We start from the raw sequence: 144,179 nt of genomic DNA on the forward strand, positions 1-144,179 counted from the left end.
ACCGAAAGGCATAGCCAGGAATTCATAGTGTCCAAATTGTGTTCTAAATACAGTTTTGAATATATCAAATTTGTCCAATCTTACTTGATGATATCTAGATTTAAGATTTATCTTGCTGAATATGGCAGATCCTTGTAGCTTGTCCATAAGATCATCTACCCTAGGAATCGGGTATCTATTCTTAACAGTAATTTTATTTAAGGCACGATAATCAGTGGGACAATCAACACTTTTGCGAACAACAGTCCACCATAAAGATGGTCGGTCAACTAGATGGTTAGTGACACATTTAATTTTGTATTTCTCAGCATATGATTCTTTATGAAAATAATCATCAAATTGACTGATAGAAGCAAGTACAGTCTTTCCATCGCGTGATCCATTGAAAGTACGAATTTTGAAGTTTCTTTTACTTATCTTTGTTTCTTTCCAAATAGATTGGGCTTCAAGTGTTGCATCGATCATACGTCGTATAAGATCTTCAGGCTGCGATCCATCTTGGTCGCTGGTAGATCGTTGGAGATTGTCCAATTGAGCTTGCAAAGTTTGTCGTGCTCTTCGTTCCTCTTGAAGCCGCATCATAATCAAATCCAGTTTTTGCTCCATTGTTGGTTCGGGTAGATCACCTTCAGCCATAAAATCTTCAATGGTTTAATTAGACATCATGCAAAATTCCAAAAGACCTCACACACTCGAAACCTTGTAAGTGGGATGAGCGTAGCTCAAAGGCGGGTTTACAAGGCTTGTGTGTGTGTGTGTGTGTATGTGTGTGTTAGTTTGGCTTTTGTAGTATTTCTCCTTTACAATTGCGAAATTTGATGTCACAGTCGTCTTCCAAGAAAAAAATTATGCTTATAGACTGCGTGTTGCCGATTGTTCGCTGGAATCTAATTCTGTCAATTCACAAGTGTAAACAGGGGCTTCTAGAGAGTTGTAAGCAAGTTCGTGTATTGTCGAATAGGAACTGCCTCTATGGTAGTTGATTGAGTTTGGAGCTTAGGAACTTTAGGACCTTTGGGGCTTATAGCTTTTAGTTTTTTTAATTAATCGTGACTTTGAGGACAAGAGTATGTCGACGTCCGTTTCAGCGACGTGCAGTACATACTGCCTCCACCGACGGATAAAAACGAAATTTGAAGCTTTTTAAAAGCTTCTCTTTAAGCCGTCTAAGCTTGACTTTGAAGCTTTAATAGCTATGGTGGAAATTTGCTTATTTGTTGAGAATAAACCAACGACTTGATGTAGGATCTTTCCGCATGGTCCTCTGCTGGTCGGTCCCTCGTGATCTGAGTGTACAGTAGGAGGTTCTTGACTGCCAGGAACACGTTGGTATCGACCATTTGCCACGAGACTGACTGCAGAGCTCGATCGTTCCAGGAGCTCTGCCTTCGTGCTAGATAGTAAGTGATTGGAAGCTCTCGATCTCAGCTTCGCTCTGATACCATTGATGCACAGATCGGACGCTGTATGCGCGCGTAGTGAGCTTCGGAAGGTCCCCAAGAACAAAGAACTCTACTTTTGCACCAAAAACAAGGAAGAAAGCTTGCACGACATGAAGTAAGAGACTAATTGGGTACAATTTCCCCCCATGCCTTGTGTGAGCGCTCCACAGAGCATATATTTTATATATTATTCATCTTCAAGCTCAAAAAATAGCCCAATTTACAATTAGCACGCTTTAGCTTTTGTGCCACTAAAGAATTAAAGCTATTGCGTGCCCAAGGAGTCAAGCAGTACCCAAATACAATGTCCAATACAAATATTTAAATTGTGTACCCATGCGCATACAAAAGTAATAAATAAATATCAAGCGCTTTAATAAATAAGCATGTCAAAATATTGATGCCATGCCTAAGATGATGATGCTAGGAGGCATATTCCACGGTGGATTCCGTGAGGTTTTGTGGTGGATTCCGTAAAATTTTATTACCGGGGCTCATACACATGGTGGATTCTTTGTGCGAAAAGTCGATGGGGACGCCTATTCTTTTCAGGCGTCTTGTTAATTTAATGTATAAGTGGGTCATTTCATAGCGGGTGATTCCGCAAAATATATATTTAAATTAATAAACGTTTATGAGTTAAGAGTACGCACTCGTAATAAATTAAGGTTAGGATTGAGTTCTAACCAATTTATTCATTTTGTAGCTGAAGACTACTAGATATTCACTTTTGTCGGTTTAATTGTATTATTTTTCTAACAATTGTGAATGCTTCAGTTGATGTGTAAAGCAAGCAGTGGTGGCATTGGGAAGCATTGGAGCATAGCGTGTATTCAATTTATTATCAATTTTTTATGGGCACGCATCTTAGGCATGACACCAATATTTTGACGCGCTTATTTATTAAATCGCTTGATATTTATTTATTATTTTTTTATGCGCATGGACGCACAATTTAAATATTTGTATTGGACATTGTATTTGGGTACCACCTGACTCCTTGGGCGCCCAATAGATTTAATTCTTTAGTAGCACAAAAGCAAACACAAAAGCTAAAGCGTGCTAATTGTAAATTGGGCTATTTTTTGAGCTTGAAGATGAATAATATGTAAAATACATGCTTTATGGAGCGCTCACATAAGGCATCGGGGAAAATTGTACCCAATTAGTCTCTTGCTTCATGTTGTGCAAGCTTTTTTCCTTGTTTTTGGTGCAAAAGTAGAGTTTTTTTGTTCTTCGGGACCTTCCAACGCTCACTACACGTGCATACAGCGTCCGATCTGTGCACCAGTTAAAGGCCAATGCACCCTTGTCGAAGTGTAAGAAGAAAGTGAATATATTATACAATGCCCATCAACACTTTATAGTATGCAAATCTCTTAGAAAGTAAACTCTTCGTGAGAATATGTATAGGGTTATCATGCATGTGAATTTTTACAAGCCCAATGCACTTGTCCTCAAGCATCTTCTTGGTAAAGTAACCCTTCACCTTGATACATCTTTTATCTTTGCATGAAAGACAACGTTCCATGCCAATTGAAACTCTAACTATCAGAATGTAATGTAGGCACCTCTCTAGGATGCCCGAGTCTCCCACTACACGAGTAAGCCATGTAGCTTCCTTGCAAGCCTCAATGTGGCTACAACATACCTTGCCTCAATGGTAGATAAAGTCATAACATGGCTACAATCAAGAGATACATGAGATTACTTGTGAAAGTGAGGGTAAAATCCATAATACACGTCCTAGTGTTTACATCCCCCCAAAATCAACCATATCCAAAAACAAGTTCATCCTTCCTTTTGAAGCATATGCACATAGGTAGTGGTGTTTAAGTATCACATGATACTCTTTATTGCCTTCCAATGCTTCTTGCCAAGGGTTACTCTATATCTACTAAACTTCCACTACATAGGCAATGTCTTGATGTATAACAACCATGGCATGCATCAAGCTACCAACTGCAAATACATAAGGAAACTTAGCCATTTCATCCTTCTACTCATATGGCTTGGGGATGTCCTCTTGATTAAACTTCAAATATGGATGTAATGGAACACATATAGCCTTTCCTCTTTCCATATTGAAATGCTCCAATATCTTCCCGATGTATTCCTTTTAAGACAAATAGAGTCCTTTTTGTCTGAATCTCACATAATGTGCATACCAAGAGCATGACCATCATTTCCAAAGTCTTATGTGTCAAAGGTTTCATGCAACCTTTTCTTTAAATCATCAGCATCTATAACAAACTTTCCAACAATCAACATGTCATCCACATAAAGAGTCAAGATCATAAGGCTACCATTCACATCCTTCCTATTGTAGAGACAATAATTAGTCTCGCTTCCAGTGTATCCTTGAGACCGCATAAAAGCATTGAATTTATGATACCATTCATTGGGAGCCTATTTCAAACCATATAAGCTCTTATGCAACATGCATACTAATCGTTCCTTACCTTCCATAACAAACCCCTCAAGTTGTTGCATGTAAGTATTCTCATGCAAGCCCCCATGTAAGAAAGTGAATTTAAAATAACTTTGTATATCCTCCCTAGCTACTAAAGCAAGGACTATATGAAAGGTGGTCATCTTAACTATAGGTGAGAAGATCTCACCAAAGTCAATCCCCTTGTTCTACTTAAATTCTTTAGCCACCAATATTGCCTTATACTCAGGTAATGCATTGAACAAATATACCATCGTCTTGCCAAGTCACTTACATGGCAATGCATGCTTGCCCTTAGGCAAGGAACTGACTCCCAAGTGGCCTTCTTTTCCAAACCACCATGTTTGACTACATATCTCTCTTCCATTTATGAGTGTCATCCTGAATCATAACATTAGTATAATAAAAAGGCTCACCAAAATTTGTGACCATAACATAGTCTAGAGAAGAGTATATCTATTGGTCTAGAAGCTCTTGAAGACGTGTAAAATTGACTCAACAAGAGCCTTTGACTGCTCACTTATCTATTCGACAAGACATGAGGCTATCCACTATCTCGAGGCACATCCTCCCTTGACATTAACTAGTTATTCAATCCCTACATCACATGGAATAGATCATGTAATCTACTCATGTGCTAGCTTTCCATCCTCCTAAAATACCACTTTGTGAATCTCAACCATTTTGATAGACTGCTTATACTTTCTCATTAACGATGACATCATGGCTATGTACTACCTTTCTAAATGAAAGATTCCACACTTGATAGCTTACTTCACTCGAATCTCCATAGACAAGAAAAAAGTATTTATTAAACTTAGGATCAACCCAACTTGCTTGTCCTTGAGTATATTCACAAATGCCTCATAGTCAAAAACACACAAGTAATCATAATCAAGTTGATGGGCAAATTCATTAGATGGGTCTACACATCTACACTTAGTACGTTGGTGGTTATTATGACCCTTACATGGCCCATTAACTTATCACTCATTATATTTGGGTTGGTGCACCTACCTACAACTAGTATGGTTATGGCGCCAATCAATTAGTATAGTCTATTATGCACTATTTGACTTAGAAGTACACTTTCCTTTATGTTGTATCTTATCTATGCTTTATGTATATTGTATTGTGTGCAAAAGAAGAATAATAAACTAGCAAGAAAATATTGTTGGTCTCCATCTCTCTTATTGTGTTCTTGAGTGAGCTTCCTCTTGTGTGTATGGTGTGTATTTGGCATAGAAGCTCAAGCAAGTCCCCCCACCATCTTGCTAGATCATAACGCATTTGGTATTTTGCTATCCAATTGCTTGTTTTAAGGGACTTGTAGATCAAATTATAGCCTCAGCCCAAGATCTATTAGCGAAACTAGCATTAAAGAGCATATTATAGACCCTTTCCTAAATGGTCATGTTAATATTCTCAACCACACCATTTTAAGTAGGATTTTCAGGAGATGTCAGCTCTCTCTTGATACCAAGACTTACACATAAGTTTGCAAAGACATGCAAGATGTACTCTCTACCATTACCAATCCTCAAGTACTTAAGCTTCTTGCGTGGTTGATTTTGTACAAATGCTAAGAACTTTTGCAATACATCCAACACATTACTCTTATTGTGATAAAAAGGATAAGCCTGACCCTTCCTTGTGGCCTTATCTATAAAAGTGATAGAGTACGATGCTTCGACCAATGAAATCATTGGGGGTATGGAAAAATAAATTATTGTGAACTAAATCAAGACATTTTGATCTTCTACACCCACTACCTCTCTGATATGACATTTTAGTTTGCTTTCTAAAGAGACAATGCTCGTAGCTTGAGCTATTTATGACTTTAGTGCCTAATATGTCAACCAAGAGTAGAAAAATTCAAACAAGGAAAATAGTTCAAACAACATTGAGCTTTCAATCACGTGAAGACATATGTCCCGAACAACCATGCCATTAACAAACATATGGTTGTTCATTGACTGCTACAACATGGTCTTTAATACTAGAAACATGAAAATAATACAAAATATCAGAATTTGACTTTTTGGCCACAGTAAGAGATCCCTTTCAAATCTTCCACACATGATCACCAAATATCACTTTATAAGTAGAATCATCAAACTATCATTCTAATTAAAGCTTTTATTAAGTCTAGAACATGTTGTACATTCCACAATACAAAAGAATGTCCATCTAGTAGTGATGGGTGTATATCCCTATGCCAACAATGTCGCATGCATTGTTATTTCCAAGATGGATGAATCCTCTCTTTCCAACATTATAAGCAGATAACCACTCCCTATGTGAAGTAACATGAAATGATACTCTAGGATCCAAAAGGTAGTTCAAATAAAATAATGCTTTCATTCTAGTGAAGACAAGGAAGATAGTTCAAGTGGCACAAATCTTTCATTCCAATGAATACATATACCCCAAATAGCAATGTCAAATAGAGATAGATGGCTGTTCAGTGAGAGCTACAACATGATCTTTAACACCAAAAACATGTAAAAGGATATAAAGTACTAGATATGGGCCCTTTGGCCACAACAAGAGATCCCTTGCAAATCCTCCACACTTTTGTCCGTAGCAAAAGATCCCTTGCAAGTCTTCCATACGTGATCACCAAATATCACTTTATGATCAAAATCATCAACTTGTCATTCTGATCAAACTTTTTTCATGTTTAAAACATGCTATACATTTTGCAAGACAAAAGAATATCCATTTGGCAATGATAAGTATATGTCCCTACTGCCAACAATCTTGCATACATAGGTATTTCCAAGGCAGATGTATCCTCCCTTTTCAACATCATAAGTAGATAACCACTCTCAACATGGGTTAACATGAAATGATGCTCCAAAATCCATAAGCCAACTCTAAGACATACCATTATCCATGGTGATCAAGAATGAATTACTCGAAGAGGATACATATAAAACATCACCATCATCATTGTTAGGTAAATGACAATGGCCAATGGCCAAGTGGGCGCCCCATGTATATATATACACATTATATAGTCACATATAAGTGAAGATGAGTAAGGGTATCGTTCGTATTGTACCCACATAACTTTCATGTGTCCTTCTCTCTCTAAACCCTCTCTTGCGCTCCATAGCTTCTACCTTGCATGCCACCATTGTTTTTCTCTTAAATTGGTATCAGAGCAGTATTTGATATTCATGGGAGCTCGTGCTTGGAGTGAGGAGCATGAGGAGTGAAGCTTTGTTGTGAAAGTTAAGATTATGAACTCCATCTTTGACATTGATACTTGCTGGCCACACATTGATGGAGGTACTAGTCTCATCGTTGGGGTCTAGATATGAATCAAGTAGATACTTGAGGTATTGAGGCTTGATTTGGGCGTGCAATAGCCCCCCACATTAATGGTAGCTATTTGTGGCTAGATTTTAAGCCAAATAGCACGGCTTTGGATGATTTGCAAAGATCGTGATATTTATGGACTATACTATTGATTTGGATGCACTAGGAGAGTATTTATGTTAAAAACAACACATGTCGATACATTTTCGTCAATTGGGCTACTCAAATTGTTGAGGTTTAAATAATACTAATTAATTAGCACTTAGAGGCTCTCATATTACTCCCAACTTTGGATTGCACCAATATTTTGATGAATTTGTCACCTTGGAATATTTTCCATTCTATTTTGTAATCACTTTGCAAAGATTATGTGGGCTAAATCGATTTGTGAATGTAATTTGCATATACTTGGTTTCTGATGTTGTTTTATGCTTAGAAGATAGTTGGATTACTTTAGATAGCCTGTAAAAAATTCATATGCCTTTGGGAGTTCTAAAATATCATTTCTACATCAGATTTATCCTGGCTTGATAGTTGGATAGTTATTACTTGGTTTTGTGGAGTACTCCTTTTGTAGTCTCTTGGTCTATTTTGAACTTTAATTAGATATAACTTGTTGGTTTTTGGTGTGTAGACATATTTTTATCATTACGACTCATTGAGTTTGGATAATGCAATGTTCAATATTAAAAAGCTCGATGGTATAAACTTTTTATATTGGAAAGAGCAATTGCACAATGTATTGGTTCAAAAGAAGTAGGTAATGTTAATAAATTAGTGGGATTAAGCCTAAGAACATGGATATAGATTTATGGGAGGAATTGGATAAGCTGGCATGCTCTACTATTATGTTAATACTCTAAAAGTCCATGTATTTTAATGTGAAGAAGGCCTAGCTCAGCCAAGAATGACATCAGTGCTTAGGACTGAATCACCATTTAAACTGCGGCCACCAGAGGAGACCACCTCTTCTAGCAAAGACAGAGGGTTTAACTCTGAATCAAAAGTTAGTTCGGATAGTGATCCAGAGATCCCTAGGCTGCCCATGACTAGACGTACTAGGGGGGACCTACCCATCCACCTGAGGCGCAGACGGTTAAGGCAGGAAAAGGCAAAGCAACCCAGGGATACACGAACAGAAGAACAAAGAAAGCCGTAGGACCTCCCTAAACGCTTCACGAAATTCAAAAAAGGGGATAGGGTAGTAGCTCTATTAGGAACCAAACATCAAGGGCAAACGAGCGAACGAATCGAGGGACCAGCCAAGGAGATAAAATTAGCCTAGGAAGGGGAAACACCCCAGCCAGTATTCATTGTCGATGACTTGACCAATGAAGAAGAAACGAGTCTTGTTGCTCTCTTGCGAGAGTATATAGACGTGTTTGCCTAGTCCTTAGAGGAACTTAAGGGGGTAGATTCGAGTGTCATGACTCACAACATACCCATGACGCCAGACACAACGTCGGTCAAGCAGCGACGACCGTACCCTATGAATCCAAAACACGCTCATGCTGTCAAAGAGAAAATTGACAAGCTGATGAGAGCTAGATTCATTTATGAAATTGAGCACACAGACTGGGTATCGCCCATAGTCATTGTGATGAAGAAGAATGGAAAAATCTGAGCGTGCGTCAATTACAAGAAAGTGAACACTGCTACGAAGAGGGACAACTATCCATTGCCGCACACCGAGCACATGCTTGAGAGGGTGGCAGGCAAGGAAGCCTATATTTTTCTGAACGGCTTCTCGGGGTACAACCAGGTGCAAGTGCATCCTACGGACAGGCACAAGACCGCCTTTGCCACTGAGTGGGGCGTCTTTGCATATATAGTCATGCCTTTCGGGTTGACCAATGCCCCTGCCACTTTCCAACGTCTCATGTGCACCATCTTTAAGGACATACTTCGCAAGGAGTTAGAAGTCTTTGTCGACGACCTGTGTGTCCATTCGACCTGGATCGAACACTTAGACAAACTCCGCGCAGTCTTTGAACGGTGTCGCTCATATCGTCTCTCCTTGAACCCCTTGAAGTGCTAGTTTTGGGTAAAGCACGGATGCATCTTAGGACACGTGGTGTCAAAGAATGGCATTGCCACTGACTTCTCGAAGGTCAGGGTTATTGTTGACCTTCCATCCCCAATTAACTACAACGGAGTTCAATGCTTCTTAGGCCATACGAGGTACTATCGGCGGTTTGTAGTGAACTATGTGTTGATCGCCATACCATTATACAAGCTGCTGATCATCTTCGAATGGACCGAGGCATGCCAACGAGCATACGAAGAATTGAAAAAGACTCTAACAACAGCACAAATTCTACGAGCCCCAGATTGGACCATTACCTTCCACGTGCACATCGACGCTTCTAAGTTTGCCGTGGGGGCAGTGTTGTGCCAATCTGGCGAGCACAACTTGGATTATCTAGTGAGCTTTGCTAGCAAACAACTCACTGAGACGAAAATGAACTACTCAACAACAGAAAGAGAGGGATTGGCCATGGTGTTCGTTGTGAAGAAATTCCGGCATTATCTTTTGGCCACACCCTTTACCTTCTTTGTGGACCATCAAGCCTTGCTCTATCTCATGAACAAACCTTGCGCTACAAGACGCATAGCTTGATGGCTCCTTCTGCTTCTAGAGTTCGATTTCTCCGTGGTAGTACGAACGAGAAAACAACATTACATGGCTGATCACATGTCACGCATCTCCACGGGAGAAGCCGCTGGACAAGGTATCGTGGATGAATTACCCGATGCCCATCTATTTAACCTATCCAGCGAGAGAGATTTATTTAAGGATGATCTAACGCCATATTGGGTGGATGACATAGTCCAAGTGCTTGAGCACGGACTACCTGAGCGACGAATAAAAAAAGCCTGACTTAGGCACTTGATCCTGAAGATCCAGCCCTACCAGCTGATTGCAGGCCAACTTTATAGGCTGGGGCAAGACGGATTGCTACGTACATGCATGTGTGAGCATGAGATGCACGATGTGCTCTCATACGCACATAGCGGCATTGCGGGAGGACACTTTAATGGAGACATGACGGCACGGAAGGTGCTGCAGTCTCAACTATGGTGGCCCACGCTTTTCCGCGATGCCACGCGATTCATCAAGCATTGTGATGAGTGCCAATGGACAAAAGTCCCGATTCGCAAGGATCAAATGGAGTTGACCCCAATTATTGCTCGCCAACCCTTCGAGAAATGGAGAATCGACTTCATAGGACCCATCAGTCCTGTGGCGCAGTACTCACAAGCCAAGTACATCATTGTGGCCATGGATTGCCTCACAAAGTGGGCAGACGCAAGAGCCACATGAAAAAACAATGCTAGGATGACTCCCAAGTTCTTATGGGAGCAAGTGATCTCGCGATTTGACTACCCCATCGAACTGGTTAGTGACCAAGGCATGCACTTCATCAACAAAGTGATAGCGCATCTCCTGTCCACCTTTCTCATTATCCATCGAAAATCATCTCCATACTATCCTCAAGCGAACGGTTAGGCAGAATCCACAAATAAGATTCTCATCAATGTCCTGATCAAAGCAGTCTCAGCCTCACGAAGCGACTAGGACAACAAGCTTATGGCAGCTTTGTGGGGTTACCGTACAGCTTATAAAACGGCTGTTGGTCAAACCCCGTTCAGGCTAACCTATGGAACAGAAGAAATCCTACCCTTAGAATTCTTTATTCCTAGCTTGAGAATAGCCCTTCAAGAACGATGAGAAGGGAAGGAGGTATGGAGGCACTGCCTAGTCGAGCTCAAACGCCTATCAGAAACCCGTCTTCTAGCCACCCATGCACTTATATGTGAGAAGGCCCATCGCAAGAGTTGGTTTGACAAGCATGTCGGGCAGCATGACTTTGAACAGGGCGACTTAGTGCTCCTCTTCTCCATCAAGGGACACAAACAGAAAATGAAATTTCAAGGCCTTGGCCCTTCAAGGTTCGTGCGATCAGCCACACAGGCAATGTCGAACTCGAAACCTTAGATGGTGAGGGAATAGGCTTTTTCAATGGCAGTCGTGTCAAGAAGTACTACCCTCCCACCCATCCTTTGCACGAGCCCCCGATGTTGGAACCGCCTGTCAAAGTACGAGTGACCACAATCATGGAGATTGATAATGAGGATGAGGAAGCCGTAGAGCCTGCATACCTCCACATAACGGTCACTGCAAAACAAACCTGTGCTTTCAACGCTCTGATCGATGAGGGAGCATACTGCAATGTCCTAACTCACGATCATTGGACCAAACTTGGTAGCCCACCACTTTAGCCCACGAATGCTAAATTGAGCCCATATGGGGCCCATTCCTATGCACTCCTCGGCAAATGCAAAGTAGCCATTTCTATCGAGTCTGAGACTGTCGCAATGGTTTTTTACGTATTGTCAAATGTTAAAGACGTAGGCAAGGAGTCACTGCCGGGGCGAACTTTCAAAAAGCAGACTCACTGCAATGTCAATTATGATTCGCAATGCATCCACCTCGCAATAGGCAACGTTCGCATTGCCACAGCTTTCAGCAAGGGCTGCGCGACATACATGGGATTTTGTTTCCTTGATAGATGGTAAACATGGATTTCAAATACAAGTGGGTGTATACATTGAAGAGCATCCTTGGTTGCCCTAAGACAACATACAAGGCATGTTTGGTTGTTAAGGGTTTTAGCAAAGAAAGGTCAAGATGACTATGCTTCACTTGGCCCTATGGTTAGGTCATCTATTTGTAGACCTTACTATGACTATGACTCCTACATTGCATTCGAACTCTATGATTACCATCCAATTGGCATGTAACCCAATTCTTCATGTGAAGACCAAGTATAACAAGGTTCATTACCACTTTATCATAGTAGTATTTGAGGCCAAGTTGATAGAGCGTGTCAAGATCTCAATTGACTTACTAATGTTCTCACTAAAAGTCTCCCAATGTAATGTTATACCTTACTTATGAAGATGATGGGCGTAGAATGAGTTGACATCTGTTCCTCATCCTATTATACTTATGTGTACACATGTATTTTGTCAAAGTGATGGTGAAGATTTGGAAGGTTGCAAATGATCACACATTGAGTAAGAGGTATTCAACCCTTAAGCCTTGATTTGATGTGGTGAAGAACCTATGGTTGATGAAGAGTTTAAAATTTGAAGTTTGAGGGATGATTGAACATCTTGGTAGCTGTTGCACTTCACGTTAAAATGGTAGAGAGCTTGAGGTAGCATGTGAGGTTTACTTGATGAAATTAGCTCCTTGATGTAGAATTTCTTCTTGCATTTCCATAGAGTTTGTTGAGAGTCCTACACGTCCATGTCTTCAATCTTTCTTGTGTCCATGAGCTCTTCCATAGCTTGTTGAGTTGCTACTCCTTTGTTGTTGCTGCCATGCCTATCATTCACCACCTATTTGTATGCATTCACTTGATAAAAATTAATAGCATATGCAGTTGAGCTCAACAAGGATTTAAAATTTTTGAGAACTTACTAGTTTGTATTGTTAATGGGTAGTTGTTTCCACTTGCTCTCTCCCCAAAAAATATTGTAATGCTTCCAAATGTTACAAGGATAGAGTGTGGTGTACATGGAATTTTGTTTTGTTGTTTAATTAAATATAAGTTTTAATGTGTATAAATTGTAATGTACAAGTATTGTGGATTATGGTACATGGTTACTATGCGAAGATGTGAGCCACTGATAGAAATGAGGATTGTATTGGAGTGTAATGTATGTGTCAAGAAGTTGTGGCAATTGTGCAAATAGCGTTAGATATGCTGCAACATCAAGTAACACACCTCCTTGATATAATCTACTTGCAGCATGGAGCTCTTCTTCTATGAGGATTTTGTTGAGTAAGTGAAGGTCTAAGGGAGGTCTAGCTAGCATGACTTCTTGTACAATGGCAAGTACTGGGAGGAAAGTCGGAGCTATGTACATTGGGTCAATTTGAGATTTCCATATGGCACATCTTTACTCTATCATGAGCTAACTTTCAAGTTTAGTTGTTGAGGCTCTCATAGTATACCATACTTGCTCAAAGGAGCTTCCACCCTCTCCTTTCTATTCTAATGCTAGTATTTCCTCAATGGTTTGGGGCCACAATGCATTATAGAATGTGGGGACCAAATGGCATTCCTCGGCTTCCTCGTTAGGGATGAGTCTTAGAAGGTCATCTATGTGGTTACTATATTACTCATTGAGGTGTTATTGTTCTTCCCATGATAGTGGGCATACTAAGAATACCTTAAATTTCTTATATAGGACTTCAACGTCAATGTGGGCATACACTTGAGCAATGAACATGATTTTATCACTCGATTCCTTAAGGCAGACAATCATTGTTCAATTTACATTGTAGGTAACTTTTGTTGTAATGTCATTTAATTCTTTTAGCCTCAAGTTAGATTTCAACTGAGTTGGAGGCTTTGGTCGGGTTGAGCTTGATTTGAGAGAACTCACTCAGGCTCATCAGTTTTGTTTGAGTATCACTCTTTTTTTAGGCATTAGGAGTATGCTCCTCAATGGAGTTGGTGAGTTTAGTTGCAATTGGGAAGTGCCACTGTTGTGTTTCGACATCTTGATAGGAAGTAGTAATTACTGAGTTAGTGGGTTATGGCATTGATAGTAGTTGAGGGAAATTGCTATTTTAGATCCTAGGTTTGTTCAAAAAGACTCTTGGGCTTAAGGGATTCATGTGTATCATTGGTCCCTTATGGACATGTCTTTAAAGAATGTGGTTCTGCCCTTTTAAAGTCTTTTTTAAGGGTTCCTTTAGAAAGTATGGACTCTTGACCTAGACACTTAGGCTTACTACTACATTGTCCTCTATCATGGTAGTGAGGGAAGGTCATAGGCAATTCACATTGCTTTGCATCCTTAGATGAAGGAGTGGGTTGCACTAGGGAAACTTTAGGAAATAGGTTAGGTTTCATGTCAAACATCCATGGATTAAACCACTTGAAGAAGTTAGGGTTGTACTAACGTGAAGCATAGGTGTCAAGAATTGTTGGGTCTTGGGTGAGGCAAAATACATATGCACTAACATCAAGTAGCATGCTTTCTACTCCTAGCTTGCTAGCCACATGTAGATCTTCCTCTATAAGGAGTTTATCATACAAGGAATGTTATTGGATAGTAGTTAAAAGCTCGACACCATGCACAATTGATAACACTCGTAGGAATGTAGGGGTGACATATGTGGGATCATCCAAGGAGTTCCAAAGATATTTCCTTTGCTCAGCTATTATCATTAGTCAATATCCAATTTTAGCTACCATATTGGAGTGAGAGTGCAACTTGTGCTCAAAGTACCTTGTCCTTCCCCATTCTGCTCTATTGCCTCTAGCATTCCTTTGTTCATCTCACAAAGGGCAGTGTAGAAGGAGAATTAAATGAATATCTCTAGTTGTGGCTTTTGGCATACTTTCATGACTTCTTCAACAATGGCTACATAATGGGAGCAAATGTATTGCTACTTGTTCCATGTCAATGGCTTTCCAAGAGCTATATATGTTCTCCCATTGGCTTCCCAATATTAATGTAAATATATGCACGCATAAGTGATGTTAGTTTATTATCTAGCTAGACTAAACACTTCATTTCTGGCTCATTAGTTTGTTATGCTATCTCTTTAGCCACATCCTCGAGAGATTTCTTCTTGTGCCAATGTTTTAAGTGCTTTGAAGGCTCTAGGTGTGATGAATACATTTTTTGAAACAACACTCCTAAGTGGACTAACCATGTCTTTTTCCTACGTGGATGTGGCCATTATTGTCACAACCAAAGGCTATGACTGTTGAGATGCCCCTTTGGAAGTAGTAGTAGTTGAGTCAAAGGATTGGCTACTTTTGTCAATCAAGGTTGACTGCTATGTCAAATCTTTAGTCAAGGAGGGAGTGCCAATGCCATTGGTTAAGCTTGAGAAACGTTGTTGTTATTAGGCTTCTTATTTCTACTTGGTTCAAGATGATTCAAGAGATTTTGGACCCCTAAGTGGGCTAGTCATGACCTCTAGTGGATGGTTGTCTTTCCTAGATGGCTCTAGTTTCTCATTCTTCGAGCATTCATTCTTGACTGGAGTGGCGCAATGTGAACGGCACCTTGCTCCCTCTTTTGAAGTTGATGGCTCATTAGCTATTATCATCTCTTCTTAGATTTGGCAACTTCATTAGGTGGTTGTGATTCAGTTATGTTGAGCTAAGTCTCCTTTTTCTGATAGGTAAAGTCTAGCTTCTTGGTTTCTATCTTAGCTGGCTTAATTTCTCTTGTGGTTTTTATTCTAGAACTAGAGCTTTGTTTGGGTCTTCTCATGCATTTCCTTACATTGGGTGAGATTTGGGTGTTGGTTGATAGAGGTGGTGACATAAGGGGTTTGGATAATCAAACCCATGGGTTCATGATTAATACCCTTGAGCATGTAGCAACACTTTGTTGAGAGATAGTGATTGTGGTTATGTAATGCTACATTGGATGGATGACGAGGCAAAGTAAACACCTTGCTTAAGAGGGGGTGTTGAGAATGTAAGATGTGGTGTTGTAGGTTGTGTGTATATGTGTGTGAAAGCACTCTATGTGCTAGAGATTGTATGGTGTGAGGACATGGATGTAAGGTGTGGAGAGAAATATGCCACATAGGTGCCCATATGTAAAGTGTGGGTTGTATGGTGTCATATGGGGACACACATGATGGAAAGTGTAAGGGATCATTGATGGAGCATCTCCTCGTTATATATGTAACCAATTTATGCAGTGAAAGATAAGAAAAAGAATAGTTGAGTGTGCATATTATCTCTTCTACGTTATGGAGTTCCTAGTCTACTTTAATCTACCTTGATCATATGTCAATCACACATATCCACTATGATTAACCCTACATTTGGATTGTTAACATGGTATTAGAGCCATGGTTAGGGCTCTTAATTATGGTGTTCTTTTATGTTCTCTTATTAGTTTCATGCTTAGTATGTTAGACATCCTTACTTTTTAAAAAATGTTGCACACTCATTATCATTATGATTGCATTTGAGGGAGTTGAAATTTGTGAGGACTACGAAAATGCCATCATCATCAAGTGTAAGTGTTTGCAATTCTTTACACTGAAGCTATCAAAAGGGGAGTTTTTCACTTGAGTACATGGAGCCATTATTTGTCAAAGTTGCTAGAAGTTTCTATGGAGTCAAGAGGTACTTGGATTGATACCTCAAGTTTTTTATTTTTTTGTTATTGTGTATGAGATTACTAATCCCAGTGCTCTTGCAAGAGCGTGTGAAGGTCTTGTTGCCATTAAACAATGAGTGATTGCTAGTTTACATCTTGTTTTATGGCATGTCAAATGCAACATTGCTTGTGAAGATGCTCATGGAAATTGAGCACGGTTGGTAAAAGCAAAGGTGGGAGATCAGGACCCTTAAAGGTGCATGTTGAAAAGAGCATGCAGATTTGGAGCTTTTACATACAAGCTCACAAAGGTCACAATACTGTTAAAATATATTAAATTACTATGTTTGGAGTTTAAGAACTTGAAAGTACCATCATTGTCTACTAAACAAAACACAAGAGCTTCAAGAAAGTTGCATAGTAGATGGCATGGCTATGCCATGAAGATTATATATGTGTTAGGGAGAACTCTGCTACAACAAACCAAAGATGAAGAGATAGGGAAATAAGAATGCATCAAGATTAAAGCTTGAATGTAAGGTTGAGAAGAAGAACTGACAATGGCAAAGAAGAACAAGAAGTAGCTTGAGTGTGGCCCAAGACACAAAAAATGGCTTCTTAAAGCTCGAAAGATGAGCAGTAGAAGAAAATATCCATGAAATTCATCATGTCATGAACACGTTGTCAAAGAAATTTCTGTTCATGGAATAAATTATGGAGTTCTTATGATTACAGAAGAACTTCATTAGGATTCACATGAGAAACTTTCATACATAATTCAGTCATTATTTCCCAACATTTGACTTAGATATCATTTAATCTCATAAGTTCCTTTGTAACTTGACATTCAATTTTCAGTTTGTATCATGTAAATTGACAAAAATGAAGTCTATGGGGACCCTCAACTTGATCAACAGGAGGTAATTGATAGTCTACAGGTTATGTCACATTGGTTTATGAGGAGTATTTGCTTGGAAATCAAGAAGAGTGCCCAAAAGTCCACTTGGTTTGTATGGGACCTGAAATAATGGACTTGTGTGACTTGTAAGTGACCTAAATGGTCAAACTTTTGTGTGGAAGCTGAAGGAAGAGCAGCCCGCATTTTTCAGCGCAATTTTCGGGCCTGCATACCTGTTACAGATGGAGGGAGAGCTGAAGGCTATGGTGCATGCTCCAAAGCATGCAAACACTGAGCAAATTGAAGCTAACGAGGAGATACAAACAAAGAAGGTGAGAGTCCTTTTTGCCCATCCATTTGGTATGACAAAAATGAGTGGTATGACAGTCCATAAAAGGGGAAAACCAAAGATAAAGTATTCAGCCTGCTCTTATGTACGTCTTCTTCCATTCTCTTCCCGTATCCATGGTCCATTGGAGCCCCTCTTGTGCCCAAGTACTTGAGTGACTTTGGGGCAAGTAAAGGGGAGATTTTGGAAGTGTATGGGGCTGTTTTGGACTATTAAAACTTGTCACAAATAGGGCAGCCCACTATTCTTGTCTTCTTGAAGGAAAATCAAGTGATCTATGTGGTTGCAAGTGATGGTATTGACCTCTAAACATCAGGGCTTCATTTGAGAGTGATTAGAGTGGCTTATTCTTGAGATTATGTGCATTTTTGGAGCTTGTTAATGGGCTGGAAATTACTATTTTAAAATAGGGATGAAGTGAATTAAAAGCTTTGTCAGTGCATTTCAAGAGTTTTTGGTCTATGTCTTGGAAGTAGTAAAGTTTACCACTCAATTACTTGTATCTTGGAGTTGTTGTTCATTAGCATTCATGAAATTGAAACCATTTGGGCTTGCATTTGAAATATGTATTTGGAATAAATATGTGCATCTCAATATGCATTGATCTATTAACCTCATACGCATTTAATGTAATCGGGTCAAAGTCTTTAAATCCATTCATGTATGCTAAGTCCTCAAGAATTTGCCAATTTTTAGCCAATCATCTGCATAATATTCTTCCTTAAAATGAGAACAAATTAAAACAAAACATTGAGCATTCTATCTTTCAAGTGCCCACCGTCCTTCCATGGTTGTTTCTTATTTCTTTGCTGCTGTAAATTTTGTTACAGTAGTTGTACCTACTGTACTTGCCGTAATTAATGATGTACTTGCATTTATGACAACTATACCATCATTAAGAATAGTTGTACTTGTTGTTTTCAGATTTGAACCTGCAATTACGTCATCATTTTTAGCAGATATAGGCTTTGTTTCTTCCACATCCATCATCTCTTCTTCATCTTTATATCTGGCACGCGAAAGCATGTCAGCAAGTGGATTATCTCTTCCTACAATATGTTTCAAATCAAAATTTAAGGATTTAATATAGGCTATCCATCTTAGCATGGCTATGTCGAGAGTGGAACAATTAGCGATCATGCCCAAGAGTGAAAGATAATCTGTTTCAACTATTACATGTGCGCCCATGAAGTACTCCCGGTCACACTTCAATGCAGTTACAACTCCCCAAAGTTCTCTTTTAATTTGAGCATACCTTCTTTGACGTTCATTAAGAACCTTCGCTCCAAAGCGGATTGCATATTTATTGCCCTCAAGATCATCTTGACTGACTGCCCATCCTATCCCAATAGGACTTGTTTCTACTGTGAGTATGATAGGGTATCCATGAGAGTAATCAACCCTCTTCAAGGTGGGGGCTGAAATCAGCAATTTCTTCAATTTTCGAACAGCTTGAGTGTGCTCTTTTTCCCACATAAACCTTTGGCCTTTTCTTAACAGTTGATAAAGATTTTCAGCAACATGAGCGAAGTGTGGGATCCAAATAAGATAGAAAACACTTGCTCCAAGAAATCTTCTCACCTCCGAAACATTTGTGCATATTTCTCGCATTTTGCTGATAGCATCAATCTTGATTAGAGAAGGTTTTCGGCCATATGGGCCACACATATGCCCAACCACAAGAACTTCTTCAACTCCAAAAACAGATTTAGCTTCTGAAAGAGTAAGATGAACTTCTTCTAGTTTAGACAAGATTTGAGCACAATCATTCATATGATCGGAAACAAACTTGTGGCATCCAAGCTCATTGAGCTCTTCATTCTTCTCATGAATTTCACATCCTTTGATCGGTACATCATCAAGGAAAGAAAGAGTTAGTTGGGGAATGTAATCTCTCAATACTTTATGCATGGCATTCATCATATGAGCCACTGAATTTGTAGCTCCTTGAGGTAGAGTACACATGCGGACTAAACCAAGAGGTGCCTTCATTGTGGTAATGTCTCGGCTCTCCAAAGAAGGCTGAAATTGGTCATAGCCTGAATATAAATCACCCATGGAATAAATTGCTCTACCTACAAAAGCCTCAGCAAATTCATCAACAATTGGCCCCGAACCAACATTTCTAATAGTGACTTTATTGACAGGCTGCAAATCTTGAATGAATCGCAAAGATCCATTCTTCTTAGGCACGGTAAATCATCGGTTAGAATATGGAGCTAAAGATGGCTCCAATATTTGCATCTTTATCTTTTCATTTAAAAGCTCTAGTAACTTAGGCAAATGAGCCCTTGGTATCGGAATTAGTTTACGATTCCAAGGGATGTGTGGGACTGTGAACATCACCATTGATGCCACAACACTTGGATCCACACAGCCAATTTCATGAGGCTGAAATGAAAAAGCTTTTCCATGTTTCTTTAATATTTGCATAAGGCTTGCTTTTTATCTGGCAAGAGAAAAGAGTCTTCACCAATTTTTAGCTCCTGTAAGCTTTTAGCTGTAAATTGGTGACCGATATCTTTGGGGTCACGAAGACTTGGCTATTTAGATGCCCTTTCAGCCAGTCCCTCACTTTCGAGAGGTAGTGGAGTTGCCACCGGCTTGACCTTCTTGTCAACTGTCTTGTACTTCGTTTCTACTCTTGCCTCATCCCTGTTTGGCTATCCAAAAGCTTCATGATCAGTAAATTCTTGAATTATGTCATAAATATCCAATGTGCACACCTGTATGGGTTGATTTTCAGCCTGATTTTCTACATGAACAGCTGCATGTATTTCAGCTAATGTATCATTATAAATCAGCCCATAAAATAGTCCTGAAATTTCTTCATTTTCAGCCAAAACATCAACTTACCTGCAAGTCAGCTTTTGGCATAGCCCCCTGTACATGTGGAGGCAAATTTTTATGACATAAAGCACTGCCATAGCCTCCACTTATAGCGGTGCAACCCAAAAACCCTTAAATTCTCGGGCATTAGGAGGCACATGATGATCTCTCAATCGATCTCTATTCCGGTGATGATTTACACATATAGTCAGAAATTGGACAGCTTTGTCATTATCCTTACTTCTTATCCGAGCATATGATGAACCATCATCAAGGGCCTTTGTCTCCAAACGAGACTCAGAAATAAAAGGTTGACCAAGAATGATAGGATAGCTACAGGAATCTTGAACAAAGAAATGAAATTCATCTTTTATATTACCAATAGTAACCCGTACATAAGGACATCCTCATAGAGATCGCCAAAAGAATTATTGACTGCTTTCATGCGCCATCCAGGGTCCACATCTATGGGCCATCCGCCATTCCCATAGAGACTTCTTGACATGACGTTGATCTCCAAGCCATGGTCTATAAGGGCAATGCATGGAGTCTCTCTTTCTCTAATATTGACAACAGTTTCGGTGATCACCCTTGCCCAATGGGTACCGGAGTAGTGACTACTTGGAATAAAATGAGCATCAATCTCTTATTGCATGTTGTGAAGACGAGCTTCTTTCTTATGTATGGGCTACTCTTTGGATTGAGAAGACCCCACCATAACATTCTCTGCAATAGCTTCTTCAATTTCTGCTTCATAGATGTCTTCGTCTTTGGCTTCTATGACTGCAATCAATTCTTTGATTGCCTCCAATCGAATCCCTTGAGTATTAAGCTTCTCTTCATCCTGCAAATACACATGAAGAGCTTGCAAAAAAGCATGCACAGATTCTTCAGTTTCTTCACCAACATATTGTCTTTTCCGTTTAATTACATCAATTATTACATCATGAAATCCGCGTTTTGCAATTCCAAGAATTTCTCCCAATGTAAATTCAATTTTGCTTCCAAGAATCCTTTCTTCTAGGATCCGTTTGAGATCCGTCGCAGTCTCTATGTCAGACTGCAGCTTGTAGCCGGGATGTTTACCTTTTCTCTTTCCTTCCGTCTTCTTTGCTTGTGGGGCATTTTCCATATCATGCTCTGGCGGTGGTGGTAGATTTTCAGTAGCCTTCTACTGAGCCGGTTAACTTATTATCACACATTTGGTTGGCCCTGAAGAGGAGGGACTGACAACATATTCTTCTTTTCTTCTCTTTTCTTCTACCATAGCTTCTTGATTATTGATTTCAAACAACCGAGCGAAAGCTGAAAATGAATCAACTAGCTCGGTCCATCCGGTTCTTCCTCGAATGCATTGACTGGTAGTAGGTAAATCATCTTTGGATGCCTTGCCTCACTCCATGCGATCTAAGGCCTGCATCCACACTTTAGATTTTGCATCAGCTTTACATGCTTTAACAATTTTATTAGTTGGCTCAATTTGTAGCCCATAGGTAGCTGCATCAACAGCAACATAGGCTGTTGTTGTTGCCAAATTCTCCAGTCTTTTCTTCATGCCACCGTTATCGAAATTTGGCTCAAGAGGAAGCCCGGTTTCGGTTGCATGAATTTTACTATCCTTCCAAAAGACTAATTTTTGCGCCTCAGCTTCACGAAATGCACTACACTCCCTCTCATCATGTTGTAGGCTATCACACTAGATACAATATCTTTTGAAGCCTTCTCGTACGGGTCTTTGGGTAGTTGTCCGTCCTCTTTCTTCCACTTTCACATCAAGCCTTTCCACCGTCGAATTAATCTCCGTTACATTAAGATTGAGATCCCACATGCTCTTGATTAGCTCATCCATAACATCCTTCTTTAGAGGTGGAACAGTAGGATTTCTTGGTTGCTCGACCATAGAGACAGGACGTCGAGATACATGAATAGGCTCTTTTATGGTTTCAGATGGTGCAAAGGTAGACCCCCACCTTAGGCGCATCCGCTCTCTTCGAGCAATCATATTAACTGCTTCAGTGACATCACCCCAAGCAGTCTTCAATCCTGTCTCAGAGTCAGAATCTTCAAGCTGACCGGTTAGCTTCTCTTGAAGAAAAGGATCCGTAGCCTTCAGAAACAATTCAATCTTCTGGCTCTCCATACTCTGTTGATCATCAGGATCTAGCTAAGAAAATTTGCTTTCAAATTCACGGTGAAGAGTAGTGGTAGCTAGTCCCTTATTGGGCCTTTCAACCCATTCAGTGAAGATTTTCTTCATCATGAGGCCAAAATCTTCAAGAAAGAATTCTTCTCGTAGAGCCTTCTTGAATGCAGACCATTTCGCATCTTTTTAAAAAAGACCATGAATCCGGTCCTGGAGGCCATGCACGACCAAACAGGCAAAGTATCGGCTCCAAGCATGATGAGGGACTCCAAAGAAGACCATCTTGTCAGTATAGAGGCAGATAAAAGAGGACACATTTTGCCCATTAAATTGCTTGAGCTCCTGCCCAACTGCTTCCAAAGCTTTAATGTCAGTGGCATCATTCCACTCTTCATCTTGTCTCCGCAGTTGCATCTGCTCTGCTGAAATTGCAATTGTTATTGTTGGCTTTCTTGCATCAGATGAACCAACTGTTGCAAGGCATCTCCTCCTGAACTTGATGATTCTCAAATATGGCTACCTTTGGAGACATGCGAAGAAGAAAGGAAGAGCGCCTGTTGGTGTCCTAGGAGACAAGAAGACTCAAAGACAGGTCATGCAAGAATTCCATGAAAGCCTATTGGCTGGCCATAGAGGCATATGGGGCACTTTTGCCGAAATAAAATAGAAATTTTGGTGGCAAAACATGTATAAAGACATTGAGCATGTTGTTAAGACTTGTCATGTTTGTCAAATGTACTCATGGTTAAGCATAGAGATAGGCTTCGACCTACCTTTCCTTTATCTATTCATTACAGATGTTTTGTTGATTTAGTAACTATGCCTACAAGAATTTGGAACATGAGATATCTAGTACTTGCTAGAGAAGATCTCACAAATCAGGTGGAAGGAAAAACCTTGACAATAAAGTCCACTAAAGTTGTTTGTAGATTTTTACTTGAAGAAATGTTTTGCATGTATGGCTGTGTTGCCAAACTAACTCTTGATAGAGGAGAATTGGATGCCGATGAGGCTCGCCATTTCTTTGCTCAATTGGGAATCAAGCTATCTCTTACATTAGCCTACAATCCTGAAGGCAATGGTAAGAGTGAAATAGGTCATCAAGCGATTCTCAAAGCTTTGGCAATGTTTTGGAGAGGGAAGATGAGAGAATGACCTAAAATGCTTCCATTCGTGTTATGGGCTGATAGAACTACCCATAGTGCAGTAACAGGTTATATGCGAGCTGAACTAATATATGGGTAGCCACCTATTATACCTATTGAAGAGTCTATTATTACATGGAGTATCTTGCCTTGGGATGAAGGCATAAATAGAGAAGAGCTGCTGATTTTGTGCATAAGGCAGCTTGAAAGAAGGCCAGAGGATATCAAGGTAGCCATTGAAAGGCTGAAGGCAGCAAGATTGAAGAATAAGAAGAGGTTTGACAAGCATCATCGACTCTGTCCAAGAGCTATCCAAGAGAATGATTGGGTACTTGTCTATGACAACAGCCTGGACAATCAATATAGTGCTCATAGGAAGCTAGCCAAGCGATGGTTTGGACCATATGTGGTGAAGGTAGTACATGATAATGCTACTTACACTTTGGCTGAAATGGATGGGACCATGATCAAGATACCAATAGCCAGCAAACGTATCAATCTCTTCAAACGAAGAGAGTCTTCTACTTATGATCTTGATGACTTGGATGTGAGCCATCTACTTGAAGACAAGGAAGAAGAATAAGACTTAGAGGATCAAGATGAAGATATGTCAGAAGAAGAGCCTCCTTAACCTGCAATTTTATGAAGTGGCACATGTCGGAGGATGTGCAGGTTAGGAGGGGGTGAATGTCAAAGAATTTTCTGTTCATGGAATAAATTATGGAGTTCTTATGATTACAGAAGAACTTCATTAGGATTCACGTGAGAAACTTTCATACATAATTCAGCCATTATTTCCCAACATTTGACTTAGATATCATTTAAGTCTATGGGGACCCTCAACTTGATGAGGTAATTGACAGTCTACAGGTTATGTCACATTAGTTTATGAGGAGTATTTGATTGGAAATCAAGAAGAGTGCCCAAAAGTCCACTTGGTTTGTATGGGACCTAAAATAATGGACTTGTGTGACTTGTAAGTGACCAAAATGGTCAAACTTTTGTGTGGAAGCTGAAGGAAGAGCAGCCCACATTTTTCGGCACAATTTTCGGGCCTTCATACCTGTGGCAGATGGAGGGAGAGCTGAAGGCTATGGTGCATGCTCCAAAGCATGCAAACACTGAGCAAACTGAAGCTAAAGAGGAGATACAAACAAAGAAGGTGAGAGTCCTTTTTGCCCATCCATTTGGTATGACGAAAATGAGTGGTATGGCAGTCCATAAAAGGGGAAAACCAGAGATAAAGTATTCGGCCTGCTCTTATCCATGGAAGAGCACATCAAAGGACACCCTTACCTTGATTGACTCCTGACTAAGGAAGAGTTATGCATTGCTAGCCGTGTCAATTCTAGTGACTTCCTAATGGACGTCCTTACTTACATCACACACCTAGGCAGCTGACCCTTCAATCTAGACCACGAAGCTTAATTGGTGTACAATCCAGACTTCTATGCTTGGCTCATGCGAAGGTAAAAACTCAACCCGTATGTTGAATGCCCTTGGCCCGCTAACCGTAAATCCTAGGAAGGATTCTTCTCAAATCCGGAAGGCGAGGGGGTAAGGTGAGTCAAATCAGAACCAATCAAAATCAAGCAAATGCATAAACACATAAGAAAAAAACACACCACCGTGAAAACCTTAGTCTACACTTAAGCACAGAAAGAAAAGATTACAAAGTTTGTATCCACATGAATAGTTTGTCTTATTCATTCTCATCCTCTTTATACACTGTTTTAGGGTTAGGGTTTCCCTGTCCCTCTTGGGCATCCAACTCACTTTTTGGGCCTAAAGACTAGTTATCTCTTATTGCATGCTTTTCCTATGGTGAGAATGAACTGGAACCTTTGTGGCTTTTCCTCGACAGGCTACTATAATATTACAAATTGCATAGGATCAAAGCCCAACTTGCAGATTTATATGATAATTTAATACAATTGTTGCAACCTTTTGGCAATTCAAATATGCAAGTGCTTCATGCACATTATGTTGTGGCTAATAATTCAAAAATTAGGCTCCTTCTTTGTGCTTGCTTGCACATTGTACATTACTTACTTCTTGAGGTTAAAATGTTTTTCTTATTTTCTTGACACTCAAGTACATTCGCCTTTTTGTGGGAGGTTGTTGGGGGTGGGTTAAAGGATGCGCATGCCTAGCTACCCACATTCACTATGAACTTAGTGCATGCACACCTGTACCTTGTAGGTTGTAGTAGCCGCCCATCACTATCACTTTATTCTTTATTTTTTCTATAACAATAGAATAAGGGAAGGCAAGTCATACATTATTGCAATTGTTGGAATTCCCGCATACCATCTTGCTCTCTCTTGCTTGAACCTCCATAGCTCTTACATTTTCTTACTTTCACTTGTGCTCTCACCTCTTGCTCTAGATTTCAGAATGTTTATATTTTATATGGAATTTTTATTTTGTGTCAATTCACTGCACAATTGTGACTTGTAACATGTGAGAGTATGTAGCACTTGTTACATTGTGCAAGGTGAATATCAATACTATTAATGCGTTTTGTGCTAGTGATAAATATAGATCAAGGATTTAGAGGAAGTCGTGGAGTCCTTTTAGACTATGTACTAATAATTAATCTTATTATTTACACACTTGAAGTGCTAGACATTTTATCGCATGCTTCCAAATATTAGATATTTTATTGTATGCTTGTGAGGTTAGGTAATCTAATTATTTTTGAACCCAATATATTCAAGATATTATTGTATTAACTTTTTAGGTATTCACTAGATATTAGGAACAAGGAAGTAGTTCACAAAAAGTGAGTAAGGCATGGATGCAATTTGCTATTTTGGACACAAGAGTAACAAAAATCTATGAATACATGGAGTGGGAAGAGCCCTCAAGTGAGTGATTACACCCAATTTGTGCCATGCTCTTCTTATGATATCGTCTCTCTATTTTTGTTGTATCCTGTTTCACTTTCATTAGTCTATGAAATTGTGGATTAAGGTGGATTTTCAACAGCATAAAAAATTATCGACTATAATCATATATCCATAAGAAGACACAAAATCAGATATTTGTCTTCTTAAATGTGTCTCCAACTCAATTTTGCTCCTCCCCAAGTATGCAATGCACATACTTTGGCAAAATGAATTTTAAGCTATCAACATTAGAGCATCCTATAAATATTGGATTTCATATGACATTAAAGGGGATGCAATACACAACAACTACTTGTATATGGTTTAGTTGTAATATCAAGCTATTTTGCTTTCCAAATTTTGCCCTTCATTATTCTTATTGTGAGCTTTGTCCTACATGAGAGGATCCTACATTAAGGACATTTACCAAAGATTGGGTTGATGGGCTTGTTGCATGAGATGGACTTTCTTTGTTTGACTAACTTGAGCATGTGGAGTAGATGTTGCCTCATCAACCTCAAACTAGAAAGAATTGTTGATTTTATTTCTTCAAGGTTATCATTGCATAGTCTTTTATCATCCTTCATTTTATGTTCTCTGTTTTGCCAAACCTTGCCAAATAAGACATTTGATAAGATGATGGATTGGATCTCTCTAGTATTTTCAAAAGATATTCCTTATTGCATAAAGCTCTATAAGCTAAATCATACCCATAGAGCACACTCCATTCCGAATAAGTTGGGACCATGATGTAACTTCATCACATATTTTCATACGTTGTGTTTCTAGATTTCACTCTTAGTGCTTTGCTACTACATGAAATTTTAATCTTTATATGATAGCATAACCTCACACCAGCTTCAAATGTAAAATCAACTAAGTTTTCTATCAAATAATTATAAGTTTCTAAAGTATTATCGAATAAGATAATTGTTTATTCATAGCTTTGCTTAAAGAAGGACCATACTATTCCAATTTTAATTGCTTACGTTACATACCATTACACTTTCTTAGAAAAAGAAATCATTCACATATATCTCCATCTCTCTAAGTTAGATTTTTCTCCTAGGTTTGGTGAACATGCATATTTACTTGAATAATAGATTCATTAATTGAGATGAAGTTGATTGTATCCTAAATAGGTAAGCTTGATGAATAAAATCTTTGAATTAGAGTCATGAAGTCCCATTTGTCTTTAGGTTTTTCTTATTTATCTTTTTTCTAAACCTCATGTTCCTGCTTTTTAATGGATCTATTCTTTAAGTTATCCTCTCACTATTTCATTTTGTTAGTTATCATTCGTTGTTTAAATGACATAATGCTAATTTTTAATAATATTTGTTAATTAAATACATTGTTGTTGTTATTATTATTATTATTATTGCTATTATTATTTGAAATGATAATCATCGATGCTATTAAGGCACCCTTTAATTAGGGCATCATTAAGCTACAAATCAATTGATTTTAAGCTTTAATTCATTTATATTGAATATTTTAAGATTTAATTTATATTTGTCCTTTCGATCCTTCAACTCGAAGATGAGTTAGAGTGTTAACCCTAGTACAAAGAAAGCAAAAAGAAAATTAAAAAGACGTAGGGTAAAGTAGAAAAAGGCAGCTTGGTTGAAGAAATAGGAGAAAAGAAGACCAAAAGTGCAAGGACAACCTTAAAAGTTTAGGGCAAGTGCAAAAGAGGAAAGACACGTTTTAAATATAAAAGCACACTCTAAATCCTTGTAAAAGAGCGCCAGGCTCCCTCCTCTGTAAATTGTTAAATGTAGATGGGCATGGGTGAAGGCACAATGCAAATAGGAAGGAAATAAGAAAAGAGGACCATGCATGTAAAAAAAGGGATGGTTGCCCAAAGAAGATTAGAGTCAGGTTTTTGTATGAAAGGCAAAAAGTGAATGAAGAAGCTCATTCTTGTGTGTGGCCAAAACTAACTCTCCTCTTCTTTTCTTCGTCTTGTTCTTGCTTGCTTGAGCTTGTGCTTGAGAGAGGGAGTGAGGGTGCAAGGGTGAGGGACAGTGGTGGAGAAGCTCTCCATCCTCTCCTCTCTTCTTCTTCTTCTCATCTTTTCTCTTGTATCACACACGGGAATGCAGCATGGAGCTTGGAGCTTGAGGATCGAGCTTACTTAAGCTTGCACTTTGGATCGTGGAGCTACCAAGCGCTTGAGGGAGAAGGCAACTCGATCGAGCATAGAGGTAAGTTTACTACACTCGTAGATGTGAGAGTTCATACAACTATGTGAGAGGTAGCCATTGCACTTAGCTTCAAAATAAGCATCCTATGGGTCTTGGCAGTTGACCGAGAAGCTCTCACATTTTGGTTCCGTTGCCAAGATTAACATATTCAAGCTTTGAGCACTTACATGCTCCAAATCGAACATTAAAGTAGGGTTTTCCTCAAACCGGTGCTTGAGATAAGTAGAAAGTAAGGGAGTTGAAGAGGTATTCGATCTCCTTTACAAGTAAGTTTTTTTTTTTTTCCGGATTTAGGTAAGTAGGTTGGATTAGTGTAAGTGGTTGCTTGTGATTTGAATGCATTTAGGTAAGGAAAAATCAAGAAAAATAGAGAAATACATACTAGGGTCTCTGTTATAATCACAAGCCCAAAACAGGGAAAAGAGAGCTTCAAGGCATTAGGACAATAAACAGAGAGAAGAGGAAAGTAATAGGGCAAGAGAGAAAGGGTTTAAGAAGCCAAGAGGGCAAGGGGAGAGCTCATTTGTCATTTCTGAGTTAAGGGAGAGAGCTTGATATAGAGAGAATTACATGGTTGGAAACCATGTTGTGCTTGGTAGTCTTCACCACCACACATTCGAGCTCTGTAGATAAGCTCTAAGTGTGCCTTTGTGTTGGTTAATTACTTCCAGGAACATAGTTGGAAGATTGATCTAGGTGCATGTGAGATTCGGTAAGATTTTCGTTATTCTGGAACTTTAACTGCTATGCTTGAATTGTCCAATATCCAAAATCGAATTGTTTGATTGCCTTGAAGTCGTCTGATTTTCAAATCGGACCCAAACGAATCGTCCAATCAAACAACTCTTACTAGTCCAAAATCAGATGGCCACTCGGACTAGACTTGGATGGCAACTCGGACTTGGACCGTCCAGACTCAAACGGCCCCAAATCAGAGCCAGACTAGAATTAGACGTTTGATTTTAGGAATCAGATGAAAAAACCTGCAATCGAGTGGGAAATTTGAATAGCAAATTCTAACAAACTTTGATCTCATTGGACCATGTAGAGGCTAATCCCTAGTTTTGGGACACCCTAGTGGATCCCCAAGTGAGTGAATGGGGCAATAGAGCCAATTGACTCGAGAGTCGAGATCCAACGATCCAAAAAATGACCGCGACATTAACCCTTAGCCACATATCCCAATAGAGACTAGAACTAATTGACCAAACCATCTACCCCTCAGACCACACGTCCAGGACACTTGTAGAGACCAGAACAAACCAGCTAGAGTGGTTGTTTAACACATGAAAGAATCATGAAAAGTGTATGATGCATTGTGTTATTTTCATTGGATTCACACACTGTACCAATTAAATATTTGACATGCACAGAAAAGTTGAAAGCCTGATTTCACACAGTGCACTTTGCAAAGCACACCACTAGCATTTGAGTGCTCGTAACATTGGGAATCGTTTTTAATAATAAGGAATTTACCTAAGATAAGATAAGCTGAATGAACCCACTAGTAGGAGGCGACCCCCATACATTGAATAGTGACCAAGGATTCGAATCACCGAACATTAAATTGAATCGTCGAGCCGCGTAGGGAGCAACAATAACAAGCACGATTAGTGACATAGCTCTACCCGCAACTTGATTAATCTGATCAATGCCCTAGTTGCTCAAGAAGTCAGCAATATATCAGAAGCCAACACCAACCTAGAAAATGATGAGCTTGACTTGGGAGAATTCCCAGCCGACGCCCAATAATTGATGACCCTGTATGACCTGCAAACCAAAATGGAGCATCCATTTGCTCCAGACCTATCCAGCTCAGTCATTTGCTCCAGATCTGCTGTTTTCAGCCTGCATGCAGTCCCACGCGTAGTCCGAGGAGCTGCTGCTGTTTTCAGCTCTGCCCACCATTTTCTCAGCTAGAGGAGAAGAGAAGATTGGCAAGGAAAGTGCTATAAAGCATAACCGCCTATAACCGAGAGCAATGAGCTCAAAAGCTGAGAAGACATAAAAATGCACGAGATCCAAGTGTCTTAGCTCTCGCCACTTGAACTAGGACAAGACCAGAGAGACTTAAAGACTAATTTCACAAAGCAACTCTTAGACAACATAGTGGCGGAATAGAGCGAGTAGCCCTAGTGAATACATTGCTAGCAAGATTGGGAATCTTCCTAAATTCTAGCAGCCAGACCAAGATACATGTGGTTGCTAAGTGACTCGACAAGTATCAGCTCGTATTGCTTTGTGGAGCAATTTGAGCAAGTATACATGGCTAATGGCCTCGTGGACCTTGCTCAACATGCACAAGCTTTCAAACTTTGCCTAGGAGACAAAGGAGGGACATGATACACTAGTCTGGACAATGTCAAATGCAATGACTTTAATAACCTCAAGTGTCTCTTCATCTCAAGAGATTCTATGAGGTGGGATAGTTAGACAACCTCATCATCAGGTTGATTAACGCTAGTCAAAAGGACAAGGAGGATATCCGAGACTACGTTACCCACGTGTAAAGTCTCTTTAAGATAATCCTAGCCGCAAAGAGCAACCTAGCAAACGAGCGGTCTCCACCATGTTCATAAGTGGGATCCAAAGCAAAGAGCTTTACAAGGCCTCGGTGAGCAACTCAACCCTGCAAAGGGATGTGCTAGCTAGGGTCTTCAAAGAAGCCATACGAGTGGTAACCTACTCAAGGAGAGGAGCTTGAGATCCACAACTCGAGACATCATTGTCTCTAGAACTTTAGAAAGGGCTATGACCATTGGTGAAATATGTAACTAGGGCACCCAAGACAAGGAAAAGAATGTCAATTAGAGCTAGGAGTTGGCGAACGTGAAGCTAGAGTTGGCTAAGCTTCAAGAGGTGATGAGAAGGCCTGCATGACCTCATGTGCAATATGTGTGTTGCAAAGGAAATCACCTTCTGGCCAAGTGCATGGATCCTAGATCTAGACCATGTGCCAATTGTGGTAGGTTTGGCCATGATGCAATGCATTGCCGATTGTCGAGGCAGTTGCCATATCCACAGCTATACAATCAACCTTACTACCTAGGGAATAGACCGCCACATTACGGAAGGGGAGCCCCCCTAGCTCTCCCAACACCCAATGATTCAAAGCTAGCTATCCCTAGGATGGATATCAACCCTACAAGGATACCTAGACCTATCCTTTAGTGCATGGAAAGGAAAAGATTAGTTTGCATGATGATGGTAGTACTCATGATTTTATTTCTGCAAAGCTAGTAAAAGAATTGAAGTTAAGACTGTACCTACGCATTATTGCATCAAAGCAACATTCTTAGGCACTAGGTATAATGGTACACAGGAAGTGCATGACTTATAAATTCAAATTCGTGAATACATTGAAAGAATAAATTTTCTAGTTGTCCCATTACAGTCAAGTGACATTATTTTAGGTATGCCTTGGCATTATCAGCATAACCCAGATATAGATTATTCCACACATTCAATTAATATTAAATTTCAAGGAAAACATATTACATTGTATGGTATGCATGCATCTAATGCTTTTCCACTGCTTTCGCATACTCAAGCTAAACATGCATTACGCAAAAGTAGTAAATCTTATCTCATTTGGGTGAATGAATTGCAAGTTAAAGAAAATCATATGCATCCTAGGCATAAAGAATTTCTTGCACATTTTAAAGACTCTTTTGCCGAAGATCTACCACTTGGTTTACCTCCTTCACGTCCAGAAGACCATAAAATAGATTCGATTCCTGGTACACAACCACCTTGTAAAGCACCATATAGGCATAACCAGATAGAGCAAAAAGAAATTCAAAGTCAAGTTGAAGAATTACTAAATAGAGAATTGATTAGACCTAGTAGTTCTCCATTTGATGCACCTGTTCTGTTAGTCAAGAAAAAGAATAATACCTATAGTATGTGCATTGACTATCGAGCTTTAAATAAGATCACTGTAAAGAATAGGTATCCAATTCCTAGAGTCTATGACCTTATGGATAAACTGCAAGGATCTGCTATATTTACTAAAATAGACCTTAAGTCTGGTTATCATCAGGTGAGACTAGATAAGTCAGACATATTCAAGACTGCATTTAGGACACAGTTTGGTCATTATGAATTTTTAGTGATGCCTTTCGGATTGACTAATGCACCTGCTACATTTAGTAGAATGATGAACCATATATTTTTTAAATATCAGTATTGTGTTATTGTCTTCTTTGATGATATTTTGGTGTTTAGTCAAAATGAGAAAGAACATTATGAGCATTTGTCATTGGTTTTCCAGTTATTAAAAGATAATCAACTGTATGCAAATCCGAAAAAGAGTGAATTCTTTAAAACAGAAATTGAGTATTTAGGTCATATTGTATCATCTGATGGAGTTAAAGTTGACCCTAAGAAAATAGATGCAATATATGAATTGGCCTGTACCTAAAAATGTGCATGAGTTACGCTCTTTCCTAGGTCTTGCTAGTTTCTGTAGGAAGTTTGTGCGTAATTTTTCATTACTTACTTTACCATTAACCAAACTTATGAAGAAAGGTATTGTTTATCATTGGTCCGATAATCAACAGAAATTCTTTGACTTATTGAAACATGCATTAACCCATGCCCCTGTCTTACAGTTGCCTGATTTTAATAGACCATTCTTTTTAGTAGTGGCTGATGCTAGTGGATTAGGAATAGGAGCCGTACTTATGCAGGACAATCATCCTATAGCCTATTCTAGTTGTAAGCTGAAACCCTCTGAACTGAAATATTCCACATATGACAAAGAACTATTAGTTGTTGTACAAGCCTTAAGACAGTGGAAACACTACTTAATGGGTTCAGAATTTATGATTAAGACCGATCAGCAAAGTATTAGACATTTACTTAGCCAACCTCAAATATCTGACCGGCATATCAAATGGGCATCCTTTATTCAGAGTTTTCATCCTATCATTCAATATCAACCCGGTAAAGAAAATGTAGTGGCTGATGCATTAAGTAGAAGACCTATCATTCATAATATTTCTGTTATATCATTTGATTCTTTGATTGCTATGAAATATACTTATCATCAAGACATTACTTTTCATGCTGATTGGAATAAATTAATTCAAAATAACTTGATTCCTATTGATTCACTGTCATATAATGATGGATTTATGTTTTATGAAAAGAGATTATGTGTTACAGTTCCATTCAGATCTTTTGTTTTGAATGAGATTCATTGTCCTCCATATCAAGGTCATAGAGGTATCATATCTACTTTACGTACATTAACTGAAGATTTTTATTGGCCGCATATGGACACTGATGTATCTAACTTTGTTTCTGAATGTTTGATTTGTCAAAGAGTTAAGAGACATCATGGTAAACAGTATGGATTACTTATGCCTTTGTCTATTCTGTCAAGACCATGGGAACAAATTTCTATGGATTTTATTACTAGTTTACCTAATACTAAATCTAACCATGATATGATCTGGACAGTAGTAGATAGGTTTAGTAAACAAGCATACTTCATTCCATGTAAGAAAACTTTAACAGCATCACAGGCAGCACAATTGTTTTTGAAAACTGTTTTTACTAACCATGGATTACCAAAAATTATTATTTCAGATCGTGATTCTAGATTTTGTAACAACTTTTGGATTACTCTATTTGCTAACCTTGGCACGAAAATTGATTTCTCATCTGCATTTCATCCTGAAACTAATGGACAAATAGAAGCTACTAACAGTACTATACTAGATCTTTTACGTGCTTATACTATTTCTAAACCACAGACATGGGATACACATTTGCATTTATTAAAGTTTGCATATAACAATATACCACACACATCTACAAAGAAAGCACCGTTTGAAGTGATTTATGGTTATAGATTATCTACACCTCTTGCATCTTTATCAAATAGAATTCAGAGTGCTGATGATATTGCTAGTATGCATAATACTATCTTTGATGAGGTAAAAGTCATGTTTGCTAAAGCCCAGCAATCATATACCAAACAAGCCAATAAGAAAAGACAAGCAATGAATTTCAAAGTTGATGACTATGTTTGGTCGAGAATAGAAAAATGTAGACTACAAAGTGTAGATAGACACCCAGTTGTGAAATTAGCCCCTAGATTCTATGGACCATTTAGAATCATTCATAAAATTAATGACAATGCATTCAAGTTAGAATTACCACTTCACTGGAAAATTCACAACACATTTCACATTAGTTTATTACGACCCTTTAGAGGCCAATTACCTATACACCCTGTTTATGAAAATCCACATTTGTTAGAGGAAGAGACTGAAATACTTGAACCTGAAGCTATCATAGACATTGGCTTTATGACCACTAGAACTGGTCGAAGATATTCTAGATATCTAGTTAGATTTAAGAACCATCCTGTAGAGGAAGCACAATGGATGCTTTCCCCACTCTGTTAGCTCCACATTGAGCTAATAACAATTGAGGTCAATTGCTATCCCACCCCGGGGATATGATACCAGGAGGCATATTTCACGGTGGATTTCGTGCCACGGTGGATTTCGTGAGGTTTTACGGTGGATTCCGTAAACTTTGATGACCGGGGCTCATACACAAAGTGGATTATTTGTTCGAGAAGTTGATGGGGACGCCTGCCCTTTTTGGACGTTTCATTAATTTAGTGTGTACATGGGTGATTCCATAGCGGGTGATTCCGCAAAATGCATATTAAATTAATAAACGTTTATGAGTTTAGAGTGCGCACTCGTAATAAATTAAGGTTAGGATTGATTTCTAACCAATTGATTTATTTATGTAGCTGAAGACTGCTAGGTATTCACTTTTGTCGGTTTAATTGTATTATTTTACTAACGATTGTGAATGCTTCAGTTGATGTGTATAGATAGCAGCAGTGGCGGAGGAAAGCATTGGAGGATAGCGAGTATTCTATTTATCATTTATATTTTGATGGGCGCATACCTTAGGCATGGCGCCTATATTTTGTCGCGCCTATTTATTGAGGCATTGGATATTTGTTTATTATTTTGTATGCGCATGGGCGCACGATTATGTTATTTGTACTTGGACATTATATTGGGCATGCCAGACTCTTTGGGCACCGTCTGTTAGCTTTATTCCTATTTTGTGCTAAAGCAAACTCAAAAGCTAAAAGCTTGCTATTTTGTAATTTGGGCTGTTATTTGAGCTTGAAGATGATTAATACATAAAATACATGCTTTGTGGAGCGCTCACACAAGGCATGGGGGGAGATTGCACCCAATTGGTCTCTTGTTCATGTCGTTCATGCTTTTTACATTGAATTTTGTGCAAAAAGTAGAGTTCTATTGTTCTTGGGGACCTTTCGGCATTCACTACGCGAGCGTACAACATCCGATCTACGCACCAAAGCCAGTTAGGAATGAGAAATCCATTGACTCAAAAAGCACCAAATCCATAGAACCTCAACGACTCTATCAACCAAAGCTGCAATCAACTAGCCCTAGGTCAACTCAACCTAACACTTCCAATGTCCTAATTGCTCCCCACGCCAAGAGCAACACATCAATTGAGTCACATGACCAATCCGTCACACAAGTGGCTGTCAGACACCCCATTGAACCACCCATGAGGCAGGCATCAGTAGTTAAGCTATCCAGCTCTCAATCAAACCCCAACCGCATGTAGGCCTCAGACCCTCTTATAAGCGGAGATCCATCCTTACATTGGTCATTGACCTAGCTACCTACGAATATGGGGGATGACTTAGTCACCTACATCAGATGCTTGGACGCCACATTCACCATGCAAGCCAGGAACTATGAATGGCTAGACTTAGGCCTCCTCAATGAGACATTAGCAATGGAAGTGTGCTCCTTGTCATGCACTTGGGAGGACTATGAGTTCGTGTTAGTTAAGATTCCCAAGGTAGTTGAGGAATTGATTGACAACAATATCTCTCGAGAGCAAGCTTGCACACAACGGCTGATCACATCCTATCGTAGGAGCAAGGTCTTTGCAACAAGCTAGGAGCTAGAAGAGCTAACCAAGCTAGCCGACTTTGACTATTCCTTTTTGTGAATATGGTATGCTCTACATCTCCAATGGGAACAAGAGGGTTGCCAAATTATGACCAATGCCCAGTAGAGATGTGCAATCAAAACTGTTGAGTACAAGCCTACCTTTGTGGCTCCTACCTCATTCAGAGTCTTGGCCATCATGTGCAAATGAACTTTAGAGGAATATGTCATGGCCCCACCCTTATTTTGATCGAATCCTAACAACGGATAAACTGCATATTGCTAGCAAAATGAACTTTGATGACTTCCTCACTGATGTCCTGACCTACAGTACACATGTAGGCATTAGACCTCGTGACATGGACCGTCATGTTCACCTAGAGTATAACCCAAACTTCTATGATTGGTTCATAAGACAAAGTAAAGCACAACACACATGCACTTAATGCCCTTAACCCTTCACCCTCCAATCCTAGGAAAGATTTTCATCATTCTCGGGGGGGGGGGGGGGGGGGGATTAAGGTGGAAAAGAAAGCATAACTCGAACTTCAAACCAAATTTCAAAGGCAAAAATAAAAAGATTCAAAAGCAAAAAAGGATAAAAAAAGGAAACTTGTACTTGAAGAAAATCTATTATGAAATTCGTGCTTTCCCTACTGAAACATCACACCATTTTATAATGTTCAATCTTAAACTTTTTTCTTTTTTGCAAAAAGTAATCTTAAAGAAGCTAACTATGAGCTATTGTGCCATACTAGGAACTTGAGATGGCATGCCAACTCTTGTTTCCAAAGGAAGAACACAACAAGTATTGATTGGCCACCACTAAAACACAACTTACAACCAGATAAAGTACCATAGCATCAACAATTTGAGAGAGCTAGTGAACAAGGAAGGTGTGGTGAGACTACATTAGCAAAGGTACTAGCCAAGTCTCCTGCTACCATAGCGGAGTTTGAGAGGAAACAACCTGCCTCCAAGGCTTAGATTGTAAGCTTTAGAGGATTGTTAAGTGCCATCATTTAGGAAGATTTGGGAGGCAGAAAGAGAAGTAGCAAAGGAAACCCTGGAGCCATCACCAATCCAAGAGGAGCATTGCTCTTCCACCCTACTGGGCGGACCATCTCACTTTCAGCAGAAAAACAGGGGGAAAACAAAGTCCACAAGAAATAGCAGGACAATACAGAGAGAGTTACTAATGAAAAGGAGAATGACCAATTATTTCAACGCCAAGAAGCATCGAGCAAGAGGACTGTCGTGAGCAGCAAAGCTCAAAATTGTCGAGCCAAGGGGAGAGGAAAAAGATCACTCTCAAAATACCCATAAGAAGAACTCGATCCACCTCCAAGGAAAATTGAGAGTTGCAAAGGGTGGAGAAGGAATCAAAGAGACTAGAAGAAGAGCGCATGAAAACTCAAGAAGAGGAGGAAGAATGATTAAGGCAATAGGATAAGGAGGAGATTGCTCTAGCGAAAATGAAATCAAAGATTTAGTCTACAAGCTAGTCCATTCCAAGAGTGAACACCTCCTGGCAGAAAGCAAAGCCGCCAACTATCAAGATAGGAATGTTGGAGCAACAACACATATTCTTGAGCATAGCATTGAATGTCATGCAACCTCACGACACCCAAGCCTAGCACACTGGCTCGAGAGTAGAGGAACAACATGCTCCCGTAATCTCAACAGGTTGAACCACACATGAACTCTCTTCCTAGGGCTTGGGGAGCTAGAACAGTAAATACAACCACATCAACAGGAGCCACTAGAGCTGGTCCAAGAAGAAGGGCTTCATTTTGAATTAGATCAACAAAAGAAAGAAAGAGTGTAGGAACCAAGCCCCCTTGTGGCAACAAGTATAGTCAGAAGAGCAAAGGGCTACATGCCAAGCCATGCATTCCTTGGCAAATCTCTTAGGCCCCCTCGAAATATAACTACTGAAGAGCATTAACATGATGTCTCACATGCTCCCTCTCAATATATCTCAAAAAAGAAGAAGAAGAAAAAAAAATAAACAGAAAAGAAAAAACCCACACAAAGCAAAAGAAAAGGAACAATGAGCTTTCCCGTGCATATCAGAGTGCCACAAACACTGCACCTAGGGGTTCTCGAGTTAGGTGCATTTGGTGGCATTGGTCGACTGGCTCCGTGCCTAACCCCGTACCCCTTCCTGTCTCCCCACTTCACAATTAGGGCACTTCAAGGGCAGGACACACCTAGGGAGTTTGTGCTCACTTATGCTTAGTCCACTCTCCCTAAGTCACACCCACAACACCTCCCCTATACACGAACTAGGTTCTCAAGTGTGGGACAATAGCACAGGTTTCTCTAAGGTTCTTTGACCCAACTCCGAGTTTTATTGGCACGAACACCATGCACTATAGGGTGAGGTACACTCAACAATTGCGATCAACCCCACTCACATCGAAGGCTCCTGTTACCCAATCAAATCTATTCTCAGCCTCCACAATCTCTCATCCAATTTTGTGATGCTTCCTCTCCCCATCCAATCTCCATGAAGCCCCATCATCGACCCACATGGGAACCCTTCAACCACCCGAGCCCTCATCAACAAGTGCAGCAAATGTTAATCCTAATTCAAAGAAATCAAAAAGAAAATTAAAAAGACGCAAGCCAAAGCAGAAAAATGCGACCTGGCTAAAGAAATAGGGAAAAAAAAGGGCCAAAAGCATGAGGACAACCTTAAAAGTTCAGGGCAAGCATAAAAGAGAAAATGCACATTTTAAAATTAAAAGTGCACTCTAAATCCTTGTAAAAGAGCACCAGGCTCCCTCCCATGCAATTTGTAGAACATGACCTTGTAGCAAAAGCATTTTCTATAAAATTGGATCCCACCTTTAGTATGGAATGCTTGTAGTACATTGTTGGATGTCCTCTTTGTTAATGGTTGCAATCTAAAGTTATCGTTTTGACATTGCTACTTACTTTGGTTTTTTGTCATTCATTATGTACTTGCATTGTCCTAGATTCTTACTAATGTGTTATTCTTACTTTTGCCCTAGAAGGAGCTGTATATCCCTAGTTTAGAAGTAAAATATGCACTCTTTAAAGAGAGAGGGAAGGATTTGTGGGAGAGGGAAAGCTGTAAAGATAGAGGGAAATTAAAGGAGGAGGAAAAGAGTGAGTGGCTAAGCACTATTTACTAGACGTTATATTTATGAACACGATTGCCCAAGATTACAAGGGTGGACAAGAAGCAATGTGTAGTACACAAGTGTGAGTCATAACCACATCACCATGCTAAGCTTCATGTTTGTGGATGTGGAAGAGTAGACAAACAAGCCACCTTTTAATACATCTATCCATTGAATAAACAAGGTAATAGTCTAAGGTCGTTTTCAATGCATTAAGCCATTGTAATTTATGAACCAATGGCCTCATTAATGGTACACAACTATCTTCCTGTCATGCCAATGGGAAGTAGAAATGATTTTGAACAATATTATAGTTGATGTCCTCATGTGTCAAACTCTCTCCTTAATAATGTTTTGGAATGGGATGGTCATCTAGACATGTGTGAATTGACCCTAAGGGTGGGTTCTGATTAAAGCAAATGGTAAAGCAAAAAAAAAAAGAAAAGTATCATGGGCAGAGTATGACATGCTGAAAAAACATATGAAGTTATCATGTTTGTTGAAAGTAGACACCTATGTTTGTTGAAAAGGAACATTGCCAAAATAAAAAAGGTAGACGATAAAATTTGAATTGCCACCAAAAATCACATGTCCTTTTCCTACTGTGTGGATCACTCCTATCACACCACTAAATTTGAGCATGCTTGCTTACCTTTCTCACACCAAAACATGGTTGTGATATTGGACTTAATGCTTAAAGATGGATTAAATTTCAAGGGCAGAATAAGCAAAATGTGTCGCATCTCCTCCCTTCACTTGAGAAATGCTTGGTTGCTAGGGTGAGCCAAAAAATGGAAAAAAATAGACATGTGACCGGTGAGAAGAGGCATCCATCGGCGGGGCCTGAATCCGCCCTAAATAAATTCAATTGAAAACCAAAGGATTCTACATTCTTGAAACTTCTCAAATTTGTGACTTTGGGAGGGTAGTTGACTCTAATGTTGATTATATCTGATATTGTATTAATTATACGGGGATCTGTCTCTAATGCAGCATTTTGATTTTTATCAGCTCGACCTTTCACGTCGTTGGCAACGCTCTCACATTCATACGAAGAGTCTCTATTTTCTGTGTTTTCTTTAGACAGCATTTTGATTTTTACCAGCTCGACCTTTCACGTCGTTGGCAACGCTCTCACATTCATACGAAGAGTCTCTATTTTCTGTGTTTATTTAGACAGCGCGGCCGTCACCTGCTTCTTGCGGCTAAACCCTAACCCTAGCACAAGAACAACAGACCGGGAGCAGGCCTGATCGCTTGCTCTCCTCTCCTCACACTGGTGCTGAACACCTTTTCGGTATGGCTTCGCCTGTCGCTCTTTGTGTTTTGCATTGGTAGGTTTTTTATTGTCGGTTTTCCTGTTTAAAATTGTGCTTTAGCTCCCTGTGGCCATGGCTCTGTGGAATATATTTGTTCTTGGTAAGCGCGATCATGATTTTGTGTTGTCAGCCCTGAATACAGCTGTTTTCAATCACACATTGTGCACGTAAATTGTGACTGTTGCATTGGAAGGGTTTTACATCGCTTTTCCTGTTTTAAAATTGCACTTCAGTTCTCTTCTGCCAAAAGATTGCACGAGCACGTACTTTTGGTAAGGCCAATCAATCCAATCGCCTTTTCAGTAACGAGAGAATCATGAGTACAGCTATTGTAAATTGTGTTTTTTCAATCAGACATTGTGTTCCTAAATGATGAGCGTTGTGTTTTAGATGACCAGGAGAGAGGTGCTAGTCCGCGTTGCATGTGACAAAAATGCACAGCAGCAATTGGAGACATGTGCTAGCAAAGGACTAAAGAATGTAACTATTTTTGTTTGATTGCAAGGGTAGAGGATAAACTACGTGATAATTGCCCTAGATGAGATGAAGTGCAAATGATAGGATTGTACGAATAAGACACTATAGTTGTAGAGGGGGATCATCCAAGTATGGGAACATAGTGAAAACTGAGCACTACGGTGTATACAAGGGAGTGAAAGAAGAGTTGACACAATATTGGTTACAATCTTCTCTTATTCATAGTGTAGCTCGTGCTCCCACTAATGTGTATTAGCATTTAGCTGGAGTGTAAGTCATAAATATATAGTTGAATCAACTATAGACCTTTATTTTCCACCAATTGGCTAAATTGTGTAGCACTTGAACAATATGAAACATTTTAAAGGATTCCACGGCAGGGGACTTGAAGTCATGCGATTGGAACTCCTTTCGACTTCCTTGAGCTTCTTCTCTTTGCCTTGAGATTGAGCACCGTTGTCATATTCTTTTCTTGAAGATGTTCTAGGTTATGGGAGGTCGAACATATTAAAGTGACATCATTACAAGCATCACTTGGAAAAAGGTCTCAATAATTGTAACATGATTGACTAACAACACCAATGGACGCCATGAAATGCAAGCATTCTTGGGGCTCATTGTTTCCTATAGGTTTTACATTGAGCATTATATGCATGTTACCTATATAGTTAGGATGACAATAAAGGAGAAGGGTTTTGTTGGGACATCTTTCAAAGATATGGTGTACCTACCTAGTGATCAAAGTGTTATCTTAGCCATTCATTGCTTGCATGGTGCCGAATAGCCTTTTCTAGTCATTGCAGGTGCACATGGGACTGGAAGGCCTATTACAAGTATATGGGCTTCTATGGCCTTTGAAAATTGTTGATCAAGAAAATTTCAAAATTCAGATATATCATTGAGTGTCAAGGTATCTGCAAACTAATACAATCACAATAGGATGCATCACTTATGCCATTATAATAGGTGATAATGGCTTTAGTTTAATTATCTTTTGCACATTTACAAGGGAGGTTTTTCCATGTGACACAATTGTCGAATCATCTCACCATGAACTTGAAAGTCAAACCAGCTCTAGGATTTGATCATCAAACTTTGTTGATGCACACAAAAAGCCTCTTCAAGGTGCATTGCATGATATGAATGTATGGTACGCATTAACATGCCCTACCTCCACCCTTTCGCAAGAATCCCTCTTTGGCTTGGGGATATATGAGGAGCACGACTGCACAACTATAGGATAGGGGCATCCTTGCTTTGTTACAAGCCATGGAGGAAGTAGAATAGATGTTGAGGTAGGTGAGATCAGAGAATGCCAAAGCTAGCATTGGCAAACCCCCCAAGCATTGGTCTAGCTTAGCCATTACATAGAAGATGGTTTCAAATGAATGTGGAGCAAGGGAAGCAAAAAGATGAAGCCATTGTAAGCATAGAAAGGTGAACAAAAAAACAAGAATACATGAACTCGGGAAACGGAATTCATATATCAAAAGCACAAGAGTGTGTACAAATTTCAAAGACATGGGCTATGGGGCATGTAGTAGAGTGCTCCTAGTCTTCCTCTCTTTAGCAAGATGTGTTAGTAGATTAGTTAGCTCATGAGGGAGTTTGTGTTTGTATTATGGGCTAGGCCTAGTATTATTGTGCATTTCTGTTTTGGTGCTTGTCTATGAGCTTTTCAGTTAGCTGACCAATTATTTTATTATTATTTTATGTTGGCCGGTTTTTTTAGGCTATTGGTCTATTTATTTCGTGGCTCTTTCCTCCTCCAGTTAGTCATCACTTGCAGACTTAGAAAGCAAGTTTTGTTGGAGAGAGGGAGCTAGTGCCTATGCTCTCATAGTTGGCAATTCACTATTGTATGAGATTGTTTCATTTCTTGGTATATGGATTCCATTTCTCAAGTATATCTCCGGGTTCTCTCTTTGCTGTATTCTTTAGTCTTTCTTTTCCCTTGTGTTGTGCAAACTATTACAACAGTCTTCTATGCCTCCATTGCTGGACTCACCTTTTGACATGGCATCAGACATCTGTGTTAGGTCTTGGAGTGCTCTTCTTTGCTATTGTAGGTTTGCCAACTGTTGATTCTAATCTTCCCTGATTGTTGTTGCCCAGGTGACTTGATTCTGCAGCAAAACACCCTGTTTCCAGTCTCTCTTGATTCCATTATGATATCAACTGCTTGCGCTTTGATTTTTTTTGCTTTATTCTATTGCTGTAAGGCTTGCTTTAAATGCTTCTACTGACTATGTTTTGCTGTATAGCATCTGCATTTTCAGTTCTGTTCATGCTTTCAGGCTGGGCGACTGATTTTCTAGGCTCTATTGGCTGTTTTTGATAAGATTTTCCTTATTTTAGTACTCATTTTGGTGAATTACTGCCTTTACATTGTGTGTGAACTCTTGATAGTGTAGTCTTTGTTGTCTTTTGGCTGTACTCTCTTTATGATTCTGCTCATTATATGGGCTTTTAGTCAATGTGACTATCTGGGTGTAAAAGTCTGAGTCATCTAAGCTTTGTGGTCAATCTAACCACCCGACTAAACTTTTAATTTTTGTTGGGCATCTTGTCAGTGACGACCCAAGTATAATAATAGGGCGTTTTGGCCATTGGCCACCCTTAAATAGAAAGATGAGCATTTAATAATATTTTGAAACACTTAAATAATACAAATCGTCTTTCAAAGTACATGAGTACAAAATTAATTTAGAATCATTGAGCCAATATGTCTTGGTAACAATTGATCTACACAAGGTTTGCTACATCTACAAAAGGTTTGCTACACTAGTCTTATCGAAGAAGATATTTGGGGTGTTGAAGATGTCGAAGAACTCCCGAAGGTGGCCTCTTGAACTTGAGTAGTTGAGGGTGGGGAGAGGGAAGGCTCATACGGAGTCGAGGGTGGGCAATAGTCGCTCTCTCTTAATGAAGTGGATTATGGAAGCCGAAGTAATGGAAGGTGTCGAACATGTTAACAAATTATGTTAGTTCATGTGTGAGTCTAAGCATGTATTGTGGATTGGGCACATTATGTAGATATTTTAGGCATTTTTATTGTGCAGGATTTTATGCTTTCTAGCATTTATTGTTGCCAATGGGCCAGCATTAATGCCGGCCAACTTGACATATTTTATGGCATTATTCATGCCTATATATTCTGGGCTTCTCCTTCTCAGCTTGTCAGTTCACCACCTGGAGGTTCCGTCGAGAGGGGAGTCAATGCTAGTGCCCACGCAACCAGTGACTCACTGTTGTATGCAACAATCTCGTGTCTGATATATGAATTCCATTTATCGAGCTTACATCTGAGTTCTCATCTGTATTGTGTTCTCTCTTTCTTTTCTTTTCTCTTTTGTCTTGTGTTTTAGTGGTTTATTTCAGCACATGTTTATGCTTCCATTGCTGCACCACTTCTGACATGGTATCAGATTTCAAGATCTGTGCTCCTGCTGCATTTTCTTGTTGATTTTAGGACTGTTTTCACCCTTGCTAATCAAGCAATTGCTACTCCAACCAGGCGACTTGTTTTACGTGCGTTTTTTTACTGACATCAGCATTTGTACAACTTGTGTGTCCTTTTTAGCATGTGTTTTTGGTGTCTCTACATCTCCTCCTAGCTGGGCACTTGCATTATCAGGCCGTTTTTGCTGTTTTTGGTAGTTTTATACTGATTTTTTGACTTCTTGCAGTAGTTTTTGTCTTCTTTTGGTTAGATTTTGGATTATATTATATGTGAACTCTTGTTTTTTTCAGTCTGTGCTTGTGTTTTGGTTGTGTTTCCTCTCCAAATACCTTCTTTTCTCTACTTCTCTTCTAAATCCTCTACAGATGGCTCCTCCATGCACATCCACTAATGACAAGCTCCATGGACTTGATTATCACACATAGAGTGCGGTGATGAAGGTCTGGTTCATCTAGAAGCGGTTATAGTACGTGGTTTGCAGAGCTATTGCACATCCTTGTGAGGGAGTGGACTAGAGAGGAAGAAAGAGAAGAGAGACTATAGAAGAGAGAGAAGAGGTGCAGAAGAGAGAGACTGACGAGGAGAGAGAAAGACTAGGAAAGGAGAGAAAGACAGAAAGAGAGAGAAGGCAACCATGAAAGTTGAGAAAGAGAAAATATGAAGGAGACTTGTAATATAATGATGGCGATCCACAAATCAAGTCCCTTATACCTTTTTACTACTCTGCTGCAGGCATTACAAGGGCGATCTGATGGGATAAGGGGTAATCATTGATGTATAAAGGGTCATTGATCACATATGATATATGGGTATGATTGGGGAATGATAAAATTTAAATCTTAACCCATATTCTCTAAGAATATGAAGGTTGCAGGTAGTGGAGAGCATGCCGTCTATTGTAAATCTGAGATAACTTTATGTAGAGAACTCTAATCAAGGGGTTTGATACATAGAAATAGAGTTCTTAAGGAGTACTTTCAGTCTATGTATGGCACTCAATGCTGTCCAGAATTCAGAATAAAATCTGGTTCAAAATAGTAGGCTACTTGCAAGTTGTCTGGATTGGAATAGGCCACAATGAGTTAAATTTCAGCCAAGTTAGCTTCCAGGAGATGGGGGAACTCTTCCACAACTGTAGCTGGCCTCCAAGAAGCTTCCTCAAGTGGTAAACCCTACCACTTTATCAAATATTCCATGATGGATTGAGTATGAAGCTTCTTTTCTCTTTGGCCAATGACCGCCTCTAGAATGTATTGAATGATACCTTCTTCATCCATGGGGGGAAGCTCCTTTATGTAATCCATTGATGATCCAATAAAGGGCTTGAGCTGACTCACATGAAAGACATTGTGAATCCTAGTAGAAGGGGGTAATTCCAATCGGTATGCTAAGTCACCCACTCTCTTCATGATCGTGTAAGGCCCTTAGAATCTGAGAGCTAGTTTGTTGTTAGACCTATCTTTAAGAGTGGCATACCTAGACTTGGCACTTTCAATAAAACCAATTCCCCTTCTTGAAACTTAATGTCCCATCTCTTCGCACCAGCATAAAGCTTTATATGATCTTGAGCTTTCTTCAAATTTTGTTTTCATTGATGAAGTAAGGCCTGCTTTCGATCCAATTCTTCTTTACTTTGAGGATTAATCTTGTCATTGAAAATGACTGTCGGAAGAGGGATCTTCTATCCGTATAAATCCTCTAAAGGGGAAACTCCAATGTTGGAATGAGTGGAGTTATTGTAGGCAAACTCAGCCAAGTGTAGCCAGGAGTCCCATGCATGTTGAACATCATGGCAAAAATGCTTCAAGTAAGTTTCCAGCCATTTATTAACCCTCTCTGTTTGGCTGTCTGTGGGTGATAGGCTGTAGAGGGAGCCAATTGAGTGCCCATTGAGCTGAATATCACTTGCCAAAAGTTGCTCATGAATTTGGCATCCCTATCATGTACTATGACTTGCAATAATCCATGCAATTTAAACACATATTCCATGAACTGGCTGGCTACTTGTGATGTATACTGGACTTTTGTAGGAATAAAATGAGATGCCGTAGTAAGTCTATCCACCACTACATAAATGCTATTTTACATTTTCTTGGTGAGAGGCAAGCCCTTGATAAAGTCCATAGTGATGTGTGTCCATTTGCCTTCAGGAATGGGTAGTGGCTGTAGCAACCCACCTGGCTTTAATGTGTTGTCCTTGTTTTGTTGACATGGCACACAGCTTAAGACAAATTTCTTGACATCTCCCCAAAGGCCTTTTCAATGAAAACTTTTGGCAAATTTATCATAGGTTTTAAACACCCCCAAATGGCCAACTGTAGGTGATGAATGCATCTCCTGCATGATCTTTTACTTGAATGGGGAAGTGTATGGAATAGCAATTGAAAATTCTGCCCTGAAACCATAAGAGGCCATTTTTTAGCTGAAATGGGAAGTTCTCCTCATAATGACCTTGCTGTAATTTCTGAAAAATATGGTTGAAATTAGCATCCAACAGATAGGCCTTCTGAAGCTCATCTATCCAGTCATTGTGAAGTTCCATGATAGTTGAGACCTTGCATACCCACATTCTTGATAGGGAATCAGCCACTACATTGTCCTTCCCATGTGTATATGTGATATCAAAATCATAGTTTTGCAAAGTGGTTACCCACCTACGTTGCTTGGGAGTGAGATTAGAATGGGATAAGAAATACGTGAGTACCCTGTGGTCACTTTTGACTCTAAATCGACTACCATATAAATAATGGTGCCACTTTTTAATAACATGGAGGATTGCCAACATTTCCTAGTCATAGACATTCATCACCCTCTCATCTTTAGCAAGCATGAAAAAATCTCTATCTTACTTCATTAGCTAGAGGTATTGAAAAGAACATTAGCATGACACAAATTGTAATCTTAAAAAGATTTTTAAGTTGATATGATAAATGGGTAATCCATTCTATGCTAGAGGTTTACGGCTTTCAAATGCGATCACTGCATGTTCTTGTAAAAGTATTGCACCTATACCCCTCCCATTGGCATCACACTGTATAATGAACTCCTTGGACAAGTCAAGGCAGACTAGAATCGGGGCTGAAGTAAGTAATAGGTTCATGATGGGCTGGTTATTTGACAAAGAGCGGGTGGCTTTCGTTTGGAGCTCACATGAGGGGATACTTTGGCGATTTGGCCAAAGGAGGGATCCATGGTCATTTATGCGTTGCGGCATTGGTGACAAGCTGGTCACATGTGCTACATCAAAGGCATTGTTGACGGACATTGAGAGTTGCTATGATCTTCTCTATTTTTAGGAGCTGGTACGATTGACATCGACATTAGGTTCTCTCCGAGGCACCTTGGTGGTGGCTTGATCACCCATTGCTTGGGTATCCATGGTAACATGGTTCTACTTGGTGGTTCTTTGTTGTATGGACTATGATTAGTCATTTATCATTGTATCATTGTATTGTATCAGATCACTCATGATCTGAGAGAGAGTGTTAGCAGAGTATGTCAGTTCATGTGTGAGTCTGAGCATGTATTGTGGGCCGGGCACAATGTAGATATTTTAGGCATTTTTATTGTGTAGCATTTTATGCTTTACAACATTTATTGTTGCTAGTCGACTATCATTAATGCTGGCCGACTTGACATTTTATGGCATTATTCATGCCTATATATTTTGGGCTCCTCCTCAATTTGTCAGTTCACCACTTGGAGGTCCCGTGGAGAGAGGAGCCGGTGCAAATGCCCACGCAGCCAGTGACTCACTGTTGTATGTGACAATCTCGTGTCTGATATATGGATTCCATTTCCTGAGCATACATTTGAGTTCTCATCTATATTGTGTTCTCTCTTTTTTTTCTTCTCTTTTGTCTTGTGTTTCAATAGTTTATTTCAACACATGTTTATGCTTCCATTGCTGCACCACTTTTGACAGAACAACCCCACTGTCTCTTGAAGGAGCAGATTGTCAAGGGGATGGTAGCCAACAAACATTGTCTCTCGGTGGAGCGGAATGTAGAATTGCAGGTTGTCTAGGTGGCATTCTTGAAACTCTAGAAGAAGTAGAACCAACCTCTGTAGTGCATGGTCGTGAGGAGGTCGAGGTACCAAGTGATCCTTGTGTGGTTGGAAGGATCTTAGTGCACATTGGATGTGTCTTATTGCCTTGAGCATAAAAATCTAAAAGTCGGTGCAGAATAAACTCTATGGCCCAAGAGTGAGAGGTGGCACAATGAGTGTTTAGGGGTGAGACGCGTGCTTCGATGGTGTAGGGAGCGAAGGTCCATGTCACCAAGATTCGTTGGGTTACAATGATGTTGGAAGAGCACCCAGTGGTCTGTCCATTGCCTGTGGAGAAGTCATAGCATTGGAGTGTCAACATGTAAAAGAGAGAGAGAGAGAGAGAGAGAGAGAGAGAGAGAGAGAGGTAGCTTTGTCTCTAGATGATGCAATGGAAATGAAGGGGGAAATCAGTAAATGACGCCAAGCCCATAACCTGTCTTTACCTTCTTTGAGGACAAGATTGTTAGCTCTCTGCGCTCTTGCGCTTTGATACCATGTTAGAATAGCTTGTATGCATTGATACCATGTTAGAATATGCGACGATGCAGAGAGATAGTAGGGTTTGCAGGGAGAAACACAGAGTGCATATGGCAAACATTGAGAGAGGATAAACTTAAAAACATAAGAGAACAAGTTGTTGAATCACTAAATCATAGTATGTGGAGAAAAGTTGATACAACGGAGTTGAAGCTTAAAAGATGACTGCGTTGTCTTGTATGAATTAGATAGCAGCACATGCAGGAAATCTACACAGTGAAGGGAGTGAAATGCACTCCTCTCGGCAATGGGCTATCGAAGTAATCACTAGAAGATGAAGGACAGCTGTTGAGGGAGCGAAGCACACTCCTCTGATGCCGTCAGGGAGAAAGACAATGATCACCAGTTGTCGAGGGGGTGAAGTACAGTCCTTGGATGTTAGGAAATGAGGCTTAGGCTGCTAATGCAGATTTTGGAAGCCATAAGGTGTTGGGATAAAGGCCCGGTTTAACCTCCGTGTATAGTACATGCACATTGTACATGTGAATGCACCCTTACGTGCCCTAAGTATAAATACACTTTATTCTTTGTGTACCAACACATTGTTGGTACACTCTTATCGAATTGCACTTGACTCTGCTCTCTCTCTCTCTCTCTCTCTCTCTCTCTCTCTCTCTCTCTCTAGCCGTCGCACTCACGCTCACTTCTCGAACTTTTGTCACTCTCAGCTGAGCTCACCAACATTTGGTATCAAAGCATCAAGTTTTGTGCGCTTCCTGAGATTTGACGAGATCAACTGACAATGCTGATGACCAGCAGACAGCTGGAGGTCTTGGCAACGTGTGTGTCGGGCAGTTGTAGGCGAATAGTTTAGGCGATTGGTGGCGTGTCAGGCTCACGGCAGGTAGAAGACCACGCATGCAGGGAGCGACCAGGCTTGTTGGTCACGGGTTGGTGACGGGCTGTAAGTGGCAACTGGCGGACGGCGTCTGCAGCACCCGTGATGAGACGGTTTAGCGCATGGCCAGGAGACGCCAGCTGCACGGTCATGACCCAGGCCGAGGGGTCAACGGATCCCCCTCCCTGTCATATTTTTTCTAAAAATCAGGTTTTTCTTTAAAAATCCCTTTTATCCCCTTTCCTGTGACGGGGTTTTATGCGGGGAAGCACAGTTTCCAGATTTGTGCAAATCTGGCCTGGAGAAATGGGGGCTTCTCTCAAATTTGACATTGCTTATTCTTGTTAGTGATTTTGAAGTCAGAAATTGCAAACATTGCGTGTGGTGACCTCAATTAATTTGGGGATTTTCCAAAATTAGTCAAAATTTTACTCCTTTGAGCAAAATTTCTTGACGTTGGCTCCTAGAAATTTGGGGCTTTTCATGCATTGGCGAAGTTTTGCTTAGCTGGGTCAGATTGGTTGACATTTATGCAATTTTGGACTTGAAATTTTGGGGATTTGTGCAGAATTTGATAAATTTCTGCATGCCCGTATGGTGGCTGGTTCATGTACAAACAGCAGAGATTTATTCTTTGTTGAGAAAGAATTAAGAGTGTATTTTGCTGGTTCAACTTGTGCTTTTACGGTTTGGTGCATTTACTCTTGTGTTCGTGATAAAATGGCTGTAACTTCTTCCAGTTCAGACATCAAGATTTTGATGGAAATCAAACGGTTTGATGGTCATGGCTTTGACCTTTGGAAAGACCGTATGTAGGGCATTTTGTTTCTAAAGAATTGTGAGGATGCTTTGCAGGAAGATAAATCCACATTAATGTCTGATGCAGATTGGGCTAGAGTAAATAAAAAGGCTGTGGCTTACATAAAGATGGGTGTCACTGATGACATTTTGACAGACATTAAGGGTTTAGATATAGGTTATGTAATATGGGAGAAGCTGAAAACTACCTATGAGGTCACCACACCTGTTAATCAGGTGCATTTAATACGTAAGTTGGTGAATATGCGACTGGATGAGTCAAAGCCTGTAGTTGAGCACTTGAGTGCATCTACAGGGATTCTAAATCAGCTCAAAGATGCAAATTTGGACTTTGACGATAAGTTGAGGGCGATCTTTTTTATCATGACACTGCCCGACTCTTGGGAGCCCTTGGTAGTTTCACTCAGCAATAATTTAATGTCTCATATGATGGGGTGAGGGGTTCTATCTTGAATGAAGAAATTAGACGTATGTTTAGTGGAGAAGGAAGCAACTCAGCTTATAATGTAAGAGACAGGGCTAAAAAGAAAAATGCAAATGCAGGGCAGAGAAACAGGAGCAAGAGCAAAGCAAAGGAAAAGAGTGACATTACTTGCTATCACTGCGGTTGGAAGGGCCACAAGAAACCTGATTGCAGGTATTACAAGAAGGAACAAGAGAGAAAGAAGAATGCAGGAGATAAAAAGAAGCAGGAAGATAAGACAGATGCATCTGAGGCAACCAAAGGCAAAGAAAAGGCCAATGTGGCCTCTAGTGTGGTTATAGAGGAGCTTTTAGATACAGAGACGGATGTATTATGTGCATTTGATTATGATGCCCTTGTATGTCACATGCAGGATATGCAGATTACTAAGGCTGATGTGATTGATGCACTTTTGTCAGTGGACGATGGTGTCGCTCAGACTTGGATTGTAGAGTCTGGCACCTCTTTCCATGTAACTCCTTGCTTGGAGTGTTTTGCTATGTTCAATGTAGGCAGTTATGGAAATGTGTATCTTGAAATAATCATGCTTGCAACATTGATGGGATTGGCAATGTACACTTGTCTTTAGACAATGGTCAAGAGCTTGTTTTGAAAGATGTCAAATATGTGCTTGGCAGTAAAAAGAGTTTACTATTTGTTGGTCAACTTGACTTGCATGGCTACACCACACTATTTGGTGGTGGTTTGTGGAAAGTAAAAAAGGGTTCTATGTTGATTGCAAAAGAAACCAAGAAGGTCACTTTGTACTGTTTGCATTGTAAAGCCTTGAATGGCAAGTTTCTTGCAGTTGCTGAAATTTGCAGCTACTTGGAGTTATGGCATAAGAGATTGGGCCATATGAGCCAAAAAGAACTTGATGTCCTTACCTCTCTGAAGAGGGTTGATGGAAAAGGCTCTAAACTTGACTTTTGTAATGAGTGTCAGTTTGGAAAGCAAATAAAAAATTCCTTTTACTTTGATGACTCTCGTAAGTCCAATGTCTTGGACTTAGTGCATTTTGATGTATGTAGTATGCCCGTGTAATCGTTGGGTGGTGCTGCATATTTTATCTCCTTTATTGATGACTGTTCCAAGAAGATTTGGGTATACTTGCTGAAAAAGAAAAGTAAAGTATTTGTTGTTTTTAAAACTTTTCATGCATTTGTGACCACTCAGACAGGTAGAAAGCTAAAATGCTTGGGAACTCATGATGGGGGTGAGTTCGCATCGACTGAATTCAAGTCCTTTGTGACTTGCATGGTATTAAGAGGGAGCTTACAACCCCTTACAGCCCTTCTTCAAATGGGGTGGCTGAAAGATATAATAGGTTTTATGTGAAAGAATGCGGTGTATGCTGTCCACTACTAGTCTCCCTCATGAATTTTGGGGAGAGGCACTCAAAACTGCGGTTCACATTTGCAACCGCTCTCTAAACAGGTCCTTAAATAATGGCATCCCCGAGGAGGTTTGGTTTGGCAAATCGGCCTCATATGACCATTTACGCATATTTGGCTGTGATGCTTTTGTGCATGTTAGGGGTGAGCTGAGGAACAAACTTGACCCAAAATCCACGAAAGGCATTTTCATGTGCTATGGTGATGAGGGTAAATTTGGCTACAGAGTGTGGTTACCTCAGTCTAAGAAAATTATTCGCAGCTGTAATGCTGTGTTTAATGAGGCAAAATTGCTGAAAGGCACTTTAGCCTCTAATGAAGATCTGAAATAGGTGAATTTTCAGAGTTTGTAGCCACCTATTACTTCAGAAAATGAGCCTCATGGTGCTGTACCACAGGCTGAAATTGATGATCAGCCGGTTATTTTTGAGCCAGATAATGATGGATAGTAAATAGGAGCATAAGAGGTCATGGACAGCAAGATAGGCTTGCTGATTATGAAAATGCAGGTGTTGGAAATGAAAATGAAGGTGGTGTACAGCATGAATAGCATGCTGAAAATGGCTTACAGCAACCAATAAATGCTAAAAATAATATATCTCCATATGTAGACCCAATTCTTGAAAATGTTGATCATTGGGTACGCAGGTCTATATGCGTAAGAAGGTAACCACATAGGTTTGACCCCTCCTTGCATTATGTGATGCTTATAGATGAGGGTGAGCCTCTTACATACAAAGAGGCGAAGTCATGTGAATTCAATAGTAAGTGGAAGCTAGCTATGTAGGAAGAGATTAAATCTCTATATGCAAATGATACTTGGGATCTTGTGTCACTGCCCAAGGGAAGGAAGTCACTTCCAAACAAATAGGTGTACAAAGTAAAGACAGTTGATGGGAAACCCAAGTACAAGGCAAGACTGGTTGCCAAAGGGTATGCACAAAAGGAAGGGACTGACTTCCAAGAGGTCTTCTCACCTATTGTGAAGATGACCACTCTACGTGTGCTTTTTGCTCTCACTGCTGTCTTGGACTTAGAGCTGTATCAAATGGATATAAAAACAACTTTCTTGCATGGTGACATTGATGAGGAAATCTACATGAAACAGCCCGAGGGCTTTGTAGTTCCTGGAAAAGAGCAGATGGTGTGTAAACTAAAACATAGCTTGTATGGGTTGAAGAAAGCACCACGGCAGTGGTACGAAACGTTTGATACCTTTATGCTATCTCATGAGTTTACACGCAGCCATGCAGATCATTGCTTGTACATGAAAAAGGATATAGATGGCTGCCCCATCATTTCTTGTTTTGTATATGGATGACATGTTGCTAGTTGGGAAAAGAAAGACTAGCAAAAATCAGCTGAAATCAGCCTTTCTCCATGAAAGATTTGGGGAATGCAGAGCATATTTTGGGCATGAGGATACGTAGAGATACAATTCAGAAATTGCTGTTTTAATCTCAAGAAAGTACATTGAAAAGGTACTGGACAGATTTAACATGGCTGAAGTTAAGTCTTTTGGGGTACCCTTACCTCCTTACCTTAAGCTTAGCAAAGCCAACAGCCCAAAAGATGAGGTGGAAGCAATTGCTATGAAAGGAGTCCCTTATGCATCAGCTTGTGGCTCTCTTATGTATGCTATGGTTGCTACTCGTCCAGACATTGCTCATGCAGTGGGAGTTGTTAGCATGTTTGTGTCAAATCTTGGCAAAACACATTGGGAGGCTGTCAATTGTATTCTTTGATACCTAAAGGGTATACAAAGAAAGTGTATTTGCTATGGGCAGGGCGTACTTGATGCAGACATGGCAGGTTACTTATACACTTGCAGGTCCACTAGCGGGTATGTGTTTACAGTTGCTGGGGGGGGAGCTGTTTCTTGGTGCTCTAGGTTGCAGAACATCGTAGCACTGAGTACTAGTGAAGCTGAATACATATCAGCTGCTGAAGCTTCTGAGGAAGCTATATGGTTGAGTAGACTTGCAGAGGATCTCGGCATGTCTATGAGTACTCCAGTGTTGGGATGTAATAGCCAGAGTGCTATGTATCTGGCTAAGAATGCCATATATCATTCACGCATAAAGTATATAGATATGCGATATCACTTTATTTGACAGATTTTGGAAGATGGTCTAATCACATTGATTAAGATCAAAACACAGGACAACCTTGCAGATGTTCTCACTAAAAGTCTAAGCAAGGCTTAGGATGAGTATTGCATATGACTAGTAGGAGTTGGTTAGAGGTTCACATTGGACCTTTAAGTGGGAGGTTGTTGGGATAAAGGTCCTTTATTTACCTCCGTGTATTGTATATGTGTATTATTTAGTTGTACATGTGAATGTACCCTTACGTGCTCCAAGTATAAATACATTTTATTCTTTGTGTACCAACACATTGTTAGTACACCTAAATCATATTGTACTCTCTCTCTCTCTCTCCATCACTCTTACTCACTTGCACTCTTCTAATGTCCCTTTTGGTATTTGTTTAGCTTAATTGAAGAAAAAGTTGACGTACAATGGGATTTTCCCAATCACTTTTGGTATTCCAACTCCCCTTGTTGTCCAAAATGACCAACAAGCTGTTCCTTCACCTGCTTTGATGGAGATGGAAAATGCCCAAAGTTTATTGATTTGCTACTCTCTCCACTTGAATTTTATTGAAGACAGCTTCAGCCCTGTTGAATCCAAGTCTTGGAGCTTCCAATTTTTGGCACGCTTCTCGAGAGTGTTGCTAAACTCTAATTTTATTGTAAATTAGGGTTTACAACAGAGAAATCTGAAATTTCTCAGCCTCTGGTGATCTTAATGTTGTAATCTTTAGAGCAAGACTTGGAGATGATAGAGAATGCTTAGGAGAGAGAAAATTCAAACTTTCTTCATGAAGAATTGAAAAAAACCAGTCATTTATTGTTGTTGTCCTATCTCAATAGCTTGTAAATGCAAAGAATGGAAGAAAATCAGTCATTTATTGTTGTTGCCTTGTTTGAACAACCTATAGATGATGTCACCTGCTGTTGATTGGTCTTCTCCTATCCTTGCTTGCCTCAAAAGGCACTCCAATGGTTGCAAATTAGACCGGCAACATCTCCTTCTACTCTCTTGCAGAGTGAATGCACTAAAATGCCTCTCTTCAACCTCTAAAGACGTTTTTCAACCTTGCATGGGCATTTTAGACAAGTGGCAGCCTTCCCAAATGGTTTTTTCAGCATTATCCATAATTAAATATTAATTTTTAATCTTGAAATGTTGAAAATTAATCCAATAATTATTTTGGTGCCTTGGAAAATAATTTGGCTGGCCAATAATTAAATTGGCTAGGTAATTTTCATTCCCGAGTGTCTCTGTGCCATCTTTGACCATTGGATTGGCGTTGCGTACCATTAAACGCCACTTCTCTAATGTCACCAAGTGGCACCTAGGCCAACAATTGACACTCGATACCACCAAATAGCTGTGCGGCATAACTTATAGCAACTTTTGCCTTTGACATCTTGTGATTTCCTCGGGTCCTTGTCTCGTAAATTTACTCTAAGCCTAGTTACACCTCACATGTGCAACATTTACTTAACCATGTGATTAAAAATTAATCCACATGTTAAGTGAGGTTTTCAAAAATACATGTCCTCATGACAACATACGTGCCAGATGTGAACCATCACAGTTTCATGAGCATAAGTGGTTTTGTGCACGGCATTGGATCTCACATCCAATTGCAGGTTGATTCTCTGATAGTAGCACTCTGGGTCATGACCATGTCTCAAGGGTTGGCGTCCCATACCACCAACCCACACCATCTCGGTGTATAAATGCATCGACCAATGGGCCAAGAGTCTAAGAGCAGTGATCACACAATGAATGTGCAAAATAGGGCATTGAGTTCTATAAATAGGACTCAGCCGCCCAAACCTTGAAGTGTCTTTAGTGCATTCACACTAAGTCACTTCATGACCATACCAATGCTACTAGTGCCCATTTGGATCTCTAGGAACATAATAGTTGATGACCCGTTTCAATCTTGCAAGGTAGACCATACAAAGTGACAAATTGGTTATTTGTTGAGCCTTGGTACTAATGGTTTTGCTCGGTGACATCAACAATGAATGTCAATCTGAGTTCATTGTTGTTTTTGGCAACCGGTCTTCTAAGGGTTGGAGCTCTTGTTACAAAGTTTGCTTGAGGAAATAGATAGTGATTAACATTCTATGTGCTAGTTCTTTTTAGGAAATGGACTTTTGTAGTTGGAGTCTTGCATCTCCATCTTCTCCACAAACTATCTCGAGGTTAGTAGCCAAATTGAAATGGATAATGTTTTGAGCATATGTCTTCTATGGTCCATTTGATTGAGAGCATTATGTTTTCTAGACTCAGAATGAGTTCACTTATAACAATGCCAATCCCTTGGCTGTTAGAGTATATTTTGTTCTTGTTGATGTATGGTTTTGAGTCAAGTCCATTGATTGCCCAGAGACTCTAAGGAGTGTGTAAGCAATCCATATGTGACTTTTTGCATGATATACTAGGAATGTCAATGATATTTAGCCTTCTCCATGATCCATGTGAGCTCTCCAAAGGCATGTGGATGTACCTGAAGCTACTGAAGGTTTGTACCAAAAGACTTGGTTGTGTGTCTTCTCGCTTGGATTTTCCTTTATATAGTCGTATGCATCTAGGGTCTTATGTAAGCCATTTGAAAGAACACTTGGGGCAAGGAGAATTGATTGTCCCAATTGAGGCATCCAATACTTGGAGGATATGGTTTGTAACATTCCACCCCAACCTGCATTGTTTCTTGACCTATAGGGCTAAGTGATCTTTTGGATTGTTTGTCCCAAATAGTTGGGCAAGTGGAGGAACAACTTGGAGGTAGAGGTGATCTTACTTTGCTGCCTGCAGGGGGTCCTGTATGAAAGATTTAGTATGCTTAAAGTTGGGAGTGTACTTTGGGAACTAGAGGGGTTGATGGGAAAGGAGGATGGTGCTACTTGGTGCTCTACTACTCTCCATTGGGTTGGTTGTGTGTGAATAATTTTCCCTGTCTCGAAGAAAGATGAAGAGGAGAAAAGTCTTTTTGGGGAGGGGTATGTGTTGGGCCTTGGTCTTGTTACCAATGGTAATGGTAAATCACTAACTGGTAGAAAACAGCAAGAACTCAACCGGCAGACGCAGAAAAGAGAAAAGAATTTGTGCAAAGTGTACATTTTGAAGAGCTTGGGCTTGCTTATGCATGCAAGGATGGAAGGAAATCACAGTAGGGAACTGTAAGTGAACCATAATCTGGAATGGTAATTTGCTACAATAATTATAATCTGTCTCTATCTGTCTCTCACCCTTTCTCTAGCTCTGCCTTTATCCAGAGTTATAACTGTGAGAGAGGACGGCAGGATCGAAGCTCACACAGAAAACAGTAGACAGTCTGAGAGTGAAGCACGATACCCAATGCAATAGCTGAAAGAGTGTAAACTGAAAGTACAAGGTACAACCCATAAACCTTAGGGTTGTAGGGGGTGTTCACACCCGAACACGGTAAGTGCCTGTAAGTGTGTGTCATAAGCACATACGAAATAATACCATAAGTCTGGGGGAAAAACCCTCTCCTACCGAGAGTAAAAAGTGCCCCAGTGTCCTGATGATCACCGACACTCCTATGTGAGCGTAGGCGTAAGTCAGGCGTGAGTGAAATACCCAACAAACCCCCCTGGAGTGAAGAGTGATCAAGAGTACAAGGACCATTCACCACCAAAAGAGATCAAATTTAAAGCATTGTGAAATGCTTCAAATTTGTCATGAGGAAGGGCTTTGGTGAAGATATTTGCTACATTATTGGTGGTAGGACAATAGACAAGGTTGATATCACTTGCATGTAGCCTCTCTTTGACAAAGTGATAATATATCTCAATACGTTTCGTGCGTGCGTGAAACACTGGGTTCCGTGCCACTGCAATGGCACTCTGACTGTCAGTGAACAAAGGAGTAGGCTCCGCAACAGATACATCGAAATCAGCCAGCAAGCGTCTAATCCATGCGCATTCAATTGTGGTAGTGAAAGCTGCCTTGTGTTCAGCTTCACATGATGATGTGGCAACAGTGGACTGTTTCTTGCTAAGCCAAGATATGCAAGACGAGCCAAGAAAGAAACAATTGCCACTAGTGGAGTAATGTGAATCATAATCACTAGCCCAATCAGAATCATTGTAAGCATGTAACTGCAGTGGTCTCCCCTTGGCATAAAACAATCCAAGAGATCTAGTACCGTGCAAGTAATGGAAGACACGCTTAATAGCTTGCCAATGTGACATGTGTGGCTGATGCATATATCTGCTCAGGGCTCAAACTGCAAACTGTATGTCCGGCCTAGTGTTGCATAAGTAAATAAGACATCCAATTGCTGGAGCAAATGCGTGTATATCAAACAAATCACTATCATCATGTAATGACAGTTTTAGTCCAGGTTCCATTGGTGTACAGATTGGCTTGCAATCTTGTAAGCCAAACTTCTCAAGAAGTTTACCAATGTATCTTGACTGTGATAACCCAATATCTCTAGCATCATGTATGAACAACCTAAGTAATAATGCAAAGACCCCAAGTTTGACATGTCAAAAGTTTGCTGCAAATTTTGTTTAAATGCTGAAATCTGATTAGCATGTGTCCCTGTAAGCAAGAGATCATCAACATAAAGACAAATGATCAGCATGGATCCCCCCTCTTTACATACGTAAAGGGTAGACTCAGATGAGCTGTTTATGAACCCTTGGCTAAGCAAGAAAGCTTCTATCTTTGCATACCAAGCTGTAGGAGCTTGTTTCAACCCATATAAAGCTTTTTTCAGCTTGCAAACCAAGTGTTCCAAGTCCTCAACTGCAAAACCAATGGGCTGCTGTACATATACTTCCTCATGAAGTTCCCCATGTAAAATGCAGTTTTAATATCCAATTGATGCACAATCCATCCATAATGAGCAGCTAAAGCAACCACAGACCTGATGGTCGTCATGTGGGAAGTAGGAGTAAATGCCTTTGGCTACAAGCCTTGCCTTGTATTTGTCAATGGATCCATTTGCATTCTGTTTCAGCTTGTAGACCCATTTTGTTCCAATGGCTTTCTTCCCAAATGGCAAAGACACCAAATCCCATGTTTGATTCTTAGTGATAGAATCCAATTCAGCTTTCATTGCTGCCATCCAATGCACACTCTGTTGTGCATCCTCAAAACATTCAGGCTCCTCACGAACTCCATGGTACGTGCAATATTATGCATACGAGCTTACCTTCTAGTATGACCAGCCATGGGTGCATCTAGATGACTCTCTCTCATAGTTTGTAAATACCATCTAGGCATTTGTCTTGCCTCTTGACTGTGCATAAGCTCTTACTGAATTTCAGTTTCAGCACTTTGCTGAATATTCAGATCAGCCAATGGCTGATTTTTTGCATTTTCCAAAGGAGCAGTTGGCTGAACATTGAGTTCACTTGCTGGAACTCCAACTGAATCACCAAATGTAATGGGTAGTAGCCCTTCAAATACATCATGGGCAGCTTGATATGTGTCTAAATCAGCCAAGGACAAATCTGATTTTTCATCAAATAGTACATCCCTATTGACAAACACCTTTTTAGAAACAGGATCATAGAGTTTGTAGCCTTTGCTTTCACTGCTATAACCCACAAATTATGCATTTAACAGCCTTGTCATCCAACTTTTTCTGAGTGCCTTTGGAATATGTGCATATGCAAGGCACCCAAAGGTACGAAAGTGTCCAACATAAGGTTTCCGGCTGTTCCAAGCCTCAAAAGGTGTATCAAAACAGTCTTTTTGTGATTGTAGCTGCAGTACATATGCCAACGTCCTAAAAAAACATAAAAGCCCCAAAATGTTTGATAAATTTGGCCGGAAATTTGCATCCAATGTGTCCGAGACACGTTTCTGAATGCTGTGTCCGTTGCATAGGAACCCCCTCTTCCAGAAATTTATTTTTGGAATAAAAAGATAGTTAAAAAAAACTAATGTAATGATTGCCTGTCGTTGACCATTGGCGCGTGTTAGGTCAGAGGGGTGGTCAGCTTGGTGTTGACGAGTGACGGGCAGTGTGGCAATGGACGTGGCACAGGGGCGGATAGGAGGCGTCGAACGCTTGAGGTTGACGTGGTAGGAGTTGGAGAGTTGACGAGGCCTGAACAAAGACGTTGCAGGGCAGAACGCTGGCGATTGCTGGCGGCGTTGAAGGCATGCACAGGCGAGGCGTGCAACAGTTTGGTAGGTGGCGCAGCACAAGGGGTGGGCACTAGTCTAGGCGGGCGCTGGTCTCAGGGCAGGAAGTTGTAGGGGCGAGGTTAGGCGGCTCTAGGAAGCGGGTTGAGCTGCTGTAGGTAGTGCTGAAACTGACTGGGGGGGTAATGGTGACAGGGAATAGTGTTGGATTGAGCCAGAAGCTCCGCATTCCATGTCCTAGGTGCCTGTTTCAGTCCATATAAATCCTTTTTCAGCTTACATACATGTCTAGGAAAGTCCAGGTGAACATAGCTATCAGGTTGCTCCATATATACTTCCTCAACCAAATCACTGTTCAAGAAAGCATTCTTGACGTCCATTTGCCATAATTTCCAACCTTTGCATGTTGCCAAAGCAATGATAGTTCTGACTGTTTCCATTTTAGCCACTGGACTAAAAGTCTCTCATAGTCAAGGCCATATTGTTGTGTATATCCTTTTCCAACCATACTTGCCTTATAGAGTTCTAATGAACCATCTGACTTGCACTTAACCTTGTACACCCATTTGCAGCCAATGGGGACTTTTCCTTGAGGCAACTCAACCAATTCCCATGTCTCATTTTCAGCCAGGGCTGCATACTCCTCATCCATGGCAGCACACTAATTATCATCTGTAACTACATCATCAAACTTTTTAGGTTCTTTGTAACCTATCACACTAGCTATATATGCATAATAGCGGCCTGAATAACCAGTGTATGTAAACCTGTCAACTGGTTTTTTGACACTCTCATATTTGCGTAACTGTGGCTCACTCTGAGCTTGCTTCTCATGAGACAGTACATAACGACTCTGCCTTGCTCTCCAGGCGTCATAATAGACGGAATGCCCAACTCACTATCCAAACTGTTGCTGTTAGATGACTCATAACCTGCTGTAAGTGGACCTCTCACATCCTCAAGCATATTTTCTTTTCCCTTATCCAATCACCCCCTCACTGACATATCCATGTCAGTGGATGTAGGAGTACGACTCCGCAAGTGTCCTGACCAAGGACTTACTATAGGTGACCCATTTGTGAGAGAGGACGATAGGATTGAAGCTCGGCACAGAAAACAATAGACAGTCTGAGAGTGAAGCACGACATCCAATGCAATAGTTGAAAGAGTGTAAACTGAAAGTACAAGGTACAACGCTTAAACCTTAGGGTTGTGGGGGGTGTTCACACCCGAATACGGTAAGTGCCTGTAAGTGTGTGTCATAAGCACATATGATATAATACCGCAAGTTTGGGGGAAAAAGCCTCTCCTACCAAGAGTAAAAAGTGCCCTAGTGTCCTATTGATCACCGACACTCCTATGTGAGCGTAGGCGTAAGTGAGGCATGAGTGAAATACCCAACAATAACTTATGAATACTATGAGAGTGTGCAAACTTGCCCACAAATAGGCTCCAAAGGACTAATCTAGATAAGAGATCAGAAATGATGTGATGTGATAAATTAGCTGGTCTAACCTTTGGTCTGACTGGACCTGCATAGGGTCCACTGTCCAACTGATTTGTGTGAATCTGACAGGATGAGCCTGCCTGACTGTTCATGCCCTGCTATGCAAGATTTGTAATGTGAGCTTGTGGGAACTTGCCCACAAACAGGCTCCGAAAGAGTAATCTGAATAACTGACTAGAAATGGTGTGATAAATTAGCCGGTCTGACCTCTGGTCCAACTGGACCTGCATATGGTCCAACTGATTTGTTTGAATCTGACCGGATGAGCCTGCCTGACTGATCAGCCCTGCCATGCAAACATGTAATGTCAGCATGTGAACACAACTACTGTCTACTCCTGCCTGCTTTGCTGGATCAATAAATGCTCATCTTATTGGAGTTGCTCTGCAAGAGAGGCTCTTCTTGTTAGGTGGCTTTTACATGTTAGTCACAGTTCTCATCTTATTGATGTTGCCCTGTACAGAAGCTCTTCTTCTAGGTAGCTTTTACATTGCTCTTGCCTGTTTTGGCATTCCATTCCAGCATGTGATTTCTGATTCTGTTTTTCAGTTGCTAGCCCAGCAATCTGAACGAATGGTGAACCAGGCCTGCTAAATCCAAATCATTGTAAGCCTTAAGGGATCACTCGGAGTGGTATATCCAGGCTTCTGTAAACACAAGAATATCACTGTGTTTTCATTCCTTTTTGTGAGGTTACTCTTTTTTTCATTCCATTTCGGCATGTGATTTCTGATTCTGCTTTTCAGTAGCTAGCCCAACAATCCAAAGGAATGCTGAATGAGGCCCCATAAAACCAAATCATTGTAACGAATTATTTGAGCAGTAAACCCAGGCTTCTGTAAACACAAAAATGTCACTGGGTCTGTGTTTCTTATTGTGAGCACCTTAAAATGTCAAGATGCTTGATGGTGGCTAATTCTTTTTGTGCTTGTTGCTCTTTGTAGCAGATGCGTGTGTCTCCTTCTCACGTTTATCCTTTTGATGTCCTTTATAGAGGTTCCAGGTGATGATTGAGGGGTCCGAGAAGGTTCTAAGGCAGTTGTTGGGCAGTCTTGAGTTCTAGCGTTTCTTATTTAGTTGAGGCATATTCGAGACCATGAATGGGACTGCATTATCAGATCTACAAAGAGCAGAAGAGCTGAAATCTGCTGCTAATGCAGCTTTCCAGGGTGAGATATTCTTATGTTATTTTCTTGTAGACAAAGAGTTGCAATGACAAGATGCACTGAATGATATAACTTCCCTTTTGAGCACTTAATGAGCTCTATATAGTTCATTCCTAGTTATTTAAGAAGCAAGGTTGGAGAGAGCTTGTAGGAGCTGTTCTTGCAAGTATGGAGGAACTAAGTTATTGTATCTGCTAATGGTCTATAAATAATGTTGGTTCAGATCACAAGTACAGGAAAGCTGTAGATCTTTACACACAAGCTATAGAGCTGAATGCCAATAATGCAGTTTATTGGGCAAATAGGGCATTTGCTCATACAAAATTGGAAGAATATGGCAGTGCAGTTCAAGATGCAACAAGAGCTATTGAAATTGATCAAAAGTATGTGAAGGTGAGTCCCTTAAGCCCTTGCTGTTTTTACTGATTTCGTTGTTGTGGACCTGCTCAAAAAAGCTTTGCATTTGGGAAATAGGGGTACTATCGAAGGGGAGATGCGTATCTAGCAATGGGGAAGTTCAAAGAAGCACTCAAGGATTTTAAGCAGGTATTTCATTTATTGCATTGTTCTCTAAATGCCTTACAGCTTTTATGTCTGATGTTAAGCGTGTTAAATCTACTTGTGCAGTCTGGTTCCCTGTACCGCTCTCTCAAATCAGTCAGAGGTACCTAGGATTTTATCCATATAAATGAGATGCCTTGACTGTAAATGACATTTGATCCATGTTTAGTCAGTCAGAGGTACCTAGGATCTCATCCATTTAAATGAGATGCCTTGACCAATAAATGACATTTGATCCATGTTTAGTAAATGATGATATATATGTTGCATGATTCCCTATGGTGGATCAATGAAGTTTGCATGAAGAAAATTGTGGAGTAGCTGCTAGGGTTTGGACCAAGGAAACACAAAGTGTACAACCATGATAGAAACACAACAATATAGACATAGAAGTGCAAAACTCAAACTTGAAAAGCAAAACTCAAAACTCAAACATAGAAACAAACACAAGCAGAAGGAGAGAGAAAGAACATAACTCTGAAGTTGATGAATATTGTCAATGAATGTAACAACATATAGAGTGCCCAAGGGCAGAGTAGCAACGTCGGAGAGAGATGTCCATTGGAGACAGGTCCCAAGTACTATGACCACCAATCGGAGTGTCGAAGGTGAGGAACAAAGTCACAAGTGACGGCCATTTTTGGACTTGAGGATTGGAGGGACGGTAGCTTTTTGCTGTCCCATGTCCCATTCCATGTGACTGTATAGTTACAAGTGACGAACATTCCTCCCTGTCCCCTATTCATTGTCCCAACCCCCTTTTGCATCACTTGTGACTATGGTGAGGAAATTGCCAAATGAAGACGCAAGAGGCTACTGGAACATGTGATGTCAGCAGAGAGCTATGGAGGAGGTAGGCATCAACTAGCAGCTGCAAATGCAGATGTGAAGCTGCTGCTTGAAGAGGGAGAGTTATCCCTTGGGCTGGAGGACAGCAAACGTAGGTAGACAGTCTCTATGGAAGCTAGTGATGAGGACTGGGGCTCAAATGCAGGAGTGGAGCACTTGTTGCCTGGATGATGGAGATCAAGCGCAAGTCGCAAGAAATTGTTTGGAGGCTAGCGATAATTGTGGTTTGTCAAACGCAGCAGTGGGAGTGACCCTAGGCAAGAGGTGGTAGTAGGAGGAGTCGCTAGAAGTTGGAACACCAGGAGTGATGGCAGCAATCGCAAAGATTGGACAGCCATGTGGAGGAAGATTGATGGCTGAAAATCTGCACAAAAGATCATGACTAAATGGGGGCAGCCTGTCTATTTATAGATGAGGATGGACCCTCCTAAATTAGGGTTTCACAGTAACTCCCTCGAATTGTGCTTCCTTTTAGGGATTTTCATTCAATAAGCATATTTTGGGGCTATTTAACAGGCTAATTGTCATGTAATGCACTTTCTAGCTCAACACCCCCTCTTAGGCCCAAAACATGGCTAGAAAGGAAGAAACCTAGGTTTGCCCAAGGCATCCCACCCTAAAGCAGCCAGGGCATTGGACAAAGGGTACATGGTTATTGCCCAATGGCCTACCAAGACTATAGAGGCGCTGGTTATCTTACTAAGGGAGTCCAAGTAGTCACCCTAGAGAGAACAAGGCTTTAGACGAAGGGTGCTTTTTGGCTATCTAATGGCCTACCAAGTTGTGCAAAGGCAAATGAAACCACAATGAACTTTAAAAAAAAGTGTTATCAGAGAATGGCTTACCAAGTTGTGCAAAGGCAAATACAATTGCAATGAACTTTAAGAAAAAAGTGTTATTAGAGATGGTTTGTGGTTGATTAAGTAATTGTACGATACGGGAGAATGAGAAGGGGTGGTTAGGTCCAATTGATCACAAAACAAACAAGCTACCCATCCAGTCGAGGGTGTCGATGATGAGGAAAGGATGATGAAGTAATGGTGGTGTAGTGTACAAACCACCAGTGGAAACTGCTTAGGATCCATGTAGTGGTGCTTTGCACAATGAGTATGCTACATTTGGTAAAATGCTCATGCAGCAAGTGCCACATGGATAGTGTCTCTCATGGGGAAGTTGTTCACTTGCCTAAGCGTCCTTCATAAAGATGATGAAATTATGTAATGAAAAAGGAGGAGGTACAAGGGGGGAGGGAGGACTGATGTTAAAGTCAAGTCTGTAGAATACCAAGAAGGGTAGCAATCCCCTCTTAACCTTGGATGTTGATGTTGAGGGAGGAGGAGCCAGATGCCGGTCTTCGTGTGTGTTGAGAACCATGATGCTAGGTAGCATACCAATTGGAAGAACAAGATAGAAGTCACCATCATGATAGTATCAAGAGAGATGTTGCAGGATCCGGCTCGAGTGGGGAATTCTCCATGTTGGTAGAAGAGCGAAACTTCTAGGATGATGAACCCATGAATGAAACGGTACATATCCCAAGTCTCTAGCCTAGGTAGGATTGGTGTAAACTTGCATGTTAGCCCTACACTAAAAACAAAACCCTGCAAAAGAGATGAAGATTTGCAAGCATAGAGACCAATAGTAGTGAGATGATAAAAAGAAAAAACAAAACAAAATAGAAATGAAAAACTAACCGAATGAACAATGTAGTTATGCAAATGTGTATGTGTGTGAGTAAATGTAGTGGAGGACTTAAGAAGGAAATTCTAAGGACAAAATCCTATGGGCTCTACTCGATAGCCTAAAGACCTAAGAGTGTGAAGATGGAGCTAATCTAAGGATGTGGCCACTATTATGTATTCCATGGATCTGAATGTGGGCATGGAGTGACTAGGCATGGGCATGGTAATTGTCAGAAGTGGATGTATCAATGGAAGTATAAACAAGTGCTGAAATAAATTGCTGAACACAAGATAGAAGAGAAAGCAAGAGAGAACACTATAAAGAAGAGAACTCAAAAGAATGTTCGGGAAATGGAATTCATATACCAAACACGAGATAGTTGTTTACAACAGTGAGTTACTGGTTGTGTGGGCATTGGCACCGGCATCGGCTTCTCTCTCCAACAGGAGGTCCACTTGGTGAATGATGATGATAAAAGAGGAGGATGAGGAGAAGCTCCACTAAATATAGACATAAAATAGGCTTCAAATAAATGTTGGTTGACCAATATTAATGCTGGCTAATTGGCATCATAAATGCCAAATTGACATAAAATGACCACAACAAAAAATGCCTAAAATAACTACAATGTACCGAGTCCTAAATGGTATGTATAGACTCACACATGAGCTAACAATCCTACTAACACCCCCTCTGAGATCATGGGTGATTTGAATTAGTGAAACAAGGAGAACGACTCATTATAGTCCATACAACATCGAAGCACTAGAGTAGAACCATGGATACCCAAGCAGTGGGTGATCAAGCCACCACCAAGGTGCCTTGGAGAGAATGTGATGCCGATGTTGACCCTACCAACTCTTGAAAATAGAGAAGAACCATAGCATGTCTTTGTGTCCGTCACCAATGTCTCACAGTAGCATACAAGACCATTCGGTCAACAATGCCTTTGAACATACGTGACCATGGATTCCCCTTTGGTCTAACTGCCAAAGTGTCCCCTCATGCCTGCTCTCTGTCAAATAACCAACTTATCATCAACCTGGATGTCAATCCCAGCTTCAGGATTTGAACCTGCCAAACTTTGGTTGATGTGTGAGGGACGTCCCTCTCTGGAACTTGTGCACTTGTATGTTGTATAGATGAGGTTCACCTATCCCATCTCACTGCTTGTGCATCCCATGTAAGCATAGCTTCCTCATGGTTGTCCTCATTAAAATCTTCAGGAAGTGGAAAAAGACGTTTGAGGACGGAGAATAGCTCCACAAACAATGTACATAACTGATTTTGCACAAACTAGGCTTTCATGACAGTACTCTAGGTTAGATAGTCAGGTCCATGTAACTTATCATCATTTGAAGTGCATGGAGGGGCCATATGGAGAGGATAAGAAGAGAAGATAGAGGAGTGAAGGGATGGAGAGAGAGAGTACAGCCAACCAAACAAGAAAGACTGCATAAAGGGAGAGTTCATGCACAGTGATAATCAAATTCAGATTAGAAAAGAAGGATGACTATGAAGGAAGTGGAAAACACATCTAGAAAATGCGAGAAAGATCAAAGATAACCTGTCCAGATAGTTGCACAGCCAGCATGCAGGTGAAGAACACCAAGATGCGGGCTGAATTGAGCATTAAATGCAGCAGACTGACATGGACAGGTGGAACAACTGTCGCAAGTTGTAGGGAACCACAAATAGGATGGAAAAATGCCCAGTAGCAGGTCGCTTGATCAGAAGGGGTAAAATGGACCTGTAATCAGCAGAAAAACACAGCAGCAAGAGCACAGAAGCTGAAATTTGATACCATGTTAGAAGTGGATGTAGCAATGGAGGCATAAACAAGTGCTGAAATAAATTGCTGAACACAAGATAGAAGAGAAAGAAAGAGAGAACACTACAAAGAAGAGAACTTAGAAGAATGATCGGGAAATGGAATCCATATACCAAACATGAGACAATCGCATACAATAGCGGCATACAACAGTGAGTCATTGGTTGCGTGGGCACTCGCAATGGCTCCTCTCTTCAATAGGAAGTCCACTTGGTGAATGATGATGATAAAAGAGGAGCCCCACTATATTTAGGCATAAAATAGGCTCCAAATAAATACTGGTCGGCCAATGGCATCATAAATGCCAAATTGTCATAAAATGACCGCAACAAAAAAGGCCTAAAATAACTACAATGTGCCCAACCCTAAATGGTATGCATAGACTTGTTCATGAGCTGACAATCTTGTGAATAGGTAACCACATGAGGAGCCTAGGGAGGAAGGATAGAGACATGTGGAGTAGAAGATGGGAATCCTTGTGTAGGAGTGACCCATGGAAAGTGTGATGACGCACCATAATCAGAGGATGGAAATCTTTGCGTCCGAGAGATCAAAAGGATGTGTGATTGGGGGTAGTGAGGAGAATGCGTATCAAAGCCATCCTAGTGGGAAATGATATGCTCACTTGCAAAGGGTGGAATTTTGTGTAATGAAGCATCATGGTGCAAAGTGGCTTGAGGGTAAGTGGAGGGTACAGTGTTAAAGGGTGGCATTCCCTATAACAATGCGCCTTGATGTGAAGTGGTACGAAAGTGCGAGTATGGAATGGAGAATGAGAATGTGCTAGGAGTAGAAATGGAGGTTCCAACTCCCAGTGTAGGAGATGTGGATGTGGAAGTGTAATCCAAGGTTTTGGAATGAGGAAGAGAGGAAATCGAGGTATGGGCTAGAAGAGGGTGGCATGGGAGGGATTTGACAAGAGTGGCTTACATGCTCAAATGAAATAGAAGATATAGATATACTTGATGAAGGATGTTTGCTTCGAGAGCCCCCTCTATTGAAGTTTACATATAGAAAATCATCTGGATCTTGCACACCAGAAGGAGAAACAAGAGAGGGTTTTGATCCATACGACTCAAAGAGGTTGTACGAACTTGATATTAGGCATGGCTAATACATCAGTGGGAGTGATGCCAGTTAGGAGGTGGTAGCAGGAGAAGCAGTGCCAAAAGTTGGAGCAGTTGGAGTGATAGCAATAGTTATGGAGGTTGGATAGCCATGTGGAGAAAGGCTAATGGCTGAAAATCTGCACAAAAGGTCATGACTAAATGGGGGCAGCTTGTCTATTTATAGATGAGGATGGTCCCTCCCAAATTAGGGTTTCATAGAAACACTCTCAAACCGTATGCCATTTTAGGTTTTTTCATTAAATAAGCATGTTTTGGGGATGTTTAATAGACTAATCAGCATGTAATGCATTTTGTAGCTCAAGAATTGGACTCATTGATTGCTGAATCGTTATTTCTTTTCCATAAGAGCTACATACTTACAAATTGACCTTACAAGATTGTAGAATAAATTTCTTTCTTTACAGTATTCTTTCTCATCCTACAACCATCTCTCAAGTTCTCAACCAAATCTAGCCATTTGAGTCATCAGAGGTGGAGATATTGGCAAATCTTTGATGTAAACCCTAATTTCTACTTGATAGCCACCTCAAGATGTGTGCTTAGAATTGAGGACCTAGGACTTGCGGTTGAATTAGAATTTCAGGGAGATTCAAGAGGCGAGCCAACCCATATCAAATTTAGGGTTTAATTTGTCTTTTAAAGAGTAGGGTGAAGGCAAATCCCCAAGTAAACCAAGGGGCAAATTGGTTTAAATGCTTGTTGGTCATTAATGACAATAAGTAGCACTTGGACTAGGAGAAGAGATCAACGAATCTCAATTGTATTCCATCCATTTGCAATAAAAGATAAAGAAACACCGAAAGGGGCGCTAGTTTTGAGGCCAATAGGCTGTCTGTTGTTCAAGATTTAAAAGGTAATGTGCATTTCAATTTATATGAACTAATTACTTGCTGTAATTGTTGTTAAATCACGTTATTACCCCCCTATCCGAGGAGGAAGGCTAGTTTCCTATACCTACATTATTGTATGTTTATTATGTTGATCACCCGAGATTGGAGAGAGGGTGTTAGCTTTGGTACATATCATGATTGTGATGTAGGTAGTAGAGTCTAGACAAGTCGTTATGGTTTGTCACTTGGCAGCATGCTAAATTATTGCATCAATCTGTTGGGTGGGACATTTGCACCATTATGGTGGTGCGCTTCTTGTTTGGCTGATGTGATTTGTTCAGCCCCTGTTTAGTTGGGCGATGAGCTTGTCTAGTGGCTTTTTACAAAGGGTTTTATATAGCCCACCCTCACTTTCGCCCTCATCTTGAGGGTTGTATGCCTATTGGTATTGTACTTTTTTTCTAGCTGCTGCTGCTGCTGCTGCGATTTGGTTCCTTCATGAGTATGACACATTCCTACATCATTCTCCATTCACCTCTGCCCTAGGCCATGGGACATTGAGGTTTGAGGCCCCTTATTGCATCATACATATCTTATACATTTATCTTGCATCGAGCATTCAAGAGATCGTGCCATGTGAACATGATTTTTAACTCTAATGCTTTGGCATGATTAAGTTGTGCACATATGTGAGGTACACGTGAAGTGCAAGTTACTTTGGGCACAGCTACAGTCCAAAACCCAAGTTGGGCAAGTGGGGAACATTGGCAGAAGTTGTGACAAGTTATGTTTGAGAATGTGTCAGTTGGTGATTGGTGACAGCCTAGGCTCTAGGCATTAAATGCATCCTTCGAAATGACTTGAATAAACATTCAATGCTTAGATTAAGATTAATGAAAGTTGGAAAGACTTTCAAGTTCAAAGGGCTTAGCACATTAAATTGTGGATGGATAGTGATCAATTTGTGGGTAGGACACAAGATTTTTTGATTTTCCACTATTTTCAATTACTGGAAATTCATTTCTAGAGGATGAGTGTTACATTAGAAGGTGTGCCACTTGTTAGTAGGAGGAAAAAGTTGCCATGTGAGGTTACTTGAGACCACTGAGGGCCGGCTCAGGCTTAGGAATGTTTATTCCAGCCGGGGTGACTGCTGTTGTGTGCATTTTGTGGACTGCTGGATCAGTTTTGAGGCTGATGTGCATGTGACAGGACAGGGGGAACAAATATCTTTACTGACTTGGTGAGAGGTGGTGCTACAACAGCAGGGTTGTTTTGAAGCTGTTGGTGCCATTAGAATCACCATTAGAGTTATTGTTTGAAATATTTTCTCTCTCCTCTCAGCAAATCTAAAGCAGATCAGCACACTTTTGCTGTCAACAAACCTAATTGCTGTTGTAATTGGGGTTTGTTGGCCACCTTGTGAAGGGTGCCCACAGATTGGAGCCCAGAGATGAGAATTAGCTGTAATTTCTGGAAATTACAGCAGATCTGAAGTGGTTGGTCCATCTACAGTTTGAGGACTTTCATGCAAGTGTTCTTGGCCTGATTTGTGCCCGATTGTTCTTGGAATCAAGGGGAAAATTGAGTCTTGATGCTGTTGGTCAGTTGTGACACCCCATTGTTCCCAAATTTGTAGAGAGATTGGTCAATATCTCCATGACTAAGTTTGGTGGAATCCAAGTTAAAGAAATATTACAATGGGGGCCACTTTGTGGAAAATCATGTGTTAGCAGTCTCCAATTTTTAAGTGGGAAAGTAACAGTTTTGTTAATTCATTGCATGTTGTAATTGCTAGTCAATCAGGTTAATCACGTTCCTATCCAAGAATGCTGGTTTCAGATAGGGTCATCACATTGTTGCATGTGTTTTGTTTCTCTATATTTGCCCTAGCATTTCTTTACACTACCCCCAGAGTACAATATCTTCTTCAAGTAGATGCTTTTTCTCTAGATGGTTGATGTCTATCTGAAGACTAAGCAGAAGGGAAACAATAGTTTGTAGAGCTACAGCTGCAAAATACAACTGGGAGCAGTGACTAACTGAATTGAAAAAACTGTTGTAGTGTCATGCTAATGGCAGCTGAAAACAATCCAGGAGAGAGAGAGAGAGAGAGAGAGAGAGAGAGAGAGAGAGAGAGAGGTACGGGAAGCAGGAATGCAGCTGCAATGCAGCCAGAGTAGAAACTCCAGGATGAGCACTCTTGCTGCTCTGATAGACCCTGTTCAAGCATTCAATAGACCCTGTTCAAGCTTTCAAAGTCATAGGTGAAAACCCTTAATAGTAGCCAAAAGAAAAGGTGGGCCAAATGCCCTCATGATAGATGACCGGCCAACTGGCCTAAAGTGCCCTAACATGAAGTCTCCAGGTACTTTGCTTCCAGACCATGTTGTGTAAAGCAATTTTGCTAGATTTTTAACAGTATTAAGGGCCTAGATCTATGCTGAAAGCTTCTTGCCAATGTAGAAGCCAGCTTAAACTTGTACGTGCAACATCTGGGCCTGAAAAGCCTGAATGGAGATAAAATTTTTAACTGAGATCTTTACCTTCTATGTAAAGGTTAACCTGGAAGTTGTGGTAGTTCTAAGGATTTTTACTAGTTTTTTTTTGAGATTTCTGAAAGCCAGTAGCATGATTTCTCACATGCAATAAAGGCAGTGTAGTGATACAAAGGGCATCTGATTTGTTTGGGTGCTTGTTTGTGTGCATGTTCATTCACGCACTTGACAATGTATTTTGATATCAGGTTGCAAAGATTGTGCCCAAGGATCCTGATGCTACAAGAAAACTTCGTGAATGTGAGAAATCTGTGCAAAAGTTGAGGTTTGAGGAAGCAATAGCAAGTGATGAGGCTCATCATAAAATTGCCGAAACTTTAGATTATCATACAATAGGCAAGTTTATCTGAAGAATAGTTGTTATGAAAACAATGTAAATAAGAACAGCTTTCTGATATACTTTTGCTGCTACAGAAGTTCAAACTTCATATCAAGGAGCCAGAATTGAAGGAGATACTATCACTCTTGATTTTGTAAAGAAAATGGTGGAGGATTTCAAGAATCAAAAGCAGCTGCATAGACGGTGTGTTTTGCTTATCCATTGCATACCTTTCTTCCAGAAAAATCAATTTCATTCTCATCATTTTCTTTCAATTTACAGGTATGCCTTACAGATAGTGCTTGATATAAGGAAACAGCTTATTTCACTCCCTCCACTTGTTGATATAACAGTCCCTGATAATGGCGAGATCACTGTTTGTGGTGATGTTCATGGTCAGGTAAGTGGAGGTGCCTAATTTTGGTCATTTGGTTGTTAAGTTCCTTGATGGTTTGAAAGTGTTTGAAAGTTTCCTCAATCACACTGAACATTGTTTTCATAACAAATGCAGTTCTATGACTTGCTGAATATATTTGAATTGAATGGACTACCCTCTGATACCAACCCATATTTATTTAATGGGGACTTTGTTGATCGAGGGTCTTTCTCAGTGGAAGTTATTCTGACTCTGTTTGCTCTTAAATGTGTTTACCCCCAAGGTGAGTTGTATAGTGCACCTAGCTTTATGGATGACCTATTACACCTTTTCCTAGACCTGAGGTTTTGATCTACAACGTGCAGGTGTGCACCTTGCAAGGGGAAATCATGAAAGCAAAAGTATGAACAAGATCTATGGGTTTGAGGGGGAAGTTAAGACCAAGTACAATGAGACAATGGCAGAGCTCTTTTCAGAAGTTTTTTGCTGCTTGCCATTAGTTCACGTTCTAAATGCAAAAGTCTTTGTTGTACATGGTGGTCTGTTTAGCAAAGATGGCGTTAAGCTCTCTGATATCAGGAGCATTGATCGGTTCCAGGAGCCCCCTGATGAAGGTTGAGAACACAGTTTTTAACATTTGGTTTTTTGGTATTGCAAGAGCTATATCTGTATAACTTTTTCACCTGCTAGATTCTTCATCTGGTTATCCCTTGCTCTTTATCAGGACTTATGTGCGAATTGCTGTGGAGTGATCCACATCCTGGAGTTGGTTGGGCACCTAGCAAACGTGGAGTTGGTGTAGCATTTGGCTCTGATGTTACAAAAAGATTCTTAGAGGATAACAAGCTTGGTAAGATGGTGACTGCTAGTTAAGTTGTACTAATCTCTGCTTGATTGACATTTGAATAAGTGAACTTGGTACAGTGTCTTAAAAAGTGTCAAAGTTTTTGGTTTTTCCAGATCACATAAATGCTTTGTTTGAGCTTTGCCAAATTAAACAACTTTTTGATGCTTCCAGAGCTTATTGTGAGGTCGCATGAAGTCAAGGAAGAGGGTTATCAAATTGAGCATGATGGCAAGCTGATCACTGTCTTTTCGGCTCCTAATTATTGTGACCAGGTTTGATATTGGTGTTTTGAGTTAAGCTGAAAGTGAATTGCTGGAATGTCCTTTGGGTGGTCAATTTATGTGCAAGCTGCTGTTTTTTTACAACATAAATCGTGAATATTTGTGTTTCCCGAGAAAAACAACCAAATCATATTCTACTCTAGAATTATACTATGCTATGCATAGTAACAGGGAATGGCCATTCCGAGGCCCCAGAACATGGTAATGACGTCCTGAATGGATGGGCCGAAATGGGATGGGGGACGTTCCCTGTTAGGGGACGTTTCTAACAGGGGATTTTTTTTTCTGGGGTGGTGGAGTGGGTGTCTTTTATGGGGTGGTTTTTTCGTGGGTCTTTTTGTGGGACTTCTTCCAAGGACTTCCCCTTTTGTAACACATACACATATAAAATCAGCATATTTTGTATGAAGTCGAATCAAATTAGCCCACATTACACATGTAATTTTTCTACAACGGAAAATACATGTATGCATATGTTCTTTGGTAGTATACATTCATCCACACACATAGTAACATGAGACTGGTTTTGGGGATATGGATGGGAATAGGGACGGAGACAGGAATAATGAATTGCCATCCCATGTTACCATGAGAGGGGGCTCTAACATGGGGACGGGACTAGGATGGAAAGCTACAAAATGGGCATCCCCTATTACTATGCCCACACATTCACCCACCTCATCACATGCATGCATTTTCAAATGCTATTTATGTATGCCATTCCCTCCTGCGTCCCACCCCTGGTCCCCGTTCCTTGCTTTTAGCCGTCCCCCGACCCCGACCCCGTCCTTGTCTCCGTTCCCATTCCCCATTCCATGTTACTATGATGCTATGTCTTCATGTTTCTTGTTAAAATAAGTTGGGAAGAAATCGTACTATCATGGTTATTGCTTTAAGTGCATAGAGAGGTACCTTAGTAGCCATATCAACATCTTCAAAAGGGCAAAGTTACATATACAAACAAGGAAATGAAAGCTAATGCCTATGTTGTATAGGGGTACAACATAAAGAAGGGGTTGGTGTTAGCTTGTAAACACTGTGTACAATGTTGCATCATTAGAATTGGAATTTCACATAATTTGGTTACATCGACATTCTCTTAATATAAAGTACTAGGCCTTCATAAGGAAAATCAAAGACTACAGTAATACAATAACTATTTATTCCAGTAATACTCATAGGAGCGGCCAAAAAAACAGAAAAGAAAGAAAAACACACAAACTCGTGTGCGCGCACACATACCCTCCCTAACTATCAAGCCTGATTATAATCAATCTGAAGCAACTCGCATAGATCATGTAAATTCTATCTAATTGCATCAACAAGTAAGATGTATATACACAACAAAACAGAAACCTAGAAAGAGAATAAATCAGCCTCGTCAATATTATAGACTGGTGCATGTTAGTGATGTTCATTTCATGGTTGCAAGGGCACATTAGGCTTGGCCGCCTATTTTCAGCTAGGCAACACCTTTTTGGGGATGGTTTGCGTATTTTATATTGCCAACCTAATCTCTCTAGGGTGGCGCTTTGTAGCCCATTTATATGGCTGTCCTCTTCCACTCTCAAACATCTTGCATCACTGTATCCTATTGGAGGGAGGGGGTGTCATGAGGACAGGTATTTTTAAAACCTCACTTAACATGTGGATTAATTTTTAATCACATGGTTAAGTAAATGTTCACATGTGAGGTGTAACTGAGATTAGAGTAAATTTATGAGCCTGGGACCCGGGGAAATCATGGGATGTGAAAGGCAAAAGTTGCTACAAGTTGTGCTGCATAGGAACTTGGTGGTATTTGGTGCTAGATGTTAGTCTAGGTCATTCATTTGGCTATAAGTGTTAGTTGACGATGCTAGAGAAGTTGCGTTTAATGATACGTACAGCCAATCTAATGGTCAAAGATGGCGCAGAGACACTTGGGCATGGAAGTTCCCTGGCCAATTTAATTATTGACTAGTTAGATTATTTTTCAAGGTACTGAAATAATTATTAGATTAATTATCAATATCTAAAGACTAAAAATTAATATTTAATTATGGATAATGTTGAAAAACCATTTGGGAAGGCTGTAACTTGTCAAAAATGTCCATTTCAAATTGAAAAACGTCTTTAGAGGTTGGAGAGAGGCATTTTAGTGCATTCAGCCTGCAAAAGAGAAAGAGGAGATGTTGCTGGTCTGATTTGCAACCATTGGAGTACCTTTTGAGGCAACCAAGGGCAAGAGAAGACCAATAAACAATAGGTGACATCATCTACCCCTGTAATCTCTGTAAAATCTATGTGTATGGCCTTTTCACCCAAAACTGTCCGAGGTTAAATTCTTACAGAAAAGAATTCAAATCCCGGGGGTGGAACTATGAAACCGGTCTATGACTCACATAAAGCGGTAGTTCCTTCAATTAGCACTTGGTCTTTTTACACACACACACACACACATAAACAGAGACCTCACTCCCTCGCTCAACACTAGATTAGCCCCAAAGACCAGCGCCCCTCTCGGTATTTCTTTATTAATTAAAAGATGGAAAATTACAAAAATGATAATGTTCCAAAATACGTACTAAGTATAAATACATCCTTTTATTCTTTGTGTACCACACTCGTACACACCCATCTGTCGACTCACTCTCACACTCTCTCACTGTTCAGCACTGTTCAACATCTCAATTAATGTGTGTGCCCTTTCTCTACTTCCGCTTCTACTCAACGAACTGGTATTAGAGCAACACGGTGCAAGGCGGCAGTTATTGCAGACAATGCAGTTGTTATTGAGACCGATGGATCAGAGGGGCTGTTGAGGAGCAGGCAATAATTGCAGCTGAGCAGGCGACAGCTTTGTGACAGGCGAATGGCCCGAGCGATAGCAGGCAACCAACACAGGTGTCAGACGGCAGGTCAATCGATGGGTCTGATGGGACTTGCTCGCAACCAGGACCAGCGATAGGAAATGACTGGAGGTGCAGGACTAGCGACCAACGCAGGTGTCAGACGGCGCTCGGGACTACCAGCGCGTAGGTGACAGGATGCGTGTGTGGCGGGCAACTAGAGGTGTGCGTGTCGGGCTGACGGCAGGGTTCAGGAAATTTTTTTTTGAGGAAGAGGAAGTAAATCCTTTTCATCGTCATATGTGAGAAAGAAGTATCCCCCATTGAGACGGTATCTTATATATATATTTAACAAATATAACTATATTTTTAGAAATTTAAAGAGGATTTATTTCCTTCTTCCAAAGAATTGAGAAGGATTTTTGTCAAGGTGAACAAGTTATGGGTTGAAGCGAACCCGTCTTTTCCTGAACCTTGGCTGACGGTTGACGGGAGCCAGGCGGGCACGTCAGCGGTCCCTTCCAAATCTGAAAAATTTTCAGTTTTTTATCTCTCCCCTTCCAGGCGTTCACACGTATAAGCATAGATCATAAATCTCTGCAAATCTGCTTCTCAAAATTTGGGGCTTTTTCCAAATTTGGTGCCAGGTACATGTCTCAGTGATTCCTAATCCATAAATTGCAGGCATTGAGTGCATAGGTCTCAGAAATTTTGGGGATTTTCAGATGCAAGTGAAATTTTTGCTTGGTTGAGCCAATTTCTTGGAAATTTGTGCACTCTTGGACCCCGAAATTTGGGGCTTTTGCAGAATTCGTGAAATTTCTGTATTATTTGCTCGTATTTGATGCTCGGGAAGATGTATTGATGCAATTGGGGCAAATTCACTTCAAAAACTTCGGGGCTTTTCACATTGGTAATGTGTTTTGAGTTGATTTGAGACTAGACAGTGAATTTTGCAGCAGATTTAATGCTGAGTGGGAGTTTTTTGAGCTTTGGATGCTTTAAATGTTGAAAAAAGGCAGCTTCTCTTGGTATATGTATTGCTGAATACTCACTATGTAGTGAAACAGTGGTAAATATAGCATTTGGGTCATTGCATTTGGGTATTATGGTGATATATTACTCAAGTGGGAGTTGTCTTTAATGCAAATGTATCAGATTTGATTAATGTATATGCTGTAATCAATACTTGGGACTGAAATTGCAGCTAAACATGTACTTCTTGGATACCTTGAAAGCACAAGATTGTATACTTGCTATTACAATTCAGCAAACTTGCTATTGGTTGAAAGCATTTAGTCCTTTATTGCAGTTCTGTATTGCTGAAGATGGCTGGCAGTGCATCTACATCTAAAACAAAGAATCTCTTTGAGATTCGTAAATTCGATGGTAATGGTTTTGATCTTTGGAAAGATCGTATGCAAGGTATACTCTTTCCAAAGGATTGTGATAATGCTTTAGTAGAACATAAGCGTGTTGCTTTGTCAGATGAGGATTGGGCTAAAATGAATTAAAAGGCCATTATTTACATTAAAATGGCCATCACAGATGATAACTTGGTGGATATAAAGGGGCTTGATATTGCCTATGTAGTTTGGGAGAAATTCAAGGGTACTTATGAGAATACAACTCCTGTCAATCAGATACATCTCATGTGGAAGTTGGTCAACTTGAAGCTTGATGAGTCTAAGCTTGCCTCAGAGCATTTGAATGCTTTCACTGGTATTTTGAGTCAATTACAGGATGCAAGTTTGCTAGCTTTTGATTCTAAATTAAGGGCTATCTTTTTGCTCATGACCTTGCTCGATTCATGGGAAGCATTGGTTGTCTCATTGAGCAATAACCCCAACTTGACATTTAATGGTGTACGTGGTTCTATTCTAAATGAAGAGATTAGACGCAAAGCAAGTGGGAAAACCAGTGGATCAGCCTACAATGTAAGAGGAATAACTGAAAAAAGATCTAATGTTGCAAATAAAAACAAAAATCGCAGCAAAAGCAAAGAAAAACAACAAGATGTAACTTGTTATCAATGTGGTCACAAAGGGCATAAAAAGCCCAATTGCAGGTACTTTAAAAGGGAACAAGAACGCAAGAAGCAGGCTATTGTAAAAGGCAAAAAGAATGACAAGGATGGTATCTCTATCCCTAAACAGACAGAAAAAACAAATGTGGTATCTAGTGTTGTTATTGAGGAAATAGAAGAGAATAAAGATGCTGATTTACTGGTTACATTTTCAGATCCACATACTATGATAGTGGAGGACATGCATTGCATTTTCAGATCCACATGCTATGACAGTGGAGGACATGCATATCACTAAAACTGGCGTGATAGATGCTTTGTTGTCGGCTCATGGTTCGTCACAATCATGGATTGTTGACAGCGGTGCTTCATTTCATATAACTCTATCTTTGGAGTGTTTTTCTTCTTATGCAGAAAGTAAACTTGGAAAAGTCTACCTTGGCAACAATCATGCATGTGATATTGAAGGAATGGGCACTATACACCTGGCTCTTGAAAATGGTCAAGAATCGATTCTTCATGATGTTAGGTATGTACCTGGCATCAAGAAGAGCATGCTTTTTGTTTGGCAGCTAGACAACAAAGGTTACTTCACTACTTTTGATAGTGGAATGTGGAAAATACAGAAAGAGTCTTTGCTAGTCACTAGAGGTGGTAAAAAGGGGACTCTATATTATCTCTATTACAAGGTACTTCTTGGAAAGTTTGTTGCAGTTGCTGAAGTATAGTCACACATGGAGTTATGGCACAAGCGTCTTGGACACATGAGCCAAAAGGGTTTGCAGGCACTTTCTTCACTTGGAAAAGTTGATTTGAAAAACTTAAAGCTTAATTTTTGTGATGATTGTATTCTTGGTAAACATGTAAAGAGTCCATACTCTCATGGAGCCTCTAGGAAGGCATGTATCTTGGATTTAGTTCATTTTGATGTATGCGCCATGCCAATAAAAACTCATAGTGGTTTTCGTTATTTTGTGTTTTTTGTTGATGACCATTCTAGAAAGCTATGGGTTTACTTGCTTAAGCAGAAAAATGAAGCATTGGATGCTTTTAAAAAGTTATATGCATTGGTTAGTACTCAAAAGGGTTTAAAATTAAAGTGCGTAAAAACAGATAACGAGGGAGAGTATGTATCTAAAGAATTCAATAAGTTTTGTGATGTCAATGGGATTAAACGGAAGCTTACAGCTCCTTACAATCCATCATCTAATGGTGTGGCTGAGTGAATGAATCGCACGTTATGTGAGAAGATTCGGTGCATGCTGTCCATAGCTAATCTCTCGCAATCGTTTTTGGGAGAGGTACTTAAAACCGCGGTGCATATTTGCCCGATCTCCACATCGTGCACTTGAAAGTGGCATCCCTAAAGAGGTTTGGTCTAGCAAATCTACTTTATATAACCACTTAAGGGTCTTTGGCTGCGAATGCTATGTACATGTACCTGTTGATAGCAGAACCAAACTTGACATGAAATCTCATAAAGGCATCTTCATGGGTTATGGAGATGAAGGTGAAATGGGCTATAGAGTTTGGGTTCCAAGCATGAAAAAGAGCTATGCAGCCGGGATGTGGTATTTAATGAGTCAAAGCTATTGAAAAATGTCACATCTAATGACTCAGACAAAAAGAAAGTTAAATTTCAGCATGATCAATTACTTGAGCAGCCTTCAGCCATTGAAAATTCAGCTCTTTTTGATGCTGATTATGACAACTAGCGTATCATTATTGAGGCAGACGAAAATGGGCAGCAAGGGGATGCTGAACATCAACTTGAGCACCAAAATCAGCATGCTGAAAATGAATTACAGCAGCTTGAAGTTGTGCAATAGCAGCTTGAACATGCGGTTCAGTAGCCAAACAATGAGGTCATTGACATTCCCTTGGATGTGGATCCATTACTTGATAACACAGATCATTGGGTAAGAAGGTCCACACGTGTCAGAAGACCTATACAAAGATTTGATCCTTCTTTGGACTGCATTTTACTCACAGATGAAGGTGAGCCTCTTACGTATAAAGAGGCCTTATCATGTGAATTAAAGAAAAAGTGGGAGCTAGCTATGCAGGAAGAAATGAAGTCATTGTATCAGAATGATACTTGGGATTTGGTTACATTGCCCAAGGATAGGAAAGCCATTCCTAACAAAGGGATCTATATAATCAAATGTGTGGATGGTAAACCCAAATACAAAGCCAGACTTGTGATGAAGGGCTATCCACAAAAGGAGGGCATTGATTTTTAGGAAGTGTTTTCTCTTGTTGTCAAAATGACCACTCTTGGAGTGTTATTTGCCATTGTAGCATCTATGGATCTTGAACTTTATCAAATGGATGTTAGAACTGCATTCTTGCATAATGATTTGGAAGAAGAGCTGTACATGAAATAGCCCGAAGGCTTTGTTATACAAGGAAAGGAGCATTTGGTATATAAGCTTAAGAGAAGCTTGTATGTTTTGAAATAGGCTCCTAGACAATGGTATAAAAAGTTTGATGGTTTCATACTCTCACATGGATTTAAAAGGAGTATTGCAGATCACTGCTTATATATTAAGAAGGCTGATGATGGAAGCCTTAGTAAACTTGTGCTTTATGTGGATGATATGCTTATTGGTGGTAAGCATAAAAGCTTGATTAATGTATTGAAAAGAGAGCTGAATTCAGTCTTTTCCATGAAGGATTTGGATATTTTGGCCATGCGTGTGACACGAGAGAGAGAGCAGCAGCTCTTATTTCTCTCACAAAAGAAAATTACATCAGCAAAGTACTTGATCGTTTTTCTATGACTGATGCTAAGCCTCTTGGTGTACCTTTTCCACCTTATCTTAAGCTTAGCAAGGCAGATTGCCCAAAAGATGATAAGGCAGTCAGCTCTATGAAGGGTGTTCCTTATGCTCAGCTTGTGGTTCACTCATGTATGCTATGGTTGCCACTAGACCTGACATTGCTTATGCAGTGGGAGTTGTAAGCAGGTGTATGTCAAATCCTGAAAAAGCACATTGGGAAGCAATGAAATGTAACTTACTGGCACACAAATAAAGAGTATTTGCTATGGCAAGGGTACGTTAGATTTGCAAGGGTATTGTGATGCAGACATGGAAGGTGACTTGGATACTCGCAAGTCTACTAGCGGGTACATCTTTACCTTGACTGGTGGGGTGGTTTCTTGGTGCTCTAGATTGTAAAAAATAGTAGCACTCTCTACCACTGAGGCTGAATATATTTCAGCCACTGAAGCTTCAAAAGAAGCAATTTGGCTTGGTCATTTGGCCAAGGATTTTGGGTTGTCCACCAAAACACTTGTACTTGGATGTGATAGCCAGAGCGCTGTATGCCTAGCTAAGAATTCCATGTTTCATGCACGTACCAAACATATTGATGTTTGGTATCATTTTATTAGACAGGTTTTGGATGATGGTCTAGTCACCTTGACTAAGATCAAATCACAGGATAACCTTGCAGATGTTCTCACTAAAGTTCTTGCAAAGGCTCAACATGAGCATTGCATTAGACTTATGGGAGTTGGTTAAAGGTTCACTTAGGACCTTTAAGTGGGAGGTTGTTGGGTGTAAAGGCCCTTTATGCTTTCCTGTGTATCTCCTGTGTGTATATTACTTCACACATTACACACCCATCCATCAACTCACTCTCACACTTTGATTGTTTAGCATCTCGATTAATGTGCGTGCCCTCTCTCTACTTCTGCTTCTACTCAATAGGCCGTAGTAGGGGTATGAGAAAATGAGAAAGGTTGGATAATCACAAAGGATCAATGATGGATAATGAGGGCTGCCTATATATAGGCAAATTGGCACCACAACTCATAATAAAGTGGCTAGGCCTAAAATATAGGTGCCCAAGGCAGCCATAGTGTCGAAAAAGAAACGCACTAATGTGCCCTCCATCTAAAGTGCCTAAAGCACATAAAATGATAGACAAAGACATTGTAAGAGCTCCTAATGGCCTTGTTGGTCATAGATTGAGGCTTACAGGTAGGAGATGATGGTACAAGACACATGTCTGCTAACATATATGAGCCTCATACATATGCAGTTGTGATGGACACTCAATGTCGCTTTCTATAGCATTGACTAAAGTTTGGTAGAGGCATCTCCGAATTGGCTGCAAAAAATTGGTGGCATTGTGGAAGGAGGAGGAGAAGGATAAGCCCTAGTGTTGCTATCATCTTTCATGGCTTTCAATCGCGAAAGAGGGAGTGTAAGAGGGTGATGGTGGTGGGGCATACAAGCCTCATATATATGTAGGTGTTGTAGGCCCTCATTATGGCTTTTTGCAACATTAACTAAAGTTCTGCAAATACAAATCTCAAAGCTAGCTTGCCTTTCATGTTAATGATGGGATGTTGACAAAGAGCAGTCTTTGCTCCTTTTTGTTCTCACATAAGGGGACACTTTGGCAGTCTGGCCGAAGGAAGAAAAACCATAGTCACGATAGTGCTTTCATGGAGCTAGTTGGTGAGAGGCATTGAAATTCAGCTATTTTTACTTTTTGTAGTCAGGGATTGGTATGATTTGTTAGCAATCATGTGTGTCTTGTGTGGTCATCTCCTGCCTGTGAGCCTTAGTCAGATGAGGACATTAGGAGCTCATACATTGTATTTGTCATTAATTTTATGTGTTTTAGACACTTTAGATAGAGGACACTTTACTGCATTTCTTTTTTGGGTACTTTTGGCTATTTTTAGGGTGTTGACTCTATTTAGAATTTTGCAAATTTTTGCATTTGTTGCAGATTCTTCTTCAAGAGTCACTTTTGTGACAAGTTGGTAGAAGAGGGGAGACTATCTATTCTTCATTTCCTTGCTTTCTATTGTGGCACATGTTCCCAATTTTGCACCATTTATTTATAAGTTTCCATCCCATCCCCCACCATCTCCTTTGATGGTTTCCTCGCACCTCCTAGTCCTTTCTAAGGGGAACAATATTGGTGATGCGACTGTGGATTTCTTGGCCCTTTGTGTTTCAGAAGGGACTTCCTAGGATCGTGAGGAGTTTATTCAAGGTTTCTAGTCTAGTTTAGGCCTTTCTTTTGTGTGGTGATCTCATTTCTTTGTCATTGAGCCACCATTCCTTGTCGCTTGGCCCTTTGTTTCTATTATTTCTATTGTTTCTATGTGGGCGCCTTTGATAGTTCCTCGCTATCATCTCATAGCTAGGTTCGAGGCTTGGCTCACCCATCCCCGATTGGAGTTTTCAGGAGTGATCCATTTGTTGCCCTTTGGTGGCATTCTGTTTGATTGGATTTGTATATGGAGAGGGGCCTTGCTCCTTGGTTGGCTATCTTCATTGATGGACTTCATCGGCATTGATACTCTTCTTGCCACCCTCGGATTTGTTAGCAATGAGAGGGGGTGTTAGCAATTGTGTGACTTGTGTGGTCATCTCTTGCTTGTGAGCCTTTGAGTCAAACAAGGACATTAGGAGCTCTAAGATTGTATTTGTTTGTCATTTTATGTGCTTTAGACACTTTAGATGGAGGGCACATTAGTGCATCTCTTTTGTAGGCACTTTTGGCCATTTTTAAGGTTTTGACCCTCTTTAGGGTTTTACCACTTTTTGCCTATATATAGGAGGCCTATCCTCCCATTTTCATTATCCATTATTGATCCTTTGTGATCAGCTAGGCCTCCTCACACTCTTATCCCCCTACTATCGTCTGGTGCCCACAATGATGCGTAGAGCTGTGTCGGGGCTGATTGTTGCAGTCTTGTACCTTCAGCCATTTGCTCCATCTCTTTGCTTCTATTGCTCCACAGTTCTTTGACAGATGGTGACAGGCTGCACAAGTGACCAGTAGGTTGGGGTGGCACCATGGCTGCAGGATGAAGCAAACACAACAGTAGAGGACCTCCAATGGCTGATGACAGCAGGTTGGCCTGCTCTAGACAGCAAATGCAGCAGTCTCAAGGATGGTGACAGCAGCTGGAATGTGGAGTGTGTTGAACTAGTGCTGAAGGAGTTCTGGAGGCTGATGGTGGTGGATGGCAAGAGGAATTCGGGATATGGAAAGGTGGTTGGAAAGATCCCTATTTATAGACACATGAGTGAACCGACTGTCTAGGCTGGTGCTTGGGCTATTGTTGAACTTTTGTAGGATTCTACCTTTCATGTTTCAGGGTTGAAACATTGTGGACAGGTAATGCAGGTTATGCAGATTTTACATGCTTGTTTATGTGAATTGAGAAGTGTTTTCATCTGTAGCTGTGGTGTTTGCTAACAGATCAGACTACATCACCAAACATGCATGCTTTTGGCCCATAGATCATTCAAAAGAAGCATTGCGATGGTTGCATTTTCATCCTACGGATTTCAGAACAGCTAATGTTTGCCTAAAACAGCTGTGTTTTCCTCATTAAGATTCCCTTAGATTAACTCTCCTCCATGATATATTAGTATCTTTGAGCATCTCAAATTACTGCATTTTCTGCACTAACAGCAGTCCCAAATCTGTTTAAGCCATTGGAGCCTGCTCTCCTGCATTTCCCTCCCGAAATGTACATTTTTGGTACCAGCCACCAAGAATCAATATCATGCCTACTTCTTGCAGATGAGTGGTCAGAATCAACTCTGAATTCTTTGTTTGCCAGCAGCAGCAGCAGCAAGAAGAGGAGGCACGTAGTGCTTTTCCCCTTCCTTCTTCGTCTTCTGCATGAGTTGTCAACTTTGGCAGCTTTGTCTAGAAAACTTATGGGTTCATCAGAATTTCTTGATGTATAATGTTTTGCCCCTTCTAGTCTCTTGCACAAACAAGTTCACCCTATTTGGAAGTGCCTTGGTGCTAGAACCACTTAACAGTTCTCAAGATGGCTAGTATATTGATAGAAAATATTTCCTGAAACCTACCTCGGCACTGCCCATATGAAAGTGGTTATCCATTGTCCATAAAAGGGATGTTCCAACGATGTGATGAATTGACTATTGTGTCAGGCATGCGCGATTAGAGTGTCAGCTAACAAACAGGGGAAATAGCTATAGATGCATTCAATTGCCATCTGTTTTGGTTGGACTGCTGGCTGGACTGGGTGGTTGTGCACTCCTTTAAAGGCTAAGTCCTTCCCCTTTCTGATCAGTCTTCGTCAACCTCTCCTTAGTTTCCTTGGCAGGTATTCACACTACTAGTGCTAGACAGTGGGTAAGGTCTTTGGAGGCTCAAAGGTCCATGGTTTGTACTTCCAGGCTGCCCTAGATAGGTAACACGGTGCACAGGAGTATTGCAGATTGTAGATTTCCACCTTTGGATTCTCTGCTTCGGAGCTGTGTATTTCATGAGACTAGTTTCTTACGGTTGCAATGGGCTAAGTATAAAACTTGCTGACCTGGAGTGTAGACTAGGGTTTAGGAGAGGATTCAAGTGAGGATGTAGTAGAGCTATCATCATTACCTCCCAGCTTTTGGCATGACTATTTTATCAATCATGCACCCAATCCTAAGTGTGTGTGATGCATGCCTGCCATATTATCACTGATCTGGCTTTAGCCTTTGTTTATGCACATTAATTGGCAAGCTTGCAAACTAATTGGCCTTAGACTATGTTGACATGTATGTCTCATGTGTGTAAGTGGTTGAATGCTTTGGACCCTGTACTTTGTGTATTCTTTAGTACACAGATGATCATAGCTCTTAATAATACTTCCGCATCATGTTATATTAATCAACATTTACATATTGGTATCAAAGCCAACCTGTTGACTAGGCAAAGAAACAAAGATCCAATGGTCAACAAACAAAGGTGAAGTTTATACACAAAAGGACCATTTGCACCGAGCACCTAGCTCCACCACCCATACCTTATCACCCTGCAGGTCTAAAGGCATTTGTCTTTATTTCTTAGCTGTACAGCAACATCAGAGTATTGGTGGGAGTCAAAGATCAGAATCCCAAATTAGTCCATTTCATCTTTTTCTTCACGACAGTTTAGGAGCTTCTATTGCAAGTGACATGCATAGAGGTGGCAATTGCTTCATACTTGATGGTGTCTCTATTTCAAGGTGAGGTCCTCTACATTAGGAAGTTGCATTGAGAGAGTGTTGGATGCATAGTAATAGTGGATGTTTGCCCCCGCTACCTGGGATGTGGGGATGTAGTCCTAGAAAGATCTGCCAATAGGACGTCAAAATGGGATGTATGTCCCTACAGCTGTCCCCCTCTCCCAGCCATCCCTTAGCCCATCCCCTTGTCAAGGATGGTTGACATGGATACTTTTGAAAGGGGCTTTTATTTTGGGGAGTTTTGAGCCCTTTTTTCCCCAAAAGCTCAAAATGTTAGTTATGTTTTTGTTTTCATCTTTTCTCAAACATACAAAATCAGCATCCCCTTGCATAGTCACACCAAATCAGCTCACATCACACAGTTTTGGAACTGGATGCATGCATGCACACACGTTTTGTGATAATGCACATCGATCAACACCACCCACTACATTGTATGCATACATCGGGTGACTGAAATTGAAAATGTTATGCGTAATGTGTCCAATTGGCCATTCTAGTCACCTGCTTTTGGCTGTCCCTATCTCCAATACCATCCCCATTTGCGCTACCATCTCATGTTACTAAGATTGGAGGGCCTTGAGCAATGCAATCCTAGCAGACCGACCAGCTAAGGTGTTCAGTTTGTAACCTGTGGAAGGAACGAGGTCTAAAAATGTAACAATGTGGAAATTTGTGTAGTAATGTTGTGTCTATTTAATTAGAAAATACGTGTGAACTCAAGTTCAGTCATGATTTAGACAAATGTTTCTACGGTCTACCAGCCGACGGATATGGTTTATGGTCTAAAAAGTCTTGTTTTCATTGTGTTTGGTCACAGATGAACAACAAGGGAGCCTACATAAAGTTCAAAGCACCAGGGTTCAAGCCAGATATCAGGACTTTCAATGCAGTTGTAAGCTCACATCGTTTTGTCTTTAGGTGCTTAACTGACTGTCGAAGAAAAAGCTAGATGTTTTAACATATTTTACTTGTCTGCTACAGCCTCATCCAGAAGTGAAAGCCATGGCTTATGCCAACAAACTCCTGCTCAGTCTGATGGCTTAGCCAGCAGTCTGTACGTGCAGTTTTGTAATATTTGTGCCATTGTAGATTTCAAAATTTTAGAGTTCTGTCCTGATGTGTTGGGGCAAATGTTCACACTGAAAAGCAAATGTTGGTGGAGCTATGGTGTGTGTAATGATCCCTTGCTCCAGGTTTTTACCAGACCAACTAAAAACGAATCCAGCGAAGTCTGTATTTAACGGGCATCCACGAGAAAGCAGGAGGCGGATCAAGGTTGCCTTCTGGCTGTTCTGGCTAGTGCATAGGCCAGACTTGAAATCCCAGATCTGTCACTTGGTGATTCTGTTTCTTAGGCTTATTTAAAATGTTCCAGAGTGAGAGTCCTAAGTGCCATCCGGAAGTGCTAAATTCAGAATCTTCAAGTGGGGTTTTGATTGCTCTCACATCTTGACTAAAGACCCTGTTCGTTTTACATTTAATTGTATTTTTTGGAACTACTGGAGAGATGCATCAAGTAACTCCCTTTATTCTGAATAGCTGGCCTCTGGCTATTAACGGTTTCTTTCACTGATTTTGGAACCAGCATGCATTTATGAATGTGGCATGCGTCAAAGTACAGTCGGTTCCATCAGAAACGTCTCTGTGTCTTTGTTCATATATGTTTTCCTAAAATTAAAGACAATTATCTTGTTCGAAGCAACAAATTTGTGACCAATTCTCACACATAAATGAAGAAACAAGGGCTTGCCTAAGACGTGTTGAAATATTGGAAATGGTTAAGATACAGTAAACCTTATAACTGAGTGGTTTAATCAATGATAGAATGTTATAAAAGAAAACATAAGATGCAACGCTAGACACATGCACCTAGCTTAGGCCGGAGGATGTCTTCGATTACCCACGTGCACCTAGCTTCCACATCACAGCAAGATGTTAAAGCATGGATGATTTTATGTCGCTGCTTTTTTGTCCTTTAGAGCTTGAATTTATGCTTTACACCTTTTACAAATCTTATGCTTGTTTACCCTAATTGAGGGACAATTTTTGTGGACCTTAGCAAAATTTGGTGAGCGACCACAAGACCCCTTGAAAGCTAAAACTGGGTTTGCATTTTTATTTTTTTTGGTTGGCAATGTTAGCAATTAAGAATTGAGTTTTGCATATGAGTTGCATATAATAGAGACTAATCTATGGACCAGCTCCATAGCCTTAAAAATCTTTTTGCATATTTTTAAGTTCACACCAAAATACAATGACACCATCCAAAATTCATAATGGCTATAGAGGAATGACAAGTAAACATCTATGTGTGAGTTAGATACTACAAGTATAGAGCTTCATATGGCATGGTATAATGTAGATAGTAGTCAATGGGAAGTAGATGATTACACCTAGGAAATGATTATGATTGCAATTTTAAAGATGATCAATCGAGCAAGCCAGAGTCTAGGAGTATAGAACTTCTATGGTGTAGTTAATGGGAAGAGATGGATATGCTTAGGAAATGATTATGATAGTTTAGTCTAAGAGATCATCATCATTTTTTAGTATTTACTTTTTAGAAGCCCATTGTAATATCAATGACAAGACTATATTGAAGATGGAGGGGCTTGTTTTTAATGAGGAGCTTCAACTTTTGGTGAATTGGGAGGTCTTGATTGGAAATAATGGTTTACAATTAAAGGTTAGTGTTTGATAAGGGTCTCGATAGAACTAATTGTTGTTGATGGTTAGCGAATTCTATCCAATGATGCTCACATAACAAGTACAATATTGGATGATAGCTCATCACTTTGTTCAAAAAATGTCATATTGCTCCTTTCCATGCCATCTAAGCATTTACAATCATAAAGAAGATCAAGGTGGTTGTATAGGTTTCCCTTCTAGAGCATCTTAGCAAAGCAAACTAAAATCAACCAACCACATGAAGAGGAAGGCTCTTGTATAAGCTATGCCATAATCAGCCCACGACCTTCTAAAAGTTTTTGAGATGTATTGCTTAGTCCATTGTTTAATGCTACAAGATCTCCAATTACGGTGGCACACAATGTTTGTGAATGCCCACATTGAAAAGTGATGGCTTATAAATTCTTTTGATGAAAATTGTCATTTTTTAGTTCTATAAAGTTGGAAGACATTTGTAGCTCGTGGTGATTGTAAGCAATTTGTGCACGTTCAAAATTTGATGCGGATGCATCCTTGGTGGCACCAATATATTGATATCTAAAAGTAAGGTAAGGAGGCCATATATGAATGGGTTTTTTAAACCATTATTTTGATTAGTCTTGATATGAGTGTTGCATGCCCTTTGTGTAGCTTAAGCCATTGATGTTAGTAAAACTTTTGATGCCAAGGAAGTTGTCTTATACGTAATGAGCAATATATCATTTTTGTTTGATTCGTCTTTCGAGGTCTTTCAAGGCTTAGGCGAGATTTTGTCTATTAACTTTTCAAATATTATATATTTTGTTCTTTAGAGAGTTCTTCACTTCGATATTTTTCGACTACACATAATACATCTACCTTTGCCTATATAGAATGATATATTTATGTGATACTTGTTCTCACTTTTCTCAGTAATATATCATTTTTGTTTGATTTGGCTTTCGAGGTCTTTGAAGGTTTTGGCGAGATTTTGTCTATTAACTATTCAAATATTATATTTTTTTGCTCTTTAGAGAGTTCTTCACTTGGATATTTTTCAACTGCACATAATACATCTACCTTTGCCTATATAGAATGACATATTTAGTTGATACTTGTTCTCTCACTTTTCTCTCTGTCCCGTACACCTTTGAGGCATCTAAAAGGACATCAATGCAACTTTATTTCCACACACACACAATATGAAATAGATTAGGAACAAAACAAACGTACATACAATAGGCCTTTTTAGACAATGTGTAGGCTTCTTGTTCATGCAAGAGCAATGCAAAATGTTGTCTACTAGTGCTAGTAATCTAATCATTGCATGATCTACTAAGTAGCCAATAGTAAGATTATGCCCACTTGGCAATAAGGGATGCAAGTAATTTTGGGTGGTGTGGGGGGGGGGGGGGGGGGGGTCTGGTATGTTTAAGTAAACTAATATTTGTTCAATTGTTTACATAATGTCAAGGCAAGAGAAACAATATGATGATAGTAAACTTGAAATGAGTACTTCCACAACATCCATAAAATCTAGCTAGTGGTACCAACATTTAGCAAGGGATTTGGTAAGGCCAAAAACCATTCCATTTACAATGAAACACAAAATAAGTGAAGGGAAGTATAGTTGCAAAGTTAGCAACAATATGTGATTATTGGGGATTGACACTTCATACTTCCATTGTAGGTATTTATGGTTGCCAATCCTATTTGAAGTACATGCAACAAATATATCACCTTTTTACTCTTCATGTAAGGACTTGGGCTTTGAGTCAACTAACATCTTACCAAAGAATGCCATACTTGCACAATAATGTAGGAGCATTTGTTAGCATTGCATATTAGTGCATATGGTTATACAATGGTATGGTGGCATGGTGAATCCTAAGCAAAAATCAACTCAAAGAGAGAGTAGCCATTGCTTTGGATAATACAACGAGAGAAGGTAACTCTTCTAGATGTTAAAAGTAGAGATCTCTTAGTGCACATTAGTGTGCATGCATTTCAAAAAAATGAACTCTACATTTATCATTTGTCGGCAACCTAACTTGCATATAGTACGGCATATGATCACAATTATTGGCACAAATTGTGCATACAACTAATATACTATCAAATGTAGCAAGGCCTTATCATGCAATACTTGCCTAAGATTGCACCATCGACCATTTATCATTTGTTGGCTATTTAATTTGCATATAGTAAGGCATATGATCACACAATTATTGGCACAAATCGTGCTTACAACTAATATACTATCAAGTGCAACAATGCCTCATCATGCAATAACAGGCTAAGATTTGCACCAAACACATTTATCATTTGTTGGCAATTTAACCTGAATATAGTACAACATATGATCACACAATTATTGGCACAAATTGTGTCTACAACTAATATACTATCAAGTGTAGCAAGGCTATATCATGCAATACTAGCCTAAGATTGCACCATTGACCAATAACATTAGCCTTTTAGCTACAATAGGAAACTCCAATAGCTTCCAAAAAGTTAGTGAGGCAATTGAGTTGATAAAAACAAAGCTTATAGTAACAAGTTCAAATAAATGTGCATGCACCTACAAACCAAGGGGTTACAAGGACCTCATAGTTACATTATCCTTTACTTTAAAGTAGGCAATTAATGGCCTCATGGTACAACAAGCTTGGAGAAATTTAAGTGAGAGGGAGAGAATTACATCCTTTTAGTCACCTTAGATGTATAGGACAAAGATAAATCAAAGTTTTTGGTTCCAATCCACTTCAGGGAGCAATTGGCACATGCATGTGCAAGCACAGAAAGAGAGAGAGAGAGAGAGAGAGAGGGGGGGAAACCATTCAAGCTATCATGCTAAGAGAGACAAGGGGTAAGACATGTAGAGAGCATTACTTGATCATCTCCATGAACTTGCTATTGGCCTTCATCAAAGGCCATTTTCAACCTTGGATGCCAGCCATGTTTTTAATGGAAGACTCTTAATATAGTTCACTTAAAACGGCCCAAAACCAAACTCTATGTGCGTGCGTGTGTGTGTGTGTGTGTGTGTGTGTGTGTGTGTGTGTGTGTGTGTGTGTGTGTGTGTGTGTGTGTGAGAGAGAGAGAGAGAGAGAGCAATGTTTAAACACTCTCAATAAAGCACCTATTTCTTGATAACGTTTAAGTGATTTTCATAATCGCTAAGTTTATATAGCCTTACAAAAACAGACAGAGTATTCTTCATAAAATAGGCTAGGCTTTGACATTCTAATATACTTGCGGCCTCCACCTCCAACTATCAATGAAAATTGATGTTTCATAATATTACTTTTGAGTTTCATTATCACCAGCCCCCATTTTTCAATCTCTCTCTATGACTCTTTGTCCAATGTTACTCAGCCTTCCATGTGTGTGGATGATAAAGGCTAAGCCTTCCTATAAATTTACACAAGTTCAGGATAGCCAAAATGATACATGTTGCCATTTCAATATTTTACCTTGCTCTGGCCCCCATGATTATTACATCACCCAGTCTTTCTCACATTCTTGACAAGCTTTCTGATGATTATCACTCTCTTTTTCTTCTTCAAGTTTCATACTAATCATCAGTCTACACAAACCGCTTGGATTACATTCAGACAATAATGACCTTACAAGTTAATCTTTCCCCACACCTGAGTAAAAATTTGGTGTTGAAAGCTGTCTCAAATTAAGACTTATTTGAGATTAGAACTAACACATCTCTGCATCCCTCATAAAAGTCAGAAGTGTACACACACACATATCCCAAGAACACAAGCAGCATGTAGCTAAAACCATGGACTCGTGGCACTGTTAATGTTGATTTTGAAGCAAAGTTTTGGCTTGTAGTCAAGATAGGCATTGAAGAACAATGCTTCCAGTAATTCGAGACTCTTTTCACTGATGGGCATGATTAGCAGCATCTCCATTTTCTGTCACTGGTGGCCTATGTGACAATCTTTGACCCAACCATATGTAGTAAGGAACCTTGAGGAGTGGAACATAAGGAATGCCCCCACATCTGTTTTCTTCATAGACTGCAAGTTCATTTGCCTCAACCATTAAAAATAACATTGAAGTTGTGATGCAACACAGTGTGAGATTGAGATCTAAAGAAATTAAATCATGGGAGTTGAAATCAACCTTGCTGGAGGTGATGCTCAAGATATTGTCTGCGAGCAGGGCCCAAGTCAATATTGTCCAGGTCAAAAATAGTTCTCCAAAACCACCTGCACAGGTAGCCATTCTGTCTGGCAGGCGTATCATGCTTGAGTGATGTGTAGAAATCTGCAACTCCCAGTATACCACCATTTGAATCTAAATATGACATAGCTTTATCAACAGCATCCATAAAGGGGGGAATCACTGGTGATATGACATAAGAATGTGTCAGAGTATGTCCTTGTACAAATCAGCCAGGCGTACATTTGCATGCATAAGACACATGTAGTCATTCAACTAGATTGAGAGTACATTTGCATGCATTAGACACATGCAATCATGCATTTTAAGATGCTATTGAATGCAGCTTAAGATAGAGTGATCGAGTACTCATACATGTCATCTAATCCCATGACCGAGTAAAGAAGAAAGTGGAAAATAGGAATGCACAAGAATGGCCATTGGTGGATGTGTCTACGCATGATGCAGAGGGACATTCATAGACTTGTTTCAACAATCTGTCTTATGAAAGTCAATACAGGAATAACTCTATCATGGACAGAAATGCTAGGATATATAGTAGAGAAGGCTACAACTTACTGCTGAGAGAGTAAGAGAACGTGATTAATGTAGCTGGTTTCTTGTCGGCAGGCTCAAATTCACACACGTCTGCCTCCACTATCTCCACATTGCTCCACCCAAGAGCAGTTGCTTTTTTCTTTGCTACTTCACAGAGGGGCCCGCATATGTCCACCACATAGATCTTCTCAAATCTGCAGAGATCAATGTACTTTGACATTGTCTTTACATTTTCTGCTGTTCCCCCACCCAGATCAACCCAAATGATTCCGTTTGTATCTTCATGCTCGAGCATCTTTTTGGCACAGGCCCTGAGCATGCCATCACGGCCATGAAGGAATCTGGATCTAAAATGGTCATCTGCATACAGAAACCGTATTTTAAATGAACAGCAAACAAAGTGAGGCATCACATGCTTGGTGATAATTTTGCAACCATTCATTTCTTCACGCAGCCATCTACATTCTGTTCCTACCACCTATGATTACGTGTGCTCACACAGAATCAGAAGCAAGGTAACAATGCTGGGGGATACAATAAAATCCAGTACCCAAAACACACATTGTAGACGTTATGGACCAATCCAGGCTTGTGAATACCACATGTAAAGCTAATATTTGCCCTCCATTCTTCCCTCAACCACCTAGCAATAGAACTGACACTTCACAAGCTGATACCAGTGAGAGCCTAGCTGCTCATTACTGATAGAAGCAATCTAGGATTATACTTGAAAGAATGTCAAATACTCTGGCTGTAGCAGTCACAAGTTTCATCTACCTTTGCGGTGATCATCCACATATGCAATGCCGAATTCACTGATTTAAATGGCTAACCAGGAGCTCTGGATCAATGGCATGGCTCATATGTGAGATATCTGCTGGCATTGGCTAGTGGTCTGTTCGAGATTCCAGCTGATTAATGGCATTCCTAGTGACCGGTTGGAGATTTATCACGGTAGCTGATCCTGATCAATGGCATTCCTGAGATATGCCGCACTGTCCATTGCTCGCAGGCAATGACAAGTTTGGCAGACATTAACCAAGCTCCTTGAAAACCACGCACGCACGCACGATCGTTCGTGTGTGCGCAGACAGACTTTTTTTCCAAAAATGAAACCACATCATTAGCCCGGTTACACACAAATGCACATATATTCACCTTGCGTTTTGAAGCCGGAATCAGGTGAGCTCCCTTGAGCAAACATTCACCACACAACACTGGTTGAGATGCCTAGGGTTTTAACAAATTCAAGAGAGAGGAGAGAAACACGTCCTGACGTACATGCGTCTGCTTGCGGGGCGTAGAAGCTCTCGAGGCGCTCTTTGTGCGAGGAACCTGATATTTTGGCGAACCATATGGACTTGAGCACCTGCAGATCCTGCCATCGCTCCTGCAACATCTTCTTGCTTCGTCAGGTCTGCTGCTGGCGAAGAGGTTCGTCTTACCGCGGCTGGATTGCACTCTGGAGTCTGCAGTTGCCAATGGGGGAAGAGTTTCTATTCATTAAAGCGAGAGAATCTTGCCTTGGCATATTCACAAATGGGAAGGAATATCTATTCATTATATACACACACACACACACAATGTGCATACATACATACATACATATATATATATATATCTATATATGTATATATCTATATATGTATAGATATAACACATAAGGGACTATAGTTGCCATAGTGGCACAAGCATTAGGAGCTAATGCTAACATGGACTTGCTATTGCCTCATGAAAAGGGAATACTTCATTCTTATCATGAAAGCATACTACCCCTATGCTTAGAACATGCTTTTTTGTAGGGAGAGATTGCAAGAATTTCTCACTTTCACCAAATTTCCTAATGGCACACATGTATTAATTCATAACTTTTGCAATATAAAATAGATTTAGAAAAATGCTGCAATTTTCAAGATCATCCTTCATTCAAATTTTATTCTTATGTTTATTAAATAATTTCATAGTTTTATTTTTGTAATACATAATTATTTTTATCATACATGAGTGTTTTTATAATACATAATATTCTAGAGAATGGACTTGATCCTACAAAAAGGATTTTAAAATTCAATAGTTAGCTTTTTCTTTTATAATGAAGATTTATTTAAATGAATAGCTTATATCTCATGGCATGGTGAAACTTTCTTAACATTGTGGCCACAAATTGTAATAATGTGGAGAGAGAGAGTGTGTGCGTGTGTGCATGTATGTGCATGTGTGTGTGTGTGTGTCTTGCTTTGGCATATGACATGCGAGTTTTTGTTCAATGTAGGATAATTTCGACTCATGAAGTTATTGGCTCCTCAACTCCATTCTAAAATTGAACTCAAGGAGTTTGTGTTACTATTGGACCCCTTGTTTTTACGGGGCTCGGCATTTTGCATGTTGATATTCCTTTGAAAACCATCATGAAATGCTCTTTTTGGTAGCTCCATCTATGCCATCCATCACTATTCATACCCTTAAAATTGGAAAATGAGAACTCTTGTTTATAGGTGATGCAATGAAAGGTCTGTGTAACTAATATGGGCCTTATTACGAGCCATTTTTCCTTTTGATATGGTTGAAGACAATGCAACACAAGGTGATTGTGACTAGCCCTTTACTTAGGGTGTTGTCTTGCACAAATGGTTTCCTTCATCGGCAAAAGTTCAAAGTTCTAGAAGGGACAAGATAGTGTGAGGATGAGTGAGTTCATGTGAAGTTACTACACTTTAGTGCCAGTAAGTGGCATTTAATTTAGAGACACATGGCAACCTCCCTCCCCTCGATTTGCATGCATATAGGGGGGATGGTGTTGATTCTATTGTAGGGGAGAAGTTGAGCAAGCACATTGAAGGTGGACAAACTTTGAGGTGGTCAAGATGAGCTCAATCGACCATGAGGAGATTGAGAAGGTGATGCAAGGTGATCTTTGGACCTATAATGAGACAAGGGAACAAATGCTTGTTGTTGAGGGAGGAAGAAAGACAATGCTCAAGGTAATGGTTGCTTTCTCACTCTCCAAGTCATGGAATAGATATGCTCATTACTTTTTGTTTTTCTTTATGAGCAAGCCTCCTACCTAGCAATAATTCGAACAACGGCTCAATGATTTATACCAAGGTAAAGCTCTATTACGACACTTCTATTTTGTTGGGCATGGCTTCTATTTGATTCTGGTTAGCTAACCATAAGAGTATGAATGGATTTTGGTTAGCATTGTTGGTCATAGGGGAAAACTTGTGTATGCAATGCCATGGTTCACAAACTTCTCTCCGCAAGAGATGCTCCAACATGAGTGTCCAATGTTATTTCATTCCCTTCTCTACTCGATTGGATGGATGGTGAGGTTGAGGTATTGATTGAGACATTGGGTTGGGTATGTATGTTCCCTTATGTGCCATTGGATTGTCAAGGACTGAAAAACATGCTTATGTCCTATGGGTTGAAAAACATGCTTATGTCCTATGGGAATGTCAAGGACTGAAAAACATGCTTATGTCCTATGGGAATGTCACAATGATCCTTTGAAAGTGGTTGAGGTGTTTGATGCAAATGGGATTGAACTTCTCACAAAAGCTCAGTTTGTCCCATTTCCAAACTCTTGCTATATATGTAAGGAAATGGTTTATTATACAAGGGATTGTCTACATAAGTATTTGCAGGGGAAGGAAACCAATCAATCAGTTGTAACATTGTAATTATTTAGATAATCTTAACATCTAGACTTTATTATTGGGATGAGTTATGAGAATATATGATTGAGTCTTCGTTTACTGTTTATCCTTATGTTTTAGAGTTAACAACTAATCGAGGATTTATTTTTAGATTTTTGAGTTGAAGAATCTTAGAAAATGAATAATCTAAGTGATTATAAAGTAAGCATAATATTATAACAGTATATTTATACATGATGTTATAATATAAATATGATATTGTGTATTATTAAAAAGTGTTAACTTATTGTGATTTATTATTTTAATCTTAGTATTTATTTTTATTAAGTTTTAATCTTTATTATTATTAATTTATTTGATTAGATTTCTTAAATACCAATAATCTTAAAGTATTAAATTTAAGATAAGCTTCTATTTCAAATCAAAATACGATTTCTTTATGAAACACTTTGTTAGAAAACTTTTTTAGCTTTCTTTCTCAAAGCAACAAGATCGTGCAAAATTAGAGAACAAGGTAAAAATATAGTTTTGTTGTTATTCTCTCATCTGGAATCGGAATTCAAAGCATTTAGAGTAATTTTGGGGGAATCTAGTGTGTTTTGGACCCAATGACGATGCCAAAACGTCATGATTTAGCACACAAAAATCTCTTCACAAGCATCATAGAGAAATCAAGATCTACAAGGCAGGCCATTGCATGTATAGCCCATGGTCATGTTTCTCGTGCTTCAAACCCACAAATTCACTAGTTAATTGTTTTGATTGGTTTATATTTTCTATCTCTAGTTTTTAGGAAGAGAGAATCATGTTTGTATAGCAAGGTACCATAAATATGCTTTAAGGTTTATTTTTAGAAATATTAAAATTTCAAATTTTAAAATCTTAAAATTTTTATGCAGTTGTTGAGTTTTGAATTATTATATGGATTGCCCAAACTCCAAAATCTCAAAGTTGTCATGCATGCATTACTTTCGTCCAAAATCCTCATGCAAAGCTATTTTTTAGGTACTATAACTTTTTATGAGTTCAAAATTTGAGGATGGTATAAAGATAGATGTCTAGGACGTAAAAAGATCTACAATTCATATTCAACACATGCTTTACAAATTGTGAATATTTAATTAGATATTTTAATTCTAAATTGAGCTTGAACCATATTTCACAGCAATAAGCAAAAAAATGTATTTTAGCCAAATTTGGACTCTATTTTGACAAGCTTATCTTCCAAATTAGCAACCCATCACTAGGAAATGATTTATATCATTTTGAACTGATTCTAAATACTTAGAAAATTCATGTGTAAAACAGGCTTTTAGATTGGCGCAGACTTGACTGAATTTTCTAGTTCAAACCTTTAGGGATCTAACTTCTCATGAAAATAACTTTCCATCATTGGGAATTTCAATATACTATGAAAAACAAAGTATAGCTTGTAAGCATAACTATAACATGTATTAGAACTGCTTTTAGCTCAAAATGTATACTATTCAAATTAATTTTAGCCTGAGATAGCTCAAAATGTATTGTATGCTTAGAATAAGCTACCATTCATTAGCCAAGATAGCAAATTTCCATGGTTTTAATGTAGCTTTTGAGTTTGTCCATGCTATATTACTAGTTAGTTTCTAGATTATGAATCTAATACTAGCAATTGAATTAAGTGTAAATATATCCTTAGATACTAAGTATATCTATTGGCTTTATTAAGCAAAGAACTGATAGCCTTAAAATATATGTTGATATTTCTTTAAGATCAAATTATTTGTGAGTATAACTTTGGATTTTGACTAGAAATCTATTTCACATATAATATCTTTTTAAAATTTTGTTAAATTCTATCATTGATTTCAAAGTTTACTTAGATTACTCAATATTAGCCATTTCTTATCCTAGAAGTTATGATTTAGTTTTTGCTTGTTTGTACAATCATTTTGAGCATATTTTGTCCTTTTGGTCATGGTTAGAGAGTCTTTTATTTATCTACACTCAAGGTAAGACCTTGGTAATACTTTTCAAACTCAATGTTTCTATGTTAATTTAGTATTCTTCCTAGTTTACAAACATAGCATGCAATCAATTTTACTTTTGGTAAACTATATACAACATAACAACAATGTAGCAACAAAGTAAAAGAACCTTAAAAGTTATTGTAAGTTGCTTAATAACATATAAGATTTTATTTGCATGTTATTTTCTCTAGGTGGACACGAGTGTAATTTATATTAAATTAATATTTTTTCCCTCTAGACAATAGTAAGACAATAATAGTAAGTTTTAATTTATTACTTTTAGACAAAGCTTAATTGATATATATATATATATATTGTAAGTTATCCTTAATTGGCATTCTCTCCTGATTACACAAATTTCCATGTTCTGACTAGCTTAGTTAGGATACTCCTTATATTTTATTTAATAAAAAGTAGTATATGTTTTGAATTTGCTTTTGTAAATCCATTGTTTGTTTATTTATCTATCTATTTATTTTCTTTAGAACTTAGATTAATTAATTAAAAAACTAATTAAACTTTATAATATATATGTATAGATTTTACCGTTTGTTTTAACCCTTTTAGGGAATTCTTGTGTGAATAGACTGTGTTGAGCATGCATTTTCTAGCCATGGAAGACGATACATACTTAAACATATGTTATTGTATGAGTTGTAGACCCTCTTATCTTTCATATGTATGTTTCGCAATAGTTCAACCTCTCATCACCAATCCCCGTTGAGAGCATACATAATTATATTTGCAATTTTTTGAAGATTTCTCTAAATACTTTAAAGAAGCTTCATAATATGTTGAGACTCTCATTTAATTGTGTTCTTATATTCCTTTCTTATTTTCTTTCAAATTATTCAAAGTCTCTTACTATTCATATATTTCTCGCAATGTATTTTTTCTTTTCTATGTCTACACTTTGAGCTTGTCAAGTTGGCTCTTAGATCTTATTCTACATTTCTGCCTACATATCTAGCATAGAAATGTGGACAATTGCTATGTCAACCCAAGGGTATATGTTGTTAAGAGGCACCTACACAAGGGGATGATAACTTAAATGGTTCTCTCTTATGAGCATGGTCAAGGGGATGATGTTCTTAAATGGTTCTTCCTTGATATAGTGGCATGTTCTCAAGGGGATATGGCCTTAAATGATTCTCCTTTGAGTGAAAAAATGATGGGGATTCTTTTTTTTCTTCCAAATGAGTATCCATGCTAGCTAATTGTGGCATCTATATATAGTAGTTTTGCCCACACTCTTTTAGCTAAGGTACATGTAGAGTATCCTTGGTCTATTTATTAGTTACTAGCTAAATTGATCTTTTGGATGATGTATAATGCATGTGCATGAGGATTTCTTATATAGAGTTTGGCTAACAATTTCATTGTTCTTAGATGAACATAAGAGAAAGAGAAAGATGTTTGCTATATTACAAAGACAAAGAAATTATATTTCTTAAATTCTATAAATATTTGAATGCATTATAAGGTTAACAAATTTACATGATTATTAACTAATATTCTAATTGAGATTTTTAAAGCAAAATATTTATGTCTTTATGTAACTAGTTCTTATGAATGGACTTAAATTTATCTTTTTATATCTAGGTCAAGCTAACCCTTTTTAAATGCACCTCAAGAAATTCAAAGCAAATGTGGTAATCCACTTTTGTATCCCTTATGCTATTAGCAGCATCTCATGGGTTAGAGCTTGTGCTTATGTGAGCATTTTGGGTTATAGGATTGAGGTTGGCTACATTGCGTGTTCCTCAATTGCTAATTTGGGCATCCAATTGTGGGCTGCCCAACTCGTCATCCACTTTGGTATTTTTGTGCATATGTATAGGTATGATCCCTCCTTCACTATTAATCAATTCATTCACCACAACTTCCTCTTGGTGGAGAGAGGGAGACCATGCCCACTGCCAATGACTCAAAGCTCATGTCTTGTGCCTTTGTATATGGGATCCATTTCTTGAGCATATTCTTCTTCTATTCTTATATTCTTTCCATTTTTCACTTTCCTCTTTATGTTTGTGTTTGTGTTTTGTATCATAGTAGTTTCTCATGCTTCCATTGTTGCATCCTATCTTGACATGGTATCAAACATCTATGTTAGTGTTCATGGTGCTACTTTTTATTATAGATCTATCTTTACCCTATTCCAAAGCAGATTTGGCTTGCGTTTATCTATTGTAGACTCCTTGCATTGTTTCCAAGCCTTGGCTTATTTTTGTGTTGATTCGAGTTGTTTTCTTCCTTTTAACAATTTGCATTTATATGCTTACACCCTACATTGACAAGTAACACTTGGATTTGCTACTTCTTCATCCCTTGCGGGGATGGGCAATGTCCTCATAGGCTGCATGACTACTTTTCATGGCTTCCAACTCGGTGTTTTTCAGTTTTCTCACTACCATAGTATGGTGTCTACTATGTGTGATTCATTTCATGTCATGAGCTAGTTGATTGCATTTTCTATGTTCTTAGCTAACATATTCTTGGGTTGACATGTTCATTCTCTACAATTTTCAACTTACTTTTTGGATGCTCAAACCTTTTCTTTAATTTTTTATATTAGAGAGGAGTTCACATGTTCGCAGTTATCATGTCTCATACACTTTGCTTGTTTTTTATCTTGTCTCTTTGTGCATATTGCTCGAATTCTTGAACTCGTGAAGTTATGAGGTTGAAGTCTCGACAAACACTTCTCTCTCTCATATCCCTTACCTTATTTCATCTTCTCTACATCTATCTGATAATGGCTCCTTCAGGTTCTATTATTGAGGTCAAACTTTATGACATTACTCATCTAATGTTCCTCTAGAATGTTGTATGGGTTTAGAATTTCTTGATGATTATGTCAATCATACCGAGCTTCTTGGTGTCATGAGGGAGACTATCCCCACTGTTGGGGGTAACTTAGAGTCCAAGCTTCAATGGTCTCGTGCCTTGGCATATGGATTCCATTTTTCAAACATATTGTATTTGTTGTTAACCCTCAAACGAACGAAGGTGGAAAATCAGGAAAAGCTAAAGCAAAAGACATAGACAAAGGCCAAGGCAAAGAGAAATGGAAGAGACGCACAAGGAGAAAAGCCCTAAATAAGGGAGAAAGGTGCGCAAGGAAAAGCGCAAGCCAATACTTTAGTAAAAGAGTGCAAGTGCATCATGGTTTAATTCAAGGAGAACCGACCGTGCAATTTGTAAATGTAGACAGGCGGTGGAAAGGAAGCTAGGAAGATAGAAGGACAATGGGAAAAAGGGCCTAGGCTACGGGGGAGCAAGCAGCCGCCCTTGACGATCGCTATTGTGCTTCCTGTGTCCGTTTGGAAAAAGGGGGTGTAGAAGGTCTAGGACTCTTAGGTGGACTTGGCACTGGCTAAATGATTTGCTCGAGGCTATTAGACGATTGTGCCATTTGCTTTGTTGTGCAATCAGCCTTGCCATGAGCAATGTTGTGCCTATGATGCCTATTATCCTCTCGGAAATTAAAGGCTTTTTGGGCACTAATGGCTTTTGTGCACGCTCAATGGTTACATACGACATGTGCTTATTAAGTGTGCTAGGCTGAGGCTCTTCCTTTTGAAACTCATGTTTGGTTTCCTGCCTCGAGACATGGAGTTTCTCTTAGATTTCCTCCTGTGCTTCATTGCTTTGGATGCAATCTGGCCTTCAGCTGATAGAGGTGGTTTAGCAGGGGATTTTGGTACCCAAATCCATCGATTACCTGCGTAATACCCTTGAGCACGTAGCAACGCTTTGGATATCCATCGCGGCGTTGTGCTGACCCTCCATCGATGTCTCCGTCTATAAGTCTTGGGCTTCTTTTGGGGTCATCTACGATATTTGTAAGTCCAAAGCCCGTCCTTGGCATTGTCTCTTGACCTTCTTGTTTCAGGCATTGCCTCACTCACTGGTTCTCGTTGTTCGACTTGTGCTTGTATCAACTCTTCCAACAAGTCCTTGCTCTCGTTAGTAGGCTTGACTGTTACGTCAGCACCTTCCTTGCCTTTCCCTCGAGGTTCGATGAGGTCACCCTTGCTAAAGGTTGTGACTATCCTCACACCCGGTAGTGTCAGGTGTATCCTCTATGCTACATAGCCTCACACTTGGTCGCCCTTTTGAAGGGTCTTCCTAGGAGGGTTTCCTTCCCGTAATTAGCACTACTTGGAGGAACATAAAATAGGATAGGCAAGCTTCTAGTTTCAATTGTCGCAAGGATTTTGCACTTCCCTATGAGTGCTCGTGGGTGTCCCTTGTAAGGGCTAAGAGTTGCATTAGTCGGTGTGAGCTCTAGTTGGCCCAATAGGGTCCATCATTCATAGGTCAAGATATTAAAATCTGCTCATTCATCAATCAGAGCATCAATAGTGTGCTCTCTTTTCGCGGTGAGTTTGACCCTAAGATAAGCAGGTGGTACTATGTCTTCGTCTTCCGAGTCTTGGCTTGTAAATTTAAGCCTTCTGACAAATGCCCTTGAGTCCCCAACTGCATGACCAGATGTGGATTCTCCACTGATGTCTTGGATCGTCAGTGCAGTGCTATTCAAGGAGCATCTATCGTCGAGACTGTCATATCTAGTCATTCTTGTTGTTGTAGCTTGATGTTGCATTTTGCTCTGACTAGACACGGTCTGAACACAATGTCTTTGTGTTCTTGTGGTGTGGCCCTTTTGCCTTTGATGGCTAGATTGGCTTGTTGGGATTGTAGGGTCTTTTTTTGTCTTTGTTTGGGTGTGGGCTTCTGTTTGCTGCTTTGTAAGTGAAGATCTATGCTTGTGTAGAGCCATTACTACACTAGGGCCTAATTTGGAGGGCCTGTCACGATGCACATTTTCTCTTCAACCTACTTGGGGGAGGTGCGGAGGGGGTAGAGCCCCCTTTGTAGGGGTCCGAGGGGGGGGGGGGGGCAATCCCCCCTGGCCCGCAGGGCCATTACGCTAAACACCATGCGCGATTTGGAGGTCTGTCTATAGCCAAATTTTGAACTACTTGCTCTAAGTTTCAGCCCAGTGATGGATCTATGATATGCCTTTAGCTCTACGTAGCCTTTGGGATCAATTTTGGGGTTTAGATGCGTCAAAATTTGTGTCCTAGAGTTAGGGCACGACAAACCTAGGCAGCTTGTCTCGCCTATGGTTAGACCTGTCACCCTGGCCCATTCACACAATTCCCTCTTGCACTCTACCTTTATAACATTGCAATCAATTGTGGTAAGCACTGCACGAATGGCCATGAAAAGTACACTGTCCTCATCACGCAGGTCCAGTAGCTATTAGCTATCGATAGTGCAGTGTCCCTGTGTTCAATTATGTTACATCGTGCAGTCGCCATGCAAAGGATGTCGCATATAGCTTCACGTATACTTCCTCTCAACATGGACAACTTTGCTTCATCCCCACATTGTTATGAGAAACCAGCCCGCGGTCTTCTAACTACGTAACATCTAAGTATGCACGAGCACTCACATAATATCTGCACCAAAATACCTACACAGTTTGGGTCCTCAAGTGTAGGACAATTCTCTCAGCTTGCTTAGAGTTCGACGTGTCTCCCAAACTAATTAAACTATATCTTATGTATGATAGAGAATACTAGCACTACCCCTAGGGAGAGACCACCTATGAGAGGTTTTCAATTTGCAGGTATTGAAGATCCCAACGAAGGTGTCGTTTGCTCTTCATCAACACTCAACTCTGAATTTCTATCCTTTATCATCCTGCAAGACCGCCAAGAATCGTCATGTGCAGAATCCCCAACAAATTGCCACTTGTACTCCATCAGTGCACTCCCCACAAAGAACAGCCCTACCACCAACTCCAATAGCCCTACCACCAGCCACCTACACCCCCAATGACCTTCCTCGCCACCACTACCAACACTCCTCCATGGTAACCCCAGACGTCCTTGCCACCCACGTCTTCGGTGCACGCTAAAGCTTGCTACCTACGACGGTGAGTGCCATGGGATTGGCACTCGTCTAGGAGGGAGGTAATGTTGACCCTCAAATGAACAAAGGTGGAAAATTCGAAAAAGCTAAAGCAGAAGACAAAGACAAAGGCCAAGGCAAAGAGAAACGAAAGACAAAGACACACAAGGAGAAAAGCCCTAAATAAGGGAGAAAGGCGCGCAAGGAAAAGCGCAAGCCAATACTTTAGTAAAAGAGCACAAGTGCATCATGGTTTAATTCAAGGAGCGTCGGGCTCTCACCCATGCAATTTGTAAATGTAGATGGGCGGTGGAAAGGAAGCTAGGAAGATAGAAGGACAATGGGAAAAAGAGCCTAGGCTATGGCCGGCCATGTAAAAAAGGGGAAAAGGGGATGACCGCCCAAAAGGAATTTAGGGTTTTGTATATAAAGTTGAAAAGTGAATGAGAAGCTCATTCTTGTGTGTGGCCAAAAGTGGCTCTCCTCTTCTTCTTCTTGCTTGCTTGAGCTTGTGCTTGAGAGAGGGAGTGTGAGAGTGTGAGGGAGTGAGTGTGTAAGGGTGAGGGACCGGGGAGGAGAAGCTCTCCATCTTCTCCTCTCTTCTTCTCTTCTCTTCTCTTCTCTTCTCTTCTCTTGCTCGTGGCAATGGAGCTTGGAACGTGGAGCTTGAGGATGGAGCTTGCTTGAATCTTGCACTTGGATCGTGGAGCTACCAGAGTGCGCGGGAGAGGAGGTAACTCGATCGGCATGGAGGTAAGCTCACTACACCCGTAGATATGGATGGCGTGTCGGGTATGTGAGAGGTAGTCATTAGTGCTTGGCTTGGAATGCTTGAAACAATAAGCGGTCCAAGGGTCTTGGCGGTTGAGCGAAAGCTCCCACATTTGTGTTATTTTGCTCTTTGTAGTGCTTTTCTTTCCTCTTTGTATTTGCATAATCTATTACAAAAAGATCTCACGCTTACATTACTACCCTTAATCTCATAGTTGTAAGATCACAATTATTTAGATAATCCTAATAGGAAAACTATTATTATTAAGATGCATTATGAGAATATATGATTGAAATTTGGTTCAATATTTATCGTTATATTATAGAATTAACAATTAAAGTCAAAAAATTATTTATCATTATATTATAGAGTGAAAAAATAAATCTTAAAGAATGATTTATTTTTTGATTTTTGAGTTGAAGAATCTTAGAATATGAATAATCTCTAAGTGATTGCTGAGTAAGCGAAAAATTACAATAGTATGGATATGATATTATACTATACATAAATATGATATTATGCATTATTAAAATGTATTAACTTGTTGTGAATTATAAGTGTAATATTACTTAGTGTTAATTTTTATCAAGTTACTATTAAGCTATTTGATTATCTAACTTTAACATCAATAATATTAAAGCATTAATTCTAAGATAAGCTTTTCTTTTAAATCAAAATGAGCTACTTTCTTCAAGGAGTGCTTTGCTATTTTCTTTATCTAATCCATAATATCACATGCAAAATTAGAGAACAAGGCAAAAAGATAGTTTTATTGCTTTTCCCTCACCCACCTAGAGTTAAAATTTAGAGTTTTCACACTTATTTTGGGGGGTTTTGGTAGTTTTTGAATGCAATGATAATGCTAAAACATCATGAATTAGCATGCAAAAATTTTGCAACTACTGCAATAGGCTTTGGGAGACCCCTTAATACTCAAAACTTTGTGTTGTGATTTATGTGTGTATTTTATTTGCAAATAGGTATAATATACGAATGCACTAATGTAAATCAATATTTCATGATGGAGGATAGCAAGCTATGGCTTTTGTTATGGGGGAAGGTTGGGCTCTATCCTATGTTTTCACTTGTTTTTTCTAAATTTCTTAACCTATTAAAAATATTTTATGTTTCATAAGGTTGTTTTTATCTAAGACTTAAGATGTTATATTTGCCAGGCGATTCACTTCGCAACACAATCAGCTAGGGAGGACAAGGTTGTTGAATCTATTATTAAAGGCTCTAGAGATGAGAAGGGCCTCTCATGTTGAGCAGAGAGAATAGATCAAAGGTAGGTCCAAAGAATACTCTGATGTCTTTGTTAAGGTTGAGAAATTCAAGATGCATGTGGCCATGTAGGCAAGGATACACTAGGTGAAGTTGTGCCCGTGTAAGGAAGCTACTCACAATGAGGAGAATCTTATGTCCAAAAAATGGAAGCAAAAGAATAATAAGGAGAATCTTAAGTCCAACAAGGAAGAAAAATAACAATTAAGGTAGAGGTAAATCCAAGGTTCCCTTAAGAAGCTTGTTAGGAAGCCTTTTTTGGATTGCAATATTTCTACCCCTATGTAGTAGGACAATGATCTTAGTGACGTGGAATAAGATGACCCTTTCTGTGACTATTAGAATTTTTGCTTGGAATTCCTAAGGCCACTAGACATAGGAAAAACAAGAGAGATGTTTCAATATGCTAAGTAGAAATAAGGTGGACATCATTGTATTGTAGGACATCAAGATCAAAGATGGCTAAATGAGATGTGAGTAAGCTATTAGACTTTATGGGCTTTGGTGGCATGCTTATAGCATGAAAAAGTAGTTCTTTGTTACTTAAGGAAGAACTAAAGGTGGGGCAAGGGTTTCAAGCTGGGTTAAGGACCTTATGCTTAGGTGGTAGATAACCCTTGGAGAAGTTTTTGTAGTGGCCAAGACTTATGGCAAGAGGAAGGCTTTGGAGTGCTAAAGGCTATCAATTGAAGAAGTCAATTTTCGAATCTTGGTTCTTTCTTATCTCCGTGTTTCTGCCACTAATGCTACTCTTTTATGGCTCTATAAGCAACCAAAGATTTCTTTGAGGCTCCAAAAGCTTGTATGTGTGGGGTCTCAAAGTTTAAGTAAAGGCTATTTCAAATTTGATGTATATTGCACACATGAAGTTTTATTTCAAAGGAAACAAAGAGATTGTGGAAGTATTTCAAAGGCTCTTCTTAGCCTTGATGGGTAAGGTGATGTGTGTAAGGAGAATTATGAGAGAAAATTGGATGCTTATCTTGGTGCAATAGACTTTAGACTCACTCTATAATAAAGGCTTCTACTTGACAATCCTTTCTCTATGGAAGAGGTCAAGTTCATCATCTTTAAGATGAAAAGAGATTGATGGCCTACTGATGCAGCTATTGTAGGAATTTTGGAGCTATTGTGGCAATGATTTGGTTGATTATATACATGCATGCTTTAAAAGAGGAGAAATCCCTATTTTATTCAATGAATGCCTCGTTAAGCTTATTCTTAAAAGTGTTAGTGGATGCCTCTTACGATGCTCAATGTAGCATACAATGTAAGGGTAAAAGACTTGGTCATCAAGATTTAATATATGCTTCCTAAGTTCCTTCATCCAAGGTCACATGCAATTATGAATCTTGTTTTGGTTCTTGATTTTACCTTAGCAAAGTCAAGGGAAGTGTGCACTTGTCAACATGGATTTTGATAAGGCATTTGATTATTTGGGCTAGAAAATAATCATTGGTATGGCAAGGTGGCTAGGATTTGGCCATGACTTTTGTGCTATGCTGTCCATCAAGCATCTTCATACATGGAATGCTTCCTTCTAGGTTTGAGCTAAAAATATCTATACGCTAGGTCTGCCCTATTTATCTCTTCCTTTTTTAACTCCTTAATGAACCCTTGTTGAGAGCAATTAAAAAAGTTATTGAGGGTAGCATTCAAAGCCTTGTTCTTCTTAGTATGAATAACTATTGTGCCCAAACTAGTGTGAAAGATAACTCCAGTTGTATTGGTATTGATCAAAATCCTTTGAGTAATTGATGTAGGTTCAATGATTTTTCTACACTATCATGATCCAAGACTAGCATTCAAAAGACTAATTTAATGCTCATTAACTACAGTATAGAGGAGATACCTTGGTAAAGCACCTATGCCTTTAGGCTCATAGATATTGGAGAAGAAGTCATATCATATAGTGAATGCCAACAATACATCACAACAAAGTAGACCTTTGAGTGAGTTTACAATAAACATGTGACTAAAGTTTATAAGTTTAAACCACAACAACTCTCAATTGCAAGAAAAATAGTGGTGGTCAAGGCTATCTTATCTCCATTCATAGTCTTCATTTCAAGTTTCTTATCCTTCTCCAAACATTGCAAGTCTTATCCTTCTCCAAGTATGAATGAGAGTAGGTCAATAATCTCTTCAAGTCCTTTATTTGGATATTCAATGGTCAATGGATGATGGCTAACATTTCTTGGCAAATGGCCACTCTCTTCAAAGGTGAGGGGTTGGACTTGAACACTTGCAACATAAGGTCTTTAGCCTTGCCCTCTTTGGCTAAAGAGAGTGGATGAAGAGTAGTTATAGGTGCTTCTACTAAGGTATCCCATATCTCTTGCTCACATTCTTGGTGGCATTTGTAATGTTGCATTCTACAAGGTAATTATCCCCCCCCCCTCCCCCCAAAAAAATAAGAAGAAAAAAAACCATTAAGGGATCTACATATGCCCACGGTTTGGTAAAACTATGGAGGATTCTTATGGAGGAATGTAGATGGATAGAAGCTACAGAAGGTCGTTGCTCTCTTTATATGTGTATTTGGCCTTCGACTTCTACCTTGAAGATAATTGGCTCCCCATTCTTGTCAATCCACACATGTTGAAATGAGTGCATGACAATGGTCTCTAGAAATGCAATGATTGCTTGGATGGGAGTTGGTTAGTTTTTTTTTTTTTTTGCATAGCTACTTGCAACTAAATATATTCTTTCAAAGAAAGAGGAGTGTGTTAGCATCACCCTAGCTTAGTTGGACTCTGTCATATATCCAAAAGGATTCCAATCCAACAAGAACTTAATTTATAAGCAAAGCAAAAGGCTCTTTTGGCATATAAGGCCTTTAAGGACTTTGGATGCAAAAGAAGTGATATCTATTTGAAAACTAAAAAAGCATGGAAAGTTTGGTTTCCAATACTAAATGAAAGACATGGAACCACAAGTTGAAAAACATGTGGTTATCTACCCCCTCATATCAAGTGAATATCTTGCTTTGGAGGGTATTGACAAAGATATTCTATGGAAGAGAGGGTCTCTCCTTTTTGTGTGTATTCTATGGAAGACAAGAGAAGGGTATATCGGATATCTCTTTTGGGCATGAAAAGAAGTTCAACACTTGTGTTTGACATTGCATAGATTTTCCAACCCTATCAACACAATAAGGGTACAAAATAACATCATCCAAACAACATTGAGGGCTAGGATTGGAATTGTGCTACATCATTCGTGATCTTGTCTTCTCAAAACAAGAAAAAGTCACCACCTAATTGTTTATATAATTACTACACATTGTCTTAATATTCATGGCAGACTCTACAAGTAGTGAAAGATGAATATTTTAATTGTAACCCTTGAGATTTTGTACAATTTACCATGTACCTCTAGGTTTGTAGAGGCAAGCTCAAGCTCAACCGCCAAGACTCATAGACCGCTTATTGTTTCAAGTGTTTGAAGCCAAGCACTAATGGCTACCTCTCACATTGCCGACATGATATATCTCTCTATGAGTGTAGTGAGCTTACCTCCATGCCCGATCGAGTTGCCTCCTCTCCCGAGCACTCCAGTAGCTCCATGATTCAAGTGCAAGCTTCAAGTGAGCTCAATCCTCAAGCTCCATGCTCCAAGCTCCATTTTTGCGAGCAAGAGGAGAGAAGAGAAGATAATATAATAGAAGAGAAGAGAAGAGAAGAGAAGAAGAGAGGAGAAGATGGAGAGCTTTTCCACCATGGTCCCTCACCCTCACACACTCACACTCTCACACTCCCTCTCTCAAGCACAAGCTCAAGAAAAAAGAAGAAAAAGAAGAGCAGAGCTACTTTTGGCCACACACAAGAATGAGATTCTCATTCACTTTTTAACTTTATATACAAAACCCTGAATCCCTTTTGGGCGGTCATTCCCTTATCCCCTTTTTTACAAGGCCTAGGCCCTTTTTTCCATTGTTCTCCTATTTTCCTAGCTTCTTCCTACTGCCCATCTACGTTTACAATTTGTATGGGTGAGAGCCCGGTGCTCTTAAAATAAATCATGGTGCGCCTTGCACTCTTTTACAAGAGTATTGACTTGCACTTTTTCTTGTGTGTCTCTCTCCTTGATTTAGGACTTTCTACACTTCTTGTGTTTCCATATTTTTCTTGGCTCGCCTTCATCTTTCGTTTCACTTTTGCCTTGGCCTTGTCTTCTGCTTTAGATTTTTTGGATTTTTCACCTTGTTCGTCTGAGGTTTAACATTACCCCTCTCCTAGACGAGTTCCAGAGTCCCATGGCACTCATCATCATAGGTAGCAGGCTTTGGCATGCACCAAAGACGTGGGTTGAAGGGACTATTGCGGTTTACTATGGAGGAGTTTTGGTGGTGGTGCGGATGAAGATGGTTGGTGGCACTTTGTTGGCATGATTGGTTGGTGATAGGGTTGTTGAAGTTGGTGATAGTACTGGTTTTTGTTGGGAGTTTTACTCATAGGTTGGCACATGCGTTGATGTTCTGGGGATTCTATGAGGCGCTGATTCTTTGGTGGGCTTGCAAGATGATAAAGGATAAGAATTCAGAGTTGAGTGTTGATGAAGATCTTATGATACTTTCATTGGAGTCTTCAATACCTACAATTGAAAACCTCTCATATGTGGTCTCTCCTTGGGGGTAGTGCTAGTTTTCTTATCATGCACAAGATGTAGTTTGATTAGTTTGGGAGACAGGTCATTGAGCCGAGAGTAATGTCCTGCACTTGAGGACCCAAACTATGTATAAATTTTGGTGCATATATTATGTGAGTGCACATGCATACTTAGATATTACGTAGTTAGAAGACTGCTAGTATGATTCCTTGTAGCAATGGGTGGATGAAGCAAGGATTCAATGGGGTGGAAAAAATTGTTGATGTTGATGAGAAGTACACTTGAAGGCTTCTTGAGACATCATTTGTAATTTTGACAACACGATGTAGCATAATTGAGCTCATTGATGCCTGAGCTTTTGGTAGCTAGTTAGCTACCTGTATTGTTTGAAGAGTACGTTATACTTTCCATGGTCTTTCATGCCTTGCTTACCATTATTGATTGCAATGGTACTAAGATGGAGTGCGAAAAAGAATCGTGCAAATGGGTCAAGGTGATAGGTCTAAGACAAGCTCCCTAGGTATATCATGTCCTTGATGTGCCCTGAACAATTGTGGGGGATGTGTAAAGGGCTAGGGGACTAGGGACGAAGCTAGCCGACCAAGGTCACTGGACGTACCTAATTTAAGGACCCCTAGGTGTTGTGCTATGATCGTGAGTGCTTTTTTCTTTTCTTTTCTTTTTGCTTTCTCTTTTTTTTCCTCTTTTTTTTTGGGATAAAATGAATATAACCAATGCAATATATCAAGCTTTCATTTGGATTGAGAAATGTCAAGATCCAAAAGCTGTGAAAAATGGATTTTAAAGATGATTGTGTTACTAGCCTCGATGCCAGAGGAACAATTGTTGAGATGGAAAGATACACTTGAGATTTTGCAAACCTCTTTGTAACATGTGAGACATCGGTACAATTGAGGTAGCAATTGGAGTGAGCTATGTATGGACAAGGAACAAAGCATCTGGCGAATTGAATCCTGGTTGATGAAGAAACAGTTGTCATTGCTGAGAGTGTGGCTCCTACCCGGATGTAGAGTTTGGCCAAGAAAGAGAGAGCAACCAATAACTATGCTTTGGGCCATGCTTCAAATGTAATGTGTGCTCTCTGTAGGGGTGATTTTCTCTTCCAGCAGCAACGACACTTCCGTCATGGCTCATTATTTCTTGGTATTCCTATCACTTTCTCCATAATGGTTCTTTGCAGGGTTGGTGGTCTTGTGGTGACTTGGACATTGAACACTTTCGCACAAAGATTTGTGTCGTCATGTAGTCACTTGGCAACTCGTGAGAGTACATGCAAGTCATATGCTTAAACCATAATGAATAGGTGTAGCTCAAAAAGACATCACTTATCTAAATCCCATAGTGTTCACTTCGATGCCTATTACTTGTGCTTGATTATCATTGCTTTTGTGTGTGCTGGCTTTGCTTCTTTTGGTATTATCTATACACAATCACAAAACACATTGTTTATTTATGTACACGTTTATGAATCCATGTCACTTCGTGAGGATAAAAATCAATTGTAGAACTCGGGATTGTACTGGAGTGTGGCGCACACATCTAGTAATCGTGGCAGCCTACTCACTAACAATGGATATTTTGCAACATCAAGTAGCATGGCACCTTGTTTGAGTCTATTCGCAACATGTAGCTCCTCCTCAGGTGATAATTTTATCAACGAGAGAGTTCTCTTGGTTAGTTCCAGCTAAGTCCATACCCTGAATGACAGTTAGTACTCGAAAGGAAGTTGGCACCACATAGGTTGGGTCTATTTGAGATTGCCATTTGGCCAATTGCTCCTTTGAGATAATCTGGGCTCCAAGTTTAGCCATTATAGTGCAATTTTCAATCCAACGCTTTTCAAATTGACTTCCACCCTTTGATTGTCGCTTTAACTACTCTATCTCTAAGAGATTTGGTTGGCAAAGTGCTTTGTTGAATGCCACAATTAAGCATACTTTATCAGCCTCCTCGTCAGAGATGAGTTGCATGTGTTCATGTAGGAGCTTGTCATAATGCTCGTTAAGATATTCTTGCTCTTCCTAGGATAGCAAATATGACAAATATTCCTCAAGCTGCTCCCTAGGGAATGTGCCCACGTCTACAGCAAGGACATAAGCACGTGCAAATAATTGGAGTTTAGCCTCCAACTTGATCAAGCACTTTGTGATACTTCTATGTTCTATGAAGGCTTGCTCAGTTGCTATCTCATGCAAGGTTTTGGGAGTTTCCCTGGGCTTTAGCATAGCTGGGGGACTCATGCCTAGATAAGCAAGATTGGTCAATGCTAGGATTGCTTATATCCTCAGGGTTTTCATGTTTCTCCTGAGGCTTTGCTGCTATTGTGTCATGGTTCTCCTCGGATGTGACTGGTATAGTTTTGTTAACCTTTTGTGACAGTGTTATATCCACTCTTGATTGGTCAATGCAAGTTTTTTTGTCGATGGATTGAGTGTTGTAAGCAATCGTTGATGGTAATGGTTGCTTTGACTTATCAGAATATACAAAATGTGTTTGAGGTTTCACCACTGTTAGGAGAGATAGAAATGGGTTTATTTATGGGTGGACTTGATGCTTTATTCCTTAGCTCGTCACAGCACTCTTGGTCTCAATCTTCTTGGTGTCTACGGCCACTTGCAATTGCCATTGTTTTTGTTGTTTTATCCTATTTTTCTTGGGCAATCGAGGTGTATCCTTTAAAGACTCAAAACCTGAACTAGGTTAGCCGTTGATGTGCTTGATTTTGCCTCACCCTTCTCTTTCTCTAGTGCGTCCTCGGGGACATAGCCATGGCCTATTGAACAACCTCGCAAGGTTGTGAGGGTACAATTGCCTCTCTTCTTGGAGAGTCTAGCTCTTTAGCTAATTCCCCTCTATTTAGCCCCTCATCTGATTGCATTGGCAGTGATTCCTGATTGGAAGTAGTAGTGGCTAGTTTACTGGATTGGCTACTATTGGTAGACTGTGGTGTCAAGTCCTTAGGTAGATCAAAAGTGATCATGTCTTTTGTTTCTCTTTGTGCATTCACTTGGGCAAATCAAGCATCAATTGAGCTAGCCATGGTGAATTGCACATGCATTTTCTTAGGTTGAGAACTAAGGGTGGTGTCATGTCCCACACCTTGGTCATTTGGAAGCTTAGATGGAGATAGAGATTGCGATTGAGTAGCTGCACTTATTGATGACTGCTGTTGTGCTTCATGTATCCGTTTAGGAAAAGAAGGTGTAGGAGATTTGGGACTCCTAGGTGGACTTGGCACTGGCTGGAAGATTTGCTCATGCTTGTTAGATGATTCTGCCATTTTCTTTGTTGAGCAATCATCCTTATCATGAGCAGCGTTGCAGCTATGGTGCTCATTATCCTCTTGGGAAGTCAAAGGCTCCTTGGGCACTAGTGGTCTTTGTGCACACTCGATGGTTACATCTGATATCCATTTCTTAAGCACGCTAGGATGAGGATCTACCTTTTGAACAGTCATGTTTGGTTTCTTGATTTCAATCATGAGGGGCTCAGTCACTCCAATGTTGTTGACTAGAGACTTGGATTTTTGTTTAGATTTCCTCCTATGCTTCTTTGCTTTTGATACAACATGGTCTTCAGCTGAGAGAGGTGATTTAGAAAGGGGTTTTGGTACCTAAATCCATCTGTTACCTGCATAAACCCTTGAGCACATAACAACACTTTGGATATCCATCGCGGCGTTGTGCTAGCTCTCCATCGATACCTTTGTCTATAAGGCTTGGGCTTCTTTTGAGGTCTTCTACGATATTTGTAAGTCCAAAGCCTATCCTTGGCATTGTCTCCTAACCTTCTTGTTTCAAGCGTGGCCTCGCTCACTGGTTCTCTCTGTTCAACATGTGCTTGTATAGACTCTTTCAACAAGTCCTTACTCTCGTTATTACTAGGCTTGCCTGGTATGTCAGAATATTCCTTGTCTTTCCCTTAAGGTTTGATGAGATCACCTTTACTAAAGGTTGTGATTATCCTCACGGCCGATAGTGTCAAGTGTATCCTCATCAGCCTCACACTTCCTCGCCCTTTTGAAGGGTCTTCCTAGGAGGGTTTCCTTTCCACAATTAGCACTATTTGGAGGAACATGGAATAGGATAGACAAGCTTTCCGTTTCAATAGTTACAAGGATTTTGCACTTCCCTATAAGTGCTTGTGGGTGTCCCTCGTATAAGGACTAAGAGTTGCATTAGTCAGTGTGAGCTCTGGTTGGCCTAGTAGGGTCCATGCTTCATAGGTCAATATATTAAAATCAGCTCCTTCATCGCGATGAGAGCATCGACACAGTGCTCTCTTTTTGCAATAGTGAGTTTGAACCTAAGATAAGCAGGCGGTACTATGTCTTCATCTTCTGGGTTTTGGCTTATAAATTCAAGCCTTCTAATACATGCCTTTGAGTTCCCAATCGCATGACCAGATAGGGATTCTCTACTGATGTCTTGGGTCGTCTGTGTAGTGCCGTTCAAGGTGCATCTATCCTCTAGGATTGTCATGTCTAGTCATCCTCACTGTTGTAGCTTGATGTTGTTGCATTCCGCTTTGACTAGATGTAGTCCGAATGCAACCTATACATGTTTTTATGGTGTGACCTTTTTGCCCTTGTTGGCTAGATTGGCCCATTGAGGTTCTAGGGACTCTATTTGTCCTTGTTTGGGTATGGGCTTTTGGTTGCTGTTTTGCAAGTGAGAATATATGCTTGTATAGAGCTATTACTACACTAGGATCTAATATGGAGGACCTATCACAGAGCGTGTTTTCTCTCTAGCCTACTTGGGGGATGTGTGCAAGTGTGGAGGGGCCATTATGCTAAATACCATGTGCGATTTGAAGGATTGTTCGTAGCCAAGTTTTGAACTAGCTCTAGATTTCAGCCCAGTGATAGATCTATGATGTGCTTTCAACTCTATATGATCTCTAGGTCAGTTTCATGGTCTATATGTTAAAATTTTGAAAAAATCCAAAATGGCCTAATAGGTCCGAATTGCAAGGGTCGAATGTCCAATTCAGCCCATTCGAATGGCTAAGGACCGAATGAGAAAGGGCCAAATGCAACTGGTCCGAATGTCAAATTCGGACAGTCCGAATATTAGCTTGTCCAAGTGGGGTTGGGCCGAGTCTATAGGGCGGAGGGCTGAATTTTCAAGTGTTTGAGTAAGATGGGCCAAATGGTTGATTCGACTGGGCCGAGTCCTAAGCATTCAAATGGTGGTGGGCCAAATGGCCGAACGCAAGAGGGTCGAGGGCCAACTTTTCAAGTGTCCGAGTAAGATGGTCTGAATGGTTGATTTGGTTGGGCTGAGTCCTAAGTGTCTGAATGGTGGTGGGCCAAATAATCGAATGCAAGAGGGCCGAGGGCCGATTCTGGGACTCGGTCCAAAATCGTCGTCACTCGGGCGGGTCGAACGTGATACAATTTTGGCCAACACAACAACAAATCACTCGAATTACACGATTTAGGTCACTGCATACTACATGCACCTCCAAATCAAAGCTATGAATAGAGGGGAAGAGTTTCATATACCTGGAATAGCAAATAAACTCCAAGATGCAAATCGGCAAACAAATCAAACCCTCTTGCCCTGCTATGATAGCAAAAACCCTAATGCTTGTTTTCCTTTATTTTCTCTGTTTTTTCCTACCCTAATGCATCCAAATCACAAAAAAAACACATACACTACTCCAACATGATTTTCCAAATCCAAAAAACCAAAAACTGACTTGCTAAGGAGATTGAATACCTCTTCAAACTTCCTTATTTCCTACCTATCTATCTCAAGCACTGGTTCAAGGAAAATCCTACTTCAATGCTCGATTTGGAGCGCACAAGCACTCAAGGCTTGAATCTGTTAGTCCCGGCAATGGAACCAAAATGTAGAGGTGAGTTCAAGCTCAAGCTCAACCGCCAAGACCCACGGACCGATATTGTTTCAAGTGTTTCAAGCCAAGCACTAATGGCTACCTCTCACATAGCCGACGTGCTATCTTTCTCTACGAGTGTAGTGAGATTACCTCCATGCCCGATCGAGTTGCCTCCTCTCCCAAGCACTTCGGTAGCTCCATGATCCAAGTGCAAGCTTCAAGCAAGCTCGATCCTCAAGCTCCACGCTCCAAGCTCTCACATAGCCGACGTGCTATCTTTCTCTACGAGTGTAGTGAGATTACCTCCATGCCCGATCGAGTTGCCTCCTCTCCCAAGCACTTCGGTAGCTCCATGATCCAAGTGCAAGCTTCAAGCAAGCTCGATCCTCAAGCTCCACGCTCCAAGCCCCATTGCCACGAGCAAGAGAAGAGAAGAGAAGAGAAGAGAAGAAGATGGAGAGCTTCTCCACCACAGTCCCTCACCCTCACACACTCACTCCCTCTCTCAAGCACAAGCTCAAGCAAACAAGCAAGAATAATAATAATAATAATAATAATAAGTATAAGAATAAGAGAGCTACTTTTGGCCACAGACAAGAATAAGCTTCTTATTCACTTTTCAACTTTATATACAAAACCCTAAATTGCTTTTGGGTAGTCATCCCCTTATCCCCTTTTTTACAAGGTTGCCGGCTGTGGCCTAGGCCCTTTTCCCCATTGTCCTCCTATCTTCCTAGCTTCCTTCCTACTGCCCATCTACCTTTACAATTTGCACGGGTGAGAGCCCGATGCTCGTAAAATAAATCGTGGTGCGCCTTGCACCCTTTTACAAGAGTATTGACTTGCTCTTTTTCTTGTGTGCCTCTCTCCTTGATTTAGGACTTTTCTACACTTCTTATGTTTCCATATTTTTATTGGCTCACCTTCATCTTCCGTTTCACTTTTACCTTGGCATTGTCTTCTGCTTTAGATTTTCTAGATTTTCCACCTTGTTTGTCTGAGGGTTAACAAGGTTATTCACTTTATAATTGGCAAAAAGGGTTGGTTTATGATATCTATGATATGTTTTTACCTATGTATATAATGATCTTTCTATTGCCCTTGTAATTGCATTACCTTATTTACTTTCAAGTGCCAATTTGATTTAAAAAGGGAGAAAAAAAACAACAAAAACCATGAATGAAACCTCATTATAAACATAAAACATGTATTATATGGCATTCACTTCCATGTAATTGTAAGAAGGGGCATCTCACACCTTACATGTAGATGTGAGAAATGTAGTAGTGCATAGATTGTTAGTGCACCTTAATGGAGATCAAATTGACCATCTTCTATATGTAATAATATTTTACCATGGCCATTTATGCTAACTTATTGAAATACAAGGATTTGTGTAACATCCTCGATTATGTACTCAAACACCAATGGAAATTGTGAAGGGGTGATGTTCTTCAGATCACGCCTACTTATGTTCAAAGACTTTAGAAAGCATATAATCCTACACACGTTTTTGAGCAATCTATCATACCTTCATACCCTTCAAATCCTTCTAACCTTGTCATAAATCTTCACTACATATTTGTATTGTGTCAAAGAAGTCGTAACAAATTTGTTACCGAATTTCAAGAACTGATAAAAATAGTAGCTACTAAATTAATAGGTGCTAGAGTGTGAAGGAAGTTGACAAAACTATTAAGAGTTACTAGAAGTATGAAATTCACGAGCCATCATAAATAAAAGCATCCATAAATAGTAATTTCTAAAAATAGCAAGTGGCAAATCAAAAATTGAAAATAGCAAGAAGAGATATAGCAAGGTAATTTTTGGAGATATCTAAGGCCTTGGCACCTCTTAAACTTATATCTCTATTCATTTTCTACTCTTGAGTCTAGTCCACTATATTTTGAAGTGAGTTGTAAATTACCCATAGCATGCAAATAATGGTTATTTTAGAATCCAAGAGTTGGGTTCTAAATAACAAACATGGTAAAACCACTTAAAGTTAGATTTGAGGACTCACAATGGGTGTGGATGTTGCATGCATTGTATCCCATGGATAGAACACAAGTGTAAATTGAAATTTAAAAGAGAGGAGGATCAGACAAGTGGAAAAGGACAGAGGTAGCCCAACCCTAAAATGGAAATGTAGGTATATAATGTTTAAAAATGAATAGAGCTCTAATTTATGTGTGCAAAGATGAGCTTCTATTTCTCTATCTTCTCTTTGACTAAGCTTGCAACCTCCATACCTTGAGAGAGAGAGAGGGAGAAAGAGAGTGCAAGATTGAAAGAGAGTGAGGGACTAATGAGACTAGAAGTCTATCTTAACTTCTTGCACAACACAGATCTAGGATAAATATCGATGTTATGTACCCAATGGTTTTCATATCGTTGGTACGAGCATTAGTATTACTATCGCTATCGATGCCGACATAGAATTGATACAACATCTCTATTACCATCACTATCATAATCAAGATATGGTGATGACCACAATTATAGCAACAATAATAGCAACGAGTAAGCTATTGAAAAATATTGTGAGCTTCATTGTGGCATTTTTGCAATGGTGAAGTTTTGTAGAAGAACCAAAGCTCCCAATGCATAATGAGAGAGAGAGAGAGAGAGAGAGAGAGAGAGAGGGGAGAGGGAGAGAGAGAGAGAGAGAGCCTCACACACACACACACACACACTCCCACACATAAACATCCACTCATCATTCCCTTTCCCTCTCTTCGATGCAATGGTATGGCCTTCTCTCTCTCACATATGCATGCATGTGCATGCACACACACGCACGAGTGTGCGCGCGCACACACACACACTCTCTCTCTCTCTCTCTCTCTCTCTCTCTCATTGAGAGAGAGAGAGAGAGAGAGAGAGAGAGAGAGAGAGAGAGAGAGAGAGAGAGAGAGAGGTTGTAAGAAAGTTAAAGAACATTATGGTGCACACTACTTGTCAAGATTGCACTTTTAGCTGAAACCCAACCATATCAATTGGTTGTATGACAACTACTTTTGATTGTAGGATAACTACATTGACTAGACCAAGATGGATTTCTCAAGGGTGTGCTTGGGATATGTATGTAAATGTAAGATTAAAAATGTCTTGCAAGAATTCCATGATGAAATAAGAGGCGACCACTTTAACATCAAAACTACTACTGAGAAAATCCCAAAGTCCCAACTAGGTTGTCCAATAATATTCAAAAATGCAGTGAGGTGTGTCAAGGACTATGATGTGTTCCAACAGAAAGACTAAGGTACCCACTAGAAAGGATATGATGGATTTGACACCTACATATTGAGTTCATAGATTGATTAGCTCAATAGCCTAATGCTCTCTTTGAATGATGCTAATGGGCTAGGCACATTCTATCCTTTCATTTTCCCACTTGCAATTCCAAGGTGCTCATTCTTATGATAATTGTGTTCTGAGGTAGCATGTGACAAAAATGCAAGTGGTGGTGCTTGATCATGATAGTTTATGGTGATCTTTTTGTATACTATAGCTAACCTATCCTACACTCTACCAAAAAAGGGTAGCAATGAGGACCAACATACTAGGATCGAGATGCATATCTCAATTAGGGTGTTCCATATCCATACACTCAATGTAAGTGGGAATTGCTTGCAATGTATGGAAAATTTTTGGTTAACCAATGGTTTATCCATTTATATAAATTTGCACAAGGTGATGATGACAATGGCAAGTTTATCTCATGCAATAGGTTCAAGGATTAGGGAAACATCTTGAAAATCAAAATAACTTAATATTGCACCTACAATGAACACAAGATTTTGTTTGATGTGGCATGCCTTTCAATGGCATTTGAAACATATTAGAATGCTTTGATATCCACAACTAAATCAATATTCACTTTGCAAGACCACAACAATATGCCTTGTGATGAACATATTAGGATTGTATTCAATGGTTCCAATGCAAGCCATTGACTAAATTAATTACTATATGTCCAAGGGATATGGTCCTTTGGAAGCCATTGATATTGTCTCAATCACTGTCTCCATCTTAGGTTCCAAGCGATTTGAGGTAGGTCTACCCCAACTTCACCTCTTACCAATGGCCCACTAGAAGAAACACCTCCCCTAGGGTCAAAATGGTTAGGTGCTCATTACATGATATGCTCTCAAACTCAACTTGTGCATATGAACCACATGTTGTCTCATCAATCTCCTTAATCCTAGAAGCAATTGTTGATTCTACCCCTTCATGATTATCAAATTTTTGACATTTTTCCTATTTAGTTCTATTATTTTTGTTATGATATAACTCCTTCATGTATTTCCATTTAGGTCCACACATTTTCATTTCTAGATTTGTTTGGTTTTGAGCTTTGCCTTTACTACCTTGCTAGCGTGTATGATGTTACCTCTGCATTGTCTAGTAACCTAACACTGCCTTTACTACCTTGCTAGCGTGTATGATGTTACCTCTACATTGTCTAATAACCTAACATTGACTTCATATGTAAACTTGACTAATATTTTCATCAAATGATCATAAGTTTTTTATCCATTGTAAAATACGATAATATTCACTTCACAACTTTTGTCAACAAACTATATAATGTCAGTATGAATTACTTGTGTTATGTACAATTACAAATGATCCTATATTTATAATTATATCTCCCTCTCTCTAAAGTGGTTAGATTTTTTTCCTAGGTTTCATAAACATGCATGTCTCCTTGACAAACACATTCATCAAATTGAGATGCTAAAGTTAATCCTAAACTTAAATTGGTCTATTTGAACAATAAGTTTGTCAAATAGTGGTTAAAATCCCCTTACTTAAATTATCTTTATTGTTTTTCTACATTTTAAGGGTCTTTATTGTAAGTTATTGTCTTACTACTTCAATTTTAGTCATTAATTGATTTATTGTTATGATATTTATTTTTAAATACTATTTATATATCTCAAATATCCCATTTATTAGTATTAAATCTAACATATAAGTTAATTAATTTTTATGTGTTAATATATTTATTCTCATTAAACATTTTGGATTATTGCTATAATTAAGATAGCTTTTAATTATGTTATCATTAAGGTACAAAGTGACTAATATATAAATGTAAATTAAAATTTCTAACATCTTGTTTGCCTTTGTCCATTCATGCCTTAGCTCAAAGTCCAATATGCCAATTCGATATACAACCCTAGGATTTAAATGCAGCTTATTTTTTGTACCAAAGAATCCTCCTTTCATATGAAAGGCTATAGGTAGTTATATTTTTAATTTGATACATCAACATATGCCAACATATGTATTTAATGAGGTGTCCCCATATAATACACCATATATAAGAGTCTCATATTTTCTAGATAATATGGATTCCATACTCCATAGGTCGTGGTTTTGGGTACATGTTTCCAATTCTACTCCTCCCAATTTTAGATGATGTTGTGGAAATATGATCAAAATTGGGAGGATTAGAATTGGAAATATGACTGGATCTAACGACTGTGGTCTCTCCCACACGTGGCTACTAATTGTTCCTATTCCTCCACCACCCCAACCTCCTTGGTTGTGGAATGTTTGTTGCCAAGTTAGGCTTGTAAAGCCTCCATTATCTCTTTCCTTAGTCTAGAAAGACTAAGAAGGAACATAAGTCACAATATGAGTCTTCATTGTGGTTAATGGAATAGTTCCCAAATTTTGAAGTTTAGGTCTTCAATCTATGGTATGTATTTAAGGCAACTAGGGATTGTTTCTACAACGTTAAAACTCTCTCTCTCTCTCTCTCTCTCTCTCTCTCTCTCTCTCTCTCTCTAAGAGAGTTCAAGTGAATCATAAAAACCAAATATAGGTGAGCTCTTACAAGCTAAAAAGGAAAAAAATATTGGGAGATTCTTGAATGGTGGGAAGGATACTAAAGCCATTTCTTGCATAAAGTATATTTGGCTATGTATAGTGATACCCAACTAGTTGGTCATTCATTCTTCTCTATCTTTAGCAAGTACTCCATCAAGTGGTTGTAGTCTTCTCCATCTCCATCATGGACAACAAGCTACACACTCTTTGTCTCCATCATCGTCAAAGATGCTATCATCAATATTCATCCTGATTTGATGCCCTCATTGACACCTTGGGTTGAATGCAAGGATTGATTGGTCTTCTTTGTTCATTGCAGATCATTCTTGTCATCCTACTTTCTCTCCTCCTCTCCTCTCTCTATGTTTATGATTCTCTTCCATTGTGCACTCTCACATGGTGTCATCGCCTATGTGAGGACATAGAGTTTCCAACCAAAGAGGAGACCACACTATTACTGAAAACTCAAATTTCAACTTGCTATCCACTACTATAATTTGTGTTCTATAGGTGGCATTCAACAAAGGTTGGGACTCTCCTACAGCAAAAATGCAACAGCCTTTGTGTGTTCACAGGTTATTCAAAGATGTACGATCCCCAATTCCCAAGCTATGAACGGCAATGTGATTACTAGAGGTCACCCAACCCTTTTCTATGGTCTTATCATTTGGAGCAAGCTTCTCCTCCCCCCTCCCTCCATCTTTCACATAGAGTTTTTTCTACTAGTTTTAAACTACCTAACATGGCACCACCTATTCAAGTGTCTACTCTTCCTTCTTGACCCAAAGAGGACTAGCTATATGGTTCCAATGATTCACTTTATTCGTGTAAGGTGGCATGCATCTTTGGCAGCTTTGATCTTTGGGAGCCTGTTAACCTACCTATACTCACGAAGGATCCCTATGAGGGAACATCAATGCATCTTGCAACCCTATTATGGGATTGGCTCAATTGGATGAAGCTTACATCTTTGCACCATCAAAAGACCTTTACCCATAGGATTTCTCTTGAGAAGAAACTTTGGATACTCAAGTGTTGATGACTCTCCTTTCATGAAGTATCACCTCAACAAACTAGAGGACATGAGGGATGAGCTTGCATTCCTCGAGAGGACTATATCTTCAAAGGATATGGCAATGATTCTTCTACCTAAGTTGCCATTTCCAAAGTTGGATGTACTCTACACTAGCCTTCTTACATCAAGGACCTATGAGACTCTTCTTTGGGAGGAGCTAGCCCTTCCATAATGAGCATCTCAAAGAGGTAGGAGCCAATGGATCCGGCTCCACAAAGGCTTTCACAATAGGTTTGACTGGAGGAAAGAAGAAGGAAAAGCCAAAGGCCAAGAAACAAGATGACACAAAAGAGGACACGAAGGATGCTAAGAAGAAGCCAAAGTGCCTAAATTGTGGGAAGGGTATACATTCAGATGAGAAGTGTTGGAAGAAGTACCACCATTTGAAACCCAAGGAGGGTTCTAAGGATTCCAAGGCTACTGCAACTACCACTAAGCATGTCTTTGTAATGTGTTAAAGGAGGAGGATACTACTCTTGCTTCTTCCACTGTAGAGAACCCTTGGCTCATGGATAGTGGGACTTCTTCCCACATGACCTATCAACAAGATTGGATTAAGGACACATGTTCTAGAGGGGGATCTATCACCATTGGTGATAATTCTTCCATACCTTTCCGTGGAGTGGAGACCATACCCCTATTGCCAAATTGGCAACATTCTTTGACCAAAGTTCTTTATGTACCAAATTTGGGTTTTAACCTACTGTTTGTTCATGGTTTGCTCCTTGAGGGGTAACTTCAACATAGGCAACTCCATCCACATGTCACCTTTCGTAGGGCCTCTATACTGATAGATTTGGTTTATACTGACCTATGTGGTCCTATGGGCATGGCTATGTGTGGCATAAATTTTTTGGAGTATAAGAGTGAGGCATACTCCAATTTTTGCAATTGGAAGGTGTTCAAGGCATTTGAGTAGACCATGGCAATGAGTTTTGTTATAACCTCCTTAAGTTTTGCATGGATAATGGTATTTGGATAAAGTACTCCCAAATTAACACACCATTCGAGAATGGTGTAGTGGAGCATGCCAATCATACAATGCTGAAGATGGCCTTGGAGCATAGGAGTCTACCTATAGCGGCTACTATAGTTCACATCCACAACTAGTCTCCTACCTTAAGTGTTACAAGGTATGACTCCCTATGAGGTTGTATTTGAAAATAAGCCTTCCAATTTCACTTTTGCATCTTTTCATGCTATCCCTTTGTCCATGTGGACATGAAGAAGAGAGGGAGAAAACTCAAATCCAAATCAATGAACCTTATCTTTGTGGGCTATAGCATGATCACAAAGGGCTATCTACTGTACAACCCGAAGAAAAGAAAGATAGAGATGAGTAGGAACATGATCTTTGATGAGGCTTCAACCTCCAATGATCTTGTTGATGGTACTTTTACAAGGGGTTCTTCATCTTACCCCCCCCCCCCCCCCCCCAACCATCTACCCCCCCTTCCTTCCATGTTACCTATTTGCACTTCTTCTTCGTCTGCGACTCCTCCCCCTACTTCTCCCTCTCCACCTACTTCCCTTTCTCCTTTAACGGCTCCTTCTTCTTCTACTACTTCATCTTTGAGTATTCCCACTCCCTCCCCATTCCCTTAAGTTTCTTTTGGACATGTTGAGTTGTTAGAAGGGGAGTCTTCCTCTTTAGATGAGGGGGATTTACCTTCATTCCATGGTGGCATTGATAGTTTATGCAAGACTCAATTCTTTCCCATTTTTCTACTAGCCCTACTATAGACCCACATAGATCAACTAGAATTTAATATTAATGGGATAGTTCACTCTACATGAACTATGACATTATGATCCAGATTCTTCAGGATCATGAGCCTACTACAATTTATGAGTCTCTTTCATAGGATATTTGATGTTTGTCATACCAAATTCTTCACAATCATGAGCCTACTATAGTTGATGAGGCTCTTGCACATGATATTTGGGGTCATACCATGCAAGAGGAGCTTGATTCTATCGAGCATAACTAGACTTGGGAGTGTGTTCCATGTCCAAAGAAGCAGAAGGTGATTAATGTGAAGTGGGTCTATAAGGTTGAAGTACCTTATAGATGGATCCTTGGACAAGTAGAAGGCTCAACTTGTTGCTAATGGATTTGCCCAATGAGGAAGGTTGGATTGCTCTAAGACCTTTGCACCTATAGCTTGGATTTCTACTATCCGAGCTATCTTGGCTCTTGTAGTTCATCACCACTTGTTGGTCTTCTAGATAGATCTAAAGCCTATCTTTCTTAATGGCATCATAGAGGAGGAGATTTAAGTCTCATAAACTTTTAGTTTTCTTGTGCAAGTGAAGGAGGACCAGGTTATAGGTTGTGAAAGGTCCTCTATGGCCTAAAGGAATCTTCTCGAGCTTAGTACCAGAGGATTTATCAATTCTTCTTACAAAGTGGCTTCCATCGCTTAGATCATGAACCCAACCTTTATGATAAGGTTGAGGGTGACAGGTGTGTGCTCGTCATCTTGTATGTGGGTGACGTAATCATCATGAGGAGTGACTCATAGCAGGTTGATTGAACTTGGGAGATCTTGAGATAGGAGTTCGACATGACAAATCTAGGGATCCTACACTTCTTAGCTCAAAAATCTATCGGATGCCATGGGGCATCTTCATATCCCGATATCGGTACATCTCTGAGTCACTTTCGGAGTTTGTTATGGCCAAGTGTCAATCTATTTCTTGCCCCATGGACCTAGAGTCCAAGATTTTGATGACTGATGATCCCCTTCTAGATGCTACCAAGTACAAAGTGCCTTGTTGATTTGTTGATCTGGCTTATTCACACTCAATTGGTCATTTCCGTTTGTGGTGGCATTGCTCTTTTCTTTTATAGACTCCTATTCAAGCTCACTAGAGAGCCACCTTGCTCATTCTACACTATTTATAAGGAACTCAATCCTATACGAGATCATGTACAGAGAGGGGGTGGCACTTATTCTTGATAGAGTGACTCTGATTGGGTAGGTAATGTGGATTCAAGATGATCCACTACAAGTAATGATTTCTCCCTTGGATCAAGAGCTATCTTGTGGAGCAACAAGAAGTAGCATATTGTGGCACTTTCTTTTACAAGGTTGAGTATTGTGCCCTTTATTCCACAGTTATGGTGGTAGTTTGGCTCCACCAAATATTGGTAGAGAGTGGCTTTCTACAAATAGGTCCCATTGAGCTACATACAAATAGCCAAAGTGCCTTATCTTTGGATAAGAACCATGTGTTTCATGCTACTCGGATGAAGCACAGAGAGGTTCATTATCATCATGTTGGGATTAGATTGTGAATTTTGAGTTTGTGGTGGTCTATTCTCCTATGTGAACAATACGGCAGACCTCTTCACATGAAGAATTTGCCCAAGCTTCTATGCTTCATCACATGAGATTTTTTGGTCTTCAAACTCTTCCTTGATCTAAGAGGGGGTGTTAGCCTACCTTATTTTGTCAACTATCATCTCCTGGTTATGAGCCCTACTTAGAGCTTGAAATGGACATTTGGAGTTCTGATTGTGTTTTCTTTTCATTTTTGTATGTTTTTCTGTGTCTATGTTGCCCCAGATGGTTACAATCAACTTTGGATGGTTGTGATTCACCACATCAACTTTTACTATGTAGTCTCCAACATTTATTGCCACCATGTCAATAGCACTCACTTGCATTTATAGACACCACATCAACAATTGTGTAGGTAAACTAGCATTTTTGGCATATTTAATTATTGCTCACCCAATTTTCAACATATTTGGCTATTTATAACTACACCAAGTTGGGTGGTCATTCATTCTTCTCTATCTTCAGTAAGTGCTCTATCACGTGGCTGTAGTCATCTCCGTCTCCATCAAGTGGATACAGTCTTCTCCTCTCAACAATAGGCTACACATTCTCCATCTCTATTATTGTCACCATCTCTATCACCATCAAAGGTGTTGCCATCATTATTCAGTCCGATCCAATGCCCTCACTAACACCTTCGGCTATGTACAGGGAGTGGTCAATCACATTGTTTTCAACTTTTTTCTTTGTTCAACATAGATCATTCTCCTCTTGCTGCTTTCTCTTCTCCTCTCCTTTTCTCTATGTATTCATTATTCTCTTTTGTTGCGCACAATCACAACTTTTGTCTCATATCTCACTCAACATGTACTTTTTCCTCATGGATATTTCAACATGGTAGCTCAATTCTGGGCTAATCAAACAATGATGATCTACATGGATTGAACTGAAGGCTTTCAACTTTCCATGAGATGCATGAAAATAGATAATTCAATGAGTAGGGATAGGTATTACCTTCAACAATCAATGACTCACTAAATTTCCTGCTTACCCTTAATAAATTTTAGACCAATAGGGATCAAGCAAACACCCAAGATTAGGAATTTAGCAATCCATGAAGTAAAATCGATTCAAAGCATGCATTTAGGTGGATGCTACTATGAATAGCTCTATGAGTTCAAGATTTCAATCAACATAGCCATTTCAACTCATGTAGAATCAAGAATGAGACTTACAATAGATTATCCTCTCTATGAGCAAGTGAATTTAGGCCTAATCTTGTGGATTAAAAGAGATTCGAGTGGAAATTTCAAGAGTTGCCTCTAATTTGATGAGTTGAAAGCTTGAAATTATCAAATAGAGCCAATGTTTCCTTCTCCCGAGTATGTTGCTTCAAGAATAGCTCCAAAACCCTTTTTGAAAGGTAGAGCTCAAGTGGGAATACACAAGCGAATGCAAGAGCTATAGCAGATGGAGAGAGAGAGAGAGAGAGAGAGAGAGAGAGAGAGAGAGAGAGTATATGTGGGAAAGTGAAAGAATAAAGAATAACGTGACAATGATAGATGCCCATCACCTGTAGTATACAAGTGTGCGATCACAGTGTGTGAAGTAAATATAGGGCAACATAGGCACAAGTGCCTTTACCCCCAACAACCTCCCACTTAAAGGTGAATATACCTCTAGTGAGGAGAGAACATGAAAAAGTGACAAAGGTCAAATGCACATAAAGTACAACAGGATGAGGAAAGACATCATTTGATCCTATGCCCATCATCGTCCTAAGGAAGGTAAAACGTTCCATTGAGAGACAATTAGTGAGTAGATCTGCAAGATTCTCATCATTGAGATTTTGATAGGCTCAACCAACTTGTCCTCTACCACCTCCCTAATGAAGTGATGGTGCATCTCAATGTGCTTTGTCTTTGCATGGAAAACCGAATTCTTGGCCAATTGATTAACACTCATAGAATCCAAATGCAATGGTGTAGGAGCAACAATAATACCAAGGTCTACTACCAGATGGCCTAGCCAAAGATAGCCAAAGGGCCTCCTTCTTGCAAGCCTCTGTGGTGATTGCAACATACTCTATCTCAATTAGTAAATAAGGTCATTCATTTTTGCTCCCTCGATATTCAAGAAACAACACAAGTGAAGACATACTCAGAGGTAGAAACTTCCTAGTATCTATATGTCCTGCATAGTTGAAGTCAGGGTAATCCATGATTGTAGTATCCTGACCACCATAGAAAATGCTCATATTTGCAGTGCCTTTCACAGCGTCCTAATTTTTTTGGCTAGCTATAGCCACATAGCATGCCAGAACTCCCACTACAAATGCTATATCAAGACAAGTGGCTATCATCGCATACATCAAACTTCCCACAGTGGATGCATAAGGGATATTTGCCATCTTTGCCTTTTTCTCATGTGACTAGGGACAAATATGCTTGACTAACCTTCGCATAGATAGGTAAAGGAAATCCAATAGGCTTAACGTCCTACATATGGAAGCACTCAAGGACCTTCTATATGTACTTCTTTTGTGACAAGTAAAGGAGTTCTTGAGAGTGATCGCACATGATGCACATCCCAAGAATATGTGAGGCATATCCCATGTCCTTCATCTCAAAACTCTTATTGAGCTAAGTTTTCAAAGCATCTCACTCATCATCATGATCTCTCCCAGTAATCAATATATCATTCACTTAAAGTACCAGGATAATAAGGCTACCATCACGAACCTTCTTCATGTAGAGACATAAATCCATATCATTGTTGGAGGAAGATTACAACTACATAAATGTATCAAACTTATGATACCATTTTCTAGGTTCCTACTTAAGACCATAAAGGCTCTTTATCAACTCGCATAGTAAGTGTTCCCAACCCTTTTCCTCAAAGCCGCTAGGCTATTACATAGAAATCTCATCATGCAAGTCTCGATGTAAAAAAGTCATCCTAACATCTATCTAATAGATATCTAGATCCAACTGAGCAACTAAGGCCAACATCAAGCATAGAATAGTCATCTTGACTACAAGAGAAAAGACCTCATCAAAGTCAACACCATGCTTTTGCTTAAAACCCTTAGCAACCAATTTGGCCTTATATGATGGCTTGGGGCATGCAAGGGTACTCTTCAACTTGTACACCCAATTACATGGCAATGCATATTTTGCATTGGGCAAAGAAACCGAATCCCATATACGGTTTTTTTACAATGAGGCACTCTAATTACATGGTCCTCTCCCAAGAGTGACTATCACCTATGCGATGCATGGCCTCCTCATAAGAGACTCACCAAAATCTATCATCATAACATAGTCCATGGAGGACACAAACCAATTAGGCTAATGTCTATCTCTAGTAGATTGCCACAAAATAGGCTATGGACCCTGTACATCCTAACTAATGTCATAGTCATAGGCCACTAGTGTAGTCTATCTAGCTAGATGTACACTAACATGAGGCTCCTCCTCCTGAAAGATCACCATGCATACCTCAACTATCTACTCAATCTACTTTAGTCTCTTCTCCTCATGGAAAATAACATCAAAATGACCCTTCGAGCCTATAGATCCCATAGGTGATAGCCTATTTCACCTACATTCCCATAACTAAGAAAGATGTATTTCACTGAGAATCCAGCTTATTGTGCCTGTCCTTGGGAAGATGCCAAAAAGACACTTCTAAAGACTCTAAGATGTATATATGAGGGAGGTTTTCTAGATCATACCTCCTCTACAACAAACCTGACAACCAATAGCATTATATGGGGATCTATTTATCAAATATATGGCAAAAGTAACTGCATCTATCCAAAAATACTGCAACAAGCATACCTAACTAACCATACTATGGACTCTCTTCTTGAATCATCGTGGGCTTTGCTTGTCATAAAGATTGCATATCTTTTCCCATAACTACTAAGCATTATTCTTAGGTGCCACAACATTTAAATAAACATGTTTTGACAATGATAATATACGAGTGGATTTACATAGCTCATCCAACTCATCCCAAGTGTCCTAATTAATGCCTTTGGGCTTTACACTTTTGGTTTTCAAAGGTCTAACATACTTCTTTTGAACCGATACCTGCCATATCTGCATTTTTCAATAGGTGAAATTTGTGCCATCAAGCTTTTCAATATTGAAAATAGCAATATCATTCAAAGAACTAGTCAGAATGACAATATATTAATGCAAAATCCAAGAGAATGTGATATTGTAAATGACTACAGATTAGCCCCCAAAACTCAACCAAAACAATTGCAAAATAGGAGGGAATACCAAAGTACAGAGCTATCCACCAACTACAAGTAATAAGCTGCCAAAGTACAATGTATGCTATCTAAGATAATATTAAAATTTGTAATTACAACAATGCTAAAATAAATACATCTATATATGTCAATCTAACTATGGAAAAATAGCCAAGAAAATAAGCTCCCACTACCAGAAATATCCAAGTAGCAACCGAGATACAAAGAACACAACCAACCATGACTAAGCATAGACCACCAATACCAAAGATTGTCACCAACCCAAAGTATCAGTAAACCATGCATCCCATAAGCATATACATCACTAACAAACTGCTAACAAAGGCATGAACTGAGAGTTCCACTGTCTCAAAGAACCAAGGTCAATTACTTAAAGAATCCAAAGCTCTAATGCCAATAGCAGGTAGATCCCATTGAAGCAAATCAGAATGCCAAATAAGCAATACAAGCTCAAAACATCAAGTACATGACCATACGGAATCCAACATATATCCAAGAGCATGAAACCCAAGTTAGTCTTCAAACTCAAAATGTCAATGACTAAAGCAACTAAAGCATAAAGCCAAAGCTCCAAAGCATCCAATGTAGCTCAAATTTAAGTGATAAAGCCATCCATAATCATATCCACGTCCAAGTATCAATGCTAGACGTCAATGCATATAAGTGGCATTATGTTCAAATAGCATCAAGCCTCAATAGGCATAAGGTTATTGTTAATAGCTTCCTACCCAAACTATTATTATAGCAATGAAATTATGTAAAATTGAGCTAATCAAGCTCTAACCAATCCAATTAGCCTAGCAAAGCATAATCATTACATCTAGGCACTAAAATAGCATCACTGAGGCATTAAACATACATAATAGAGCTCACTATTTGTTATCCAAACAAGAACTATTCTATTATGTGTGAAATAAAAAACTAGACAGAATCAACTCCATAAGTACTCAAATATGTAGCTCTCATTGTGCTCTTTGTTTTTAGCTATAGAACACATAAATTCGATATCATATGCAAAAGTTATGTGGCCAAAATACGAAAGTATTGTCAAGCTCCCATAGCTATCTATGACCTTTATAGAATGCTTTGTTTCCACTCAAAATGGATAGAATGGTTGCTTCTTATCTCAATAAGCACTCAACAAGGCTCAATTAAGCCTTGGGAAGCTCCATGATAAACTACGAGCAAGAGTTAGAATAAGCCGAGAGAAGGGAAGACTCAATACATACCTTGGGAGGAAGAAACAATGGCTGCCATGAAACCCTAAGCTAAAGCTTTGAATCCATACTGAAGAAAAGGATTAAGAAGCTCCTCAAATATTTGGCTCTAATACTAGTTGAAAGGTAGAGCCTAAGTGGGAGCATACAAGTGAAAGTAAGAGCAAAGCAAGAGCTATGGCAGATGGGGGAGAGAGAGAGAGAGAGAGAGAGAGAGAGAGAGAGAGAGAGAGAGAGAGAGAGAGTGTGTGTGTGTGTGTGTGTGTGTGTGTGAACTCCAACAATCACAATGTATGACCAGCCTTCCCTTAATCAATAGTCCACTGAAAGAATAAAGAATCAAGTGAGAGTGATGGGTACCAACCACCTGCAGTATACAAGTGTGTGGTCATGGTGTGTGAAGTAAATACAGGGCAGTGTAGGCACAAGCGCATTTATCCCCAACACTGGTTCGATGCTCCTTGACGAGAAATTTTACTTCAACATAAAGGAATGAGTTGAAATCAGTGTTTTCCCCAAATCTTGTCTTCAAGATTCATCTCCGTACCAAAGAGTTCTTCAATCTTGTTATCTCAACACTTAATGCAAGATAATAACCTCCATTGACCAAATAAGCTTCAAGAGAAACCTTGTTCAAGATTTGAGAGCTTGAAAATATATGGCTATGACTACCCTATTGTGTTTTTAGGTTTTCTATATGGAAAATGCCAAGAACTGAATACTAAAGGAGAATGGTTGAAACTTGATGTCAAACGCTTGCACAAGCTTCAAATCAAATCAACTACTAGATATCAAAAAGCTACCTATGATCAATGCAAATTTCCTAGAGGACTGAAATATCCACAGTGCTACTCAAGGATTATAACCTTGCTCTCATAATCGAGTCTTGGAGTTCGATGGAGAGGGATTTGAGAGGTAGAGCTCAAAGAATCCATTGAAGTTTGAAGGAAAGCTTCAAAAGGGGAAAAAGAAAGACTCTTCTTCAAAAAGTAACTTTGACTTAAACATGCGCTAATTTATTTGACATGTAATTGAAAATGAACCAAAGACATGTAGCTTTGATATTGCTTATCAAAAAAGGAAGCTAAGAGGAAGACTATAGAAGAGAAAGAATGAGAAAGTCTAAACAGGGAGAGAGAAAAACTAGAAATAGAGAGCAAAAGAGAAGCCATGAAAGCTACCCAAATTATTAGTGCCTTTCCAATCCTTTACAATCCATGAGTAAATGTGTCATGCATGCATTAGCACTATGGGATTGCTATAACTTGAATATCTCCTTGTTATATCAATTGCATGGTGCTTGCTTTCATTTTCTTTGCATGATTTTCGTGCTATTCTTTTGTGCTTCCATGTCAACCATCAACTTTGAGGTCATATGTGAACTTACTTTACGTTCATCAAAGGTCTCAGGATTTGTGTTAGTAGATGTATACATGTCATTTGTGGAGGCATTTTGGTTTCAAGATTCATATTAGTAATTGTGTTTGTTATCAAAATCAAGAAAGAGATTGAGGTTTGAATATCACCACTCAAATACAAAAACCAAGCTAGGGCAGCATCTTTCCTTTATCTCAACTTGCTTAACCCTAAAATAATTATTGGTCAAATATGAAGACAAGGCTAGAACGTCTTTTATTTTCCTCAACTTGCTTGACCCTCCAGCATAGTCAAAATTCAACAAGAAGTTCCACAATGAAGGAAGCATTGGTGCAAAGGCTTTGAATCGCAGTGACTTCTAGTGGTTTAGATGATACAATGATTGGAATGGCACTTGCTCCTACCTCTCCATATGCTACTACAATGGTGGCTATAGATGTTATTGTTCCTGCTTAGAAACAAGTCTATGTCAACTCAATTAGAACCAACTATTTAGACCATGATTGCTTCTCTAACAAAATACTCCCTGGTTCCGAAGCAATGTACTATTGGCCCAAACCTCCATTCTCAATTCTAGTAAGAGACTACCTATGTCCGCTCAATTTTCATTCCCAATTACAAAGCCTTATAGGGCATCCAAGCACCCTCGAACAAGGTCAAAAACAATTACAAGCTACATCTTCCAAACTATCTCTAGTATTTCTGATGATGCTAGTAGTGGTAGTGTACAACTAATCTTATTTGCTTGTAATGATGATGGTGTTGTGTAGGCCTAAAGGTCCTCTTGTAGGATGTATTTCACCTAGATAGGTGATGCTTAAACAAGAGGCGCTTTGGGATGTGGAGAGAGTATTATCAAGGCGAGAAGCTAAGTGTCAAGCAAGTTTCTCTTCTTACTAAATAGATAGGATGTCACACAAGGTTTACACCTTTTTTATCTTCTCCATGTTGCCAATCCCACTTTTCTACTCTATTTCACAACTTGTTAGTTCAACCAATCAACTTCAACTTCACTCCCATGGGTGTGCCAACTATCATCTTGGTGCGAAACTACTACTCATATTCAAAATGAATGCGTTGTGAAAATTTGTGCATGTTCAAATCCCATCCCAATAGTTAGCTAATGACCAAGTAACTCAATCATTTATAGGATGGGTGTGTAAAATGAAATATTTTGGCATAGATTCTATTGTGGCTCGAGAGACAATAGGGCAAGTGATCCATTCAAGAAACTAAGCCGATATTGAAAGCACTTTTATTAATCTATGCTAGTAAGTGGACTTAATTATAAAATCTTTTTCATGCGCCCACTTGAGAAAAATTTACTTAGACATTTCTCACACAACTCTTAATGGAAAAACTTGCCCAACTCAAATCCACCAATAATGAAAAATCCAATCACAACCAATCTAGCACTTTTATTGGAACATATTTGCATGGAGTTCACAAAATGACAAAATGAAATGAAATGTCAATTTGTATGCATGTGTGCACTTGCATGCATGAATACCCAAAAACATGCCCTTGCATGCTTACATGGGGAACTACAACTTGAAATTTCCCCTTTACAAAATATGCTGAAATCTCCAAACGTGATTCAATGCAGTGTCTATAGCTCTTAACCAACTACCACCAAGACTCAAGACTGCAAGATGAGTTTTAACATCAAATTTGCAATAATAGTCAATGCAATTTGCTAAATGTTACAAAAACTTGACATCAAAATTATAGGTGAAAAACAAACACTTACAAAGACACAAAGGACATTTTGAACAGTTGTAGTAAACAAAAAGTGAATAGTTAGGACTGAATAGGTACTAACCACTAAGGGAGGCTGGAAACATGCACAGAGGCTGCATGAATGGAATGTGGGCATCCCCCCAAAAAAAGAGCTTGCACAGTTTCATGCATCTTTTCCCTTGATTTTGATCAATTTGAGACTGTTTCGGCTACCCAAACTTCATTTCAGCCAACTATGGACTGGAGAAGTACAACTATACTATCTAGGAGATGAAAACTTGGTCTTAGTGAAGTTGATTGATTGTTTCAAGTAAAAGGGAGAATGTGAAACATTTGATGCCAAAGTAAAATATTATGAAGATCGAATTCACACTACAACAACCTAAATATCCTCTACTAACCAACCAATCCCACCAGCTATTCGTGGAAAAAGTCAACACAGCTGTAGCTCATCAGATTTTGCTGTCCCGGGGTATGCATGCGTTCATGTCCCTGGGCAACAGCCCCAGAAACATCTATCCATTTGACATTTCCAGAATAATCAATGGTTCTTCTAGAATGCACACAGCACAAAGGTGTTGTTCTATTGAATTAAAGAATGCTGAAGAAACAATTTACAAGGGCTTTTGCCCCTTCTCCATGACACCTTTTGTATCTAAAAAAAAGGGAACCAATGGAGATTTCTGAAATCACAACATTACACCTCACTTTACACTGTTATCATTTCCCATATAAGTCGGTCCTGTCTTCACTGAGTTGTGACGCTCTTGGCAAGGTTTCGGGGTTGATCCACATTGTAACCCCGAAGAACGGTTAGATGATAAGCCAAAAGCTGCAATACAACAAAGAAGGACCACAGCTTAGCCATGATCGAATATGAGCTGCAATTGAGTGAGAATAGCTTACTAGAATAGCTTACTATAAAGAAGCCCATTTCAAAGCAAGAGAGTACCACTGCTTTAAGTAGTAAAGAAAAACACAAGTCTCCAGGAAATGGTCACAATATACCTGGAGGGGAATAATATTGATGATTGGCTGAAGACAATCCTGGACTTGAGGAACCTCTATGACTCGGCAAATACCATCAGGACACATAGATGCAGCATCACCTTCAGTGCACATCACTATTAGCCTCCCCTTTCTAGCTTTCAGCTGTTGAATGACGGATTGTTGCTTGCTGCACACATGTCATTTAAAGAAATTTAGAGTGACACACACATTCTGAGTTTTGAAAGATCAGACTGAGAAAAGAGCTATTGCCTTGAAGAAGCATCACGAGTAGCTATGACAATGATAGGCAATGTTTCATCAACAAGAGCTAAAGGTCCATGCTTCATCTCGCCAGCAAGTATCCCTTCACTGTGCATGAGAGCAACCTCCTTCACCTTTAAAGCACACTCCAAGGCAGTTGCATAATTATAGCCACGTCCAAAAACAAGAAGGGACTGTTCCTCCATCAAAAGTTTTGCCAAGTCTTTCATATCATTATCAAGTTTAAGAACCTGTCGCACCCTACCTATTAACCATCATCACATCTCCCAATCAGGTTCTGCATTATGAGAGTCTCAAACAGGTGTGCTGTGTACATAAGCCTGAAGAATGGAACTTACTTGGCAAACTGAAAAGATCATCAATAATGGCTTCTCTTCTTTGCTTGCTTGATAAAGAATCATCCCCTAGAGCCAAAGCTAGTATAATAATTACAGCAATTTGACTTGTGTATGCCTGAACCAAGGACAAGGAATTAACACATTTTAGAGCTCACATGTGCTGTTCAAAATATTAATACTAGCACAGTTTCTAACCTTAGTGCTGGCCACGCCAATTTCACAGCCTGCATTTATATGTACACCACAATGGGTCCCACGAGCAATGGCACTGCCCACAGTATTTGTGATACCAACACATAGAGCCCCATTCGACCTAGCATATTCTAGAGCCTGAAGAGTATCTGCAGTTTCGCCCGACTGACTCACAAAGATAGCCGTGTCCTCCCGATAGATAGGGCCTTGTCTGTCAAGCAAATCACTTGCTATCTCCATTGTGACAGGAACACCTGGCATTCATAGATAAGCATTTTTGTTGGAAAACATACTATAGTAAGGAAGTAGAACATGGGCCAGGAGAACCAAAAAAAGGCAACCTTACCAGATAACTCCTCAACAATTGGCCTTGCTGCAAGAGCGGCATTATAGCTAGTCCCACAACCAATAAAAATAATGCGCCGACTCCTCCTGATAGTCCTAAGGTGATCTTTTAGTCCTCCTAAGAGAACCCCTTTGACCTTCAAATCCCCTCCTTGAATAAGCCTCCCTCTCATTGTTGTTGTTAATGACTCAGGTTGCTCATGTATCTCTTTTTGCATGTAATGCTCAAAATTACCCTTTTTGATCTGCTCAACTTCCATCTCTAATGTGGAGAGAGCGCGCTGAACAGAGGCAGGTCTTACTACATGACCCAATCTCCGTGCTTTGTCGAATTCAAATTTGAAAATTGAAACTGTGCCTTCCTGAAAAGCAGCATCTTCATTCTTGATGTGATATTATCAGGAACAAGCTGAAGTAATACATTTACAATTCATACTCACCTTCATGTGAACTACCTCGTTGTCTTCGATAACTAAAACCCTTTTTGTGTGTTCAATGATTGCATTTGCATCACTGGCTAAGAAGTATTCTTTTGGCTTCCCATGCTCTTTGGCAAGCAGTGAAGTATTTTCAACAAAAGAATCCGTCCTCTTGTCTCCAGCTTCCTGAAAACCTTTTTGTTAACATAAGAAGAAACTAGCTCCTTTGACTAAATAATAAATATATGAAGCATCCTTTAGCACAAGAATTCCCAAAGGACCCAACTTGCCTTGACACCAAGAAGAAGGGGACTCCCACGTTTGCAAGCAACTAGTTCATTAGGATAGTACGGACTTTTAAATATTAATGCATAGGCACCTTCCAATTGCCGCATCACTTCCATCACCACCTGAGTAAAAGGAACTCGTTCACCTAAATAAATATGCCAAATATAAGTTGCTTACAGTGGAACAGATTGTCCAACATGATTTGATATTTAACAAAAGCCATTAAGTACCTCCATTGCTAGCTCTATCCTCTGATAGGCTGTCATAAACAAACTTTGCTAGCTTTGGAATAACTTCAGTATCAGTTTCTGATTCAAATTTGAAACCATGCCTTAGAAGAGTCTCTTTTAACACCTGGTCAACAGCAATTAATCATTATTTCACCCTTTTTAAAGAAGAAAACGTTACGTCATCCATAAAAACTGAAGCCCTACCTACCTGGTAATTTGTTATTATTCCATTGTGAACGACAAGAAACTCATTTCCCTCGCCTGAAGACTGAGGATGGCTGTTTGTCGGTGACGGCTGCCCATGAGTAGCCCATCTTGTATGAGCTATGCCAACATGAGAAGGGAATGATTGTTGCAGGTTCAACTCTGATGCATCAGCCTCTATAGCAAAGGAAGTTTGACAACAGAGTTATATACTCATCATTAATATGATGCACTCTCACTCTCTCTCTCTCTCTCTCTCTCTCTCTCTCTCTCTCTCTCTCATATTCGGTAATTAATTATGAAGAATGCCACATGACTACAAAGTATCAGACAAAGTGATCGAAGAGATGGCAGCATGCCAAGGAGCAAGATCAACCAAGGTAAGAAAATCTGCATACTCCATGGTACTCGATTGCCACCTAAGGACACTTTGCGAATGGCCAATATGGTTGTGCATACCAAAACAGGAATAAACAATGAAAGCATCACATATAGCCCAGCTGCACGGATACTCTAAATTTGGGGTTTCCAAAAACCCAGTCCTACAGATGCAAGGAGGTTCTGCAACTGAATGTCAAATTCAAAAGAGACGAGAGACCATATGCATGGAGCAACCGGGCAATCCAAAGACCTATGACGAGAGGTTTCAGCTATAGTGCAAAAAAAGCAAGAGCCATTTGAATGGTGCCTCTTAAAGAGGCCAACAACAACTGGGAGAGACCGCCCACCAACTAAGATAGTAAGGCATGATTCATTCAAGATGTTCAAGTCATGAAGATGTACAATGTAGAATCCAAAAACTTCATGAAAATGCTTAGGCATTGTGGTAGAGAGAGAATGAGTGGTAAAGGTAAGGGTATAGAAAGAGATAGAAGGGAGAGAGAGAGAGAGAGAGAGAGAGATGAAAGCAGAGGTTTGAGATAGATGAAGGGGAGAAGAAAGGAGGAGAGTAAGAGGATAAGAGAGTGAAACCAACCTTCCTCCTCAAAAAGGGTGGTGATGACCTGATTAGTTAACAATTACAGCAAGCATGAAATTCACATAAACTGAAAATACACACTTGACCACTTTAATCTTGGACAATGGATAGCTTATTGGCCCCAAAACTAGTGCCCCTTTCGGTATTTATTTATCTTTTATTGCCAATGGATGGAGTACAACTGAGATTTGAAATCTCCCTTGCTAATCCAAGTGCCTCTTGCTATCAAAACTAACCAGCAAGCCTTCAAACCAATTTGCCCCTTGGCTTGCTTGGGGGTTGTGTCAGAGTGCAGCGGTGCGGAAGCGTAGGACTGAGAGAGAGAGAACGCAGAGAGAAAAGGGAGAGAAAGAGACAGTGTACAATGAAGATCTGCTGTATAAAGAATGCTGAATACAAAGATATACACGGGCGCAGTGCGCTGGACTGCGTGTCTCCACCTCGACGATGCGACCTGCTGTCCACCTCGAAGTCTGCTGCAGTCTGCACTGTCTGCTGTCTGAAATCTGTGAACAGAGACAGAAATCTGCACGGCACCGGTCTGTAATCTGCGACAGAGAAGAGTGTGTAGACTGCTGGAAACGTCGGCAATAAATAGGCGAAAAACCACCTAGAACGGGGCGCCAAAATAGGGCGCAGCCTGGAATAAATCCGCTGCAGGCAGTCGGACTGCCACGTGGCAGTCCGACTGCTGCAGGTCCGACTGCAGCAGTCCGACTGGACTGCACCAGGCTGAAACCTGCCTGGCTGTGATCTCTCTAACACCCCCTCTCAGAGCCTGGGCAGGGCAGAAGCCTGAGGGATCTGGAATGTTGCCGAAGTAGAGCCTGAGGAAGCGCCTTCGTAAACAAATCCGCAAGATTGTCCTCCGTCTTGCAATACTCCACAGTGATGGTCTCATCCAGAAGCTTTTCTCGGATGAAGTGGTACTGGATCTCAATGTGCTTCGTCCGGGCATGAAAAACAGGATTCCTCGCAAAGGCAATGCAACTTTCATTGTCACATCGCAGCAATGTAGAATGAGTCTAGGGGCACCCAAGCTCCTCCAACAATCTCCGAAGCCACACAACCTCGCATGTGGTGGAAGATGCGGCCCGATACTCCGCCTCAGTAGACGAAAGGGCTACCGTGGGCTGCTTCTTGCTACTCCATGAAATAACACCTGCACCCAAAGTAAAGCAGTAACCTGTTGTAGACCGCCTGTGGTCCACGTCACCGGCC

At 39.8% G+C, this 144,179-nt stretch overlaps 3 protein-coding genes across 4 annotated transcripts in view; 1 reads left to right on the forward strand and 2 right to left on the reverse strand.

The window, feature by feature from the left end:
* Nucleotides 1-40,963: 40,963 nt before the first annotated feature.
* Nucleotides 40,964-90,072, forward strand: PP5.2 (protein phosphatase 5.2). Its single transcript, XM_087701567.1, has 13 exons — nucleotides 40,964-41,270; nucleotides 64,051-64,225; nucleotides 64,446-64,615; nucleotides 64,697-64,768; nucleotides 73,853-74,000; nucleotides 74,079-74,187; nucleotides 74,266-74,383; nucleotides 74,495-74,642; nucleotides 74,725-74,973; nucleotides 75,084-75,209; nucleotides 75,378-75,478; nucleotides 89,170-89,244; nucleotides 89,334-90,072. The coding sequence occupies exons 2-13, from the start codon at nucleotides 64,153-64,155 to the stop codon at nucleotides 89,394-89,396; spliced, it is 1,452 nt and encodes a 483-aa protein (XP_087557693.1). The 5' UTR covers nucleotides 40,964-41,270; nucleotides 64,051-64,152; the 3' UTR covers nucleotides 89,397-90,072.
* A 4,364-nt stretch (nucleotides 90,073-94,436) lies between these two features.
* On the reverse strand, nucleotides 94,437-97,257 carry LOC148019025 (uncharacterized). The gene is made up of 4 exons (XM_087660651.1): nucleotides 97,020-97,257; nucleotides 95,760-96,098; nucleotides 95,142-95,363; nucleotides 94,437-95,035 (listed from the first exon to the last, which is right to left on the reverse strand). Exons 1-4 carry the CDS (start codon nucleotides 97,135-97,137, stop codon nucleotides 94,896-94,898), a joined length of 819 nt encoding a protein of 272 aa, XP_087516777.1. The 5' UTR covers nucleotides 97,138-97,257; the 3' UTR covers nucleotides 94,437-94,895.
* A 41,982-nt stretch (nucleotides 97,258-139,239) lies between these two features.
* Nucleotides 139,240-144,179, reverse strand: part of GFAT (putative glucosamine-fructose-6-phosphate aminotransferase) — a 23,414-nt gene continuing 18,474 nt past the window's right edge. Inside the window, exons 2-11 of one of the 2 annotated variants that reach the window (XM_087701569.1) lie at nucleotides 141,984-142,156; nucleotides 141,776-141,899; nucleotides 141,544-141,690; nucleotides 141,279-141,439; nucleotides 140,840-141,200; nucleotides 140,497-140,747; nucleotides 140,302-140,416; nucleotides 139,952-140,207; nucleotides 139,700-139,868; nucleotides 139,240-139,523 (exon numbers count right to left, since the gene is read on the reverse strand). In XM_087701569.1, the coding sequence (XP_087557695.1) occupies nucleotides 139,440-139,523; nucleotides 139,700-139,868; nucleotides 139,952-140,207; nucleotides 140,302-140,416; nucleotides 140,497-140,747; nucleotides 140,840-141,200; nucleotides 141,279-141,439; nucleotides 141,544-141,690; nucleotides 141,776-141,899; nucleotides 141,984-142,156 (1,841 nt within the window). In that variant the 3' untranslated portion in view covers nucleotides 139,240-139,439. Of the gene's footprint in view, nucleotides 139,524-139,699; nucleotides 139,869-139,951; nucleotides 140,208-140,301; nucleotides 140,417-140,496; nucleotides 140,748-140,839; nucleotides 141,201-141,278; nucleotides 141,452-141,543; nucleotides 141,691-141,775; nucleotides 141,900-141,983; nucleotides 142,157-144,179 lie in introns of both variants that reach the window. The other variant, XM_087701568.1, reaches the window with a different exon arrangement.

The sequence above is a fragment of the Lygodium microphyllum genome, chromosome 20, assembly GCF_053477565.2.
Source record: "Lygodium microphyllum isolate KBCC chromosome 20, Lygodium_microphyllum_v1.1.10, whole genome shotgun sequence".
Taxonomy (NCBI): domain Eukaryota; kingdom Viridiplantae; phylum Streptophyta; class Polypodiopsida; order Schizaeales; family Lygodiaceae; genus Lygodium; species Lygodium microphyllum.

What these genes read in the sequence shown, in the direction of transcription:
- PP5.2 (XM_087701567.1), top strand. Translation starts at nt 64,153, where the DNA reads ATGAATGGGACTGCATTATCAGATCTACAAAGAGCAGAAGAGCTGAAA. An exon ending in TTGATCAAAAGTATGTGAAG is followed by an intron (nt 64,616 to 64,696) that starts GTGAGTCCCTTA and finishes TTTGGGAAATAG; the next exon opens with GGGTACTATCGAAGGGGAGA. An exon ending in TTTAGATTATCATACAATAG is followed by an intron (nt 74,001 to 74,078) that starts GCAAGTTTATCT and finishes TTGCTGCTACAG; the next exon opens with AAGTTCAAACTTCATATCAA.
- LOC148019025 (XM_087660651.1), bottom strand. Translation starts at nt 97,137, where the DNA reads ATGTTGCAGGAGCGATGGCAGGATCTGCAGGTGCTCAAGTCCATATGG. An exon ending in GTTCTCTTACTCTCTCAGCA is followed by an intron (nt 95,364 to 95,759) that starts GTAAGTTGTAGC and finishes TCATATCACCAG; the next exon opens with TGATTCCCCCCTTTATGGAT. An exon ending in TGAGCATCACCTCCAGCAAG is followed by an intron (nt 95,036 to 95,141) that starts GTTGATTTCAAC and finishes ATGAACTTGCAG; the next exon opens with TCTATGAAGAAAACAGATGT.